At 37.2% G+C, this 126253-nt stretch overlaps 5 protein-coding genes across 6 annotated transcripts; 2 read left to right on the forward strand and 3 right to left on the reverse strand.

The window, feature by feature from the left end:
• Positions 1 to 13409: 13409 nt before the first annotated feature.
• Positions 13410 to 14297, forward strand: LOC140163628 (uncharacterized). The gene has a single exon (XM_072186943.1). The coding sequence runs from the start codon at positions 13410 to 13412 to the stop codon at positions 14295 to 14297; it is 888 nt and encodes a 295-aa protein (XP_072043044.1).
• Positions 14298 to 17849: 3552 nt separating this feature from the next.
• LOC140163629 (uncharacterized) lies at positions 17850 to 19022 on the forward strand. The gene has a single exon (XM_072186944.1). The coding sequence runs from the start codon at positions 17850 to 17852 to the stop codon at positions 19020 to 19022; it is 1173 nt and encodes a 390-aa protein (XP_072043045.1).
• A 52040-nt stretch (positions 19023 to 71062) lies between these two features.
• On the reverse strand, positions 71063 to 88644 carry LOC140164717 (phospholipid scramblase 1-like). Of its 2 annotated transcripts, XM_072188074.1 has the most exons (10): positions 88368 to 88644; positions 87646 to 87702; positions 84697 to 84850; positions 83866 to 83958; positions 81585 to 81661; positions 81108 to 81241; positions 80006 to 80126; positions 73985 to 74087; positions 72843 to 72901; positions 71063 to 72283 (listed from the first exon to the last, which is right to left on the reverse strand). In XM_072188074.1, exons 2-10 carry the CDS (start codon positions 87664 to 87666, stop codon positions 72230 to 72232), a joined length of 816 nt encoding a protein of 271 aa, XP_072044175.1. In that variant the 5' UTR covers positions 87667 to 87702; positions 88368 to 88644; the 3' UTR covers positions 71063 to 72229. The 2 variants fall into 2 exon arrangements, with proteins under 2 accessions (XP_072044175.1, XP_072044176.1); XM_072188075.1 differs by lacking the exon at positions 87646 to 87702.
• A 3640-nt stretch (positions 88645 to 92284) lies between these two features.
• LOC140164129 (uncharacterized) lies at positions 92285 to 95294 on the reverse strand. The gene is made up of 5 exons (XM_072187372.1): positions 95043 to 95294; positions 94385 to 94900; positions 94182 to 94242; positions 93615 to 93985; positions 92285 to 93447 (listed from the first exon to the last, which is right to left on the reverse strand). Exons 1-5 carry the CDS (start codon positions 95292 to 95294, stop codon positions 93256 to 93258), a joined length of 1392 nt encoding a protein of 463 aa, XP_072043473.1. The 3' UTR covers positions 92285 to 93255.
• LOC140164718 (uncharacterized) lies at positions 94875 to 120610 on the reverse strand. Its single transcript, XM_072188076.1, has 21 exons — positions 120488 to 120610; positions 120021 to 120119; positions 118547 to 118645; positions 116998 to 117096; positions 112190 to 112288; positions 109864 to 109956; positions 109281 to 109379; positions 109056 to 109154; positions 108026 to 108124; positions 106690 to 106791; positions 105258 to 105356; positions 103939 to 104037; positions 102551 to 102667; positions 101953 to 102021; positions 100607 to 100726; positions 100034 to 100084; positions 98962 to 99159; positions 98327 to 98438; positions 97821 to 97981; positions 96946 to 97272; positions 94875 to 95512 (listed from the first exon to the last, which is right to left on the reverse strand). The coding sequence occupies exons 1-21, from the start codon at positions 120602 to 120604 to the stop codon at positions 95360 to 95362; spliced, it is 2511 nt and encodes an 836-aa protein (XP_072044177.1). The 5' UTR covers positions 120605 to 120610; the 3' UTR covers positions 94875 to 95359.
• Positions 120611 to 126253: the final 5643 nt, after the last annotated feature.

Here is a 126253-nt window from a genome sequence, read left to right on the forward strand (position 1 = left end):
ACGTGGGAAAATAAAGTCGCATGACTCGCATCGTGCCATATCATGATATGAGACGAGGTCTTAATCTAGATTTTCGTGCATCATGTTTTTCGACAGAGGTGCCAGTTGAGGTAGAATTAATCATTGGAGTCTCATCTTTTTGTTTAATCCGGCTAGCATTTCTGAAAAGTGACGTGAGCTGAGATATTTTGGTTGAAAAATGCAGTTGTATGTGTTTTTACCATTTTTTAACAAAAAATGTCAGTATTAAAACAGCTCTAACTTTGAAATTAAATAAAGTAGGAACTTCATATTTGCTGTGAAGAATACGCACATGTCACACGTGTTTTAAATATTCGTTCAATATTCATTAAAAAATAAATTCATCACGAAAAGACAATTGTTTCCAAAGGTGACGGCTAGACGTCGTGGTTTTATAAGGCCGCAACATATTTACAGTCTTAGAAATAATTGTTCGAACACTTTTAAGGCCTTATTGGAAATGTTCATCCTTCTATCCCCGTACAATGTTGACATGCCCAATATGCTCATCTTCACAATCTCCTAACATTGTTTGGTGGGGAGGTGGATTGGGTATGCTTAAGATGAACATTGAGACAACACTGTTATTAGGCCTACTCAGTATCACCTCAAAAATAAGCGCAGCAAAAACACGTTATTTAATGTTTGTACATGAATAAGCTTTATTAAAGCATTAAAAATAAAAAACCGGAATTAAAATCGGTTAATGCATTGTGATATAGTGTCAATTTTAGGATGCTTATAAATGGAATGCAAATCTGCCACAAATGGCTATAATCACAAAATTGGCACATTTCGAGACTTTGAAGGTTTATTTGGACACTGGCTTGAAAAAGTAGCGTTAATTTAAGTATCACAGGTTAAATGCCTATCTTTTCTGACTTCGTCAAATAAAACAAAATTTAAAAATCTATCATTAAATGATTATTATAAATTAACCAAATGTACTATTTTAGCAATTTCGGCCAATCTGCAGATAAATTAAAGCTGAAAAAATAACTAAGTTCAGCTAATTAATATACAAAATTGATGTCAATAGAAAACCGTACATGATATCAGGGTGCGGTTTTTTTGCACACATTATTATGTATACAAAGTCCATTCATTTGATAATAAAAAATACACAAAAAGTAATTGATTATGTAAATTAGCTAATTACAGCTAATTATGTATTCATGATATTATTATGTAAATTAGGCATGAGTAATTTTGGTTTTTTTCCCAATATTTAAGTCTTTTCATTGATGATAGATTTGTCAAGTATGAACCTTTTATGATGTTGAATAAAGAAACCGCAGTTAATTACTTTAATATAGGCCTAATACAAACAAATGCAAAGTTTGACATTTTGACGGTGTCTGGAATAGAATTTTCATTTTTTCTGTAAACATGGTCACCATTGCTAAAAGCCAAATCCGAAAGGTAAATATAAAAATTCATTTGCAATGACACATCTTGTTATCTAGATTAACATGGTAGGGCAAATGGTAAAAGGAACCGCCATTCCACTATACCGTGTATACAAAAATGGTGTGGCCTTGGACACACACAATGGTATAGAGCTATTGTGGTTTGTAATATTACTCCCTCTAAATTCACTTTGATAATATTATCTTTCAACTCGTTTTCCTCAAGTGTCCCATTCGTTGTCGACGGAAATAATTTACATGCTAAGAAAGATTAGTATTTCAGCTAAATGGTGGTAGGTTTTTTTTAATTCAACAGGTCTATATTTATAGGAATCTTCAACAATCCATAAATTGGGATAAAATAGCACATATGAGGAAATTATTTTTTCGACATGGATGTGTGCCAAAATTGAACAACTTTGATGCGCGCGCTTTTCAATTTACTGTTATGCTTGCATGCACAGTGTGGCAGAATAATTGAGCAGCCACTGTGATATCTACTATTATAATTCTTATTTTCCAGTGACTCATATAGCGTGCGCACTATACTATTGGAAGAACATACAGTGGGTGTTCGAACACATTGTTTCCGGAATTGTAGTTTCTTTCTTTCTCTCTTTATTTCTGTCAACATTTGATCATAATAATTTGCTCTAGCTCCATCATTATTTACCCGATTTTTATAGATGAGGTGACATGTGTTTACATTTGATACGCCCTCTGTTGGTCTGTGATCAAATCTGTCAGGCAAAAAACACTATAGTTTACATGGAAGAAGTTGATTTTTATTCATTAACTTTGGTTTCAAAGCAAATAATACAAAAAATGGTATCAATCTTGTTTATAAATGCATCAAGCTATATACATAACATCACACAAAACTTCAAAGGTTTTTAAAAGTTGAGTTTTAAAGAGATTTATGTGGTCTGTCATAGACATTTCTGTGTTATTTTGCCTGCTTTGAAACAACATAGGACGGTCTGAATGTAAACATGTGACATCATAGGTCACCTCATCTATATGATCAATTTTACAATAACATTTTGGCAACATGTTGTTGTAGTGGTTTTTTTTTAAAAATTAAAACGTTTTAAAAACGTTTGTCATTGCAATGTTATCAAAACGCTTTAAATTTATTAATTATTTTTTACGAACTTATAATACGTTTTTCAATCAGTATGCTGGTAGTATGATACAGAATCATAATTCAATTCAAATCTTGAATTGTAGTTACTTTAAAAAAGAAACACCATTCGCTACCATTTCTTTATGACATAGCCTATCAAGGCATGTCATTAAAATTGTATCCTTTGTGATATTGTGATATGCGGGGTGATGATGAGAATTGCAGTATTCGCCACTTGCACGGTTCCGCCATTATGCACTATATGCGGGAGAGCCTCGAACTGGCAGCATACATGAAAGGAAGAATTACGTAACCTTACACAGAATGTTATATGACTGGTTCAATTCCCATTCATGTATGCTGCCAGTTCGAGGCTCTCCCGCACATAGTGCATAATGGCGGAACCGTGCAAGTGGCGAATACTACTGCCCGCACTGTATTCTGCCTGTCAAATCTTGTTGCAAAACAACAGAGGGCGGTCTAAGTGTAACTTGTCCACAATCACCAGGATACTTTTGGGGCTTTATTTGAAAGTGGACTTTATTTGAAAAGTGGATAGTAAAAAGTGGACCTTTGCGCTCTCCCCTTCTCCCCTCTATTACTACAGGGAATGTTCTACCATATCTCCCATAAAAAAGGATGATGGCATTTAAGGGTGAACACCACGATGACCACCCTGTGTTATTGTGAATAGCATTCAACTCTTAGACTTCAGATGAACAGCTAAACTCTGTATTATAACAAAACTGTAGCAATTTATCATGCACTACTAGTATGCTATGAAGGCCTATGAACACTTTACGATGTCACGGACTGCTGTGGCCTCAAGTCAATACATATTCAGGCAGAATCAGCTTCCTACTTTTTCGCAAGTACACCAAGCAGTAAATTATTTGCCCAGGAGCTCGGTCCCCATTATGTCCATCCAGTACAATACAGGCAGTATCAAAATGATTGGGGCCCATAAGTAGTTTTACTTTTTGAAAAGGAAAAGGTGCTTCTTCATGCTCATTGGTTTTATAAGCTTTTATGACATAAATAACAAAGTTGGATCTTATCAAGGTTGATAATTAAAATCTAGTAAACTGGCATTTATAATACTATTTTTGACTGGAGACGTTTCACATCATCCCGGATGCTTCCTCAAGCCATCTGATTTCTCGGCGGCAATTGATCAGTGACCCGTGACGAGGTCACAGAAGGCCGGGAAATCAGACGGCTTGAGGAAGCATCCAGGATAGGATGTGAAACGTCGACAGTCAAAAATAGTAAGTCCAGTTGACTAGATTTTATTTATCAACCTTGATATTTTATTTACCTGGATGACTAAGAATATACAAAAATATAAAGGTGGATCTTATGTTGCATTTTTATCCTGTTGTCCATAATCACATGATATACTGAAAAGTGCCAATCATGGTGCAGTCTGTTGAGTTCCCATAGCTTTACAGTCCTATTGGAGGGTATCAGAAATATATTTGTAGATCATAGGATTTGAACAATAAATTTGATATGTTCAAGCCAAAGAGATTAGACCCAATGAGTATAAAGAAAGACAGAGATAAAAAAAAGACTAAATCGCGTCTGACGTCAGGGCAAAGGCGCACCGTGATTGGTTGCCGACCTGCGCATTTTCTGTCTAGTTGTCAGAATTTTAGACGCGAACTAGTTTTTTTTTTATCTCTGTCTTTCATTATACCAACTCAATGCTTTGGTAAATCCGCCATATTGGTTTCCTGTTCATGAAGGGCAAATACTGTTCCTTTGGCATTTATCGGCAAGAGCCAGAAAGCAAATTTTGCGATAATTTGCGTCCTAAAGCTTGAATGTTCCAAAGCCCTGCGCAAAGTTACTTGCAGAATGCAACAATGTACTCTGAATCAAAGTTTACCGGGCGCATAGCGAAATATAGGTACACCGTCCATGAGCGATATGCAAACATTGTGTTTCAGGTGTTTCAAAGTTATAAATCGAGGGGTCAGAACCAGAAAGCCGTAACTCACTATGACCAGCTCTCAAAAAATTACCATGAAGTTGACTCCTTGCTTTGGTCTTTAAAAATCAATGTTTTCTCCATAATATCTTTTGTTTTTTATTGAATTTTGTCATGATTAATGGGCAGGGGCGGATACAGGAATTTTCAATAGAGGGGGCACCGATGATTGGCCGTATCTTTTATAGTGCCCTGGCGACTTTATGCTCATTTTGTGGGAGCAAGTGATTGTGAGTTGAGGCTTTCTGACTCCCAGCCATCGATATGGAAACGTATATCCATCGGTTTGTTGTTGTTTTTACCACTATGCCGAGGTATTAGTGATTTGCTCGCACAAAACGGAATCATGACTCTCCAAAATGAAAAAGCATAATGCAGTGCAGAAAATTTCATGTTTGTCATGTTATGAAGCGATAAAGTAAAAACCCTAAAAAGTGCTTCTGTTTGGCTTACAAATACCGATTATCGTGCAATTTTCTGTGAATATTTAGAAAATATTTTTCAACTTAAATCTGAAATTTGGAAGAGTTTTATTAAAGAGAAAGTGACTTGTGAGCGTTGCTTCATCACTGTTTGTAGCCCGAATTGAACAGGGTCTAAATAATCCATGACGCTGGGGTATGGGCGAACTTGAAGTATTGGTAACTGGAGAGGGGAAGCGACAAGTTACCCGAAATCACAGCGGCAGGTAGTGACTGGGCCGCCGAGTACGAATATGTATTTATTTTGGAAGGTTCATGTTTGTTTTAAATTTTGGGACGTATTTTCCAAAATTTGATATTTTTGGTGATATTTCAAAAAAGTGACATGCCAAAGACAAATATTTGGGCACATATTTTGTTATTGTTAATACAGTTCTTTTCCATATAACCACGTTACCATTCGCTTTGGTGATTTACTAATATTATATAGTTTGTGACTGCAATTTGGCGTTTTCAGTGCGTTTTAAGCTTACCATGAAATTAAGGCTGATATCTGGTCATGTTCCTTTTAGAATTTCTGTCTGTTCGTCGGCTTTTGCATGCAACAGAATGCAGATTGGCTCACGATAGATGTCGTATTCTTCTATGTGGGTCTCTTGATGATATAATTACTTTGTGTTCATTGTAACGACAGCCAAATTTTCGTCTGAAAACAGGGTTCCAGACTGATTTCGGAACAGCTTTAGTCTTCGGCGCCGTATCTCATAAAAAGGTCACGACTGGCGAGTATGTTTTTATATTTCCCGCACGAAAGCTTGCGTCTACGCCTATGCTATACTTCTTTGGAATCCATGACCTTTGACCATTATTTTGATATAATTTTAGGTTATAAAATTTCGGTGGGAAACGGGCTCCTTGCCCCTTTTATTTTCCTTTGTGTGCCCAATTGTTTGTCATGGGGGCACTCTTCTGTTTCTCTTTCTACCAATCCCCCCTGATATCTAATGGTGTGTCCCTTACTACCAATATACCTCGGAATATCCCTCGGGGCTACACTCCTCGCGACATTCCTCGGTTCCAAAGGCAAAATGTTTAGATTTTTGAGAATGTCTTCCAAATAACCGATACGCAGTGATTAACCTCTAACTGCTGTCCGTTTTAGCCTGTTCGATTTTTTTGAAGGGCGAAAAATATAATTTGTATCATCAGTCATATATCAGGCATTGTATTAAAATGTAAACATTATTCAGAATATTCCTCAGTTCCAAAAGCAAAATGTTTAGATTTTTAACAAGACCTTTTTAATAACTGATGCGCAGTTACCTATAATTAATGACCTCGATTTGCGTTCGCGTTTTTACAAATAATAAAATATGATTGGACCATACGCATCGCGTATGTTCATTATGTTATGAATATCTTATAAATCATGATTATATCCAGTAGTGGAAAAGCCACATCGGTCTATCTGCTCTAGTCAAGGTTTTCAAGCAACATTTTTAGGCAATAGTGCCAGCAGGGTTAGAATTAACCATTAGAGTCTCATCTTTCTGTTTAACCCGACTGGCATTTCTGAAAATTGACGTGAGCTGAGATATTAAGGTTGAAAATGCAGTTTTTGTGATTTTGTCCCTTTCTTTACCAAAAAAGTCAATTATTAAAACAGATATAACTTTGGAAGTAAATAAAGTATGAACTTCATATTTGTTGTGGAGAATTCATGTCACATGTTTATTCAATATTTGTTTTAAGCGTCAATTAAATTTTAAGCATCGAAGTAGATGCTTAATATATATAATTGATTAACAAAATCATCATAATAATGCATTTTACCCAAAATATTGCATCAAGATATAGAAATAAAATTGTGTTGTTTGAACATAGGTTAACATAACTTCCAAACAGTCCTTAATGTGAGTTATCTGATCGGTTAACATATTTCTTTTGTTCGAGAAGAACGATTTTAATATAATATAAAATATAATATATACTCCTGCTTCGATCGTTTGAGAAGAATAGAAAAGTTAACAGGTCAGATAACCCACGTGAAGGACTGTTTGGAAGCTATGTTAACCTATGTTAAAACAACACAATTTTATCTCTATATCTTGATGCAATATTTTTGGTGAAATGCATTATTATAATGATTTTTTTTCAATTTTGACAAAAAAAAGTTAACTTTACATGGTAATAATTTTGCATCAGTTATATGTAAGGTAAGGCATTGTGGAAAATTCTAAGCATTTTTTTGGGGGGCTTCGGAATATCTCTCGTGGCTACGCCCCTCGGGATATTCCTCGGTTCCAAAGACATAATGTTTAGATTTTTCACAAAGACTCCAATTAACGGTTGCGTAGTTATTAACCTATAATTCAATTTAAAAGACGTTGAGCGTAATGAAGAACCTTGATCACAATATCTGTGCATACAAATTGCGTATTTATGTACACAATAGATTCGATATGAATGTTTCTTATTTCATATCAGAACAATAAATTACTTCATGGTATGATCATTATTCATCTGTTTTTATATTTTACTGGTACAATATTATATATAACTAAAAGCATCTTCAACAGATCTGTTATTTGTTTTCATATGCTGATATTTGTATTAGCTGTAGCGGCAAGATTATTATATATTTTGCTTGCTATTGTGCTTAGATCTAATAAATCGTTGTTGATATGTACAGTGTAATTCGGTTATATTTATAAATGCGCCTTTATAAATACGCACGTGACTCATGGGCACGACATACCAAGACCAGCAAGCGTGACAAAATCCTCATGCATTGACTACTACATAGGAATTCTGTAGATAAATATCATCAAATTTAAGTATTGAATAGCAAAATTATAACATACTAGATTTCGCGGTTCTCGGGTCGGGCGCTTCTCGTGATAGGCCTATTTCTAATTACCTCTGTTTGTTTTAAAGGTGTGATGCTTACTTCGGTAGGCCTACCCATAATCTGGAAACCAATCATTCGCCTCTTCCAAGCCCTGCCCTGTTACCACATTTAGAGAAACCGAAATTAGTATCTGGACGTGGATATAGGCCGTTACTAAAGTAATGAAATCAATCGCGAGAATTGTGAACGTTGAAAATAAGGCCTATAATTATTGGTCCGATGAGATGCACCTGTTAGTCACACTGTAATGCTTTTCCGATGCGCGGACTGTACTCCGCGCACACTCCCGTTGATACTCCGCGATAGCGCAGCGCGAGCACCCGATAGTGCAGTAATTAGTATTAAGATGGGGGGGAGGTGCGTATTTGTAATATGTTATCAAAAACAACATTTTGAATGTATTTGACGACGGAAAAAATATTCAACGACGGAAACGTGTACAATATAATCACAAAGTTGAACAAAATAGACAATTTTGCTGCACAGTAGTCTCATGTTGTTCCTCCTTTGCATTCAAATGTTTAGGAAGACCACTCGCTTTGTAGAAGGTCACTTCGAGACTTACTGCCTGTTATGGCAGCGTTGAGGTGGTCACGTGCGTATTTATAAAAATGCATTTATAAATATAACCGAAGTACACTGATGTCATCTCAATCTTTTGCGGTAGTGATGTCGCCTTTTGAGTGATGTCGCCTTTTGAGAGATATGCACACAAAACCTCGAAGTGAAACAAAATAATGGGGTAAAGAGCAAAACAGTTTCTTATTTGAAGAGAATAATGGTTCTATTTGAAACTGTCACAATAAACATGAAAAATGTGTGAATAAGTAACTATGACAACTCTGTATCAAAATTTTTTATCTACTTCGATGCTTAAAATATATTATATACTCCTTCTGCTTGGATCGTTTGACTAAAAGTAAAGAAATATTAACAGATCAGATAACTCACATGTAAGGGATGTTTGGAAGTTATGTTAACCTATTTTCCAACTATAATAATTATTTTCCCAATTCTAAAAGTAAATGCATACGATTGCGCAAAATAATATAAACACGGATAGAAGTACATTTGAAATGTGCCAAAAGTAAAAAAAACCAACAACAACAACAACACAACAACAACAACAACAACAACAACAACAACAACAACAACAACAACATCAACAACAACAACAACAACAAAAAACCACAATGTATTTTTTCCAACATTAAAAGTGTAGATTGATTACAGGTCATAATTATATGTATCTTAATACTATTCAGGTATTTTTGAATGCTCAAAGACTTGCATTCGTTCGGCCATATGAAATGTGTTTTCCAAGTAATGTTTCTTAATCTATCTATCTTGCGGACGCATCCGAGAAAGAGTTTACAATTCTTTTCCAGGAATCTCTATCAGCCATTAGATTTGGGAGGTCATTAATTTCTTGATTGACGTCCCTTGCCACACTGATCGATGTAGTTGAATGGTCTTCTTCCTCTACATGTCCGTGGAAGCCTCATACAGATGACATCTGAAATTATTTGGTCTTTTGCACGGTAGCAGTGGCCTGCAAATCTGGCTCGCCGTTGAGCAACGATGGAGGACACCTGTGGAACACCATCATAGATCTCTGCTTTAGTTTTATGTTCACGCCAGGATATATTTCGAACCCTCATCAACAGCCGGGTGTAGGTACCATCAAGACGGTCCTGAAGATCTTTCTTCATTGTCCAGGTCTCACTTCCATATAAGAGGATACTCTCTATGCAGGCTCTAAAGAAGGCAAGCTTGGTATTTCTTGATATGTTGGACTGCCAGATGGTGTGCAGTTTGTTGCAAGCTTTCCATGCTTGAGCTTTGCGAGTCAGAAAGTCTTTCTTGCTGTCGGCAACAAATGAACCAAGATATTTAAAGTCCGACACCTCCTTGAGTTGTGTGCCATCCCGAGAAAGGATTGGAGTTGGGTTCTTATCTCCATTAATACACATATATTCTGTCTTCTTGGAATTGAGAAAGAGGCCAACTTTGGCGGAAGCATCTTCTAAAGATGACAGAAGATCTTGGGCATCTTGTGATAACGTAGCTGTTAAAGCGATGTCGTCTGCATAGTCAAGATCGGTTAAATACTTGTTCTTCTCTCTGCTCGTCTTATTGGGCATGATGTCAATCCCTTTGGACTTGTCAGTGTCTATCGACTGTCTGAGGAGATAGTCTACCACTATCACAAAAAGGTAAGGGGCCAAGGTGTCGCCCTGCAGGATTCCAGCAGTAGAGAGAAACTCTTCAGTTGGTCCATCACCTGTTTGTACAAAACTTGAAGGATTATCATACATTATTGCAATAGCATTCACAATCTCCTGAGGGATCCCATAATTACGAAGAATATGCAGCATGGCCTTCCGGTTAACACTGTCGAAAGCTTTGAGAAGTCAACAAACACAATATATGCCTGCTTCTTTGAGATTTTAAGCTCTTCTATTATCCTTCTAAGGGCTAGAATCTGTGGTGTGGTTGATCTACCCTTGCGAAAACCATTTTGGTTACGTCTGAGAATAGGATCTAGATGAGGAGAAATCCTGTTGAGCAGCATAGTGTTATACAGCTTGGCAGCAAGTGCTGACAGTGTGATACCTCTATAATTTGATGGTTGTGAAAGATCCCCTTTCTTCGGGAGAGGTATAATTGTGGATCTTGACAAGGCTTTTGGCTTATTTCCCGTCATGGTTTCATTACAGAAATCAAGCAGTTGCTGATGGAAGAGTGGGTTTTTCCAAACAATGGCTGGTATGTTGTCAGGACCAGGTGTTTTTGACTTGTTGAGCTTGCTCAGACCTTTTTGTAGTTCCTCCATAGTAAATGGACCAGTGTGTATTGGGAGATCGTCAGAGACATTGCTGTTAAAGAACGTATCTTCAAGGTTTACGTCTTGATCTGGTTTCCCTAGTAAGTTGGAAAAGTGTAGAAACCAGTTGTCACGACGCTCTTCAGATGTATTGCCTTTCACTCTAACCACAGGAGCAGATTTGGTGTCAGTTATCTCCCGGTTTCTTAATGGTCATCGGCATTAAATAAAGAACATAACTGTTAAATGAAAAAGGTTTCATTCGTATATCTTGTAGAATAGTGCAAATCCTCTCCGCAAATTTGGATTAATTCATAATTACATAATTGTAAATGTTTTACTTTATACTTACTACGACAATTGCCTAAGTCATTGTTTGTAATTCTGAGAACAAAGTACAAAATGTGGTTCAAGCGTATATCACTTACGTAATCACCCTAATTATTTTGGACTAAGTCATTTTTTTATAATTCTGAGAAATGTGGTCAAGTACAAAATGTGGTTAAAGCGAACATTAGCTACGCAATCACCCTAATTATTTCTGATTATTCTCTTTAATTTATCTCCTTATCATTTGTTCTTATTCAAGTAATATTTACAATTTTGTATTTGTTGTTGTCACATTTCTCGCCCTTGCCCCTCTTCCTGTTTACTGATCGATCTACAATAGACGGCAATCAATCAACATTATTCTCTCGCATTGCATCCAGTTTACATGTGCACCACCCTACGCCATACAAAAATTCGCCAAGCACCATTTCCATAAGATGAACTGTTCAAAAAAGGAGACTAGTTTTGCAGAGGAGCGACTCGACCCCACGCTGCACATTGCCGCAATGTGTATATAAGCGCATCCATATTATTGGCAATAAGGGCATACCATACCAATATAACCGGGATATAAATAAGCGAAACGGGGAATCAGATATTAAGTTGTATATAGAAGTAATATTTAATATCTTTGTAACCATAATACGATGTAAAACACGACAGATCTCCAATCATAACTCTTTACTGCCGATCTCCAATCATAACTAACTTGTACTGGATGATACAACATAAATATATACAATTACAATGTATGTGGGAATAGGAGATGAACTAACTCTGATTGGCCTAAAATTATGGTATGTGAGCAGGAACATAATAGCTTCCTGTCTATATATGACAATGGACACCAAACATGACCTAAGAATGTGTGATGTCACTGATGCAATGTTATGCATTGTCTTGATGGTTCTGAGAAATCACTCATGTTTTGGAATCAAACAATGTAAGTGCCATGCAAGTTCAGTCAGAATTGTGTATAGCGCCCTCATGCATACAGTGCAGTTCGATAGATCAATACTGTTCGATAGATCAATGCGGATCGATGCATTGGCTGTTCGGGGCTCTCTACTCGGTAACTCTTCAAAACATGTGTTGCCCTATTGTTTACACAAAGTTTTTAACCGTATTTCCATCGTTATGTTACAATAAATGTTAAAAGAAACAAACAAGACAACTGCTTAGATAATATTGATTTGAGAGTGGCATCGATGGAGACGTGTCTAGAACGAGAACTTGGTAAAATGGTGAGAAATTATCAGTCAGTCTGTGGGGTTAAGATCAAGCATGTTTAGGGTGACGAATTCGTGGAATCAAGCAATCGGACCCTACATTCTAAGTTAAAAACTTTACATCCATGAGCCATGCCAGTATTGTAATTCTGTGAAGTAGGATTTGCGTCATCAAAATAAAGGTCATGTCTAGTGAAAAGAGTAATACCAGTCCGCATAGAACATGCAGAAGTAGGACTGGTAAGCTTACAAGTAAGACTAAAAGCAGAAATGGCACTAGCGTGATAAGCACAGCCACAGAAGACGCAATAGTCCAAGCAGCCACGAGAAAGGCAGAATTGCAATGCCGTGCTGAAGCATTAAAGCAAAAATTAGCACTAGAAAATGAAGAGTTCCTTTTACAAGAAGAAATTAGAAACCGAGAATATGCTATGAGAATAAGGGCCAAAGAATTGCAACAAGAAAAGGAATGGCTTGCAATGCAAACAGAATTGAGAGTAGAGGAAGCCAAACTACTAACATTAAATGATCTGCAACCACGAAGGTCGTTTTCGTCAAGTTGTGCCTCTTCCGTAGACCTCCGAAGCGGGCACGATGAGGATAATGTTGAGAAGGTTGAGCAATGGTTAAGGGCTAAAGGTACCGAAAGCCAAGCAGAGCCAACGGCAGCTGCAGTAAGTACCGGTAATGATAACTTGATGCCAGCAAGACATGAACTTGACAAAGAAACAAGCTCAATGCGTCAAGATATTCCTGTCCTAGTAACAGAACCGGTTGCGGTGGCAGTCAATGTCAATAAAGGGTCAACGCCGTCACCTGCCCATGACCAACATCCAACAGATAATCTGACACTCAATAAAGGGTCAACGCCATCACCTGCCCATGACCAACATCCAACAGATAATCTGACACTCAATAAAGGGTCAACGCCATCACCTGCCCATGACCAACAGCCAACAGATAATCTGACACTGACAGCAATACTAAAGAGTATAGTCGAAGGTCAGAGGAGGCAACACTACCGTTGCCTCAGGTAGATGCTTTCGATGGCACAGACGTTATAAAATATCCAACATTTATCAAGAATTTTGGAATTCTAGTAAAGGGAACGGGCAGACCAGAGCGAAAGTTGGATTTGCTCATGCGCTTCACAAAGGGCGAAGCGCATGAGCTCATCAAAGACTGCATATTATTAGAAACTCCAGAAAAGGCTTATGACAAAGCAGTAGACCTACTAAAGGCAGAGTATGGTCATCCTGCCATACTAGCAGCTAAATACAAAGAAAAGGCAGAAAAATGGCCACGTATCACCAGTGGAGATAAAGATGGCATGAGAAAATTCTCAATATTTCTCAGAAATTGTGTCCATGCCAAACAGAGTAATTATGACATGACCCACATGGATAACTACGAGTTTCTTAGAATACTGGCTGGGAAATTACCTGTAGCGTTACAGCAACAGTGGATCAACCAAGTGGGAAAGTACAGAGACAAAGAACAGAGATCTCCAAATTTCGAGGACTTGGAGAAATTTGTGGCGCGACTTTCAAGAAATGAAAATGACCCACGTATTACAGGACTTGGTTATCAGAGCCGCACAATGAAGACAAAGGTAGACAGCGATAAAGGTGCTGCAAAGAAGAATGCATTCGCCACTTTCACTACACCGACCAAGAAGATCGCTGCTCATGTGGGCAATCAGAAGTCAGAAGATCAATGTATGTTTTGCCATGACCGGAACCATACATTAGACACATGCAAGAAAATACAAGCTACAAAAACTAGCAAAGAGATCATAGAGTTCCTCAAGTCCCAAAGCCTATGTTTTGGCTGCTTGAAAAAAGGATCTCATGTAAGCAAAGACTGCAGCAAGAAGCTGAAATGCAACAAATGTAGCCGTAGACATCCAACCATACTACAGAGAAGACTGGGTTGCAGGAAACTCTTCATCAAAGACAAACAGTTTTGCAAACTCAAGAGATGCAAAAGAGAAGAAAACAAGTACCAATGTCACCAGTGCAGGTGGTAGATGTGAGACAGGGCCGGAACACCAGATATTGTACCCTGTATTGTACAATCCCGGCGGACTGGAAAGTGTGTAAAGCCTTATGCGTTCTTAGACAATGGTTCCAACGCAGTTTTTGCACGGACAAGCTACGTTGTCAGCTCGGCTTAAAGGGGTAAGGTGTCACATTACCAGTGCAGACTCTCCTGGATGTGCAGATGGTTGATGGTCGCTTGCTAGATGATTTGGAGGTGTCAGACCTGTGCAAGGAAAATAAGATAGAATTACCAGGAGTGTATGTGTGGGGAGACCAGATGCCTGTCTCAAAAGAAGATATAATTACAGATCAAGATATCAAAGAGTTCCAGCACCTGAAAGATGTAAAATTACCTACTTTACATGAAGAAGACGAAGCTGAAGTTGGACTTTTGATTGGCAACAATGTGCCTAAGGCAACCGAGCCGTGGGATGTGGTCCACTCAGAAAACGGTGGGCCATACGCCTACAAAACACTGCTCGGTTGGGTAGTAAGTGGTCTAAATAGACAAAATACATGTAAGGCAGTGTCTGCCAACAGGATTATCGTTGGAGACGATATCGAACGGAGTCTAGTAGAAATGTATAACCACGACTACAGTGAAACACTAGCTCAAGAAGAGACGGAATGGTCAGAAGAGGACAAAACGTTTATGGATCTGATGGCCAATAAGATCACAAAGGTTAATGGACACTACCAGATGCCATTGCCACTACGGGATGAAAACATCAAATTACCCCATAATCACCTAATGGCGGAACATAGAATGGCGCATCTGAAAAGACGCTTCAGTAAAGACCCAGTATTTAGAAAAGAATACACAGAAGTTATGCAGGAGACCATCAATAAAGGCTACGCTGAAGAAGCTCCAAAGATAAACATAGACATTGATGGGCGAATGTGGTATCTCCCTCATCATGGGGTATATCACCCAACAAAGAAGAAATTGAGAGTAGTATTTGACTGCGCTGCCAGCTTTCAAGGATTCTCCCTCAACAAGAACTTGCTTCAGGGGCCTGACTTAATGAACTCATTAGTTGGTGTGGTCTTAAGGTTCCGACAAGAACATATTGCTATCATGGCCGACATTCAAGCAATGTTTAACCAGGTTAAGGTCCCAACCAAAGATCGGGATTTACTACGCTTCTTGTGGTGGCCTGAAGGCAATATTAGTAAGCCATTAGAAGAGTTTCGAATGACTACTCACCTGTTTGGGGCCACATCGTCACCAGCATGTGCTAATTACGCGCTCCGGTGTGTAGCAGAAGAGGCAGATGAGGCAGTGAAAGACACCGTGCAGAAGAATTTCTATGTAGATGATTGCCTAAAATCTACATCCTCTGAAGAACAAGCGATACAGCTCATACAAAATCTCATGGAAGTCTTGAAACAAGGTGGTTTCAACCTCACCAAGTGGGTGAGTAATAGTCAAGCTGTAATGCAAACCATACCATCCAGCCACAGGGTGAAGACAACTAGTAGCCTAGATCTTGGTGAGAGTACACCCAATCAGAAGGCGCTGGGTATGATGTGGCTAGTGGAGTCAGATGAACTTGGGTTCAAAATTGAAATAAGGGATCGACCACCAACTCGTCGTGGAATATTGTCGGTAGTCAGTGCTATTTATGATCCTCTGGGTTTCGTCTCTCCAGTTATACTGCCAGCGAAGAGGATCCTCCAGAGTCTCTGTGAACTTCAGGTCTCGTGGGATGAACCAATCCCAGACCTGCAAAGAAAACAATGGGACCGGTGGCTGAACAGTATACCTCAGATATCAGCATTCACAGTCCCAAGATGCTTTGTGCCAGTCGAGTTTGGAAAGCCAACTTCGGTGCAGTTACACCACTTCAGTGACGCCAGCGAGATAGGTTACGGTATGGTATCATACCTGCGGTTCACCAACCAGCGAGACGATGTGCATTGTGCTCTAGTGCTTAGTAAGAGTCGTGTGGCGCCGTTGAAGCAAGTGACGATACCAAGATTAGAACTGACTGCAGCTACAGTAGCAGTGAAGATAAACCATATGATCCACAAAGAGCTGGAAATACAAATAAATGACACCATCTTCTGGACCGATAGCACCACAGTGTTGCAGTATATTAGAAGTGAAACCAAGAGATTCAAGACCTTTGTCGCCAATCGCCTAGCTATTATCAAAGACGGATCAACACCTTGTCAGTGGAGATATGTTGCAACCTCATTGAATCCAGCTGACGATTGCTCGAGGGGTTTACCAGCCAACAAGTTTCTTGAGAATGAAAGATGGATTTGTGGTCCACAATTTTTGTGGAAGAGAGAGGCTGAGTGGCCACAGAATGAATCATGTGAAGAAATGCATAGAGACGATTCGGAAGTAAGGAGAACAAGACTCAAGAAATCTGACAAGAATACTGCTAAAGTAGAAGAAGAAGAAAAGAAAGCAGTAAAAGCGGAAGAAACAAGTTCCGCTGAAGTAGAAGATGAAATGAGAGCAGTAAAAGCGGAAAACACAAGTTCCGCTAAAGTAGAAGATGAAATGAGAGCAGTAAAAGCGGAAAACACAAGTTCCGCTGAAGTAGAAGATGAAATGAGAGCAGTAAAAGCGGAAAACACAAGTCCCGCTAAAGTAGAAGATGAAATGAGAGCAGTAAAAGTAGAAGACATGAGTACTGCTAAAGTAGAAGACATGAGTACTGCTAAAGTAGAAGACATGAATACTGCTAAAGTAAAAGAAGAAGAAGAAAAGAAAGCAGTAAAAGCAGAAGACACAAGTTCTGCTAAAGTAGAAGAAGAAGAAAGGAAAGCAGTAAAAGCGGAAGACACAAGTTCCGCTAAAGTAAAAGAAGTAAAAGCAGTAAAAGAAATCATGAGTACTGCTAAAGAAGAAGAAGAAATGGAAGTACTAGAAGAAGAAATGAAAGTACTAGAAGAAGTCCTCCAAGATGATGATGACCCAGAAGTAGAGAAGGTGGCAGTGAATGCAACCTTTGTGAATGATCAAGAAAATCCTGTTGACAAACTACTGAATCACTTTTCCCAGTGGCACTCCCTAAAGAAGACTGTTGCTTACCTGTTAAAAATAAAGGGAATACTTTTGCAGAGAATCAGGAAGAGGAATACTCTGGCTAAGAAAAGGGAAGGAGAATTGAAGCAAGCTCCGCAACCTAGTCAGTTTCACCTGTCAGTAGCAGACCTCAAGAGCGCTGAAGAAGCCATTGCTCAGTATGTCCAGCGGAGAACATTTGCAAAGGAAATCAAAGTGTTAGAAAACCTCAATGATCAGGCGAGCAAACGCAAAGAAGAGCGTGGTAAAGTCAAGCCCTATTTACCGGTTGGATCCTGTACTAGATAATGGCATCTTAAGGGTAGGAGGACGCCTGAGTTTAGCGGACATATCCTCAGAGGCTAAGCACCCAATCATCTTACCAAAGAATACAGTAGTGTCAGACCTGATACTCCAAGACATCCATCAAAATTCAGGACATAGTGGAAGAAATCAAATGTTGGCAACTCTGCATGAGAAATTTTGGATCATCAGTGCTAATTCATCAGCAAGAAAGATGATAAACAAATGTGTGATATGCAGACGCCAAAGAGCCAAAGTGATGGAACAGAAAATGGCCAATCTTCCTGCAGACAGAATAACCCCTGAAGAACCGCCCTTCTCCAAAGTTGGCATGGATTTCTTTGGACCATTAGAAGTCAAGCAAGGCAGAAGTATGGTGAAAAGATATGGAGTAGTATTTGTGTGTCTCACTTCTAAGGCCGTTCATATTGAAAAGGCGAACTCATTAGACACAGATGCATGTGTAAATGTAATTAGAAGATTTATGGCACGGAGAGGTCAGGTAAAAGAAATACGTTCTGACAATGGAACCAATCTTGTAGGTGCTGAACGAGAGATGAGAAAAGAAATCAATACTTGGAACCAAAGCAGAATCCATGATAGCATGCTACAGAAGAATGTGGATTGGATCTTCAATCCCCCAGCTGGTTCACACCATGGTGGAATATGGGAGAGACAAATTAGGACCATCAGAAAACTCATGTGTAGTATTGTGAGAGAACAGACATTAACAGATGATAGTCTCCATACTCTATTGTGTGAAATAGAGTCCATACTCAACAACAGACCAATAACAACAGTTCCTGGAGAGTCTACTGACCCCGAACCACTGACACCCAATCACATACTGTTGCTGAAAGGCGATATGAATTTGCCTCCTGCAGTCACCGGAAAGCTGAACCAGTACGCTAAAAGGCGATGGAAGCAGGTCCAATACATGTCGGATCTGTTTTGGCGAAGGTGGACTAGAGAGTATCTCCCGCAATTACAAGAACGGCAAAAATGGCTCCGCCCAAATAGAAATGCTGAAGTTGGAGATATTGTGTTGGTGATAAACGAGTCAACCCCAAGAAATATGTGGCCGCTTGGCAAGGTGGTAGAAACATGGCCAAATCGTGATGGATTCATTCGACGAGTACGTGTAAAAACCAAGAATAGCATACTCACTAGACCAGTAGACAAGTTATGCCTATTGCTAGAAGCGGATATTCCAGATCAAGAGACGACAGTCGTCGCATCAAGTTCCAAGGAGAAATCAACACCAAGTCAAGTCCAGACACCTGCAGATACCAGTACCAGTGCAGCTAATGTGAACAGTGATCAGATTGACAAGACTCGAACCAGATCAGGAAGACCTGTTAAGCCAAGGAAGCTTCTCGACTTGTAAATAAAGAATGCAAGAAACATGAACAGTAACCTGTGCATATTTAGAACTGGAGTTCTAGCCTACCAATGACTTATATTATTGTATCAGCTTACGCTAATTTGCTACTTGTGTAACATTTGGGTCACGCAAGCTTCGGAACAGCTGATTACAATAAAATGACTTGCAGTGCACTTTATCAGCTTACGTTAATTCGCCACTTTTGTGACATTTGGGTCACATCAGCTACGGAACAGCTGATTGCAAGAAAATGACTTACAGTGCACCTTTATCAGAAGAAAATGACTTGTGCACATACATGTATATATCTGCTAACGTTAAATTGCCACTAGTGTGACATTTGGGTCACATCAGCTTTGGAACAGTAGATATGCACTAAATGCACTTGAAAAGTATTTCAAAGGAGCCTGGTTAACAACCTGAAGAAGTGAATGATGGAATCCTTCTTGCATCCGATGCCAGATATGGATACACATGCGTAATTGTGCCTACCAGCAGCCTTCAACAACCAGAACAGTCTTCGGTGGTGTTGGAGCTGTGAACTATTATGGAGGACAGATATTATACATGCTATAATGAGTTGTAATGTTTGTGCACATGCAACCCCTTCAGTTCATCAACTATGAAAATGTTTGCTGCAAAGTAGGATTTCATGAAAATTTAGGTCAAGTAACCAAATTGAACTACAAGATGTGCAACCAAAATGTTTGAGTTTGCCTATTTAAGCTACACCTAGTAAAAGTCAAGCTAGCCAACAAAGCCCAGCATGTTTAAAATCATCTCCCTTTTGCCACCCAGCAAGTTTCACGATGTGTCACTTGTGTGCCATGTAGTTATTTCATCAGCAAATTCTAATGCCAGGTTTGCATGCACACACATTTATTTGGTTTTTAAAGGCAAAAATTGCCATGTTTGAGCCTATAGCTATAGCTGTGGCTGTCGGAAAGTTTAAATTTTGGCACAACCAATCACATGGGCTGGCTACATGTAGTTTAAAAGATCTCACTATTATTAAAGTGAAAATAGAGGCAAGTTACGAGCTATTGCGCTGCTAAAGATTTTTGTGTGGCAATGCCAACTCCATTCAAATGTGCATGTAGTCGGAACAGTATGAACATGTATGTCCAGTCTACAGTTGAGCAAACCACAAGTGGTGCTACAGATTTACCTTCATAAGTGGACAATGGAACATTAGTATTGTATAAATGTTTGTTTATGTTTACACACGAAGCAATTTTGATTTTGGAAACTTAAAATCTACAAAAATTGTTGTGTAATTGTTTTAAAATGGTTTCTAAATCTATTTAGTCAGGATGATTTGGTATTGCACTCTTTAGTCATGTTAGTGCAAAATTTCATGCTGTAAGAAATTGCAGTGCTTATTTACATGCAGCACTAAGTTTCGGCCTGGTTGTTTTTGAAAGAACTTCCTTTATGTACCAAATCTTACTGAGTGTTGTGGATGTTCAAAATGGGAACATAATTTAAGTATCCTTGGGATTACTCAGTTTACCGCTAATCTCTTATTCTAGATGATATAGAGAGTTTGTTCAGTTCAAATTTATCTCATACTAGATTTGAAACTTTTCAAATTACCAAATTTGTTCAGAGAGTATATTGATCTAAAATTGAGTTGAGTGCCACCTTTGGAAGTTAAAATTTGGCATGTAATTTTATTTGGAACTTACAACTTCTTGGCACATGTGTTAATTTCTAAGCAAATTCAAGATTTTGATCTAGAAAGTTGTGTCTCTGGACATTTTAATGTTACATGAATCTGAAGTATTTTCAATCCAGTAAGAAGTCAACATGTGCATTATGTCTACATGTAATCACAGTTTTTATTATCTGGAACTGAAGTCACATTTATGGATGAACAATGAACACACAGTAATATAATTGAGTCAGTGAATCTAAGTGCACAGAATAACTTTATTCTAGATTCATTCCTTTATTATGGAAACTTCATAGTATACATGTACATTGTATACATACATTGTATTTTGTTGTGTATAGGAATCAAGTCATATAATTTGCATACACTGTAATTTGTTTGCGTAAAAATTACTGCAAAATTACTTGTTCAAAAATTTGGCACTTAAAATGCTAGAAAGGAATTGTCAAGTTCGGAGCTCCTCATTTTGGACAATTAGGGGCCGGAATGTAAGTGCCATGCAAGTTCAGTCAGAATTGTGTATAGCGCCCTCATGCATACAGTGCAGTTCGATAGATCAATACTGTTCGATAGATCAATGCGGATCGATGCATTGGCTGTTCGGGGCTCTCTACTCGGTAACTCTTCAAAACATGTGTTGCCCTATTGTTTACACAAAGTTTTTAACCGTATTTCCATCGTTATGTTACAATAAATGTTAAAAGAAACAAACAAGACAACTGCTTAGATAATATTGATTTGAGAGTGGCATCGATGGAGACGTGTCTAGAACGAGAATTTGGTAAAATGGTGAGAAATTATCAGTCAGTCTGTGGGGTTAAGATCAAGCATGTTTAGGGTGACGAATTCGTGGAATCAAGCAATCGGACCCTACAAACAATAATGCAATTGTAGAACATTCAAATGTTGATGTATATTATGATTCATCCAGTCGTAGAAACAGAGGTGAATTATAAATAAAATACTGGAATAACTTTCACCCAATCTCATTGGACTTCATCTGTATTAGTGACAATATTAAATTCACTCAAGAGAAGTGCACGGACAACAAACTCGCATTCCTTGATTGCCATGTCCAAATTAACAACGAACGGAAAGCTCACAACAGTAGTTTACCGGAAGCCGACCCACACAGATCATTACCTGCAGTTTGGGTCGCACGACCCACTCGTCCACAAACTTGGGGTCATACGCACTCTCCACTACCGCGCAGAAACAATCATAAGCGAAGAAATCAACGTTCCGCATGAGAAAAATCACATTGATGGAGCTTTAAGGAAGTGCGGTTACCCGGACTGGGCTTTGAGCAGGCCAAAAGAAAAATTGACGCCAAAAAAGCCCCAGTAACCCACAATGAAGACTCTGAACAAGCCACTCGCAAAACACTGGTAACTATCCCCTACTGTGCTGGTGTCTCTGAAAGAGTAAAGAACATCTATAAACTCTTCGGCATCACAACCGCGTTTAAGCCGGTAAACAAATTGCGCGGAAAACTAGTGCATGTTAAAGATAAGCCCCCCAGAGACAAACAGTCCAACCGTGTCTACGGTTATAAGTGTGGGGATTCGGACTGCACAGAAGCGTATGTAGGAGAAACAAAGCAATCCCTTAAAGCTCGTCTTGGTCAACATAGACGTCCTAGTTCTACGGACTGGCAACCGGATTCTTCTATATACGCTCATGCCAAAACTTCCGGACACCAAATTCATACGGAGGATGTTATCATTCTAGATCTTGAGGAGAGGTGGTTTTCGAGAGGGGAGTTCGAGAAGCGATTTGGGAACGAGTGGAGAAGCCATCCCTCAACAAACGAGGGGGCCTGAGATTCCAACTGTCGCACGCCTAGGATTCGTCGATTGTCATTATTCCTTGCCGATTGACACATGACCAGTCTCCGACTACGATCAATACCGGAGCATCTTTGCAGTTGCCAGATGAAGTCCAATGAGATTGGATGAAAATTCGCAAAATTCGTAAGTTATTCCAGTATTTTATTTATAATTCACCTCTGTAGAACATTCAATTGACTAATCTTAATAAGGGTGTGGACTGTGGAGGACAGCATTAATAAAAGCTTTAACACTCTAAATATAAATCATTGCCGTCATCAGAGTAAGTCATACACCTACCTAATTAGTATAATGACCCTTGTCATATTAGTACATAATTCATGTATTCGATTTTGACACTTCGGTGGTCATCGGCTTGCAAGGTACCATTTTTCTTGTGTTGACGCTATGGACACTAACACAAATTCCACATAGAATCCACGAAACAGTAATCTTTAGTGGGGTTCTATGGAATTTTTTTACATAGATATCATATTTAACCATATTTTCAATCTTCATTTTCACTAAATTCAAAAACAAATTTGGTGGATATAAAATTAAAGTAAATACTCAAGTTATATGTCATGTACAGTTGATATCCATATATTCTTTTAAAATAGGATGTTTCAGTTTTCACACAAATATATTTCATTGAAACATCCCACTCGGCTATTTCTAAATGGTCATCCTTTCCGTGTGCGATAAACTAGCATTTATTCTAAAAACACTTTTAGAAACATTTCATTATGGCGTATACTGCAGAATCAGAAAGCCGTAACTCACTATGACCATCTCTCACAAAATGAGCATAAAGTTGGCTCCTTGCTTTGGTCTTCAAAAATGTCTTTTATTTTCTATTGAATTTTGTCATGATTAAGGGTACTACACCCCTCGATAAAGTTTTGTCTATTTTTGCATTTGTCTCAAAAACTAATAGCACAGTGGTAACAAACGTTATGTATTATAGGGGCAAGAAATCCAATTACTACAGTGAAATTTCAGTGACGCAATACAAGCTGTTTGTTATTTATGATAAGAAATAAGGTACCGCTAGGATGTACCTCATTTCCTATCATATTTACTGAACCGCTTGTCTTGAGTCACTGAAATTTCACTGTAGTAATTGGATTCCTTGCCCCAATAATATACATAACTTTTGTTACTAGTGTGTTATTAATTTTGGTGAAAAATGCAAAAATAGTCATAAATTTACCACAGGGGTGTAGTACCCCCTTAATGGATTGTATCTTCTATAGTGCCCTGACGACTTTATGCTCATTTTGTGGGAGCAGTTGATTGTGAGTTGATGCTTTCTGGCTCTCAACATCCGACATTCTGCATTATCATCATCACATAAAAAAGAACAAACCTTTTACCGATTGACTTCAAAGAAAAGATTTGAACTAGTGTCCCCTATAGTTTATTAAACAAACTGTTGGGATTAACATATGCTGCACCTTTTATTTTTCTTTGGAATAAAACTGGTTTGTGGGGTGTGTTACAGATATTGCTATGCTTCTACTGAACAGATTTGAACATTGCAGACCTCCATATAATAAATTATTATAGATCCTTTTTATAGATTGTGTTTCAATTCTATTACACTTAGTTTCTTAGATTAGCTTAACTACATTTAGTACATCCCTACAAAATGTTTTTACAACGCATTTACCTCTATCCAACTAGCATTTTACACGATATTTTTATTTACATTTTTTAAATAATATTAGTGTTAACAATTCTTTATCATCTTTAGCTTTTGTTTGACTACTGTCTGTTTATTAGTTGTCGCATTCTCCGTTCTGTTTTCTGGTTGCATTTTTGCGTGTGGCACCCAATAGCGGTAAAGAATGCTTGCCGATACCGCGCGTTGCATGCGCTGTAAATAAGCGGATTAATGGCCGAATTTAAGACGTTTAAACATTTTCCAAACCATCCAACTATGTACAAGTGTTTGTCATCTAAAGATATTTGAAAATGACGGGCCAAAACGTAGTACATTTGTACGAATTGGAATGGTATCAGACATAGGAAGAACGCTATGCCATTGATGACCAACATACGAGCTACCGAATTACGCACCTGTTGTGCCTGAGACTGTTGGTTACCGTTACGATCTCCTGTTTCACTCACTTCTCGCTTGCTGAGACGGTGAATGATCAAAGCGTACAATACAGTATTGAGAACTAGAGCCACTATGAATGGTGCAAACGGACAGATACCCGATATGTCAAGATATTCATACGAGACTGGACTGCAAAAGTTTACAATTGTCGGTAAGCGATAGTGGTACTTTTCAGGCCAAATAACGCACATGATTTCATGATTTCCCGAATTTGGCGCTATAACACATCCTATTGCAAAAGCTGTAACCCACGATATTATGACCAATTTAATCGCGCGGGATTTGGTGTTCATCATCCTGTGTTTCAATGGAAAGCAAATAGCAAGAAATCGCTCTATGCCAATTAAGGTAACCAGCCATATGGATGCAAAGAATGGAATAACAGGCGATATATTTGTAGTTACACACTCTGTCGTACTTTTCCATGGATCACCCAGGTCAAGCTCCGAGTTCCATATATATTTATAAAAGATCTTGAAACCTGCCACAATTATAAACATGATATCGGCGCAAGCTAGGTTTGTAAGGTAAAAGTTTGTCAACGTCCGCATTTCACGGACCCGAACGACGGTCAGCAGAAAAGCAAAATTTGTTAACAACCCGATGACTGTAAAAATCGGTAACACCGTGCTTATCATGACTTTATCCGTCGACGTATACATAAAGACATCTTCGATGATATATTCTGGCAAATAATACATTATTTGTAATGAACTATCTGCTGGACAGTCTGGAATGTCATAGGGAACAGGGTGTGGTGCGAAGGAATCAGCAAACGAGTCATTACTGGTCTGTAATTCGCCCGGATTTTGATCCATTTTCAGTGTGTCCTTTTACCAAAAATATAATTATGAATAGACTTATAAAATTGCTAGAATACAATATACGTTTTCTATCCAGTAAAAAAGAAAGCAATTCATAAAATTGATCAATATCTATAAGCAATTATGTTGGCCGCATATTTTTACAACTAACTTTAAAATGTCAACTATTCATTTTGAATACCATGTTGTTGGCAATTTCGCGATATTATAGAAGTAAACATTCATGTATTTCATTTATTTACATGTCATATACCTTCAATGAAGTCTTTAATTGTACATTACAATCCAATAAAGGAAAACAAGTAGTCAAATTAACTTGATAATGTTAAAAAAGTAAAATCGCGACGTCAGTAGAGTATCGATGTCACTTGTTCAATTTGAAGACACTGATCTACTAGCAGTAATCAATCAACATTAAAGAGCTCAGCGTTTCTGTAGCGTCTCGTTTCCAAGTATCTCCAAGTGTGCTGATTTTATTCGCTATATCCACATCCAATTCAATGGATTAAACTGTTGGCTCTGGCATAAACACTTTGCTGAAAAAAACCCACACAATTCCTTATCCTTAAACCTCTTTGTGTTATGCAATCTCAAAAAATAAGCCATAAATGTTCATCTTATGACAACTTCGCATTCGGATAAACGGTTTCAATCTAGACACGAGCAGAGATTGATGCTGTGAGAACCTTGTTCCAAGGCTGAGTAAAGATGACATCCAGACTCAACTATTGTAGTATTTTACTATGAATTGTTGATTTGATAATATTAACAAGCATAGTTATCGGGTGTGGCCTTATGAATATTAATATTGAAAATTGTATATTGTAGGTTTCTCATTGGATAATATCTTGTATGGTAATTAGGAGAAGTTACTCATGTCCATATAAGGTTATTTGACACTTGGTATGCTGGGCATAAACACATTCTGCCATCGGTAACAAATTAAAAAAAAACATATTCCGTCTATGAAAAGCGTCTTTTGATGGTTCTAAGGAACAGCATAATATTAAATACCGCAAAATAATGGCGATGTATGTTACTTGCTTTTACTCGCTGCTAATTGGCCGTAATAGAAAAGCTTTGTTTATTGAGTGCGAACAATTTAGAAGTTCAGAGTGGTTTCAGCACGCATTTCAAAAATTCAACATACATGTACTGATTTCTGAATGTTTATATATAACAGATTATGCGACGAAGCCCGATTTTCGCCGTGCGTAATACGGTCCGACGTCATCAAAAATGTGCAATCCAGTCAACCTATTGGCATTTCCTACAATAGTTTAAAACAATTTTCGAATATATCACACTTCACTAGTACGTTCATGCGGTACCTCTGCATTGAACCATATCATACTGATCACTCGCACCTATAAGATTAGTGTTACGGTCACTAAAATGACCCAGGCCAAAATCAGCTGCTACCGAGTTCACAGAATTAATCTTAATATTACTACAAAATCTCTTTTTACTATGGTTACTAAACTAAGCCTGGAGATCTTGATTGGCTGACTTTCTGATGAGATTTCTTTGATGGTCTCAGTTCTTGATCCAAGATCTGGCAATATCCAATATTTTGTCTATCAATATCTTCGCTGCTATGCTAGTATTTTCCAAATGGTCTTCTATGTTAACCGTAAGCTCTTCTTTCGGAGATCTCTTGAGCAAGCTTTCTGCTCTACTTGACAGACCGATAACACACTATGATGGTCAAGCAAAATACCACAGTTTGTTGATGGAGATATTTCCGTTTGCCACTTCCCAAGACATAAGAAATCAAGTCTGATAGGTTTGTTGGAACAGATGGCATTTTAGCAACTTCTTGAAAATGCCAACAGTCTGATCAGTTTGTTTCATTCTTTTGGTCCAAAGCATGAGAAAGATCTTTCTGCGAATAACACACTATGGGTTATGAGTTGAGTAACTGAGGAGATGATGTTTATGACCGCAGTTGTCGACGAGCCGGTTTTGGCTGAAGCAAATCAGAGATGTAACAAGGAGACAGTTTGTGGTGAGTTTTGTAGACCAGAATTATGTAACGTCTTGGTGCAATATCCAATGCCATCGTATCAGGTTCTGATATACATTTTGTGGATTTTGATACTGTGAACTCAGCCTGTAATTGAGCACCGAGCTCAATATGGTTGATGTATAGCATGGTAAAAAAGTACCTTTTATCTGTTATGAATATCCAGGGCAATGTGTTAACTTCAAAGGCATTATCGAAAGGTCAGTTTTGACCTTGACCTGACTTTTAGTACAATCACTTGATCTTGAATTCAGAAAATAACAGCAGAAATGGATTTGGCACTTCCCAAAACACCTGAAGTAAAAGTAGTATTATACATTATTCTAGGGAAAGTGGTCCAAAAGTTCAATTTTCAAGATTGCGCCCAGCGGCATTTTGGATATTTGACCTTCAGAACTACACACCCCAGAACCCATTAAAAGTGGTATTATAATTATATTATTCTAGGGCAAGTGGTTCAAAATTTCAATTTTCAAGATGGCGTCCGGCGATCATCTTCGATATGTGACCATAGATTAATAAACACACAGATTGGAATTTTTCATGCCTGTGCCCTCTAAGCGTACTCGAATTCAGCTGACGCCGGTACAGCGTCCAGACTTGACGACATCGCTCATTTTACGCGCGATGTTTCTTTTGTGTACGCTCGCGCTATCTGGCTAATAATTACTTGGTACAGCAGAGATACTAAAATGAATACCCGGGATCGATACATGTGAATGTGCTATGCACGATTTGATATTCAGACGATAAATCTTTGGATACCGGGGTAGAAAATGATGAATATCTCCCGTATTTAAAGTTCATCTGTGTTGGTAGTAAACATAATTTAGTGGTTTAAACCTTTGATCACAACACAAAATCTCTGAATTGGGTTGCCAGTCTGCTGATGAAAGTTGAAGTTGAAATTCCAGGTACGCAAATTTTTGTGTTGTGATCAAAGGTTTAATACACTAAATTAAAATTAATATCTCCCGTAATTGATTTAGTCTAAAGAAGCCAGATTTGGTTCCTTGCACTTGAATATATCTGTTCAACGGATATGATAGTCGTTAGCTAGCGTCTTGAGAAAGAAGCGTGCGTCTTGAACTCAAAAACGGACAAGAATATTCTGATTTTATATGTGCCGAACTATAAACTATAGTGCAGCGTGGGCTAGCTGCACTCACTCGTGCAAGCAGTCTAAAAGCATATGACCATTGACCTCATCAATGGCGTATACATGCTCACTCACACACAGAGAGGTCAATTACCAGGCTATTAAATAGTCAGTAGCCTAAGTCGGATGCCCTCGGCTCATTATGCGTCTCAAAGGTCGGAACAAAATGGTCATGCGTGGCTGTGGATTCAAGCTACCATGGCGATTTCTGCCATGAATATATCGGGGCGATGACACTGCGCGGTACCTGACTTAGCGTCGATCCCCATAGGCAACATGCCATGATTCCGCGGTATGTATGTGACCTTCAGCACCTGACCTTGACCTTGAATGGAAGAAATAACAGCAGAAATAGATTCTTCACACCCAGAGCCCCTTAAAAGGAAGGGGGGTATTATACGTCGTTCTAGGGATTTATGCAAATGCAATTCACCTTTTCGGTAAATCCCATAAGCCCTTGCGAGTATCACCTGAGAATTCCTCATTTGACGTCACGCCGACTTGCAATGCGCAGTAACGATGTTCGATAAACGATGTGCGCATCGGCGCAGATCGGCTTGACGTCAATTTCGGCAACCAATCGGAAATTCTTCTAGGACCCCATTTGATTAAGAAATCAACAAACAACAACAACAACAACAAAACCAAAAAAACACCAAAACAACAACAAACAAACAAAACAAACAAAAACAAAAACAAAGTCATAGGAAATACCATTTCTAGGTTCGCCAAATGGACTATTCTGCGTGTGCGCATCCGTTGCGCCGCGCCGAAGCACTTCACATACGCACATGGCGTGATTGCGCATTGCTGTAATTGGTAAGTCCGTTTGAGCCTGTTCGGATTTATGATTAAAATTATTGTAAATTTCAACAAATTTTAGACAATAATATCTTGAGATTTGGTTGTGTGATGAGTTAAAAATGACGGTTATGAATTCGGTTGATGACTTTGCATGCATCAGTTATAATGTCGGGGATTGTGAAAAATCTAAACATTTTGCTTTGGGCTTCGGAATATCCTTCGGGGTTTTGCAAAATGTTTTCACAATGCCCTCCAAATAACCAATAATTCTATTTAAAAGACTTTGTAGAATCTTGATCACAATTTATGTGCATCAGAAACTGGGGGGAAGGGGGCTCAGCCCCTCAATAATTTTGGTGCGGAGGCTGGAATATCAGCCCCCAATAATCCTAGGTGATGTTAAAAAATTCATAATTATACCAACAGTTTAATTATAACAGCATTAACAGACGAAGGAACCTGCAAAATTGACCAGGGGCCGACTTTACGTGCGTTTTGATGTGGATGGTCACATATATTCATTACGTTTGGGTTTTGGAAAGAACCTTCTGTTAAATCATGCATTACTCGATTACTCGATTACAAATCTCTAAATCCCTTTCTTCTTGTCTGTTGATATTTTGAATAGATTATGATACTAAATGAACAACCAGCTTGGGCAGTACGCACTAGGCCCTACATCTCATAGGACAATAAAGCTAGCGCTCTGATCGATTCTTCCTGCATATCAATATGCTTCATTTACATTACATTACAGAGATAGGACACTAATCGGATCCCAACCAAACCATGTAAACAATGATCACCTATATTACAGGTGATATTACAGGTCTATATTACAGGATTAGATTAGTAAAATATAATGTATTTGCAAGTATTATTTTGATTGAGCAGGGAAGGTGTGATATTTTTTTTTTTATAGTAGTCTAGTTGCCGGCGTCAGGTATACATAGAATTTTTTTATGATGATGACATGGACGTACTGGTCATTATGTATGATGCAAACTCATAGGTGTTGTGCGTTTGGGAGGGGGTGGGGGTTCAAATGACCCCATAGGATTATAAAATCAAAATTTCAAATTGCTCAAATACCTCTTTCAAATATATCAAATTATTTACATAAATAAACAAAAACAAATAAATAAATAAATAAATAAATAAATAAAATGAACAAATTGCAGCGTAGCATTAAAGTAGGCTCTAATCTGGAAAAATACATCTTAGTTAACCCTAACACTGGACCCTGCTTTTTGGGATCGGAAGTCAAAGAAGATCCGAAAAGTCAAGGAGAAGAAGAATTTTGACTTGGCACCCCTGGATTCGAACCTTTGACCCCTCGCATGCCAACCACACGATCACGGTCCGGTAGCTACACGGGTTATTGCTGCCCGGCCAGCAGTTCCGTGCGCATATGACGCTTAGGCTGATTGCGTCATCGCAGACCCTGGGATTCATGCATGCGCATATTTTTTCATCGTAAGATTTTGTAAGATTTTTGGGTGTTAGGGTTAAAATCATAAATATAACCATTGCTGGCAGGAGGACTCGAACCAACGATATTGATATTAGCAGTCTGATGCTCTACCACTGAGCTATGCCAGCATCTAGTGATGAGGGTCGAGTTTTTAGCTTATACAGCGTTTGTCTGTGATAATGCCGCTTCGTGAAAGAAATAAATATAAAATCTCAATTTTTAATTTAAATTTATTTGATAATTTTTTAACCTATATTTTCTTTGGAGCAGGGACAAATATTTCCCCTCTTATCCAATTTGACCGCTAAATGAGAATCTACTTCTTTTATTACTGATTTAATTCCGCGATTTGTTCCATTAAGCAATATCAAAGATTAATGTCAAGCATCTCACAACAGATATTTAGTTGGCTTAATGGTCTTACACAGTGCTTTTTAACCGGGAGGTACCGAGATCGATTCCCACCTCTGCCTGCATTTTTTTTCAAGACTGGAAAATAATAACCTGACATTCGCCGCTGACATTTGTACTGCAGAAGCGGAGTTATAACTTGTTAAACTTTGCTCCTTCCGTAAAAGGGTACATTATTTTGGCACTACATTATTTCTTTTTTCCACATTGCTGGTATTAAATATCAAATGGTCATAATTGTCAGTCACTTCAAATCATCCCCAACTGAACGAGGTTCAGGAATGTCCTCTCATTGTTAATTGTTGGTTAACCCACCACTTGAACAGGATTTAGCCAAAGCAAATAAAGACTTAAGCTTTTTACTAATGCTATACATAAGTATAAACTTATTATCCTCTTCAACGATAGGATTAAAGATTGGTGCTTGACTGGAATTACGTGCTAGTGTCATTGGTTATTATTAAAGGAGTATTTCGTGATCCTAGCATCCTCTTTTTATGACATTTTTCAGTACATATCCACGAAAAAAGCCTATTCCCAACATTTCAGTTGATTCCAATTTTGCGTTTGCGAGTTATGCATGATTATGTGTATTACACTGCTCCATAGACAATGCGTTGTAATTTCGTTCTGGTGCACCAGAACGAAATTCAAATTTCACGATATCTTTGCTAAACGAATTAATCTGCAAGAAATATTTTGTACATAAACATTATGTAGCCAGAGGTTTCCAGTGATATAACAATCTCAACTTTTTGTGGGATAAGGGGGGGGGGGGATGAGGCTGTGGATCACGAATTGCCCTTTAAAAGGCAATAAGGTGTGTAATTGCAATATTTCATCTGAATAGGAAAGACTCTCTACATCGAACCATGGATGCTGGTGGTTCGAATTAAGCCCGATCCTGACTCCACTTCGCAGCGCGATGCGATGCTTTTCAAACATCTCAGCATCGCGCGATGAAATTAAAATGTACAAGTGGAGTCAGTATCGGCTTTAGGAGATTAGAAGGTATCTTCCAAACCCAATTCAAAATGTAAACGATTTGTAATTAGGCCTATTTGGAAAATGGCAAAGTTATATTCTGTATAACTAAACGCATACTTTATTATTTGCTTTAATGAGACATCCGTAATTAATTGCTTTTTTAACAAAATAATATGCTGTACAATGGCTAAAATATAGAAAGCTACATTATGTTATGATTAAACCAGCAAAGAGGGTTGTAAATTAATACATTACAAGTACCTCACCTGACTAAAAAAACAACATGGCTACAAGAACAAACTCATGGTTAAATTTGCTATCCGATCACATTCAGCGATCCCAGCGAAATTATAAAAATATTGAAATTGTGTATAAATCCTTTAAAAGTGAAGGATAAGTCGTTGTCATTTTAAAACACCTATTTGTGTTGCTGTTTTTTGGACCAAAAAAAAATCAATATCTTCTATACGAAAGGTAAAAGTTTTCATTTGATCGTCGGCTTTTCATCACAGCTACATACAATGAAAGTACATATCATTATATTTATAAAGTTTACTTCGAGGACTGTTAAATTTGAAAACTATCAATATTTAATCATTTGACATAAAATGTGTATTATATCGCGAATTTCAAAAAATCAAATTCATTTGATATCAGACATTCTTCGTATTCAGAATGCAATTTGATATATCTGATGTGCCCTCATGTCACACAAAAAATACTGTCCAAACGTTCATACCTCACCCCTTAATTGCTACAGAAACAATTATACTTCGAAAATGTAGATTATATTAAAAACTGTACCGTTATATGGAGGGTGTCAGAGTGGAACACATAAAATAAGGGGGAAAGAGGGTTTTATACAGGGGTCAAAAAAGAAAATGTTCCCATTTTGGCCAAACATATACCAATATATTGACATACTTATATGTGTTAGTGATAATAAAAAAATACTTTCATGAAAAAAAAAGGCAACCATTTTCATGAATTGATTAAAAGAATTGGACCATGAATTTATATTTTGTAGCTTGACTGCAAGAATACCAGTGACAGATTTGCATTTTTGATGTGAAGATTCAGAACAAAATTTGTTTGACCCATATATTAGACACCGTTGTTTGATGTGATCATTTATTTATTTTTAAAACAAAACAATAATATAATGTTCAATTTTAGACCTGAATAATACAAACAGCTATCACACTAATAAACTGTATATACATATATTTTGTAGCAATTGTTAACATAGATTTTCGTTTCTATATCAAATTATAAATTTTTACTGCTTTTTTGCCATTTTGTACATTTGTGCGCAAATTGAGGGCGTTATTTGCATATATTTTAATTTAAATTAGCCAAATAATATAAGTTGTACTTTACATTTCAAGATAAAAAAGTTGTTTGAAAATTCCCTTGTCATTTGGTAGTCTTTTTGCTGATGTTCCAATACAATTATAAAAATGTCTACCCCTTGTAAAGATGCAAACAAGACTTCAGATAAATAGCGCTATCATTGTTCAACTTTTCTCTAAAATGACTCCGTTTTACGTGCCATCAAACAACCGTGTAGAACGAACCGAAATGAATATAAATCTTCATGTTTGCCATGAGAATGGGTCAAAAACTCATAGATATGCATCCATGTAGTAGATTTTGCATACCACGAAACCCTGAGAGTCTAATCTGCATTTTGGTATAATATTAAACTGTTCGGATGGGTTGTCCCAACAAAAACCCAGAATTCTTCTCCTGATAATATAACTTCACTTCAACAACATTTTTACAAATTGCAACAGTCAAAAGTACTATTATACTCCTGTTTGCACCTGAGACGATACGGATGTTGTCGTGTTTGTAAAAGTTCGGCCTGTTCTAGCCATTCTTGTATGTTCCTTCAGTTTAAAAGCTTCCAAATAAGCCCTTCTGTATCGCCGGTTGGTCAAACTATAAATAATTGGATTCAGAGCAGAATTAATCAAGAAAAGAACTCTGCCAACGTAAATGGAGAAAACATCGATGGCATTAAGGAAAGCGTATGGTACGTTGCAGAGGAAAAATACCACGCCGTTAGCAATCAACATCCTGGCTACAGCATTCCGAGTCTGAGACGTCTTCTTGGCAATAGTGGAGTGTTTGCCGAGTTGGTAAATAATACGCGAATACATGATGCTACTAGCTGTTACAGCAAATACAAATTGGATCAAGTCAGTGGCCGCAACAGCAGTCCAACACCAAGAATAAATATATCCACATTCTTGTATAACTGTGGCGGATTCATTCGGTAACAGTAAACAAACGTTGACTGTAGTTTGGGGTGTCACGAAGCCCGCAAAGATCAGCGCTATCAGCCACGCTCCCAAAACCATGAAATACGTTCGAGTTTTACTGTTAACTAACAGATGCCAGATTGGGTGACATATTGCGAGGTATCTTTCAAATCCAACCAGTGTAACTGTCCAAAGTGAGGCATAATAGCAAACATATACAAGAAAATCTCTTACTGCGCAGCCATATTTGGAGGGAATTTTTACATCATATTCTGGCATGTATAACCACCAAAGTGTTGAAAGAAGGCAGCAGCTAGCAAGGAACAATCAGCAATAGCAAGATTGGTCAAGTAGATAGTGGTATTGGTTCTCATATACTGCACACGATAAACCACGAATAGGAAGGTGGTGTTAGTTATTAGACCAAAGCCAACAACAATTGGTAGCAATATTACAACAAATGACCAAGAAGCCGAGGAATATTCAAAATACGAAGCATCGTAAGAGTTGTTGGCGTTGCAAGCTTCCATCGTCATTCTCTATTGTTTGCACTGTTGCTTCTGAAAGCATTGCTGCTTCAACCTACTCTGCGCTCAAGGAAAATCATGCCTGATAGACATGTAAGTGGACCTTTTGTGGCATAAAACCGGATCGATGAGGGCTTAATTTTTTTATAAAGTCTAGGAGCCGATTATACGTGATTTTTCAAGGATTTTTGAAATGGATTGAAAATAGGCCTATAGTTACTAAAAATTTGATTAGCCTTCGATTTAAAGATAGGATTTACTTTAGCAATTTTTGATTGTGATGGAACAATACCCGTGAGTAAAGACCTATTGAATATGTGAGAGAGTGCCGGGGCAATTTCATTTATTATTGATTTAAGCAAGTTATCTTTATTATTTCATCCGGGTTGGTTGGGTTTAGAAAAATGCTTTTTTGATGATTATTAGATTTTAGTGGAGAGACGTAATTTACATGAGCAAGAGTTATTTTGTCTGCTAATTTAGTACCAACGTTATTGAAAAAAATCATTGAAATTATTTATTATCACATTAGAATCAGTAATTTTCTAACTATCCGTACCCTTGAAAAAGTCGGGTAATTTAAATTTTTTATATCTGCCGAGGAGATTATTTAAAGTTTTCCAAGTTTCTTTCATGTTAACTTTATTAGAATCAATTTCTGCAGTTTAGTATGTGCCTTTTTGGCTGCACGTATACATGTTTCTATATGGTCCTGCGCCATGAGTTGGGATACTTGATTTGGCGGTGGAGTAACACTTTTCCTCTTTAAGTGATGTTTATGATGTCACATTTGCCATAATACCTGTCATACAATAATAAATTTGGTGTCATTTTAAAGAGTAATCTATACTCTTTCCATGGCAATAAATAAAAATTGGTTCACATTGTTTCAGTTTTAATTAGGATTAATTAATTAATAAATTGGTGATTGCAGTGGCGGCTAGGGAGCCATTTTCACACTTTGAAAAGTTTATTTAAAAGAAACGGGAAGGTCCATGTGCCATAATCATAATCAGTAATCTTATCACACATTGACATAGCTTATCTGTTTGAATTATACCAAATCGGGTTACAATAATAATAGCCTTTATTCCTCCCATTATTCCAAACACGGAAGTGTTGGTGAAAAAATATGTACCTATATTGTTATTGTTAGGCGTTTCTGGAAGGATACGGAGTTGTAAATATCTATTTCCGTGAGAAAATACATGATGTAAATGAAATAATTTGGGACTGAAGAATTTGTTTGGCCTAATTTGTATTATGATCAATTATGATAAATTTAACGAAAAATTAAATTCCAACTCATTCAGCTGACTTTCATGACTTTAGACACCGCGGTTCTCGGCAAAGAGAAGTTTCAAATATGGGGTGTGGCGGGTTTCGGTAAAGGGTATATTGTTGGTGTGTACATGTACTTCATATCTAAACATCCTGGCAACTCATTCAGAGCATGCCGAATTGAGACACATCGATTCTCGGCAAAGGGAAGTTTAAACCTGTAGGCCGGTTTCCAGAATAAAGAAAATAATGTTTAGGGGCGGTGTTCGTGGAAGTAGTAAGAACGAGGTAATAAACTGCAACTCATTCAGAGCAAGCCGACTTTACCTATACTAAGCAATTATGTTGGGCGCATATTTTTACAACTAACTTTAAAATGTCAGCTATCCATTTTGATCAAATACAATTGTACCATGTTGTTGGCAATTTTGCGATATTATAGAAGTAAACATTCATGCGTTTCATTTATTAACATGTCATTAAATCAAGGTCGCCTTTAATTAAAGTCGTAATTGTGCATTTATGGCGGCAAACAACGAGCAGTCAAATTAACTTGATCATCAAATAGTAACTCCACAAAGTCAATACAGTATCTGCGTCACCTGTTCAATTTGAGGTCAATGATCTACTTTTAAAGCCACGATTTCTCCGCGTTACAAAATTTAAAACCCGTGTTGGATTTCCGTGATTTTCCGTTTTCCTCTATAAAGCACTGAAAAGTGATAACAAACATGTTTTAAAAGTGTATTTTGTTTTACCTTTTACTATAGTATGCATCATAGGCCAAGATTTAATGTTAGTATGGATTGTTTACTGCTAAATAATCACTTTTCTTTGTTTTATTTTGCAAATCAACACATTTTAAACATTCCCACCGAACAGGTCAAAATCATCGACCAGGATGAGTCATGGTTTGGTCGTGGATTTCGCGAAGCCTGCCATATCAGGATTAACAAGAGCGACCTCAACAGGGATGCCGGGAGATACTACCTGCCCGCCGTGTACAACTCTCTTCTGAGCCGGCTGACACCGTCTGGTGTCAGTGGCTCAGAATAGCCAACAGCGCCCCCACGTGCCAAATATTGGGGCTGAAGACGTCCAAGAGAATACTGGATGAAAGCTTCCTCTCGGTAAGCAATTTCAAGTTTGTGAGAAATAAGAAAAGTTAAACAAATTTACACATGTTTTCACTATTTTGTGGCATTTTTAAATTTCCGTGAGCAAACCCCGAATTCCGAAAATTTTCCCGTTATCACGAAGAAATCGTGGCTTTACATTAAGGGTAAATGCGGTATTGTTGACGGTCAAAACAGCCAATAAAAATCGATTTTCATCATCTAAATCAATTTATCATTGAAAAATAACACTTTTGCATATTTTGCAAAAGTTCATTCTACAAACCATATATCAAACCTTGCTTGATTTATCGTTGTTAATGAGTTATGCACGTTTATGTAAGTGTTGCAGGTGTTTCAGCACTCCTACAACATAACTGAAGAACCACAGGACCTACAAAAGTATATCTTTGATATTTGAATTCTTCTACAAACTCGCTATGAAATGATCAATGCAATTTTTGCCAAAGCTCACTACCATATTAATTTGGATAATGAAAATCGATTTTTTGACTGCTTCGACCAACAATACCTCGTGTACCCTTAATGTTTAACTTTGATAATATTAAAGCACCAAAATGTTCTAGCGAAAGCTGTATTGTTCAACATCCGTGTTGAGTTGTTGGCAGTTACAGCCTATACTGGCGTTGGTATTTTAATTCACGGACGTTGCGCCTTTTTGTAATACAACCAATGGCAGTTATAAATGCTTGTCGATATCGCGCATTGGTAGCCCTGTAAATGAATGGATTGTTAGCTGAATTGAACACGGTAAAACACCGCCCAAACCATCCTATAATGTAAACATGTCTGCCATCTGGTCCGACGGTTGTGGGGCTACGACAGCTGCAAGTGCAAATCATATCAACCATGTGACAAATACAACCCGGTCTCTCTAATAAACTGAGCTCAAAAAGAAACTTATAATTTTTCACAAGGTCATATCTTGAAATCCTGTCCATCAAATTGAACCAAAATTACACACAGATTTACTTCAATACTCTACTCTTAACACATGTCAGTAACCAAGCAGTTATCCAACTGACAGAACAGCAAAATGCACTGACATGGGACAGCTTCCTGGACCACATTCACAGCCCAGCCCTGTTTCATGAAATGTATGAAAAGCAGAAAGCAGCACCATTTTATCATCTGTGCAAGGATCTTGTGTGCATTCTCACAGATTTATTGTCCTGGGTGCCAAATGTTGGGTTGTGAAAGTGAAGGAAGTCCAGGAAGCTGTCCCATGGCCGTGCATTTTGCTTTTGTGTCAGTTGGACAACTGCTTGGCTACTGACATATGTTTTGAGTAGAGTATTAAGGTAATCCTGTGTGTAATTTTGATTCATTTTGATAGACAGTATTTTAAGATATGACCCTGTGATTCACAAGTTGTAAAAAATTATAAGTTTCTTTTTGAGCTCAGTTTATTTGGTCTATAGGCCTATATCGCACTGAATATACGGCATACTTAGCGCCCTTTGTTGGTGCATGTCACACTAAGGTTACTTTTGGTCAATGTTCCATTAAGGTTACTTCGAGTCGAAATTACCCCTCTGTTGGTCAATGTTACATGAAGGTTACTCTTGCTTTCTTGCCCTGCGGGGCCCATCTATATTGAAACTCCACGAAACTCAACTATGGGATTCTCCGGCCTCGGGCCTGCCGACCCTGCGGCCTTGTAGATGTTTTTGCTGATACTGGACAGCATTTCGTTAACGACAGCCCGTCACTTTTCATACTTAGAAATAGCCCGTAACCCATTTCATACTTTTTACTTTTTTTTTAAACTCATAATTTGCCTCATTCGTCACACCCTGCCCTCTATCGGGGGCAAATTTATAGTTTAAGCTTGATGGCTATGGGTTTTTGGAGCAATATTGTTATTCTTTTGGTCGCCATGTATGACAACCAAGCTGGTGGATTTACCTCAGTGTTACGCATGTTGCAATTTTGAATTAATTCTCTTTAAGTATAATCTCTTTGGTACACAGCTATTATTTCCAAAGTCTGTATTGTCAACGTATTACAACGTTATTAAAACGTTATAAGAATATAATTATATGAACTAAACCGTTACGAACATCTAAGTCGCCGAATCGCGTTCTTAATTCGGGCACGTGTATTACGCGAATGCATTATCGCGCGATATAACCCGACAATAAAACGTTTTCTGTAAAACATTTTGTGTTTGGTGGGCAAATCAACTTGAAGGTTCTACGACCACTTTAAGAAATTTACATTTCCGAGCTGAAAATGGGCAGCCATTTTGAACTTGATGGTCAAAACACAAATCATTATTACATATAGTTTTGCTGTTCAACACGCAACCCAGCGTGATCAGAGCTTTAGAGCCTATTATGAAGGATATTCGACGAATTTGAAAATTTGACTTCTGTGAGCAGATAATTGTCGGTTTTAATCATCAAAGTGTGCCTTATTATGGTAAACATAAAAGGTGAGCAATTAGCAGAATAGAATATCAAGAAGATGCAAAAAGTTGCAATTTTACTCATTGGCGGCCATTTTGAATTTGACGGCCATCTTGGAAAGAAATGATTTTGGCCCTTACTCCTGTTTTATTTAGTACACCAAAAGCTACAACTGAGCCAAATTCGGTCCTTTTCCAGAAAAATGCAAGTACTTTCACGCTTTTGCAGGATTGGATTGTTATTAGTGGTGGATTGGAATGTTTCCTTAGTTGAAATTGGAAGGTTTCAGTTTACGCCCTAGGCTGAACATGGACTTCCACCTTAACCGGGCGCACCCTTGGTATCGATGAATATTTGACGCAACCCAGCAAACACAAAAACGTTTTTGAAACGTTTTAAATAAGTTATATTTTGGGTTTTGGTTTAGGTAAAAACGTTTTAATAACATTAAAATGTCGGTTTATATAAAGGTCAGAAAATCGTTTTAAAACGTTTTGTATGAAAACACCCTACAACAATATTTTTAAAATGTTTTCGAAATGTCATTGTAAACTATTTTTGCAAACATTTTTGGCCAAATATTTTGGCAACACTTAAATAACATTATGTTAAAATATTTGCACCCAGCAAACGCAGAAATGTTCTTAAAATGTTTTTTACAAAACGTGTTAATAACATTTAAATGTCGGGTTATATAAAGGTCTTGAAAACATTTTAAAAACGTTATTGTAAATATTTTGGGCAAACATTTTTTGCAAAATATTTTTTCAACCTCAAAATAACATTCTATTTAGAATGATTTGTACCAAGTTTTCAAAAATGTTTTTGGAATGTTATTAAAACGTGTTTATACCCTTTATATAACCCGACATTTAAACGTTTTCTGTAAAACATTTAAATGTCGGGTGCAGTAAATTACCAACAAATGTTATTTAATATTATGAAAACGTTTTATACCATTAATGTACCCTGTATATAATCCGACATTTAAACGTTTTCTGACAACCTTTTATAACCTTTTGCGAATGATGTCGAAAACGTTTTGTGTTTGCTGGGAACTTGCAATTTTCAATAGAGTGTTGTCAAATGGACCCAAAACCCTTTCAAAGAAAGCTCAAATGTACATTTTAATTACAATAATTATATCCCTTCAAAGTTTTAGGGGCCTGAGCTTTCGATCCTAGCAGGATCTTTATCAAAGGCAGAGTTACAGTAACACTATGAAGTCTCAGTGGTGAATAATTATATCCAATCAGAAAGCATGCATGCAAGTATATAACACTGGGACTTCATAGCGTTACTATAACCTGCCACTGGGACTTCATAGTGTTACTGTAACTCGTCACTGGGACTTCATAGTGTTACCCATAGCTACCCATGGGAATATTTAAAAAATAGTCGGACTCTGTGAGTGGTAACTCGCCTTTTTAACTCGCCTTACCTAACTCGCCCATATTGTAACTCGCCTAAAACATGCTATCGCCGATGATTTCTTTTTGCTACTCTAGCCTATACTGACCATAGACCATTTAGGAATGCTCTAGATTAATTGGTCACGTTCGGATAGGCGTGACTTCCCTTGAGCGCCGAGAAGGTTGTGGCAGTAGTCAGAAGCAAAAGTAAAACGATAAATAGTGATGATGGAAGCTTGCAACGTCAACAACTCTTACGATGCTTCGTATTATGAATATTCCTCAGCTTCTTGGTCATTTGCTGTAGTTTTGCTACCAATTGTTGTTGGATTTGGTCTAATGACTAACACCACCTTCCTATTCGTGGTTTATCGTGTGCAGTATATGAGAACCAATACCAATATCTACTTGACCAATCTAGCTATTGCTGATTGTTCCTTGCTTGCTGTTGCCTTCTTTCAACACTTTGGTGGTTATATATACATGCCAGAATATGATGTACTCTTTCCTACCAAATATGGATGCTCAGTAACAGATTTTCTTGTTTATGTTTGCTATTATGCCTCGCTTTGGACAGTTACACTGGTTGGATTTGAAAGGTACCTCGCGATATGTCACCCAATCTGGCATCTGTTGGTCAACAGTAAAACTCGCACGTTGCTCATGGTTTTGGGAGCGTGGTTGATAGCGCTGATCTTTGCGGCCTTCGTGACACCACAAACTACAGTCAACGTTTGTGTACTGTTACCGAATGAATCTGTGACAGTTATACAAGAATGTGGATACATTTGTTCTTGGTGTTGGGCAGTTGCTCTTGCCACTGACTTGATCCAATTTGTATTTGCTGTAACAGTCAGTACCATCATGTATTCGCTTATTATTTACCAACTCAGCAAACAGTCCACCCCGCACTCCACTAACAATGCAATTAGCAAGAGGTCTCAAACTAGAAATGCTGTAGCCAGGATGTTGATTGCTAACGGCGTGGTATTTTTCCTCTGCAACGTACCATACGCTTTCCTGAATGTCATCGATCTTTTCTCCATCTACGCTGACAGTGATGTTAATATTGTTTTTTGGATGGGAAGAGTCCTTTTCTTGATTAATTCTGCGCTGAATCCAATTATTTATAGTTTGACCAACCGGCGATACAGAAGAGCTTGCTTAGAGGCTTTTAAATTGAAGGAACCTACAAAAGTGGCCAGAACAGGTTGAACTATCAGTATTACCAAGTCAGTGTCGTCTCAGGTGCAGACAGGAGTAAGACGTATAAAATTACTCACTCGATTTAAAAAAATTAATATTTGAATGTTGTCAGTCATCTTAGGCTATTTAAATTAAGGCTTTATTTAATGCCCACCTGACCAGATGGCTTGTAGACAGGAAGTATGGAACAGTGACCTTTGGGTGGTCTTTCTGTGTATTTCAATTGGAAATTTATCAGAGTTAGCATTACTGTAAGAGTTTCCGTGGATAACTTTTTTCCGTAGGTAAAGACTTATAAAAAGTTAGTTCTTGAATACATACGACAAAAGCAGAATCTCCCAATGTGTAGTATATTAGCATTACACTTTTTCAGTAATTTCGATGATGTTTGTTCCTATCTGTTAGCATTTGTCGTACATATACTGATCACGTGGTGCTCTTGGTATAGAGGCGCCCATGGGTCACGTGGGCATTAAAGAGATTTGAAAGTTAGCAAACAATTACAAGAAGAATGCAAAAATAATACCTGAAAATATGTCAGTAATTAATGAGAGTTGACTTGACCCCATTATTTTCATGGCATTTCTCTATGATCTTTGTCTTTCAAACAACATATGTAAAAATTACACTTTTATTAAATTATATTTTAACATAAAAGGATGATTTATTTACGCGCATTTTGATACCCCATTTGTCAAATTTCGTTCAATATTAACAAGACAGTAGTGCAATTAAAGAAAAATACCCGAATGTAAAAGTTGCAGTTTACAGCGATCAATGGTTATTATGCCAACACTGTAGCACGTAAAAGCCCACCATTATCTTCGCGCTTACCTCAAATCAATACAAATACCTGCAACTTTTGAATTCGGGTATTTTTCCTTTCAAAACACTGCTGTGTTGTAAATACTGAACAAAATTGGACACATTGGGTATCAAAATGCGAGTAAATATACCATCTTTCATTTTATGTTGCAATATTGTGAAAACAATCAATTATAATTAGTTCTGAAGCTATAGGCGTATTTATAACAGGTGCGTTACTTCTTGTGCTGCCTTTATATTGTCGTTTAACGAGGACCTAACTGTAGGAAAATAAATCCATAGTAGTGCAATACAATTCTGCGTCATCTACTTGAAATGTGCGTACGCATAGTTAAAACCCCCTGAGCACTACCTGCCGATCTAACATTACCTCTGATTGGTCAATTACATGACATCTTCGCTTAAATTACCAATCAGAATGGAGCTTTGGAAATAATTCACCCCATTATTTTGCGTGGTCAAATTATTCTAACAATGTTGCTGAATGGGCCAATTGATAATGCAAACTTCTTTTTGGCCAATCGGCAGTTAGTTCTCATGTGGTTAAGAGAGTGTTGTTTTTAGTCAGGTGAGGTAGGCTTGTAAAGTATTAATTTACAACCATCTTTGCTGGTTTAAGGGGGTACTACACCCCTCGATAAATTTGTGTATATTTTGCATTTTTCTCAAAACTAATAACACACTGGTAACAAAAGTTATGTATATTATAGGGCAAGGAATCCAATTACTACACTGGAATTTCAGTGACCCAAGACAAGTGGTTTGTTATTTATGATAAGAAATAAGGTACCGCTAGGATGTACCTCATTTCCTATCATATATACTGAACCGCTTGTAGTAATTGGAGTCCTTGCCCCAATAATATACATAACTTTTGTTACCATTGTGTTATTATTTTTTGAGAAAAATGCAAAAATAGTCACAAATTTACCACAGGGGTGTAGTACCCCCTTAATGGTATAATGGTATAATGTAGCTTTCTATATTTTAGCCATTGTACAGCATATTATTTTTAAAAGGCAATTAATTACCGATGTCTCATTAAAGCAAATGGAAATAAAGTATGCGTTTAGTTATACAGAATATCACTTTGCCATTATCCAACTAACCTAGGCCTAATGTGCAAATCGTTTAATATAATTGTAATGACAGTTTATGACAGTAATGGGAGTAACGCATTAAACGACAATCCCAACAAACCTGCCATCACAAGTTTCACAACAGGGTTTCATAATGCAGGTTACTTCGTGTGTTAATGCTTTTATAATTAAACTGTTGGTATACTTATAATATATTTGACAATATCCAATTATTATCCAATTTATTGACACAGTTATAAAGAAAAGTAATTGAGACAAGATACTTATGTGTAAAAATGTAGACAATGCCTAGACATGTTTTGGAGTTATGGGCCTTTGAAGATGACATTTCCATTACAAAAAAATCAAATTGTGGAATTCTTAATTTCATGGTATTTTACTAGACTAAGTGGACTTTCACATCTTTGAAAGTGCTTATTGGAAAGAATTTTATTGAATCAATAATTAACAGTTGAACTATGATAATCCCTATTCAATCCTGTGTAAAGCAGGAAACTAATTTGCCCATGACTATGAATAGCAATTTGGTAAAAATATCAAGGTATCATTTACAAAATTTATTTATCATTTATCTTGAAAAGCATTGATTCTATTTATATAATCTTGGTATTATTGAAAACCTTATTGTTTAGTGCTTACTTTCTTTATTCAAATCATGAATTGTCAGAAACGCGACTTGTTCCTGGTTTTCCAAACGTAGACATCGGACGTACGTTGATCTATTCAAATTACTCTCCTGTATCAAAGCGATGTCACGTATTTAGCTATTTTTGAAGATATTCCACGTGCGAAATCGACGTAGATACATCGTTGAAAATGCACAAAATTTGTCCATTTCATAATATGTTAAAGACAGTCAAAGGTATGAACATACGAAGGAAAGTCTGTGATCCTTTTTGTTTGTAACAAATCATTATAATAAAGGTACAGCGATGTGTTAAAAATGAACTAAATTTAAACGCAATATTCATACGCAGAGATTGCCCATTGAAATGTGTGTATAACTTTGCGTACAAAAAATGACATTGCGATTTCCCATTTTGGATTCCAACGTAGAATAAAACGCAGATGCTACGTGGAAATAGGCTGATTTTACCTCATGTCTAAGTCCATGCAACGCGCCCAATTTTCAGGACGAAAAAGTCTCATTTTGAAAGTAAAGTCATGATGTATGGATGTAGTGATCTTTAATCTACCAAAATATATGTTTTTGGGCAACTATAATATTTGGGGAGCACAAAAAAAACAAACAATGAAGTTTTATCAGCATGTAGGTCAAAATTTTAGTCAAAATCAAAAGCGACCAGTTTGAATTAGGCAGAGACTCAGCTTACTGTTATTTTTTCAATCACTATGACCTCTATTGACCTAGATTAGATTAGATCAAATATTATAGACTTTATTCCAGCTGACTTGTTCTCCTTCGTGACGAATGAGCACAACCCAGTTTGGAACCGAGACTAGCAATATTTAACACCGTATTAACGTACGTAAAAACGTACGTGGAAACGTACGTTCCACGTGCTGCGTTTGGAACATCACAATCTCTCTTTTATATCAAATACCCATGGATGAATGATTTTGCAAGCTACAATAGAAACATCGATTATTTCTGGTGGTTACCAGTACTTTCGAAATACAAATACTGAGTTGGATATTTCAGCAGTCTGAAGTGAAAAAAAAGGTGAAATCAAAAAGAAAATTCTGAAAAGCTAAAAAGCTCAAGGGGCGAAATTCGTTTTTCAGGGCTGTAAAAATCAAAAATCTTACACTGAAAGACACAATTTCATGCCTAATGTTAACACCAGGTTTTAAGAAAAACGTTTTTGCATAGCACTATGATTTTATCTGACATTTCTGAAAAAATAAATGATTGCTTTTTATTTGACCGAGATAATTAATTACATAGTAAGAAGGCATATGTCAGAGAAGTGTTGGTTTCCACATGTATCGATCGACTTCCAACACGACTATGCATAACAGAGGTTGGCATTAGCGTTCTGAGTGGTACGTTGTAAAAAACAGAAAAAAGCGTAGTGATTTATAGTGCGCTACGCACAGGTACAACGCCCAGACGTTGATCCACAAGCCTCAGCACACTTTAAAAGAAACCACTAGTTTTTAATTTGCTCTATCACTGCACACTAAAATATGACAGTGTACGTATGCGTGACCAAATATTTTTCAACCACGCCCTAAACAAGTTTTCTCTGTAAGCAAAATGACCCCCTAATTTCCCCAAACATTTGACCCCTGAACAAGTGTTTGTCTAAATTCGACCCACTATACAAGTTTTGATGAGTTTTTTGGTTTTTTTTACTCACACGCCATATTTTAATCAAGTCTTCCTCCCGGGTATACCACTTTATACACTAAGCCAAAAAAGAAACTTATAATTTTTCACAAGGTCATATCTTAAAATCCTGTCCATCAAAATGAACCAAAATTACACACAGAATTGCCTCAATACTTGACTCTAAACACATGTCAGTAACCAAAATGCACTATGGAACAGCTTCCTAGACCACATTCACAGCCCAATAACTGGCACCCAGCACAAGACATTTGTGAGAATTAAAATATATTTGCATATCACTCATGTCACTTTAGGATAGAAGATACTGTAAACATACTACCAGCAAAATTACTACGTGGATTTCTGGTAGGGAATACACTTCTTTCGAAATCGGAGTGTCAGCGACAAAAAATAGTACCTAAATGCGTTACAAACGATTGTAAAAACTACTTCTTTTCATGAAAGTCGGCGTTTTTGCTCCCTTAACCCGCACGCGAGTAACGTGCTCAACCAAACAACAACAACAACAACAACAACAACAAAACACCCCTTTTCACGCGTTTTTTGGTCACGCATGCATATACATCATTATATTTGAGTGCCCTCCCCCCGATTATGAGTAATATACATCAATGTAGCATTCAACATTCACGATGATCTGTATACGGCCATGATTAATAGGCCAATGATTTCCTTTTGAAACTCTAGGCTACTGACCATAGATCATTAAGGAATGCTCCAGATTAAATGGTCACGTTGTGATAGGTGTGGTTTCTGGAGTGCAAGTAGGTTGAAGCAGCAAAGGTGTCAGAAGCAATAATGAGGCCGGTCGAGTGCAGATCTAGATCCGTCGGAACACGCTTTTCAATACGGAATAAATGCTAACCTCATCGTGACATCATTCAAGCAGCAAAGTTCATTTCCCATTGAAAAAGCGTTATCCGATGGATCTGCAGTTTACTATTTTGGTACAAACGATAAAGAGTGACGATGGAAGTGTGTAACGTCAACAACTCTTACGATGCTTCGTATTATGAATATTCCTCGGCTTCTTGGCCATTTGTTGTAGTTTTGCTACCAATTGTTGTTGGATTTGGTCTAATGACCAACGCCACCTTCATATTCGTGGTTTATCGTGTGCAGTATATGAGAACCAATACCAATATCTACTTGACCAATCTTGCTATTGCCGATTGTTCCTTGCTTGCTGTTGCCTTCTTTCAACAATTTGGTGGTTATATATATATATATGCCAGAATATGATGTACTCTTTCCTACCAAATATGGCTGCTCAGTAACAGATTTTCTTGTATATATTTGCTTTTATGCCTCGGTTTGGACAGTTACACTGGTTGGATTTGAAAGATACCTCGCGATATGTCACCCAATCTGGCATCTGTTGGTCAACAGTAAAACTCGGACGTTGCTCATGGTTTTCGGAGCGTGGTTGATAGCGTTGATCTTTGCGAGCTTCGTGACACCACAAACTACAGTCAACGTTTATGTACTGTTACCGAATGAATCTGTGACAGTTATACAAGAATGTGGATATATTTGTTCTTGGTGTTGGACTGCTGTTGCTGCCACTGACTTTATCCAGTTTGTATTTGCTGTAACAGCTAGTAGCATCATGTATTCACTTATTATTTACCAACTCGGCAAACACTCCACTAACAATGCAATTGCCAAGAAGTCTAAAACTCGTAATGCTGTAGCCAGGATGTTGATTGCTAACGGCGTGGTATTTTTCCTTTGTAACGGACCATACGCTTTCCTTAATGTCATCAATCTTTTCTCTATCTATGTTGCCAGTGATGTTAATATTGTTATTTGGATAGGAGAAGTCCTTTTCTTGATTAATTCTGCGCTGAATCCAATTATTTATAGTTTGACCAACCGGCGATACAGGAGAGCTTGTTTGGAAGCTTTTAAATTTAAGGAACATACAAAAATGGCTAGAACAGGCCGAACTTTTACACACATGACAAAATCCATATCGTCTCAGGTGCAGACTGGAGTATAATAGTCCTTACTCATTAAAAAAACATTTGACTGTTGTAATGTGTAAATGTTGTCGAAGTGAATTTATATTATTAGTAGAGGAAATCTGGCTTTTTGTTGGGGCAACCCATCATTATTAGCAATTAAATATATTATACCAAAATGAAGATTAGACTCTCAGGGTTTCGTAGTATGCAAAAACTACTATAGGGGTGCTTTTATGAGTTTTTTCTGTCGCGTCTCTCCTCTTATGGTATTGGAGGTAGTGCACTTGAATGGACCCGTTCTTATTTGACCGACAGAACATCAATGGTTGTTTGTCATCATTCATTCCACTCCTTTTCGGTGTCCCCCAAGGATCTGTATTAGGACCGCAATTCTTCACCATTTACTCGTCTCCAATAGCTAACATCTCCCGCAAGCATGGATTACAAGTTCACATGTACGCCGACGACACACAGCTTTATTTATCTTTTGATTTAGATAGAGCATCAGATGAATTTTCTTCACGTTCGCAAATTGAATTATGTATCAAGGACATTAAATCATGGATGACTGTAAATAAATTGAAATTAAATGATGACAAAACTGAACTTCTTATTATCACCTCCAAATATAATCAATCAAAACTTCGCTCTAATTCTCTTCAAATTGATTCTGCCAGCATTCAAGCTTCTACTAATACTCGCAATCTAGGAATTATATTTGACAACATTCTCTCAATGGACGACCACATCAAAAATGTGTGCAAATCAACTTATTTTCAGATTAGAAACATTAATGAAATTCGCAAGGTGCTCGATTATGATACTGCTGCAACACTTGTCCACGCTTTAGTCACATCACGTCTTGACAATGGAAATGCTTTATTATATGGAATCACTGAACGACAACTCAATAAACTTCAACAGGCTCAAAATGCTGCTGCACGCATGCTCACAAGGACTAGAAAATTTGACCATTTTTTTCTTTCACTTTTTCCCAAGTAACAAACGCATATATGAAGTACTTGTTTGTATATGTAAAACCAGAGAAGATGAGAAAAGAGGAGATCGCTCGAACATATAATCCGATTACCCACAGTTAACCTCTATTCACTTTTCTTTGTTTGGGGTACTTAAAACACCACTTGAAACTTCCTTTGTGGTAATCTGTTCATCCGCCACACGCTCGTCTGATTTGGTAGTTCTCTCTAGTGGAGAAAATATTCCACACACGGAAGTACATCGTTAAAGTCCCAATTTTGCAGTCAAATCATGCTTTTTTTTTTTAAAAAAAATAATACTAACCAGGGTGACCATGATTTTTAAACGAGTGAAAAAGCATTATATATATCGCAACTCCCATTAAAAAAAAAATCAAAAAATTGTTAAGTTATGGAAAGTCAAGCATAATTAATTTTCCAGTCAAATTAATATAAGGTCAAAGGAAAAGAAATTTAAATGATAACTATTTGAATATTTGCGGCAGTTTACGGAAACATAAAACCAGTGTAATCAGTAATTGAAACTCGTGTCAGTTTCTCCATATACTCCCGTTTTGTGTCCAAACGTGTCCAAAAATGCTATTTGGATCCAAAATGCGGGTCTTTTTCACAGGGATCTCGGGTCAAACTTAGCAGCCAGTCATGCCAAACAATACAGAAATTATATTTCGCGGTCAACTGACGTAACAAATTGATATCCGGGCATGCGTCGTTTAGAGCTAGACAGTCGTGACTCGCAAAGCCACTTATCGTATTAGTTGATCAATCGGATTAGATCATTGTTTCCATCAATAGGCGGATGCACACAATATTTATTTGATGTGGGCAGCGAGCGACCTCCTCTTTTATCATCTTCTCTGGTAAAACACTCACTGACCACAGAATTGCCACCTAAGACAAATTCAAGGTAAAGTACCCTACTTTATTTGACATGTATGCCTACATGTCTGTCAGACTCAAAATACTGCATCTTTAAATTCAACATAAACAATGTTTTACTTTTTACTTGTGTAGACGCCGATGATGATTATACGAACTATCGGAACCCTCAGTTGCAACTGGACAGGGGAAACATGCAAGAAATTGTATTTGACAACATTTCTATTAAATACGGCTTCATTTTTTCAGAAGAAAAGTTCATGGCCTTTTGGGGAAAATTGTAAAAAAAAAGTAATTAAAAAAAAGTTCTACGGTCGGGACTGCCGAGACGGTCGGTCGGACGCGGACAAGGAAACCACTTCTTCTTTTTTTTTGGGGGGGGGGGGAATAATGTACATGTAAATGTGTAGTCATGTCATATTTTCACTGATTTTCATTAATATTCAACGTATTTTCACCGTTCAAACTTTTTGACCCCCCTCCTTTAGTAACCAAAATTTTGATGTCCACCCCTTTGTGGAACTTCAAACTTTTTGTGTCCTCCTCCACATTTTACCCAGCCCCCACCAAAGTATTTGTGAACACTCCCTTGGTAGCAATTTGCACAATAATGAACTATTTTCAGATTTTGCAACTCAAACGCCCGCAAAATTTTGTAAATACTTAAATAACATTATGATAGAACATTTGAAGTAGGTTATCAACAAATGTTTTGAAATGTTATGAAAACATTTTATACCTATTATGACCTTTATATAACCCGACATTAAACATTTTTCTGGCAACATTTCTAACCTTTTGCGAATGTCTAACACATTTTGTGTTTGCTGGGTATGAACTGAAATCTCTGACACTACTAGGGCCTAATGTTATGGTTCAGTCCCTGCCATTTTGTTTTCTACACCAACATTTTGGTCTTGCGAATAAACGAGTTCGTCATTTAATGTTCACGTAATAAGAATTCTGCTTTATATTGAGAGTACATGATAAAAATTAGCATGGCTACTGTTCAAAGTAGACGGCTAAATCTTACGGAGGATGAAAACGCACGTGTTTCCAGTATATCGGCAAATGAATTGACCAGTTACGTAAATGTCCAAGAGGAGCAGAGAGCTGAAATGTTGAAGGCTGTAAATCATTCTAAAAATGAAGATTCCATGAGTGTAATAGCGTATTATGATAATGAGGGATCGAAGGAATGGTACAGCAAAAAGGTAAGTTCATTATTCAGGTACAAAACAATAGACATGATCGAGGTTAAAGGCTTTAGGGACCGTTCACAAACACTTGTTAGGGGGGCCTGATGCAAAAGGGGGAGGGCTGAAAATTTTGACACTCCTAAGGGGGGGGGGCTGAAAAAAAATGAACACAAATTTTCCTTAAGTTTATATGCTTTTCTATGGGGTTGACCTATAATTTTCATGTCTAAAAAGGGATGGGGAAGCAATTTTTGGCAAATATGTTTTGGGCACCGTTTCTATATTACGCCCTAAAAGGTGTAGGAAATCGCAGGAACACGTTCAATGCAACATTTCTTGTTCGCTGCGCTCGCATTATAATTATGATTAGACAATTTAAAGTTCTAAATTTGCTGTGTAAGGGGGGCAAATATTTTGGCACATCAAAAGGATTTTTGGCACGGCCAAAGGGGAAAGTGATTTTTGGCAGACCATTTTGAGAATTCACCACCCGGGGTACATATAATTATTGCACAGCCCCTTATATTGGAGTATCCATAAGAGATGATAATAAAGTAAACATCTTAATAAAAGTAACAGACCCCCTTAGATAATGACCATTATTCAAATTTAATTAATCTGTAAAATGCGTTGGAAGCAGGTTTATTTCTGCACATTTTGACACCTCATTTGTAGCAATTGACTAAATATTGACGTCACAGCGTACATTTAAATCAATGTAGCCAAGATTTGAAAGTTGCAGTAAATTCTATTGATATTGCATTCTGTGTAATGGGAGGAAATCTGTGTAATGATTGTATTTTTCGTATTGTAACAATTTGTATGTAAGTGCAACTTTCAAATCTGGACCTCACTACATTAATTTGACCGGTGTTTTATTGTTTTCTGGGCTATCGTATCAAATGAGGTGTCAAAATGCGCAGAAATAAATTCTGCTTCCAACACATTTTACAGATTTGCAATACAATAGCCCCTATTTGAATAATGACCATTATTTAAGAGGGGGGGGGGGTAGTTACTTATTTTGAGATGTTTATTTCTAATCGATGGGATATTTTTTCAGTGTGAACATCAAGACATATTGTATATAATTGGTGTTCGCGTCATCGCGGAAGTTATGGCGAACCAAGTCCAGGATAAGCAAGCTCGAATACTTGACGTTGCCGCAGGTACTGGCATAATGGGGATCGAGGTAGGGCAACTGGTAGTCTATCTATTGTGATACTAAAAGTATATTCGTACGAAAAATCCGCGCCACCGCGCGGAGGCTGCGATCCAGGAAAATTGCACTGCTCCGAAGCATTCACAAAGGGTGTGGCGAGCAGTAGTCAAAAAAAAAATAGACGCAACGTTCCCAGAACCACCGCTAGGTGGCAGCACATGACGAAAGCTTTGATGGAACGCCTTAAAAGAGTATTTCGTGATCCTAGCATCCTCTATTTATGTAATTTTTCATTAGATATCCACGAAAAAAACCTATTCCCAAAATTTCGGTTGATTCCGATTTTGCGTTCGCGAGTTATGCATGATTATGTGTATTACACTGCTCCATAGACAATGCGTTGTAATTTCGTTCTGGTGCACCAGAACGAATTTCAAATTTCACGATATCTTTGCTAAACGAATTAATCTGCAAGAAATATTTTGCACATAAACATTATGTAGCCAGAGGTTTCCAGTGATGTAAAAATCTCAACTTTTTTTTGAGAAAAGTGGGGGGCTGAGGCTGTGGATCACGAAATGCCCTTTTAATTACTTTCATATCAATATGTGATGCGATCAAGCAAAATCAGTTGGAACTCGGAAATATTGATTTTGAGATACCTCTTGTTTTGGAAACTCTTTAATTGGTCATATCTTTGGAACTGCTTGTTCAATTTCAATGGCGTTTTCTGCAAAATCCAGCTTTGTAAATGATTTTTATTATCTTATAAGAAACTGAAAATTTAATATGTCCGAGTTCCGACTGATTTTGCTTGATCGCATCACATATGCGAAGACCAGGTAATGCTCTGAGATGCCCCAGATATCAATGATGTAGCCACAATTTTGACATTGTAGCGCATGGAATGCCTTAGGATGGTTTCAAAAGGGTTGGAAACGCTGATAAATATACGAAACAGCATAGATCTGGGCCTAGCCGGGTATAGCCCCCTTCACCCGGGTCTAGCCGAGTATAGCCCCTTCATCTGGCCAGACGCCACAAACGGCATCTATCTCTAGTTCCGAAAAACTCTGGAATAGGAATTCTGTTGATGAGAAACTCTTTATTAGATAACTATACTGATAACATTATAATGCTGTCTTGCCAACTTTTCTCGACCGACACACTTCTGCAATTGGCACTACTGGCAGTGTATGGTCTATTCTCACCTAGCAGTACATATCCACATCAAGCAGTTATTGTTAACTACATGTATGCACACAACACAGGGGCACTCACAATAGGCAATTGAACCCTACTGGTAGCGCTGTGTTGTAGCTATATGGGATGAACTAGTTAGCATCATATATCAAAAAGTATAAAAGCTATGATTTTAGTACTTGCTCTATCTTTCAATTAAATATTCTTTTCCAAACATCTGAATCTTCAACCCGGTACAAGCTTTAATAACGGGGGAACATACATTTTTATTAAAAAGAAATCCTACCATCTATCCAAACTCGCCGTGTTATTGCAATGCACATTTTGCTTCACCGGGCAGCCATTTTTTTGTCGTATTTGGAAGATTGGTGTCATAAAACCGTCATAGGTACAAATTTAGTACTTTCTGTCAATCAATTAAGGCTTATTCTCTAAATGCCAATCTTTAAATAAATGGCATAGTCCTTATAAGAACGGTGGCCCGCCTTGATGAATAAATGACAGCAAACAGCTGCAAACCAGTGAAAAATACCCCAAAACTCGGTCAGTGGAGCTCTGCTCGTACATGTCAATAGCGTCATTATCGATTGGATTAGTCGTCCGTAGCGGACAATTCGGTCGCTCATTGGATCAATATTATCAGGTGGTAATAAATTTGCATTGGACAATAGATTAATATAGACGAATCCAAATACACGCATTCCTACACCTGACTAGCAGCCTTTAGTTGGGTCCCCGTCGGCTACAATACATCCAAAATGTGAAATGATTCGGCCTTGGTGGAAATTTTAAACTGCATTCCATCACCCGTTTTACACCTTCCGCGAAAACACAGGTGGACAAAAGAATGATTTTCAACACAATACAGTTCCAACAGTTGTGCAAATAAAAGCCGCCTTACACCTAGAGCGTGTTTATAGTGAGACAATCTTTCCGTTATTTAACTAATCTACCGCGTAGTCTAGATTTGCAATGGTTAGTAAAACATAAACAAATATAGACTGCGTGGCAGTCCAGCTAAATACCGGATAATCTGGCTCACTATAAACACGCTCCTAGAGAAGGTCGAGGAGGTTTAATAGAATAACACAATAGAGATAATTCCGCAGGTAATCCCGTCGCATCTATTCATAGATGTACAAATTGATGAACAAAAGGACTATGTATGAATGGATGCGACAAGATTACCTCTATTGTATATATTATTCTATTAACCCTCCTCGTCTTTGCATCTTCTCTAGGTGTTAGGCGGCTTTTATTTGCACAATCGGGTGCTCAAAACCCCAGGTCGATGCTAGCGGGAAACCAAAGATGGCCGACCAAATTCTGACCATGACTTGGCTCGTTGGATTCGTCTATATAATGGTTTAGTACTGCATATATCGGTTTAATCTTCAATAAGCGGGTTTATGGCTGGAAAGGTCACGGTGAATATGCCGTGGACGATACTGCACTATGATTAAACATCTGCTTTGCTTTTGAAAAAGAAGTAAGACAAAGATTAAGTTTCTTTTCTGGCCTACTGTATTGTTTTAGAGTTCAGATGCAACTTTTAACACTGTTAAAAACGGTCTCTTTTGATTACATAATGAACCATTGTGACCAAACGCAATGACAATTTTGGGGGGGGGGCACCCTGCACGATAAAATTAACAGTCAGTTTGCGTGGAATGAGACTAATCAAGCTGGTTGCTAAAGTTAATTCCATTAACATAAAATCTCTTGTAATCCAAAATTTCATAAGCCACAACAGATCTGTGTAAATTTAGGTGTAAGTTATATCCACAGCTTGTATAATGTTCGTGATAGAAGAGTTGTGAAAGCTTCGCTTTCATAGGTCAATAGTTCAAGACAAGAAATGGGCTATTCCAGTTGAAATCCATTAATATCCCTTACTGTGGGTATTGGTTTCAAATAGAGCCACCCATTCACATATAAACCCAATTTAAACTTCCCAGTGTGGAGGATTAAGATCACGTCTTCCATAAGGGTTATATGGATATCAATTGAATATATGAATACAAAAGCCACCCAAGTCCATACTATAGCCAAATTGAGTTAAGCATGGGAAACTGTATTGCTATATATAGGCCTGTCATATGTATGAAAGAACAACTCAAATTCATCCTCTGTGTCTATTGAGCATGTGATAAATAGCATATATGAAAGAATCAACCCAAGTCCATGATTTGAGTCTTGTAACACATTGATTGAAATCCAGTATGTATAAAAGTCCACTTGTAACATGTGTAACATCTTCATTCCTGGAGAGTGACTTTTGAAAAAAATGGGTTTAATCAAGGAAAGTGTGTGGTTTATATTACATGGCAGAATGCTTATCAACATTATACATAACTGTGTGCTTTATTTTGTATTATCTTACTAGTGGTAATCTCATTCCAACATTATTGTCTTTGTATATGATTCAAAAAACCACCCAAGTCCAGAATTTAAAATGAACCCCACGAAGTCCCTGAAATGCTAATCGTCATACCTAATACAGTTTAACCCACCCACTTGCACGTACAACTTACCATATTGACCAGGTAAATCTAACGGAAAGAATTAAAATAATACACAGGTTTTTTTCTCAAAATCACTTCCCATGGACTTGGGTGGGTTTTGGATTCATGTATTCAATTGGAATAGCCTAATTGATTTGGAACAAACCTGCAAGAATAAAGTTCCATCTGCATTATCTTATTTTGTCATTTGCTTAAAAAGTTACCTTTTTAAGAGTCTTCATTGAGCACTGAGCAGCGACGTAGCTTGCGACACCATCACGGCGTCTTCATTCAGCGTAGTGATGTTTTGTTTACAATCCTCCGGTCACATGACCACCCGATGGGCGGTCAAGTGTTAGCAGATCATTGTAGATGGCGGGCAGGTCGTATCCGGCGTCCCTGTTGAGCGTGGGTCTTTGTGTCTTAATCTCTATGGCTTCCTTGATCTTCCTGTTCCAAAAATGGTCTTCCCTGCCGATGACTTCCACATCTTCTATTCAATACTGATATCATGTTTATGATCAGCTTTGTGATCACCGACTGCTGTTCGGGGGGCAGTGGTTCTAGTGTGACCGGAGGATTGTAAACAAAACATCACTACGCTGAATGAAGACGCCGTGATGGTGTCGCAAGCTACGTCGCTGCTCAATGAAGACTCTGAAAAAGGTAACTTTTTAAGCAAATGTTAAACATGACAGAGTCCAATATCAGTATCCACGTTGCTATCTTATTTTGTGTTTAAAATATGAAATAATCAATTATGCCTATATCGCTTGATTGATTTAAATATTCTTATTTTAAGGTCAGCAAATTGGGTTTTGAGAATATCGATGCCTTGGAGCCATCAGAAGAAATGTTAAAGAGGTTGCCACGAAACTTGTACAAGAACATCTACAAGGAAGCGTTAGATCCTGTAAAACAATCGAGCATTCCAGACAGTAAGTAAGCAAACTTTAATATCATGGTTAGATCTGGTGGAGGTAGGATGGAATGGGCCAGGATGATTTTATATCCCAGCATGCACTACATCATTCTCGTTCATGTCCCAAAAGTGTTCAAAAGTGTCCTCATATGAGACCACTCATACCGGAACCTTCAAAAAAGGACCTGAAAATTCAAGATCCTTTTGGTGAATAATCACAGGCTCTGGAGTCTCTTTAGAGATCCAGATCATGTTCCTCGGAGTGACCAAAGATCCTGAAACAACAAATAAAGCATCCAAAATCAGTCCTATTTATGCGTCGTGAAAAGTATTATCAATTATTAAGATGGATGTTTGGATCATAAATCACAACATTTTTCTGCGACCTATGGTTTTTGACCTATGACCTTATTGATAAGTAGGCATGAAATATGATTACTCTATTATAATTCGTTATAGTTTCGTATTTTATTGTTAGAAATATAATATAACACACTCTTTAAAAGGTTAAGTCAAATCGAATGGGACTAGATTCCTAGTTAACAGATTAGATTTCACTAGATTTCTAGTCAAACCTAACCAGAAATCAGTAAATTTTGACAATAGTCGGGTCAAATTGTGGCCAAATGTGACAAGAAATCTACGGTATTGTGATCTTATTTTACTAGGATGTAGTCCAATTTGACAAGACCTTTTTAAGAACGTAATTTCATCTTGTTTCTTGGAATAGATTCCTATGACTGCATTGTCAGCACTGGTTCTGTATTGGAAGGTCACATTGAAGGAGCACATTTTCCAGAATTCATAAGAATTCTTAAGCCAGGTAAAAAATATCTTTAGTGATTTATTTCAAGCAAGCAATGTACAGAATGAGTAATAAAGGGGAATAGAGAAAGGAAAACATTTTTATTTTAGAACCATGTTGACCTTTTTAGGTTTTAAACAGTTAATGATATATCCATTAGTGACCTTGCGTGAAAAAATTCAGGAATTAGCATTTACCGTTCTGTTTTTATGGCACATTTATTCAGCGATACCCAATTTTAATGTTTGTCCACGAGATATCTAAAATTCGAATGTCATTTTTTTAAACCTCATTGGCACTGAAATAGAATGGAGCACCCGAAGTGTTATAGACCTTTTCCGTAATTGCCCACCTTTCGCCGTAGATGGGGTAAACATCGACGTCACGTGACAAAAAAATATCGAAAGCGAGGGAAAATTTCGCCGTAGGAGCAAACATCAATGTCACGTGACAAAAAATATCGAAAGCGAGGGCAAATTCCATGTTTACCCCGTCTACGGCGAAAGGGGGAAAATTACGGAAAAGGTCTATTGCCCCTGGTCTTGTTTAAGTAGAGGAAAGATTATTTGTTGACTCGTTGAGGTAAATTTATACTGGTCACACAACTAAGAAAATCTACTATTTTAATGTAATGGTTTTTTACTGGAAATTGAAATTAGGTTGCACCACCATATTATAAGGTGGTGCGAAATCTTGAGTGATGCACTAGGCTTGTGGGATCAACCAATACGGTGCGATTCGAAGTCTGCAAACATTTAGAGAATAAATGATAGGATTTTGTCTTTTGCCTATCCAATATCGTGTCATAATGGATGGGCTGGCCAATATTTTGAGTAGTGCACATTGGACAGGCAGGTCCAATATTTTTATCGTAGTGGATACCGGCTGCGCCGGCATCCACTACTCAAAATACGGGACTTGCCTATCGTCTATCATACGGTAAAAAATTAACAAAATATTAAGCTGTTACCACTACGCCGAAAAGTAGACCCACGTTAAGAGTGATTAGTTGACAAAGTAGACAAAGTACAGGACTTTAATTAATAATTTGTGATACTTGTGGCGAGATGTCACAAGAAAATTCTCAAAATAAAATATTTTGATATTAATCCACGATGTTATAAGGCCCGCCGATTACGAGCTGATAAAAGTACATGTAATAATAATGTACACTGTACATATTTCTCTTTAAATACAACCAATAAGTTTGTTGCTGACATAATTTATTCCTTTACATTTGATGCTGTTTAAGATGTAAATATTTTCAATTTGTGATTTTCAATTTCTTTGTTCAGATGGACTGATCATCTTTAATATATCGGATAGGTTCAGCGACTTCCGTGAGAGAGTAGAGGCTGATATACAGGCTCTCTTGGTAGACGGCAGCCTCGAAAGTGTTACAAAACAGCGCAGTGTTTATATTTACAATTTCGAAGACGCCAATATATATACAATTAGGAGAGCATAAAATACAAATAATTAAAATGTAAACAAAAAATAGTAGTTTTCTTTAATATGTTTTTGCTTTTAGTGTTTTTGTTTTGTGTGTGTGTATGAAAGGTAAATGCGATTTATTCAAGAGGTGGTTGATTGCACAAAAACAATTTAATAGAATTAGGTTGACGTCAGTTCAATTTTGTATGACAGAAGTTTCATTTTAGTCATTACGACACCGATTTTATGAAGTGAACACCTTTCTTCATGCTCTATAGCTGTATAGGATGTCTCTGACACCCTCACCCCAGATGGTCCATACAATTCCCCCATCCCAGTAGCGTAGCCAGGGGGGGGGGGGGGGGGCGGGGGGCAGGGTGCCCCCTGACAGTGAGGGCCCCCCTGACAAAAAAATGAAAGAAAAAGTGCCCCTCATACTGCAGTTACTGTCCGTTTTCCTATACACAATACACAGTGCTCTCACCATTGACGCGCGACCTTTACAAATAGTGATGTTAGAAGTATATTGCATTTGCCTAGTTAACATCACTGTGTGAAAAATAACCGGCCAATATTTAAACTATTCTCCAAACTTCTAGCAAATATATTTCTCTAACATGACCTAAAATTACAGCTAGGTTAGATGTTCAGAAGGGGTCGCACTTTCGTAGAATATGAGTGAGGGCAAAGCATAGCTACAACCCTGGACAAAAGGGTTGTAATGAAATTAGTACGGTATTGCAAATGAGCCCCCGTTCCCCCCGATCAATGTTGAATCCTGACATTTGGTTCATGTGCGCTCAGTAGTACCCAACATTGATTGGTGGGGCAGGGGGAGGTATTGGGGGTGAGGGTAATGTTTAGACTTGACACTCAAGAAAGTGCCATTTCATCACTCTAGAAATAACGAAAATATGGCCATTACTAAGGTGCACATTCTATTTTTCATTCCAACCTATTTTGTCTAGCATTGTATTTGAAAAGTTGAAAAAAAATCATCTAATTTTGGTTTTTTGGCCATAAAATGAAAAGTAAATAAGATATGGACCTGCACTTTAGAGGCTAAGCAGCTCTTATCATTATCCTTTACCACAAAAAGTAACAATAGCTAATCCGTCATATTTAGGGACTAGTCACTAAAATTCCTAATATCCTATTTTTGGCCCTGTTTAGAAACACAATTGATGACTTTAAATAAAAAAAAAATAAGTCTACAAACTTGTAAAACATTATTTAGATCAACAAAAATCTGAAATCTATTCTGTATAAATAGATACTAAGGAAAAATAAAATATCGGGATCAAAATAAAAAAGCGACCATGCAGGATTCGAACCCGCGCTGTCAAATCTGCTCGTTTAACTGGTACGCGCTCTACCAATGGAGCTATTTAATGTTACTCGATTTGTTTGCGATAATTTAGACCATATCAATGTATGAGTTTTACGGTATGCAGACACAATAAAGATTTTAATACTATGTCCGAGCAAGGCGCGGTATTGGTTATTATCGCAATTAGCGCAATTTTGCTATTACTGTTATTAGCGTTATGTTAGTGTATAAGGCTATGGGAATTAGCGCTAATTACAGTGCTAATAGGAAAATGCGTTAATTGCGATAATAGCCAGAACATTTTTTATCAGTAGCAAAGAATTAGCAAATCATGCTATTAGCGCTACTATCGCTAATAACGAATAGTTAGCAGTATTTTGCTAGTTATGCTAATAAGAAAATACTAAGGAGACGCGCTATTAGCGCTAATAGCGCTAATAACGAATAGGTAGCAGTGTTTTTGCTAGTTATGCTAATAAGAAAATACTAAGGGGACGCGCTATTAGCGCTAATAGCGCTAATAGCGCTAATAACGAATAGTTAGCAGTGTTTTGCTAGTTATGCTAATAAGAAAATACTATGGGGACGCGCTATTAGCGCTAATAGCGCTAATAACGAATAGTTAGCAGTGTTTTGCTAGTTATGCTAATAAGAAAATACTAAGAAGACGCGCTATTAGCGCTAATAGCGCTAATAGCGCTAATAACGAATAGTTAGCAGTATTGTGCTAGTTATGCTAATAAGAAAATCCTAAGCAGACGCGCTATTAGCGCTAATAGCGCTAATAGCGCTAATAACGAATAGTTAGCAGTATTGTGCTAGTTATGCTAATAAGAAAATACTAAGGAGACGCGCTATTAGCGCTAATAGCGCTAATAGCGCTAATAACGAATAGTTAGCAGTGTTTTGCTAGTTATGCTAATAAGAAAATACTAAGGGGACGCGCTATTAGCGCTAATAGCGCTAATAACGAATAGTTAGCAGTGTTTTGTTAGTTATGCTAATAAGAAAATACTAAGGGGACGTGCTAATAGCGCTAATAGCGCTAATAACGAATAGTTAGCAGTGTTTTGCTAGTTATGCTAATAATAAATTACTAAGGGGACGCGCTATTAGCGCTAATAGCGCTAATAACGAATAGTTAGCAGTGTTTTTGCTAGTTATGCTAATAAGAAAATACTAAGGGGACGTGCTATTAGCGCTAATAGCGCTAATAACGAATAGTTAGCAGTGTTTTGCTAGTTATGCTAATAAGAAAATACTAAGGGGACGTGCTATTAGCGCTAATAACGAATAGTTAGCAGTGTTTTTGCTAGTTATGCTAATAAGAAAATACTAAGGTGACGCGCTATAAGCTCTAATAGCGCTAATAGTGCGAATAACGAATAGTTAGCAGTGTTTTTGCTAGTTATGCTAATAAGGAAATACTAAGGTGACGCGCTATTAGCGCTAATAGCGCTAATAACGAATAGTTAGCAGTGTTTTTGCTAGTTATGCTAATAAGGAAATACTAAGGTGACGCGCTATTAGCGCTAATAGCGCTAATAACGAATAGTTAGCAGTGTTTTTGCTAGTTATGCTAATAAGAAAATACTAAGGGGACGTGCTATTAGCGCTAATAGCGCTAATAGCGCTAATAACGAATAGTTAGCAGTGTTTTGCTAGTTATGCTAATAAGAAAATACTAAGGTGACGCGCTATAAGCTCTAATAGCGCTAATAACGAATAGGTAGCAGTGTTTTTGCTAGTTATGCTAATAAGAAAATACTAAGGTGACGCGCTATAAGCTCTAATAGCGCTAATAGTGCGAATAACGAATAGTTAGCAGTGTTTTTGCTAGTTATGCTAATAAGAAAATACTAAGGAGACGCGCTATTAGCGCTAATAGCGATTAATAACACGTCATATGCAATTGTGCTAAATTTGAAAATATTCTAACTTTTGGGAAAGCGCGCTATTAGCGCTAATAGCGAGTAATAGCACGTCATATACAATTATGCTAAATTTTAAAAAGATTCTACGGAAAGTCTACGGAAAGCGCGCTATAATAGCGAGTAATAGCACGTCATATGTAATTGTGCTAAATTTAAAAAAAATTTAACTCTAGGGAAAGCGCGCTATTAGCGCTAATAGCGCTATTATCGCTAATAGCCAGTAATAGCACGTCATATGCAATTGTGCTAAATTTATATTGGAACTCACTTGGAGTGTTTAGTTGTCGTATGGGAGTCTCCGGCCTCAGGCCTGTCGGCCCTACGGCCTTGGTGTTTTTTTGTTGGTGGTGCGGACAGCGGTCACCATAACTTTCTTGCCCTGCGGTTCCCTTTTATATTGGAACTCACTTGGTGTGATTACTTGTCGTATGGGAGTCTCCGGCCTCGGGCCTGCCGGTCCCGCGGCCTTGATGTTTTTTGTTGATGGTGGGGACAGTGGTCACACTGGCTTTGTTGCCCTGCGGGGCCCTTTTATATTGGAAGTCACTTGGAGTGTTTAGTTGTCGTATGGGGAGTCTCCGGCATCAGGCCTGCCGGCCCTGCGGCCTTAATATTTTTGTTGATGGTGGGGACAGCGGTCACACTAGCTTTCTTGCCCTGCGGGGCCCTTTTATATTGGAACTCACTTGTTGTGTTTAGTTATCGTATGGGAGTCACCGGCCTCCGGGCCTGCCGGCCCTGCGGCCTTGATGTTTTTTGTTGATGTTGGGGACAGGGGTCACACTAAGTTTCTTGCCGATGGTGGGGACAGCGGTCACACAAAATTTCTTGCCCTGCGGGGCCCTTTTATATTGGAACTCACTTGGAGTGTTTAGTTGTCGTATGGGAGTCACCTGCCTCGGGTCTGCCGGCCCTGCGGCCTTGATGTTTTTTGCTGATGGTGGGGACAGCGGTCACACTAGGTTTCTTGCCTTGCGGGGCCCTTTTTATATTGGAACTCACTTGGAGTGTTTAGTTGTCGTATGGAGTCACCGGCCTCAGGCCTGCCGGCCCTGCGGCCTTGATGTTTTTTGTTGATGTTGGGGACAGGGGTCACACTAAGTTTCTTGCCCTGCGGGGCCCATTTATTTGGGAACTCACTTGGAGTATTTAGTTGTCGTATGGAGTCACCGGCCTGGGGCCTGCCGGCCCTGCGGCCTTGATGTTTTTTGCTGATGGTGGGGACAGCGGTCACACAAAATTTATTGCCCTGCGGGGCCCTTTTATATTGGAACTCACTTGGAGTGTTTAGTTGTCGTATGGAGTCACCGGCCTCAGGCCTGCCGGCCCTGCGGCCTTGATGTTTTTTGCTGATGGTGGGGACAGCGGTCACACAAAATTTCTTGATTTGCGGGGCCCTTTTATATTGGAACTCACTTGGAGTGTTTAGTTGTCGTATGGAGTCACCGGCCTCGGGCCTGCCGGCCCTGCGGCCTTGATGTTTTTTCGCTGATGGTGGGGACAGCGGTCACACAAAATTTATTATTGATTTGCGGGGCCCTTTTTATATTGGAACTCACTTGGAGTGTTTAGTTGTCGTATGTGTGTGTCAGCCTTCAGGCCTGCCGGGGAAGAGCGTTTGATAGTTTTAGGCTGATGGTGGGGACAGCGGTCACACAAAATGTATTGCCCTGCGGGGCCCTTTTATATTGGAAATCACTTGGAGTGTTTAGTTGTCGTATGGGACTCACCGGCCTCGGGCCTGCCGGCCCTGCGGCATTGATGTTTTTTGCTGATGGTGGGGACAGCGGTCACACAAAATTTCTTGCCCTGCGGGGCCCTTTTATATTGGAACTCACTTGGAGTGTTAAGTTGTCGTATGGAGTCTCCGGCCTCGGGCCTGCCAGCCCTGCGGCCTTGATGTTTTTTGTTGATGTTGGGGACAGGGGTCACACTAAGTTTCTTGCCCTGCGGGGCCCATTTATTTTGGAACTCACTTGGAGTATTTAGTTGTCGTATGGAGTCACCGGCCTCAGGCCTGCCGGCCCTGCGGCCTTGATGTTTTTGCTGATGGTGGGGACAGCGGTCACACAAAATTTATTGCCCTGCGGGGCCCTTTTTATATTGGAACTCACTTGGAGTGTTTAGTTGTCGTATGGAGTCACCGGCCTGGGGCCTGCCGGCCCTGCGGCCTTGATGTTTTTGGCTGATGGTGGGGACAGCGGTCACACAAAATTTATTGCCCTGCGGGGCCCTTTTATATTGGTACTCACTTGGAGTGTTTAGTTGTCGTATGGGAGTCACCGGCCTCGGGCCTGCCGGCCCTGCGGCCTTGATGTTTTTTGCTGATGGTGGGGACAGCGGTCACACAAAATTTCTTGCCCTGCGGGGCCCTTTTATATTGGAACTCACTTGGAGTGTTTAGTTGTCGTATGGGACTCACTGGCCTCGGGCCTGCCGGCCCTGCGGCATTGATGTTTTTTGATGATGGTGGGGACAGCGGTCACACAAAAGTTATTGCCCTGCGGGGCCCTTTTATATTGGAACTCACTTGGAGTGTTAAGTTGTCGTATATTGGGGTCCAACTTGGAGTGTTTAGTCGTTGTATGGAAGTCTCCGGCCTCGACAGCCCGTCATCCAGTAGAGACAGCACGTCAACATCAAGGTTACTCATTGCAGTGACGGACTGTCTCTACTGGATGACATTATTGGTACACCACACGCTATTAGCGCTAATAGCGCACATCACGCTAATGTGCGCTATTAGCGCTATTAGCGCTAATAGCGCTAATAGCGCCCCTATGTAGAGAAAGTGTTAATTTTTAACAATTTTAATTACTTGCGCTACTACTTGCTATAAGCGCTAATAGCATATTGTGTGCTAATTCACGCTAACATTGCTATTAGCGCTGGTAGCGCCATTTACTATGACTTTTAATATTTTGTTACTATAGCACAATTGCAAATGACACGCTATTCGGTGCTAATAACGCTATTAGCATTACTTGCGCTAGTACTTGCCATTAGCGCTAATAGCACATTGTGTGTTAATACACGTTATTAGCGCTATTAACGCTGATAGCGTACTTGTAATATTTTGTTACTATAGCATAATTGCAAATAACACGCTTTTCGGTGTTAAAAACGCCATTGGCATTACTTGCACTAGTACTTGATATTAGCGCTAATAGCGCACATCACGCTAATGATCGCTATTAGCACTATTAGCGCTAATAGCGCTAATAGCGCCCTTATGTAGAGAAAGTGTTAATTTTTAACAATTTTGATTACTTGCGCTACTACTTGCTATTAGCGCTAATAGCATATTGTGTGCTAATTCACGCTAACAGTGCTATTAGCGCTGGTAGCGCCATTTACTAGTGACTTTTAATATTTTGTTACTATAGCACAATTGCAAATGACACGCTATTCGGTGCTAATAACGCTATTAGCATTACTTGCGCTAGTACTTGCCATTAGCGCTAATAGCACATTGTGTGTTAATACACGTTATTAGCGTTATTAGCGCTATTAACGCTGATAGCGTACTTTTAATATTTTGTTACTATAGCACAATTGCAAATAACGCGCTATTCGGTGTTAAAACGCCATTGGCATTACTTGCGCTAGTACTTGCTATTAGCGCTAATAGCATATTGTGTGCTAATACACGCTAATAGCGCTATTAGCGCTGGTAGCGCCATTTACTGTGGCTCTTTTAATATTTTGTTACTATAGCACAATTGCAAATGACACGATATTCGGTGTTAATAACGCCATTAGCATTACTTGCGCTAGTATTGGATATTAGCGCTAATAGCATGTTGTGTGTTAATACACGCTAATAGCGTTATTAGCGCTGGTAGCGCCATTTACTATGACTTTTGATATTTTCTTACTATAGCACAATTGCAAATGACACGCTAATTGGTGTTAATAACGCCATTATCATTACTTGCGCTAGTACTTGCTATTAGCGCTAATAGCATATTGTGTGCTAATACACGCTAATAGCGCTATTAGCGCTGGTAGCGCCATTTACTATGGCTCTTTTAATATTTTGTTACTATAGCACAATTGCAAATGACACGCTAATAGGTGTTAATAACGCCATTAACATTACCTGCGCGAGTACTTGCTATTAGCGCTAATAGCATATTGTGTGCTAATACACGATTATAGCGCTATTAGCGCTGGTAGCGCCATTTACTATAACTTTTAATATTTTGTTACTATAGCACAATTGCAAATGACACGATAGTCGGTGTTAATAACGCCATTAGCATTACTTGCGCTAGTATTGGATATTAGCGCTAATAGCATATTGTGTGTTAATACACGCTAATAGCGTTATTAGCGCTGGTAGCGCCATTTACTATGACTTTTGATATTTTCTTACTATAGCACAATTGCAAATGACACGCTAATTGGTGTTAATAACGCCATTATCATTACTTGCGCTAGTACTTGCTATTAGCGCTAATAGCATATTGTGTGCTAATACACGATAATAGCGCTATTAGCGCTGGTAGCGCCATTTACTATGACTTTTAACATTTTGTTGCTATAGCACAATTACAAATGACACGCTATTCGGTGCTAATAACGCCATTAGCATTACTTGCGCTAGTACTTGCCATTAGCGCTAATAGCACATTGTGTGCTAATACACGTTATTAGCGTTATTAACGCTTTTCAATTAGCAAATAAATTAGCAAATTTCAAATAGCACGCAAGCGTTATTTGAATATTAGCACCTGTTAGCGTTCATCTGATAATTGCGCGCTATGACGCTAAATAGCGGTAATAGCACGGTTTTCATTCTTTCAGCGCTAATTAGCATTGTTAGCATCTTGGCGCGCTAACGCGCGCTAACGCGCTAAATGACCAATATCGCGCTTGGGTCCTATGTCCCTATACTGTTTACAGGCTTGCATACCGTGCATTTGTCTATTTATGTCAAGTTTTGGAATCTAATTTGTGAAGAAAAGGTCTGAATACCGTGGTTCTCTATTCAATAAGCCAATTATTGTTGCATAAAACAAGTGGATTAGTTTAAAACACTTTTTATTCATTTATAAAGAATCTCTAGTACAAAAGTGCACGTAGAATTACAACGCCTCAATAGCTCAGTGGATAAGGCGACTGGCAGTTAACGGAAGGGCTTGGGTTCAATTCCCGGCATTTTTTTAAATTTCTTTTGTTTTAATTTGCTTTTGCCTATGAATAAAAATTAAATTAAATGCTTCGTTTTTGTACTGAACATTTGATTTTAATTTTCCTTTCTACAGACTTACAATAAGAACAATATAGCTATAAAACCTGTAAAATATACTACACGTGTTAACTATCTACTGAAGACGAAATAATGATTTTCTATGTATTTTGTATATTTTTAACTTCAAAAAACATTTATTTCAGTTTTTCATGTTCTGTTTCTAAGATTATACTTTCATGAATTACATTTATGATATTTCATTTACATGTAAAGGGTAAAATGAACATTTCTTGGACGTACAACACTTATAATGCAATATATGACGTTATATGAGCTACTTTAGTTGAATTGCATGAACTTCAAATTAAAGGTTGCATGTACATAAACTGACCGCTCCCTTACACTAGTGACACTAAAACAATTTTGGTTTTGTCATTGAGGAAAAGACAATTAATTTTTTTATTTTGATGTAAATTTTCATGTAAATCGGACAAAGAATAAAAAAAACTATAGCTATAAAACATGTGTCATTATGTAATTTCGGGTAGCCTTAGTATTTGAAAAGTTGAAAAAAAATCATCTAATTTTGGTTTTTTGGCCATAAAATGAAAAGTAAATAAGATATGGACCTGCAATTTGGAGGCTAAGCAGCTCTTATCATTATCCTTTACCACAAAAAGTAACAATAGCTAATCCGTCATATTTAGGGACTAGTCACTAAAATTCCTAATATCCTATTTTTGGCCCTGTTTAGAAACACAATTGATGACTTTAAATGCCAAAAAAATAAGTCTACAAACTTGTAAAACATTATTTAGATCAACAAAAATCTGAAATCTATTCTGTATAAATAAATACTAAGGAAAAATAAAATATCGGGATCAAAATAAAAAAGCGACCATGCAGGATTCGAACCCGCGCTGTCAAATCTGCTCGTTTAACTGGTACGCGCTCTACCAATGGAGCTATTTAATGTTACTCGATTTGTTTGCGATAATTTAGACCATATCAATGTATGAGTTTTACGGTATGCAGACACAATAAAGATTTTAATACAATGTCCCTATACTGTTTACAGGCTTGCATACCGTGCATTTGTCTATTTATGTCAAGTTTTGGAATCTAATTTGTGAAGAAAAGGTCTGAATACCGTGGTTCTCTATTCAATAAGCCAATTATTGTTGCATAAAACAAGTGGATTAGTTTAAAACACTTTTTATTCATTTATAAAGAATCTCTAGTACAAAAGTGCACGTAGAATTACAACGCCTCAATAGCTCAGTGGATAAGGCGACTGGCAGTTAACGGAAGGGCTTGGGTTCAATTCCCGGCATTTTTAAAATTTCTTTTGTTTTAATTTGCTTTTGCCTATGAATAAAAATTAAATTAAATGCTTCGTTTTTGTACTGAACATTTGATTTTAATTTTCCTTTCTACAGACTTACAATAAGAACAATATAGCTATAAAACCTGTAAAATATACTACACATGTTAACTATCTACTGAAGACGAAATAATGATTTTCTATGTATTTTGTATATTTTTTAACTTCAAAAAACATTTATTTCAGTTTTTCATGTTCCGTTTCTAAGATTATACTTTCATGAATTACATTTATGATATTTCATTTACATGTAAAGGGTAAAATGAACATTTCTTGGACGTACAACACTTATAATGCAATATATGACGTTATATGAGCTACTTTAGTTGAATTGCATGAACTTCAAATTAAAGGCTGCATGTACATAAACTGACCGCTCCCTTACACTAGTGACACTAAAACAATTTTGGTTTTGTCATTGAGGAAAAGACAATTAATTTTTTTATTTTGATGTAAATTTTCATGTAAATCGGACAAAGAATAAAAAAACTATAGCTATAAAACATGTGTCATTATGTAATTTCGGGTAGCTTTAGAGACAACCCTGGACAAAAGGGTTGGAATGAAATTAGTACGGTATTGCAAATGAGCCCCCGTTCCCCCCGATCAATGTTGAATCCTGACATTTGGCTCATGTGCGCTCAGTAGTACCCAACATTGATTGGTGGGGCAGGGGAGGTATTGGGGTGAGGGTAATGTTTAGACTTGACACTCAAGAAAGTGCCATTTCATCACTCTAGAAATAACGAAAATATGGCCATTACTAAGGTGCACATTCTATTTTTCATTCCAACCTATTTTGTCTAGCATTGTAGCTCATAGCTAGCCAACTCCACGTGTTAATTGAATGGAGATTTGACCGAAAATATTGAGCTATATTGGTAACGGACCGCTCCGTTCTGAAGGATGCCACAAAAAAACGGTACAAGCTACATTTAAACTATTCTAGAAAATATAGTTTTGTAACATGTCCTAAATTTTTAGCTAATTTAGGTGTTTGGAGAGGGTCGAACTTTTGTGTTTTAGGAAGGATATGTAAACGACAGATAACACCAAAAATATGCAGACATTATTTCCAAACCGTGTTAAGTCAACAATCATTATGTTGCTCATTTTCAAGAATGCTGGTTAACAAAAAGCACGCCATTGTCTCATTTCGTGAACAAAGGTCCACATACCATTGTTTCCTTCCGTTTCCTTTATCGGTTACCCAAATGAAGCTATAATACCAGCTTTATTGCGATATCGCACATGAAAACAGACACATGTGCACAACCAGAGAAGATCCGATTTAATCCGTTGAGCTGTTTCAATATGAGTTAGCGAGATGAATTCTACTGTAGACTTGACTGCATCATGTCTAACAAAAAATGAAAGAGAAAATCAGGAGGGCAAAGGAAAAGAAAAAGGGCAACGACCCCTTTTCTAGCAAAATTCTGGGCCAAAATAGTGTAAAATACAAAATGTTTCCGCGCTACGCGCGCACATTGTAACAATAAAGCCCCTTTTAGCCGGATAATGGGCGAAAATAGTGTAAAATACCATTTTTTTCGCGCTACTCGCGCACATCATCCCAATAAGGCCCTTTTCGGGAAGCTCGAAGACATACAGTCTCTATGTATTGTATGATGCAACTGCAATTTTTTTCGTCTGTGCCCCCAAAATTTTATTTTGCCCCCCCCGACCAAGAAAGCTGGATACGCCCCTGCATCCCCCATGTTGACTGACCAAAATAACCTCCTTATTTGGCTATCTGGCTTCCTTCATGCGGACGGGCTATATACACACTGGTAGATGGTCACTCTCTGTTGGTTGGTTGGTTGGTTGTATAGTTGGCCCGACGCGACGGTCTGTCGGCTGGCTGCTTGGACTACGTTGACTGGTTGTTTTAGATGTTTGCGTGGATTTGTTGGTCTAGCTGTTGATCTTTTTGTTGTTAGATCGTTACTTTGTTTCTCGGTGAATGGCTGCTCATAATCCTAACTGACGGCACTGACGGATATCAAGTCTATTCGCTGTAGAAGTAGTGATGTAACAGGATTAATTACCATAGCGATAGTTGAAAACAATTTTTGAATGTATTGCCCGGCACTAGACGTACGCTATAACTCTGCATCGCACAAATGATTATCAAAGAATATGCATAAAGAACTGGATCTTAATTCTACGGAAATTTCATATTATGCAGAGTCCATGTACGTTTCACTCGCACCTGTACGATTAGTGTCTTTGAAAAGAGCGGTATTGCATTTATAGTGCGGTTACTTATGGTTATGGCTGGTATATGTGGGAGGTAATGGAACAATTTGAGATTTTGGTCTTAAATGATAGATAAGGGCTCAAATCAAATCTATGATTGTACTCATACACAGACATAACAGGTTATGAGTGCTAATAGTCTCGGACAATACATTCGAAAATAGTTTTTACCTATCGCTATGGTAATTAATTCTGTAACATCACTACGGCGTATTGCGTATTACCGCTTTTAACTGCTTACATCACGCGTACACTCGTTTTTCTTTTCGATCTTTCAAAGTACATGTAATCCTGAAAATAAAAAATGAAAATATACAGCTTTATGATTTCATGCTTTAAAAATCTTAACACCAAAGTGGCCATGGTGCTTTACCTGTCAATAATTCTATACAAACCCCCTCCAAAACTTCCACATTTAATATGGATTTAGTGTGTATGCTTATAATGAAAGACAGAATTAGAAATACTAGTTTACGTCTGACGTCATCTGTCAATCATACTCGGGTACCGGTTACTGAACGCCGCGGTAAAACAGCTAGGCGCCTTATGGTTAATTTTGTACCTTCATGTATATACAAACCGTCTCAAAAGTTACGTCTTCATAGTAAGAAACTTTCTTTCTTGAAAGCACCATGTCGATAATGCCTAGAAAAGTTACTTTTTGCCTTTTAAAAGTACGTAATTTTTCGCCATTTTCTACTATTCCTTTTCTCCGATCGGCACCAGATGTATCAACCAGCCTCATACGCGCTATCAACCAATCAAGGGTCGTAGGGAATTTGATTGACAGTGACGTCAGACGCAAATTAGTCTTTTTTAATTCTGCCTTTAATTATAGGACTCTACTTACGATGAGGAATGTAGCTCCAATCAGCAGTGCTTTCAGCTTGACGTCAAGATCGACCGGAACTGTTGAACATTGGAAAATAAAAAGACAACAGTGATTGAAACGACAACAATAATGATGTTTTGATCTGAGGCTGATGAATAATGATAATGATGTCGGTGATGATACTGCTAATGATGATGATGGAGATGATTATGGTGACTACGAAGAGGAGAAGGAGAAGGGCGCGGAGGGGGAGAAGAGGCGCGGAGGGGAAGGGGGGGGGAGAACGACGACGACGACAACGAAGCTAATGAAGAATCGAAAAAAGTTGAATTAAATCTTAATAGGCCTATGTAGTTCACCACGTAAACTTTTATGGCTCAAAATTCGGACAGATAATATCAGTTTGTGAATGAGGACAACGTATAAGTTCCTTATACTAAGGCTTATGTGAGTACGGGCGTAGCAAGCGGGTGAACATGGTGAACAGCCTAGACGAAGTCCAGAGGCCCGAAGGTTCAAAAATGAAATAGGGCTGATAAACTGAGATGCTCCTTTTCCATGGGCCATTGAGGCTCTTGCTACTCCCCTGTGTGTGAGACTTTCAGTCAGAATAGAAGTCGCCTTAGGAAAGGTTCTTTGAACTAAATACCCATTGATCGTGTTGATTGAAGTTTACCTATTTGCCTCGCGAAAAAACACAGACTATTGTTACAAGTCAATTATCCAAACGAATTATATAAGCCGCTCAATGCCCAGTGCCCATTTAACTTGTTATAACATTACCTTTTTGGTAAATCCCATAAGCCTTTGCGGATAGACCTAGGATGTCGTCATTTGACGTTACACCGATGTGCACATCGTTTATGGAACATCGTTGTGTCGAAGCCGTGAAGTGCGCAGTAACCATGTACGCATCGACGTGACTACAGAGGTCTACCTTCAAAGGCTTATAGAGTAAGAAAGAATAGTTTGAACTTCCTAAAACGTGTTGTTGCCTACGTAACATAGCATATAGTGCGAAGAGTGCACACAATCTATGCCAGTGCCTGTGTACAGACAACACTGAGGGTCTTCTTTCGAATAGTGAGCATTTTAAATGGTCAAGAGACGAAGTCTTTTTGGTATATATTTCACTCCTTTATATTACAAGAGATGCTTACATTCAATACGAAAAGTGGTGGCATGTTGTGCCCATTCTCGCTCCATTCCTCCCCACTGTTTAGCGATTCTGCCAATTTTTTGCGATCCGTCTTGGTCTAGTATCTGTTTGAAGTAAAGTGAATCAATCAATCAATCAATCAACCAATCAATCAATCAATCAATCAATCAATCAATCAATCAATCAATCAATCAATCAATCAATCAATCAATCAATCAATCAATAAATAAATAAATAAATAAATAAATAAATAAATAAATAAATAAATAAATAAATAAATAAACGAGGTATAAAGATACTATACAATGATGTGATGGTTTGACAAGGAGCGCCGTGGACCACGCCAAGATATCTAATTGTTTGAAAATTTCCAAAATAAAAGAGAACTTTTTCTAGCTAGAATGGCATCTTTCCATTCCAGAGTCAAAATCATATTGTTGCAGGGAACAATAAGCTTGTGGTATCTCACTATCTGTATAGAATTGATAATAAGAGTACATTCCTAAACCATATACATTGAGATGATTTGAGTGACCGCCACTTGATGAGATCATTCTGGTATTTATTCCTAGCTATAATGTTAAAAGAGAAACATGAATGGTGGTATAATGATGTATATTCATACGTAGCGGTAAAAGTAATAGAAAGCAAAATTATACTTACACTACTCAAATTTGGTACACCCACCGGAGCGCTTTCACCGGGTCAACCGGCGTCTTCAGCGGATGTTATTGCTCTGAAGATTGTTGTTGCTAGTGATGTAGTACTATTAGAACTAAAATTCCCAGACCGAACCGTGACAAAGGGTTGGACATCGACCGACCCTGTCTGGAACAACCTCCTGACCCCCCGGAACCAAGGGGGCGGCACAACATCTTCAGGTTTGACGTCATCAACATCTGTGACGTCATCGTCCTAGTACTACATCACTAGCAACAACAATCTTCAGAGCAATAACATCCGCTGAAGACGCCGGTTGACCCGGTGAAAGCGCTCCGGTGAGTGTACCAAATTTGAGTAGCGTAGGTAGAAGTAGAATTTTGCTTTTTATGAATGGTGGTGTATATATCTGCTAAAACTTCGGTCGAAGTTTTGCCACAAGTTTAAAAAATAACGGTTAGTTCATGAAAAAGAAGAAGTGAAATTTAGCAAAACGCGACGAGGTTTATTTGCCCGTAAGAGAGCTCTATTGTTCCGCTATTGTATCCGCTATTGTATCCACTATTGTATTCTATTCATAAAAGCTACTGCAAGAATCGCGGCAATCCCTGATATTGCTGATGTCTACCGCCGGCGTTTCGCATTTATTAACAATCAAAATTATCCCATACTCTTACATTTATAGTCTTATTCTCACCTTTTATATAATATTCAGAAATTGCAATTCGGAAAACTACTAACTTTTCAAGTGAAAATATATATTCCATCGAAAATATATCAGACTTAATTGTATACATAGAAATCTATTATACCCAACCCATAAGTGCCCAATGCGCCCAAATATCCCCGCAAATATCTCATACACGATTTTATTCATTCATTTTGGGCTTTAAACACTCAGAAGTCGCCCAAAATGGCAACATCATCAGCATGATCAAACCCTCTATGACTTGTTCACAAGTTGATGCTTTACAAATTACCCTCACTTGACCAAACACGCATAATACATGATCGAAACACCCAGCAGAGTTTTACATAAGATTATGTGGCTTGTCTTAACGATTCAAAAGATGCCACTTTCTTACCCACTGACACTAGCTAATTTGCATGGCAGAAATCTATAGTGCGGACACTCTTCAGTCGCAAACCAACAAAATTCGTGCTATTTTGGCGTTCTTGCAAAAGAAATCTCGTGAATCGAGTGCCCTCTCAACAATATCCCTAGATGTTTGCCAATAATGACACACTCTAGAAACGCCAACATAAATCACCCAGCAGCTTCATTTTAAGAATTATTTCAGTATCCAAATCAATTGGAACAGAAAGAGTATGGTCTACACATCCAGGAAAATGTTTAATTTGTTTCTTCCGCCATTCTATATTTCCCTAAAATTATCACATTTTTTCTCCAAAATCCTATGTAAATGATTCTCCACGCTACGCAGAAATTATGTGCGATAAATCATACAAATTTGCCACCATTTTACATCAATTTAGACAGTATTGCAATATCTTGATGATTTTTAGGCATTTTGAACGGCAACTTGAGTATTTTCAGAAATCAAATATCGCGCCAAGGGGATGACACTCTTATTCACGCATTCATTTACAACGCAAACTTGTATCGAATCCCGGTGGTTTGCGACCAATGAAATGTCCGCACCCCTGGATTTATTAAACCCTGGTATGAATTATGTATTAGATTTGTCAAGGCAATAACCACGATCCGTTTTGTAATAATATAAAAGCACTTGCAATAGAATCCCGCTGAGTTCAATGAACTGCGCCCTGAAACCGATGGAAAAGTGCCCCATAAAGAAGCTATCCCATTGACCTCTATTAACAGGTCAGTGAGCTCTCCATACACAAATGAACAAGTACAATAGGACAAGGCCAGCACCTATTACCTGCTTAGTAACATGTTATTTTGAAGTCTTGAAGATAAGTAATCGTCTGTGCATATGAACTGCGCATTTATGATGCAAAATATTAGTTCTATATAATATAAAATTACAAATACTGGTATTATGCATGATATACAAAACGACTAATAAAATCATGTCATCATGGCGTCATGTCAAAGGTTCATTATATCCCGTATGTTTGTCTAAATTCATATATATATTTGAAAACAATTTCTACACCAATTTAATATGTACTCAGGTGGAACCTTGCTTTTTTTAATTTTCATTTCTTTTTATGTAACAAATTCAGGTTTTTCCATTACGCGGGGCAACCGGGCAATACAAATTTAATGCTAACATTGAATGAACGCAGAATCAAGAAGGGCGTTTCTAGTACATACAGCGTCTGACTCTACTTGAGGACCTAGCCTAAGTCCCATGGGCTCCAAGAGTGGCTCTCCATACACACATGAACAAATACAATGACGGGTCGCCATTGCTCTCCATACACAAATGATCAAATACAATGGCGAGTCCGACTGCCATGCAATGAGCCAAATGAGCAGACCCTCTCAAGGGTCTGCTCTGTGATACCACACTGATCATACTGATCTTTATGTTATTACAGCGAGGCCCACATACAATGTTCAACACAAAGTGAACGATGTTATAACTTGAGGGCTAACAAACCAACACCGCCAAATTCGACTGACGTGTGTACAACGTGGGATGCTATGAGGAAATTGAATACTCGTTGTCTGATCATGCATGTGTGTTTATGGTTCGGATAGCGGTTCATAGCAACTCTCGTTCCGCTTTGGGTTTATTGAATACACTCTATATAAAGTCATCAATATGTCGTTTCCAGTCCTTGGCTGAACTACTGGGTTCAGCTATTAATTTTTTAAATAATTCTGTTACCCCATAGCATTAAAAAACTAGTATTTTGATAATTAAAATAGCTGGATGCGGTATGCAGCTGACTGGGGTGGTTACGGGTTACTAGAACCACAAACCGCGAAATATGGATATCCAACTAGTTTGCCCCGCAGGGCTACAAAGAACCACAAACCGCGAAATATGGATAACCAACAAGTTTGCCCCGCACGGCTACAAAGAACCGCTAACCGCGAAATATGGTGATCCAACTAGTTTGCCCTCGGAGCTTCAAAAACCACTCACCCCGAAATATGGATATCCAACTAGTTTGCCTCGCAGGGCTACAAAGCACCATTAACCGCGAAATATGGATATCCAACTAGTTCACCTCGCATGGCTACAAAGAACCACTTAGCGCGCAATATTTTTTTACCTCAAAAAGAATTAATATCTACCAAAAAACGTTTCAAAACGTAAAAAGCGGCCAAAGTTTAAAAAATCTTTCCTGTGTGGCTTTTCACCCTTTTTTAAAGTTGGTCCCATTTATGAAAGTGTTTAAAGACCCATACGAAGTCATCTATAGGCTACTTGTTGGTTTTCTTAGTTGTCAATGTTTATTTTGTAGAGCAAATGAATTAATGTTCGTGCGTTTTTTTCCGTATAGACGTTATAATGTATTTTGTAGCAAATACTCACTTTGTTAAATTCTTCATCGTCATGTGCGATTCTGCGCCTTATGTACAGATGTAGGGCCTATATGTAGCAGGTTGACACACAGTCAATTTGCTAAGTATATATAATACTCTACTACTCTTTATGATCACGCAATATAATAAAACATAAACCTTGAAATGTTTTTGATAATACATACGGTAGCCTACGTCATATTGCACCGCTTTCGAACAGTCTTAAACCTATAAGAGTACATTGTTGCATGTAAAAATTAGGACTCACTCTTCATGTTAATACTACTTTACTAAATGGGACCAAGTTTAAAAAAGGGTGAAAAGCCACACAGGAAAGATTTTGTAAACTTTGGCCGCTTTTTACGTTTTGAAACGTTTTTTGGTAGATTATTGAATGCCTATAATATCTCGACCTGCGTAGAAATCTATTAATATATCCCGTTAACACGAAGACATCGGGGTGATGACACTGATAACGCCGTGCATGGCCTACTTCTATATGGTACACCACTGTTTTGTTCACATCCTCTAAAATTTAGATGGTAATGGGTAATGAAAAAACACGAGCTTCCATCTGATATCAATTTTTCGTTATTGATGACTTAGTAAAGTTGGGATGAGGCTGTAATGTCGTCTGTCGATCGTTATATTCGCAATCGTAAGTATTTCATCAGAGATTGTTTTACATTTGCACTAAGATCTAAGGATCCGCTGACAAATTGTATTTTTTTAAGTTAAAGATATATCAAGGCATTAACATCTGTTTTCATTACGGTAAAGCTGACGGGTTGGCGCCAAGATAGCTGTTGATATCCTTTTTGAAGCTGATCCGTGTGGGGCTGTTACAGTTAGTACATGTGCCGCCTCATATCCCATGTTAGCTTTAAAGGTGCCAATTTGCTTGTTCTTCGCACGAATTTGTTCTACTCTTGCATCATATTTCACCTTTTTTTAACTTCAATATGACAATATTTCGCGCATTTGTAACATAAACTTATTTTGTCGTCAAAAGGTCCTGGATTCATTAAACTTCAAGAGGTTTTTTTTTCAACCACATTCCCTCAATGTCAAAAAGAAATCTACGCCACTGCCCTAGAGGGTACAAAAATATCTGGTGTCTCTTAAAAGTCGATTTTGCTATTTACAACTATATTAGGTCTACCGGGCTTTCCACATGTAAACACATCAGGGGCTGTGCAATAATTATCAGCCCCCCCGGGGGGGTAAAATTTCCGAACGGCTCCCCAAAAATCGCTTGCCCCCCTCTCGGCCCGCCAAAAATCGCTTGCCCCCCCCTCTCGGCCCGCCAAAATTCTTTCCCCCCCTTGACCATGCCAAATTTTTGGGATCCCAAATTCCAAACTTTAAATGGTCTAGATGTATGTTGCGAGCTCAGCGAGCAGGAAAATTTGCATATTTAAGCGTTTCCGTACCGTTTTCCTAAGCCTTTTTAAAGCATTTTATTAAAAGGTGCCCCGTGAATGCGTGCCAAAAATCGCTTGCCCCCCTCTCGGCTTGCCAAAATTGCTTGCCCCCCTTTCGTCTCGCCAAAAATTTCTTGCCCCCCAATTTTACCCTCCCCAGGGCTCATAATTATTGCACAGCCCTCATTTCAGCCTCTTATTTTCCTTAACAAAAACGAGTCATTTACAGCCAGTGACTATAGACCATTGATTTTATACTAACTCGGTTACGTAGTTAAGTGTGTGATATCATTTTTACATTACAGTGTTTATGAGCCATGAAAATAATCCCTATGGCTTGCAAGTCTACTCTCATTACATACTGATCGACCCTCGTATATTTAATTTAATCTCAAATAAAATTGTCACATGTTCCTGGTTTTGTGCATGTGGGAGCGGATGATCAACGGATCACATTTATCTTACGTACACGGAAATCAATATCCCCAGTACAGCAGGTGCTCTGGCATACATTACATGGACCACTAATTTTAAGCACTGTCTGTTGGTTCCCATCTTGGACGGCAAAGAGTGGACTCCATATGCTTTTTCTTGAATCAAATAAATAAAAACATACAGATCATAAATAAAAGTCTAAAGTATACACACAAAAGCGGGTCTTTCTCTCATCTTCCCGCTATCAGATTTTTTGTCGAGTTATTGTTTTCAAAAGTCTCTTTAGTTTAATAAGCATTGCAGTCATATTCCCGTCACCATTCTTAATAGTAATGGCCGACTCCGGTTAAAATCCATACACCCCCTGTTGAAGACATAACCTTAATCTTCCACACAGGGAGTATGAATTTAAAAGGGGGCTACCTGAATCCAATTGAAACATAGCAAATTGCAATTATGCTTATCATCTCTGCACAAAGCAAACATACAACCTGAGAACTCAGACAATTGAATACCTGAATACAAAACCCACCCAATACTTTGCTATACTTTGGCCAAATTGAGTTAAGCATGGGAAATTGTTGCTTATATATAGGCCTATTATATGTATAAAACAACAACACAGATTCACCCTCTACGTGCGTCTATCATGTCTATTGAGCATGTGAAATCCAAAAAAGCACCCAAGTCCAGGACTTGAGTGCTTTTTGCACACACATTATAGTGCCTCTCAAGCAGGGCAAGATGGCTGATGTTCTAAATTGAGGTGATAGCAACAGTGATGACGAAATAAGTGGTAAAAACGCAGAGAGCAAAGGGTAAAGAATACACTAATTATGTGATTAAAAAACCAACACAAGTCCGGCATACAAAATACTCCACGAAGTCCCCTAAATGCTAATCGTCAAACCAATACAGTTTAACCAACTCATTTGCATTTAACACTTGCCCTATTTACCAGGTAAATCTAACTGAAGGAATTAAAATGATACACAATTTTTTTATAGTTTTCTCAAAATCACTTTCCATGGACTTGGGTGGGTTTTGTATTCATGTATTCAATTTTATTATAGTTGGAGGTTGATGGTTCATTACCCGGTTCATTGGTTCCATGAACAACACCTACGTGTACTTACGTCTGCTTCACATAGCCGACAACTTGCCCAGGGGGTGACTCTACGTGGAGTTCCATAGAACAACTACTTTCGGGATCGGCACACCAACAATACCCGGCACAACATTTGAAAGGTCTCGTGATGCGGATAACTTCCTGCGAAGTCAAGTAAAAATAGAACATACACTGTAAGAAACAATGACTAAAAACTAAATAGAAACAAATAAGAACGTGAGCTTTAGCTGCCTGAAGACACCGGCAACATTTTCAGAGTGTACTTTGCACGGAATACCGAAATAAGCCTACTCACATTTCAGCCACGTTGATCCGTTTCAGTAATTGCATTTTGGCGGGCCGAAATACTGGAAGAAGGATTTTTTGCCGGAATCATAGCATTTCGGCAATGAATCTGTTTGTGTTAGTTTACACTGGAGAACAATCTGCATTTTAAACTAGCCTTGATTTAGGCTGTAACCATGGTAACCTTTTTAGTTCTTACCTGACTAAGATTATCCGTGATATGCATACTGAAAGCACGAGTACGACCACAACAATTCCGTTGATAAACTTCGGATTCTGGGAGTAATAAAAAATATGTTTAAAAAAAATTAGAACATTTTGATTTACTTGAGACTGGTGATTTCATAAACCAGAGTCTGTGACGCAACCTAGCAAAGTCGTTGAGTTTTCATTACCAATTGAATACATGAATGCAAAACCCACCCAAGTCCATGGAAAATGATTTTCAGAAAACTAAAAAAAATGTGTATCATTTTAATTCCTTCAGTTACATTTACCTGGTAAATATAAGGGCAAGTTTTACATTCAAACTGCATTAGGTATGTCGATTAGCATTTCGGGGACTTCTGTGGGGGTCATTTTGTCATTTTGTATGCCGGACTTGTAGTGTTGTGTTTTGAATCACATAGTTCGTGTATTCTTTTCCCTTTGCTCTCAGTCTTTTTTTTTTTTCTTGTTCTCTGCCCATTCAGTGTCATTTCTGTTACCACTTATTCCATCTTGCCCTGTTTGCGAGGGCACTACAATGCAAAAACCACCCAAGTCCTGGACTCGGGTGGTTTTTGGATTTCACATACTTAATAGACGCACGTAGAGGGTGTATTTGTGTTGTTCTTTTATATATTATAATAGACATATGTATAAGCAACAATTGCCCATGCTTACCTCAATTTGGCCAAAGTATGGACTTGGGCGGGTTTTGTATTTTTCAGGGGGGTAATGGTCTGCAAGCTTTCCTGCCACCCACGCGGTCCGAGTTCAATTTCCACCCCCAGCGCAGGTAATTTTTTTCTTCACATTCATTTTGAATCCAAAATCATTTATTTTTATGTGAAAATGTATATATTGCACTAGGAAATATATTTTGTGCATTTTTTTCTGTAACGGGGCCAATAGAGCTAAAAACACACCTCGGATCGGGGAAAAATAATTGCGTCAAACGTCCAGGGAGTGTTGCCGTCATATTGTTTGTTTTGCTTACGATATTGGCTGTTGCCGCATTCAAATGACGTCGGCCACCATCGTCTGGCATTTTTATCACATCTAAAAGTGTGAAGTACACCATTCGGGCGTATGCTAACGTCACTAGTGAAGGTTATGTCGGTGTGACTGATTATTCTCCCGTTGGTATATATTTTGTTCTGACGTAATTACGCTGAGCCCTAAAGGCTGACGTATACAAGTGACGTTATTTGGCAGCTGCAATATACGTCACTATGTACTTAATAAGATACAGCACCATATCCTGGACATTATTATCTTCTGCAACAACCCCGGGGAAACAAATCTTTAGGCCTACAAAGTTTAACCCCGGTGTTTAACATGATAACGCGACGGTGCAGTACACAGTGTCAACATCCTGTATTATAAATATTTTTTTCATAGCTCCATACTCCGTTGGTGAAATCAATATTCTATTGTTGACATAGATAAAGAAAGTTTACATATGCATTGTGAAATACACGTGTGATCGAATATTCAATACAAGCACCTGGATTTTAGGTGAATGGGCTATTTGTGTTCCTTTATATAATTGTAATTCTCAAAATTAAATATATCACAATTTTAACTTACGATTTAAAAATCGTTACATCAAAAATGCAGTAAAAATGTATCCAGAGCCAACAGCAATGGTCGCTAATTAGTGTATTTAATTTCAAGTTAGTGTATTAAAAACAAAACCCGGGGTTTACCTCAAAACAAATCGAATTTCCTTCTAATAGCAACACCATATGGGATATTAGAGCATGCGCAAATCGTAATAATTTGTAGAATAGAACTTGGTGGTATCTCACATGATAGTCGTACTATGCTTAGCCTGAGTTGCTCGGCCTATCTCGAACAAAATCGCCATGCGTAGCTATTGAAAAACGAGAGGATTCACCGTACTATCACGGCAATTATTGACACGAAGATATAGGGATGATGACGCTGTGCAGTATTGATATTAGGGCGAACTGTTCTAGGGACCATATCTACTATCCAAACGGCTGGAGCAGGGGGAAGCAAGAGCTTCGAGGGCCCATGGACAAGGACCAAGGCGCAGTGCCGGCCCTTTTAACATCTCCTTTATCAGCCTTTATTTCACTTTCGCTTTTGCTCAGGACCCATGGACTTCGATCACTGTTCAATCACTTGCTACGCACCTGAGCAATACACCTCAAAACTTCGAATCGGATTGTTTAGATCACTAATCACCATCAAAACAAAATCGTGCTCTCAGAGTAGTGAAAATGTTAATCAACTGTTCTCCTTCTTACCTTCATAGGCAAAATACACTTGCTGACCTAATGAGTTCTTAATTTGGTATTGATTTGTTAAACGGTCTTTGACGATAGGCAAACCTGTAAGATCTACAGATACAAATGAAAACACAAATTGACAGTAGATGTGCTTATGTGTTATGTTAGTGTTGTGTGAATAACAACAAGATAAGATATATGTAACACAGACAGACAAAGAAACATTTTAAAAGCAAATCACACACAAAAAGGGATATTGCATTGAGTCATGTTTATCAGCGTCAGGGAGTCTGTGTAGCTCAGTGGTTAGAGCGTTCGCCGCACAAGCGAAAGGTCCGAGTTCAATTTCCTGCACTGCCAGTTATGTCCGGAGTTTTTTCCTCTGGTTTATCTGCATATATGTCCATTGTATTTCCACGTATTGTACTAGTGTACGATGTGCGGTTCTTCTTTCCCCTGTATTATCATTAATTTCATTGTTGTTTCTTGTCCTCCTTTGCATAATGTCTATATTTTACTTGTTTTCCCACCGTACTTTGCTCTTTACTTTTAGTTGTTCGCATATTCCAGGTATCCTCGTGTATCAATGATTGACGTGTCCATGTCCGTTGGACTCACCATATTTTAATGGATCATATCAACTAACTAACTAACTAACTAACTAACTAACTAACTAACTAACTAACTAACTAACTAACTAACTAACTAACTAACTAACTAACTAACTAACTCATTCATTCATTCATTCATTGAATTTCATTCATTCATTCATTCATTCATTCATTCATTCATTCATTCATTCATTCATTCATTCATTCATTCATTCATTCATTCACAAAGTATACTGACCTTGGAAAGGTTCAACCTCTCCATATATTAATATCTGGTCAATTTGAGTCAGATATTCTAGTCCTGGTGGACATCCTAGTGGTCTTTGTTCTGGTGGAGACATCCATTGCATTTGTTTACCACCATGACCAGATCTCGGCTGATTCATGTGAATCTGAAGTTACAAGAAAAGAGTTATTTCAACACCAAAGGTACTCCACGTCATAATACTAATTACGAGTTTATGTAAAAGGTGTAGCGGCCCAGCAAACACAAAAACGTTTTAAAAACGTTTCAAATAAGTTATATTTTGGCTTTTGGTTTAGGTAAAAACGTTTTAATAACATTAAAATGTCGGGTTATATAAAGGTCATGATAACGTTTTAAAACGTTTTGTATGAAAACACACTACAACAATATTTTGAAATGTTTTCAAAAAATGTTATTGTAAACTATTTTTAAAATATTGTGTCAATACTTAAATACACAGAAATGTTCTTAAAATGTTTTTTTCAAAACATTTTAATAACATTTAAATGTCGGGTTATATAAAGGTCATGAAAACGTTTTTAAAAGTTTTGTATCAAGTTTTCAAGAATGTTTTTGGAATGTTATTAAAACGTTTTTATACCATTTATATAACCCGACATTTAAACGTTTTCTGTAAAACATTTCTGTTTGCTGAGCAGTAGATTATCAAAAAATGTTTTTTAAGGTTATAAAAACGTTTTATACTCTTAATAAACCCTTTATATAACCCGACATTTAAACGTTTTCTGACAACCTTTTATAACCTTTTGCGAATGATGTCGAAAACGTTTTGTGTTTGCTGGGGGATGCCAAAAAAAGTATCCTTACACTTGGACAAATAATCACAATTTCAAAACTGAACCATATTGGGGGTAAATTTGCTTTTTTAATAGATGCACTATATAATCCTGCACATTATGACACCACATTGAATCCAATGTGACCTCAAGAAGTAAAGTTACAAGCAATTGAATAGACGAAGGTCCAGTTTTAAAAGTCACAAACTGGCCTATACAAAGCGCAAAAAGATGCCAACAAGCGCAACAAAGAGACAACACAGTTTCTTCAATGAAGATTTATTCAATTGGACAAATAATCACAATTTCAAAACTGAACCATATTGGGGTAAATTTGCTTTTTTAATAGATGCACTATATAATCCTGCACATTATGACACCACATTGAATCCAATGTGACCTCAAGAAGTAAAGTTACAAGCAATTGAATAGACGAAGGTCCAGTTTTAAAAGTCACAAACTGGCGTATACAAAGCGCAAAAAGATGCCAACAAGCGCAACAAAGAGACAACACAGTTTCTTCAATGAAGATTTATTCAAAGCAGTTTTTACTTCTTTGTACTTTTCATAACTCAGTTCAGTTCTTTTGTTTCAGTTTTCTTTTGTTCCTTTTGTTTTAAATTAAAAGGCACGCATGGTAGCCATTCACCATTCTCAAACCAGATGTCTAGTCCGTGGAGTTTTGAATAGGCCAGTTTGTCACTTTTAAAACTGGACCTTCGTCTAATCAAATGCTTGTAACTTTGCTTCTTGAAGTCACATTGGATTCAATAGGGTGTCATAATGTGCCGGATTAGATAGTGCATATATTAAACTATTAAAATTAGGATTTTTCTTCCAAGTGTAAGAATACTTTTATGGCGCAGTATAGTTGCTAACCTTAAGCAAAGGCACTGCTACTAAACTGAAACTCGATACATTATTTTAAATAGACACTAATCCAAATTAAAATTACAATTGTATGGATTATAAATCTTTAAGGATTTGTATATCAATCTATACGATGTAAAAATGTTTAATTTAATTTAGATTAGTTCAATTTTAATCTATTGCATTCAAAATTTGTGCCCCTCATACAGTGTCAACATGCTATATTATAAATATTTTTTTTCATAAAGCTCCATACTCCGTTGGTGATCAATATTCTATTGTTGACACAGATAAAGAAAGTTTACATATGCATTGTGATATACACCGTGTGATCGAATTTTCTATTATACAAGCACCTGGATCATAAATGTGTTCCTTTATATAATTGTAATTCTCAAAATTAAATATATCACAATTTTAACTTTCTATTTAAAAATCGTTACGCCAAAAATGCAGTAAAAATTATCCAGAGCAAACAGTGATGGCCGCTAATTAATGTATTTAATTTCAAGTTAGTGTATTTAAAACAAAACCTTGGTTTTACCTCAAAACAAATCGAATTTCCTTGTAATAGTAACACCATATGGGATACTAGAGCATGCGCAAATCGTAATAATGTGTAGAATAGAACTTGATGGTATCTCATATGATAGTCGTACTATGCTTAGCCTGAGTCGCTCAGCCTATCTCGAACAAAATCGCCATGCGTAGCTATTGAAAAACGAGAGGATTCGCCGTACTATCACGGCAATTTTTGACACGAAGATATAGGGATGATGACGCTATGCCTCATATATTAACCTTTTAATCTTAAGGTAAAGTAAAGTAAAGAAGACGATCCTGTATAAACAGTAATCGGAGTGTCCATCTCTCTTTCATTGGCGATTGGGCCAGACTCCTCCATGTAATGTTGCTATATAGCGAGTCTGTTACCTTCCCAGCATTTAAGAATGCCGGTACCCATTTAAACACCTGGGTGGAGAGGAGTAATCGAGATAAAGTGCCTTACTCAAGGGCACAACACGATGGCGTCGCCGGGGCTCGAACCCGCAACCGTCCAATTATGAGTCAGTGCCCGTTCCGCTAGGCCACCGTTAAACTTTTAGTTAATTTATGTTCATACATGGATGTATTGAGAAAATAGAACATCAGGATACAAATTAACCTGGCCTATAACAATATATAATTAGTATGATTGGTTGCGCTTTATCAGATTCTCGAAAGAAAGCAAACAAATATGTAAATTTTCTTTTGTCATAACGACTTTACTTACCTGTTGAGACGGTGACGTCATAATGCATAAAATCTAGCATCAGTTCATTTCCCATATCTGTATTAAAAGTCACATGAAATACGTATTGCAACACGAAGCAGGTGAAGGGTGATTTATGATACGAACCCGGGGATACGAAGTTCATATAATATACATACGTACGCGTTATTAACGGCACGTGTGATTGGTCGAGAGTTGACCTATCTATTATAGATGAGTTGATATCTGTCGTAAGTACCTGGCATTTTGTGTGCCAATCATATTTTGAACATTTATGCTTTCATTTTGAGCAAAATAATAGCAGAAATTAAATATTAATTAGCCTTTTCAATCATTTTAGCTCATTAACTATATTGATAAATTTATGTACTATGGGAAAATCATATGTCCGATTCGTTTTAAACAAAAGGCATGTGGATCAGTATACATTACCCTGCTATTTATAATGTTTTTAAAACATACTCAGAGCATTTTTCTAACTGCCAAAAAATACCTCAAATTCACCATAACACCTATGTACCATGCATCCATATACAAGCTCTATTATATTAGGTTTGAACGTATTGCTTGTGCTACATGTACAATTAAAATGCATAATATTGAATATTAATACCCATTACTATTCGTAGTAGTAGTAGAACTATACATGTACTAAGTATAAGGAATAGCTAGGATTATGATTAACAAATTTTGATCGACATGGATTATAATTTAATACTTACATGTTAATGCTATCCATTTTTCACGGTTTAAAATAATACCAGCAGTAACAGCAAGCATAACGTATCAAGTAATATAAATAAATGGGCTGCATAAATTATTTTTGTGTGAGTGAATAACAGCAATGCATTGCTCATACATACTTAGTATTTCTACTGTAGTCAGTGTACATGTTAGTTTCTGTCAATATTGTTATTATGACCTGCGCCATTGACCTGAAACTAAATTAAAGGCCCATTCATCAGTGATCCCAGCGCGGCGAAGGTGTTAAAAATTGTTTATAAATTGCCTATGAGTGAAGAATAAGTCATAACAATATTGTCATTGGGTTTTTTTTTGGCTATGAAAAATTTGGCAAAAAACGAGGAGAGTGACAGCATTTGACAAAGTTAAAGCCCATTCAAATACATTAATTACTTTACTTAAGTATAGAAATTACAGATTCGTATAAAATGTCTCTTTTTGTCTTAAAACGTGGCTTTCGGCTACGTGGCTTTCCACTAACAAGATTATGTTAGCACATCTATGGCAAATCCTCCGAATCAATGAATGGGCCTTTTATGGTAATGGCTAAAATATAACCCGTCTCTTATACTAACTGTGCACTGCTAACTAATAACTAAAGTGCATGTGCGTTACAGCAAAACGGTGTAATTTTGCCACCAAGAATGAATAAACTAGAACTTTAGCTAACTTTGCACCACACATTCTGTGCATCTGTAGCCTACTATCAGGGGTAGATAGCAATGTGCACTTGGAAAAGGAAATTTTTGGGCTGCACAATACAGGACAGCTACGGTTCTAGGTCGTGGGGAATTGCAAAAAAAAACCAAAATTATTCTTAAATTTGTACTTTACGGAACATTTCAAGTCTAAAATGGTCCTTTTACTCTTAATATAAAAGACTGAACCAAAAGAGTGAAATGAGTGAAAATGTGCAGTCTTTAAGGGCTCGAATATTGCATTCTGAATATGAGGAATGTCCATCTGATATCAAGTAATTTTGATTTTTTTTAAATTCGCGATATAATACATTTTCATGGAAAATCATTCAAAATTGATTTTATACCGTTCATATCTCTTTATATTTTCTCATGTGATGGCAGTGGCGTAGCCAGGATTTTGGAACAGGGGGGGGATAATAAGGCGGTACCAACATAAAAATACAACAATATTCCCCTTTTTCTCTGTCACCCTGGGTAAAAAATAGTCTATTGCTAACCCAATTTTTTTTTCACCAGTTGACGCCTTCCGTCTACCGACGGCCTTTCATGAACTGACGGCCATGATGAGAGCGGGGGAGGGGGGGCCCCTGGCCCCACTTGTTACGCCATTGTATGATGGTATATGGAACCCTTTTCTTTCATCGACTGAAACAAACATCACTACTAGATACAGCAGCACTTCTTTTGATCGACTATGCTCGTACTTATTATCTGCATGATTAAAAAAATTGTTGTTACGAAAAGTGTTACCGTGCTTACCAAAGTAATCAATAATAATTAAATAAATTGCTAAAAAGTATAATATTATAATTATATTGCTTACCAAAGTAATCAATAATAATTAAATAAATTACTAAAAAGTATAATATTATAATTATATTGTCAAATTAATCTAGACCGAATATTATTAATAAACAATCAAAATTGCTTTCTTTACGGATAAGAAGTTTCATAACATATTTTCACATTTTGACCAGAATTTTGAGCAACTACTTGGTCAACATACAGATTTTGATGCATGTATCTTTTGAATTATTTTGCCGGAAACCGGGTCTGGGTTTGGTGATATGAAAATGCATCTTTTATGCTATTTTAAGACCATGATGAACACGTTTCAAATAAACAGGTTTGAAGATCATTGTTTCTATATAAATTAATTGAATTGATAATGTTGTTATATCAACCTTTATTCAGCAAATGCGAAATTAAAAATACAAGCAAAGCAAGAATACAAGGAGGAACAAAAAATGGATTCGCATGTGTCCCTCACGGACCAACCTGGGTAAACAAACAAACAACCAAACAAAAAACACAGGATAAAATCTTGACAAGTTGCCAAATTACTGCAGGTGACACATAATACATTAGCAAAATACACGAGAATATAAAAACAAGCAACTATAAAGTAGCCAGCATTCTACAGTAAAAACGACGATTTTACAAGTTTGTCACCCCGGGTTTGTCACCCCATAATTAATGTCGTAAAGGTAGAATGGCTATAATCCAGTATAAAATACGGTAGAAAGCACGTATGTTTCACGATAAAATGCTATGTTGTCGTAACTATACCCCAGGAACTATACACTGTACATTATACGAAATAGCATTTAAACACAATCTATTAGACAATACGACTATTTACTATTTAAGAAATTGGAAGATGTAACACTTTACACACATAAAGAATAAACAAATACAGTCTAACGGTACGAACATGCCCGCTAAGTTCACGTGAAAGTGCCGTAAAATAACGAGGTAGTATTTTACAGTGTATGTTCCCTGGAGGAAACGTGAAAACTAACTATACCTATAACAATACATCCAAAGGTCCAGTGAAATTAATGAGATGTCACTGGAGCTTGGAATAGATAAAATAATATGGCTAATTTTTATTACTTTTATCTCCCGATAGTAACAACAATAACACAAGCCATTTATTTACCTATAAGCGTAGATAAAATGTCGTTTTAGCTCACGTATATTATCTCACGGTTGTGAATTTATTTTTATGTGTAGCTGTTCCTCAAACAGCAATATTTGATTTATTGAATATTTTGGAGATTTATTGAATGAATTTTCTCAGTCATTCAGTTGTTAAAATCTTTCTTTGTTGAACTCGTCATGGCATCAACTCAAATTAATTTACCGGTGAGTGTGTAAACTAGTCTTGCGGATACTCTTTTTAGGAACGACAATTAGATGTTATATTTACACCTATCATTTGTTATCACATGAAGGAAAAAGGAGACATGCATCCTAGGGTGCGCATCCATTATTAAAAAGTATCTACACATCACTTGAATCCGCATCTGGGAAGTGAGCGCGTAGTGAGCGCGTTTCTTGTAAGTGCATTACAGTGCATGTGCGTAGGTGCGAATTTGCGTGCACACTCTCGAGTCGCCCAATCAGTTATGTACAAAAAATCAGTGCCTCGTATTATTCTATTAAGGCGTCCAGCAAAACTCAGTTCTATCGGCTTATAATTATTCTGGTTTTGTTACGGAGCGGGTCAATGAAGTCCCAACTTACATTCGCATATGCGCGCCTGTCACTCATTACGCAACTCATGCAAAGTCCGCTCTTGGCGGATGATATGTCCCATTATATAAATATTTGTTAACAGAAAGGATAATAATTTTTGGGACATCTTCAAGCGTGTCACTGGTACAATATTGTTCTCCACGCTTACATTTGCCAGCGAATATACACCAGGCACAAAAAGAAACTCGTCAGTTATATTCATCCTTGCTGTTTAATAACTTGATAATTTTGGATTATTCTGAAATATACATTTTGTTAATTGGACTTTGCTTTCTCATTTGACACCCTGTTCGTGAAAAACGAACAAGAATTGACCAATATATGCGCCTCCAAAGCCTCAAACCCCAAAATCAAAAGTTGCATTTTCAACGATTTTCAATGGGAACGTATCGTTGTATTGCACACACGCACCACGGGCCAATCAATAAAGCACACAGTGTAACAGGCGCAATTGAATTGTTAAAATTGTAACTTTTCATTTTGGGGTTTGAGAGTTTGGAGGCGCATATCTTGGTCAATTCTTGCTCAATGTTCACGAACAGGATGTCAAATGAGAAAGAAAAGTCCAATTAACAAAATGTATATTTCAGAATAATCCAAAATTATCAAGTTATTGAACAGCAAGGATGAATATAACTGACGAGTTTCTTTTGTGCCTGGTGTAGTTATTGTTACGAATTTGTATTTAATACTTGAAACTTCAAGTCCCTCGTATCTTTTCGCTGTTACACTCTTAGAAAAAAGTTCCAAGCAGAACCTTAAATAGTTTTACAAATAATTAAAAATTGTTCTGTAAAGGTCAGAAATAACCATTTTAAACATGAAAAGGTTCTGTAAAGGTCAGAAAGAAAAAATTAAAAGCAAAACCTTAAATAGTTCTATTAATAACTAAAAAGGTTCGGCAAAGGTCAGAAAGAACAATTAAGGGGTTCTTATAAATGCCGAGAACCCTTTTCTCTTGAGCTGTCCAATGTAGAACCAATCCTTTTTTTAAGAGTGTACGTTGAAATAGTTCAATAAAATCTAAACTGAAACTCAATGAAATAATTTATATCTATAAACGTAACCATGCTCATAAAAATAAAAAATTTTAACGTTGATACTTGTGATAGTGGTATTGTATCCCAATGTGGCACCGCCGCATCTAGGGTATGACTAGTTGTGATGAGTCCACTGAAACGGCTTCCGCTTTATTTGTTTCTGGTGCCGCCAGTTGCTGGTTCTGCTAATGCTTTTGATACTATTGCATGCTATAAGCATGAAGCATGATAAGTGTTAACGTTGGTGCTTCTCCCAGATTATATTGGCCCAACGTTGGTTTTCGAACGCCAATCTTGGCATCTGCATTATTTTACTGCCCATATTGGGCCAATCTTGGCTTACCATCGGTAATCTTCATGTTGGCATCACAGTGGCAGCCTCAATTGGTCCAATATAGGCCCAATATTTGGCCCAAGCCCAATCTAGGACCAATCTTGGGCCCATGAGCAAATGATATTGGGCCATTATTGAACATAAATTGGGTCACCTTCGGACCAATATCGCCATGTTATTGTACATTTGACCGTTTTTCGTGCTGGCGCAGAAACTGCTCTTGCTCCTGGTGCTACCGTTGGTGCTAGTGCTAATACTGTTTTGGCGCTTTTGCTTCTGATGTTGGTGGTGCTGCCAATGTTGCTGTGGCAGGAGCAAGTTCTACTGGCGATGACACCTGTGCTGTTGTTGATGTGGAGAGTGATGGGGATGCTGGTAATATACCACATCTTGTAGGCGCTATCCCTGCTGTTGGTGGTGTGGTTGTCACCGCCCCTGGAATCTATGAGAGAACGTATCAATAATAATAATGACAACAGCAACAATAATGTACATCTGTGATATATTAACAAAGTACAATTTCGCCCCTTGCAATAGGAATTACTTTTCTACATGGACATTGGACAAAGATATGATTTTTTTTAGAATCCCCAAAACAAACAAACTCACCTCTTGCATGTTTTGTGCTTCACCCTGTAATCTCGACATTTGTCTCTCTTGGTGGCAATCCTCCCTGGCGATCACCTCGAATTCTTCCTTCAGTGTTTGGGCTAAGGGTCCTTGATCTGTCTCTTGTAAGCCAGCCAGTAGATCACGTGGCCAGTCTTCTTCTTCCCTTTCCAAAAGAAATATCAGCAGCGTTTTTGCGTTGTTGACTCGCTGCTGGATATCTCTTGCTTCAGTTCCTTCGAAGACTACACAAACTTGCAAGGGAAGGTATAGAAGCCGTGAAGTCAGCAAACTGGGATCCATGTCAGCTAACAAAATAGCCCTGTTACGCTTCAGAACCCGTCGCCATATCACAAGATAATCTGAAACACCTAAGTTGAGGCAAGATGAACACTAACATTAATATACAAAGAAAATTTTGGAAACACTGCATGCGCCACTGTAGTCTTTGTTGATATTTTGCTCCCTAAAAAGAACATTATTGCTGGTTTAAATCTAACAGGTCCTACTTTATGCATTAACAGTTTAATAATATTCAATAAGAAGCAAAATGTTTCAAATACTAACCGAAGTCTACCGATTCATCATGTTCATTGTCTTCTTCGTCATAATGGTTGGGGTTTGGATTCTGAAATAGAAAAAAAAGCACGTTCATGACAATGATTGAATTTTGCAGTGCATTTTTCAGCATCTATAATGAAATAAGGACATTAATTGACATTGTTTCGGATCTGTAAAAAAGTAAACGCGTAGAGAATAGCTTTACTTGCCTTCCCTGGATAGCTCTCGATCACTTCATCAATAGCTTCCAATGCATCTACATTGATTTCCAGACTCAAACGACACAGCAGTTTCCTCAGCATTCCGATTGTCATATTTGTCCCATTCTTCTCACACCATTGTCTGATGAGGTTACACGTCACTGATTGATCCCGATTCTCACTTAGCTTGATGATCCGTTCCATTTCAAACTCTGCGATGCCTAACAGTCTGGCTACACTACGGTAGTCTTCTCGCCATTCACTGATGACATCTAGACGACTAAAGCATCTCTTTGCTGCATCTACTGGAAGCCAATCGTAGCGACACCTTGAACCCAGCCTTCTCAAGACAACATTGTCGTATCCTTTGAAGATGATCTTGGTAACATCTTCGGGTCTAGTACTAGCATCTTTTCGAACTAAACCATCTCCTCCTTCAGCTTCTACGAGATTTTCTTCTTTGTAGCTCCATACATCTTCAAGATTCTTACTTCTGACTGATGTAGCATCTTTGGCGATTGGTTCCTGCAGATTTCTTGAAGAGTTCAGCCTCAATTATCTCGACTGTGTGTTCAAGACAAGCATGTGCGGCTTTCGTTGAACCTTCATGTCGACACATTACGGCGATATTGATGGCTTCTTTGTGTTTTGAAAGCTGAATGAATACATCCACAAATTCCAATGTACACTTGACTGCCATGCGAGATACTACAGTGGCCCCTTTACGCGCATCCAGCATCTTCTTTAGTATTGTCGGGAAGACGCTGGGATTAAAGATGTCAGTATCTGCTTCACACTCTATGCTAACTCCCTTCACATCACAGGCTTCATGAACATCCCACGTGACCTCTTTCCCATGCAGAGGAAGCTTTCCTGGCATAAGAAATAGCCCCTCCTCTGTTTCGTGTACAAGGTCCATATGGTTGAGTAGTGCAAGGAGCTGACTGGTATCTAGTTTGTCGGTAAAGAATTCGCGTAGCTCACTCAGTGAATACAATGCCTGATTTGGTAACAGGGTTTGGAAATGCTCAGCAAACTCTTCACCTGCGTAGGCTCTCCCAATGACTTCTGTTGTGAACCACTGAGTGTTGATGATAACTTGATCTTCTTTTCCTTTTGAAATTCGGCCCAGTACACCTATACAACGAAAGAGATACAATCCTATGTTAAAGTAGTGTTAGAGAAGTATGCACACTTAACTTATGTGAATGTCGATAAATGTCTGTGAAGCTCGTATTAGGCCAGGATAGCAGTATGTGCATGGCACATGTTATTCGGCGTAGATCTATAAGAACTTGTGGTTACATGAACGGTTCTGATTTCTGGTTTAAAATAAAACTGCAATTGTCAATTTGCTCTTTATTTTTTTTCCATACGGCAGTTGTCACTCGAGTCCTTTTTTCTTAATCAATACAATACATATACGTCCACATCATTATAATACCTTTTTAAATTGTCATTGGCCATACGCATATTACGTAACCCTACAATATCCTGCATAACATATTTAATCATCTCCTCCATTTTAACCCAATCGAAATGCAGATTTTGGTATCATATTGAAAGCTCATAATTTTCCTCGTAACTCATGTGAAACGTTATGTCAGAAATATATTCGTTTATGGAAGAATGAACCAATAATATGGTAGTTTGGTGGTTATCACCCCGACTGCTATAGGCAATTATGACATTATATGTTTTGCATTTGCTGGAGCAATAATTGAACTGAGAACTTGGAATAAGAATATTTGGATAATTGGACCTTAGTATGCGCTAGTATGCAGACACTTAACAAATAATTAGTCGCTTATGTCTCCCAGGCAGTTATAGATTTCAGGTATCTCTGTACCTTCGCACATAACTCCTGGACTCTCTTCAGATATTCAGTCCAGTCAATGACTGACACTGCTTCCTCTCTCCAAGGTTTTCATATCAATTTGTAAGCGCTCTTTAACAAAGTCATATTTCATTGAATTTACAACCGTATGACAAAACAGGCGAAAATAGTAACTTTTTGCACAAGATTTGCAATTTAAAGAGAATAGGCCATTGCTCATCCTAATGAGGCTAGTATATGGACAATATAAGTGTGCTTTTCTTTTTTAATGACATAAAAAAATTAAAGAGGTTTTGACTTTAAAACCGACATTTTGGTCAAAAAATGTGCTGGGATTGGTCGTTTTCAACAGATTAACCACATTCGCCTTGCTATAAACATTGAATTGCGTTATCTGTTGACCTAATGAGAAAAAAAGCGTTTTAGGGGGAAGTGTTAGCTTTCATTCGATATTAAAAAAATTCTGATTGGATGAAGGGAACATTTTAGGTTTGGACAAAAACCAATCACAGAGGCCCATTTTCTAGCTAGAAGCTCACACAGCTCTTACGATGCTATGCACTCAACCGTGTAGTGTAATCAAAGACTGTGTAGAGACAATTCACTGCTTGCTTGGAAGCTCTTGGACGAAAATGTGTGCTCAGGTGTACCGTGTATCGAGGTGGAAACTGTACGTAGATGGTTTATAAGAGAATCGTTTTTGTATAGAAACATTTTCCATATAATAACTTACGTCTCCCATGATGTGAAGGTAGGCAGTCACTGATCGTAGAGTGTCTTCATCCATTCCTACATAATTCATCTTGACTCTCTTCAGATATTCAGCCCAGTCCAGGACAGGCACTGCCTCCTCACGCCAAGGTTTTATATAATAACTTACGTCTCCCATGATGTGAAGGTAGGCAGTCACTGATCGTAAAGTGTCTTCATCCATTCCTACATAATTCAACTTGACTCTCTTCAGATATTCAGCCCAGTCCAGGACAGGCACTGCCTCCTCACGCCAAGGTTTTATTATCTTCCGCATCTTGTCACATAGTTTGGGAAGCATTTCTGTCCCCTGAAAATTAATATAGAAGGTCACAATAATACATTTTGTCAGAAGACAAATGAGATAAGTATTATACAATCTACAATTCCGGTCATTATTGTTGGAACACTTTAACATGGGTACTTCAAATATGCCCCATTCACCCGATCAATGTTGGTGGGTTTTTTTTTTTGGGGGGGTTGTTTTTTGGTCATGCACCCTAGAGACATCCAATATTGATTGTTGGGGCAGGGGGTTGATTGTAGTAGTAGGGAAGGGTTCAGACTTCACACCAAAGAAAGCGAAATGTTAGTATGTCAAGTATAACAGAAATACGATTTCAAACAGTGCTACTTTGACACAACAAGTGTTCCAAATATTTATGACCGGGATTGTCTCACAAAATAATGATTTTCAGTAGCAAAGGTGTGCCTGTTGTCGAGCTATATTTTTAGGGGGTAAAAGGAATGTGCGGGGAAATAGTATTTTTTAGTACCGTTAATTTACATTAAAAGAGCCCCAACACTAAACCTTAATTATAACGAAACTGTATGAAAAAATTATAATTCTAGACTCACAGTGATTTCCTTTCTTCTTCTTTTCAGAGAAGTTTTAAGTTGCTCCATCCCATCCGAATTCTCCTCCCGTGCGTCCAATAAAATCAATTCCTCGTCAATGTCCAAAATGCCCGAAAATTTTGCCTTTGAAAGCTTCAAAAGTTCCTTCACTGCCTGTAATCCTGTGAAAAGAAACAAATATCCGTTTTGTACTAAAGATGACTCATCCTACGGAACAGGTTATTGTTTTGATTACGAACAGTAAATAATGTAATTTCCATCTCGTTTAAAGTGATATTCACGTGAATCTGGGCATGGAATTTTGGCGTTATTACCGTATACTCATTGATGAATCCCAGATGACTGTAAATCGACTTGTACTTTATTAACTAAAGAGAGACGGTTTGTATTACTATTCGTCCGTATGCGCAATCACCACGACCGTATGCCCATATTCTCATGATCTCATCCTATTGTACCACACTACGATACTGGTACTTATGTATTAAATTATATAGCGTTCTTACCAGTTCTTTGGTCTCTTATTTTGTCACTATGTGTGCCGACAAGAATCACTTTCGGGATTTCGTCAAGAGCTCGTGTTGCTTTTATAAACGGAAGCCAGAACTTGGTTGAAGACTGAAAACAAAACAAATAAAATGATGCTAGTTACATCATCTTTTACATACATCATTTTGAAAGGATAGTGACAGTAAGGGCTTAAGTACCCAAGTCACATTGAAGTACAGAGAAGATAGTTGGGAAGTAAACCACGAAGGGATGAATGTCGTGTTACGTTTTATGTGTGTTTAAGATTACAATTTTGATCCCATCATATAATTAATAATCTTGGTCGCTTTTCCAAGATTGAGAGCTTTTGCCTTACAAACTCTTACTCGATGACCTCACATTTTTTGCCTCCTTCAGCATGTTTAATGCGCTTTATTGTCTTTACGGCCCCAACTCCTGACCCCCAAATTCATAAGGCAATTACACATTTATACATATGTATAATAACGCCGAAAGAAAAAAAATGCTTCATTTTTGTAATTCCCGAAATTCTATGCAAAGTAACCTCAACTACGTCAACATCAATGTGTACATCGTCAACTGACAAACTTCAGATTTCGGGAGTTATAATATTAATAATTGTTTTAGTCACCATATTTCCAGCCAGCAACTCTAGAAGGTTGTAGATGACAACGAAAATGGACTGCGCCGAGCCAAGAAACATCCCGTGAGTCACGGAATACTCTATTTGCCCGGCGCAGTCCCAAACGATAAATTCTCCAACGCCCCTCACCGACTCTCTGCCAACCTCTATTCCAGGAGTTCTAGTGTAGTCGCCTTCTTCGTCTTTCTATTTAAATATTATTTATATAAATCACTCTATGTTAAAAAATATATTATTTATGAAAATATACCTTTAGGCATATGTATGTAGCTTCTCACGAAGTGGGCTCATGTGTATGACAAGTGCAGCTGGTTGCGTGCAATATAAGACGCTTAATAAATTACATGTATTATTATTATTATTGTTATTATTATTATTATTATTATTATTATTATTATTATTATTGTTATTATTATTGTTATTATTATTGTTGTTATTATTGTTGTTATTTGTTGTTGTTATTGTTGTTGTTGTTGTTGTTGTTATTGTTGTTGTTGTTGTTATTGTTGTTGTTGTTGTTGTTGTTGTTGTTGTTGTTGTTGTTGTTGTTGTTGTTGTTGTTGTTGTTGTTGTTGTTGTTGTTGTTATTGTTGTTGTTGTTGTTGTTGTTGTTGTTGTTGTTGTTGTTATTGTTGTTGTTATTGTTGTTGTTATTGTTGTTGTTATTGTTGTTGTTATTGTTATTGTTGTTGTTATTGTTGTTGTTATTGTTGTTGTTATTGTTGTTGTTATTGTTGTTGTTATTGTTATTGTTATTGTTGTTGTTGTTGTTGTTGTTGTTGTTGTTGTTGTTGTTATTATTATTATTATTATTATTATTATTATTATTTGAAGGGGGAGAGGTGGAATTAAGAACGTCATAACCAATGCAAATGAAAGTTACTTCTTTGCACATTTCAAGTTTTTTTTTTTTTGGAAAAAAGTAAATTAATAAGCAAAATAAAAATATAAAGAATAAATAATTGAATTAATAATTAGCTAATTAATGAAACTAACAGGACAATATAGATGAGAGCATCGGATGGGGAAATGTCTTTCAGCTTATGTTGTAAGGACTCACCTTTTCAGTCCTCGCAAACACGCCTTTTGCCATGGACAGAAGGGAAAGCTTCTGCAAGTGAGGAACATAATTACATGTATTAACCCTAACCCGCCTGAATGCTACAAAATACTACTTGATATATGCGCTGTTCGTGCATGCATCCCACGTGGTGTGATGACGCAATCGCCCTAAGTGATGTATAGGCACGGTTTCGCTGGCCAGCGAAGCCCAAGACCCGTGGCAAAGTGTCGCCGACCGAGTGCTTGGCATGCGAGGGGTCTCGGGTTCGAATCCCAGCCAGAGCAAATAACTTCTTTCCTTCTTTTCTCTCTTTATTCTTTCCTTCTTTCCCTTCCCGTCGCCGAAAAGCCCTTAGAAAAGCCCTTAGGGGGTTAGGGTTAAGAGAATTTGGAGTTTATATTACATCCATCATCTTGATTTTTGAGAGTATATATCTACTGTCAGTATAAAGGTGGATTGGTTTAATTTACTATTTATTTTCAAAACCTGGTTTAAAGGAACATATAACGTATTCAAAAATAAATAAACTCTCAATATTAATAATAATTATTTAAAACCCGAGCAACAAACCTTTGTTAGCGCATGTTTCAATGTAGTCTTTCCCGCTGCGGGATTCCCACAAAGAAAGATCTTTACCACGTCGACGGGGTGGCTACCTGTAGCCATCAGTTTGCGATGTAGGGACGATTTCTGTCCAATGGAAATGAAATAAACAGTCAATCACACGGAAATTATCAATACGAATAAATTGGGAAGACAACGTTGTAGTAGGCCTACGTATGAGTAAACATTTGAAAGAACGATTTACTAGTTCCAATGCAAAAGATTGTAAATTGTTTTCATGTGTGTTTATTACCAGAGTTTCCATCGACAGATACGTATGTCCAACGTCAAAAGGTTTCTAAATTTATATGATGGGTATTCATACTATCAAATCCATTTTGGTGACATACCTTGTTACAGTTTCATGCTGCTACGCAGCACTTCCTCAGACTGGCAACCTTGCTTCTTCTTCTTTCCTGAAGTTGCTAACAGTGGCGGCGCTAGAAGCTGGTCCAAAATATTCGGGAAGAATTAGTTCCCTTCGTCTCTGTTCATGGTGTTTTGCCCTCGTCTCCTGATCCATATTGCCTCTCTAATCTGTCTTTTGTTCCTGTTGGCCTCCCTTGATCTAATAATTATTAGTGTCCTCCCAACCTATGACATGGTTGTTTTGAGCAATGTGGTCTGTAATGGCAGATTTATTTACTTCTGCGAGCGAGTGTTTCCTCTGTGACCATGGTGACCGAGTATGTACCCCAAGGGCTGCCTTCTCCGCTTCTCCTTGATGTTCTTTGAGACGTGTGCCAAACATGCGTGAAGTTTGAGACGAAGAGAACTATTTCTTACCGAATATTTTCGACCAGGTTCTAGTGCTGCCACCGGCAGCAATTTCAGGAAAGAAGAAGAAGCAAGGTTGCCAGTCTGATGAAGTGCTGCGTAGCAGCATGAAACTGCAACAAGGTATGACACCAAAATGGATTTGATAGTATGAATTCACATCAAATAATGTTTATGAACAATCCAGATGAACCTAATGCAGAAATTTAATTTTTCAAAATTGCCAAATTCTCATTCATTCGAACTGTATTAATTTCACACATATTGATTTTCACGATTTTTCTTCTTAAAATTAATATTCTATTGTGTATATTGTGTGGAAATTGTATGTGGTATAATGTCGAACCAAAGCATTATAATTGTACTATGTTTCATTATTAACATTTTTGATATAATTGTTGTTGTTTTTTGGGTTTTTTTTAATAGTGCTTTATTTTTTCTAACATCGGGAGTACATCATAATTTATTTGTTAGTTATTCAGGATTCTAATCTGACATAAAAAAAACCTTGTAAATACACATAGTGACGAACTTACTTCGTATTCCTGCTGTATAATTCCTCTCTTATACGAATTTGATATTTTACTAAACGCCGTCTTACCATGCTGTACAAAATAAAGAAAATAAAGACCGAGATGGTAAAAAAACATTATGAACTATTTAAAAGACCTTTATAACAAAATACGTATGCGTATTAAGCAGATAAGACAAACATTTCCCCTTTATCGGACAATTACATATATTAGTATGACTGGTGTAATTCTTTATATGATAGTCTTGGACATGTATAATGACAATAAAGGGTACATTTAAAAAATCCTTAATTACAAATTACTTATGCGCATTAAAGTAGATTAGACAAAATTGTCCCATTCAATGTAAAGTCACATATATTCGTATGCCTTCGCTTTTAATTCTTTATATGATAGTCTTGGACGTGTATAACATGTATAAGAAGAATAATGCATAAAGGGTGATTAAAGGGCAGTCTTGAATTATTCTGGAATTCCAGGGGGTTTACAGGGTCAAAATTCCATATCTTGTTAAAAACGACTCTAAATTTGCCCTCTGGTCATAAGGATGCACGAAATCTATAGTTTGACCAATCTATGATCTATCAGTCTGTTTCATTACCATGTTTTTTATCGAGATGTCGGTCCCTTCTCGAATAAGAGTAGTTATCACTCTGTGGTATTTTTCACCCTCGAAGTCATCGAAATTCTTGCATGCTATATGGAGAGGAGTTACACTCTGCATAGAGAAAGCAGCCATGATATTACTGACAGATTGCAATAGTCCATTGCGGTGATTCCCAAAATCCTTTGCACAAGACACCAAATTTACGTCATCGTCTATGCGCATAACTCTTGCGCGCAGCGGTGAGGTGCTAATCGACGAAGACGTTATCTCGGTTCTTGCTTTGCAAAGGATTCCAGGAATTAAGCCAAAAAAGTATTTGATTTGCGTAACCAGACCTGCCCTATAATAAAAAACTGGCGACCCTGAATATTTTTATTCACTTTGAGGGAGGAAACAAAAAAATTGTCATTTAAATATATTGTGGATAATACAAATGCCCTAAAATAGAACAAAGTAGTTTGTGACGGTTTGAAGTTTTTAAATTTACTCGATGAGACCATCTAAATTCGCAATTCATCAATGATCAACGTGCGCAGTAAAGATGCCCGCCTCGATGATTAGACTTCTGAGTAGTCCACTTGCCCATTGTGCATACGCTGGCTTCTGCATTTAAGCTTAAAACTCTGATTTGTATTAATTTGTGCACAATTGATAGATTTTCACATCTGATCTTTTCAGTCACAGTGGTTCCGAATAATAGAAAACCAGATCCAAATGCCCGCTCTGCCAGTGGGCCTGCTCTGCCAGTGGGCGTTTTTCAAAACCTTTATTTCGTTTGAAATGTAGTATTATAGGTCACCTCACCTTCACAGCATACGGTATGGATTTTAGTAATATGCCGGTAAACACAGAAAATATTATAACGTTATAAACAACGTATTTTGGTTTTGATCAAAACGTTTTAGCATTTAAATCTCGGGTTATATAAAGGTCATGAAAACGTTTTAAACAAACTATGATGCAATTTTATCAGTTTCGCCGTCGATCAATGATTAAAGGAGGAAATAGGAAAAGTGATCCCGCCCGAGAATTGAACCCATGACATCTGGTTTACTGATAAAACTGCATCACAGTTTGCTTATTCCCGTCGAAAAAAGCCACTGTTTTAAACAGTTTACAGTTAGGTTTTAAACAGTTTTATATGAAAAAAATAACTCTACAGCAACACTTTAAAAATGTTGTCAAAATGTTATTGTAAAATATTTTTGTTAACACTTTTAACTTTTATTTAAAAATAAATTTATGTGATAGAATGTTGTGCAATAAAATGCTTTTGAATGTTATTATAACGTTTCATAACCTTCATTCTTTATATAACCCGACATTAAACGCTTTCTGTAAAACGCTTTGCGTTTGTTTGGATGGCAACATGCTCCACTTACAAAGTTTGATAGCAAATTGATCATTGCTCCGGCATCTAAGAGAATCTGGCAGCATTTGTCTGAGCCGCTACTGACCGCTGCGTGTAAAGGAGACCAGCCCTGTCCGTGGAAAAATACGTCATTACGAGTTGTTAAAATAAGCATGCTACAGTGCTACTTCACCATGTTCACGTCGACGTAAAAAAGCGAAGGTGTATATTTCACCATAAGCCTCAACAACAACTGAAATTACGTTTTAGCTAAATCCAGACTATTTAGGCCAATATAGTAATTTGTCATAGTCAATGTGGCAACAACCCCGATTGGATCGGCAATTTATGGGACTAAATGAAGTCGTGTTTATATTCAGAAGATTGTAACTGTGGTCCATATTATGATTATGATTTAAAATCAACATTATCATTTGAGTGGTCTTTCAGTCAATTTGAATGCTGAAAAAGTGGATTTTGGAAGTTCTGGGCTTTTCACCTTTCAAAATTAGTCTTTTTTACAGCCTTGTTTCACTTTTAAACATTCACTAGAAGGTGTAAATTATATATATATATAAGTAGTAAAATATATTTATTCAAAATATGTGGTGAAATAAAGTTGGTAATTTCAGGCAAGTTCAGCGTAACGCGAGTCACGTAACGCGAGTCAGACACACACTTAAGGAGGTACTACACCCCTTGATAAATTTGTGACTATTTTTGCATTTTTCTCAAGACAAGCGTAATGTTATTTATGATAAGAAAAGAGGTACCGCTCAATTGGATTCCTTGCCCCTATAATTTACATAACTTTTGTTACCAGTGTATAGTTATTTTTTGAGAAAAATACCAAATTAGTCACAAAATTTATCATGGGGTGTAGTACCACCTTAATTCATTTGTAGTTAGTCTTTGCTTCTGGAGTATAGTTCCAGTAATAGGTAATCACCTAGTTTTGTTTACTTCAATTTTCAACTGATTGTTTGTAGAGAAATGATGAATATTAAAATATCACATTTAGGACATTGTTTTTTGCGTATTAAACGCGAGTCACAATAATTTGTAGCTTGAAATTGTCCACAAATTAATGTGTATGGTATTTGGTACGTTGGGTCTATAAGCTGAAATATGGAGAAAATGAACCAAACACGTTCTCGTTTAGTTGTATTTATAGGAGAAAGTGTGTGCCAATTTTGTCAAAAATGTATAAACGCGAGTAACATGGAATTGCCCTAATGTGATTATATTATGTACCGTATTAGATAACCTATTACCATAGCTATAGTAGTGCCAATGACATAGATAAATAGAAAGAGAAGCTTTATTTGACAATTATGGCAATGTACTTACATGTTTATTTTGTGCATTAACTTCTGCACCAGCCCCAAGAAGTAACTTACAGCATTTTTCTGAGCCACAGCGTGCCGCTAAGTATAAAGAAGTCTGATTCTGTGTGAGGCAAGAATAGTATCAACATCAATTTGCAAAATATCATAGTATTGAAATATAGTCCATTTGGCTTTCTCGAGGCAGTGACGTTTTCGTAGTTACTTTCAGCGTTACAAAATAAACTGCCTTTGATCGCGCATGTAATACTACGCCCACTGGAGCACGTGCTGAGGTTACTGCCTCAAGGAAGTCATTAAGGAAGAATAACTATATACCATGTATACCGTTACATTTTGGGAGTTCAACCCGACAAAGCATAGTGCACTTATGTCCACGGCAAATTCACCGTGACCTTTCCAGCCATAAACCCGCTTAGTGAAGATTAAACCGAGATATGCAGTACTAAACCATTATAGTAATCGATTGTCCAACGCAAATTTATTACCACGTGATAATATTAATCCAATGAGCGATCGAATTGTCCGCTACGGTCGACTAATCCAATTGATAATGACTCTATTGACTGTACGGGCGGAGCTCCACTGACTGAGTTTTGGGGTATTTTTCACTGGTTTGCTGTCATTTACTCATCAAAGCGGTCCACCGTTATTATAAGGACTATGCTAATGATTTAAAGATTGGCATGTAGAGAATAAACCATACTTGATTGACAGAAATTTTTTACCTATACCGGTTTCGTGACACTCCTCTTGCAAATGTGACCAAACCAGGGCGGCCCGGTGAAGCAAAATATGCATTGGAATAACACGGGAGTTTGGATATAGATGATATACTTCTTTTTCATATAAATGTATGGTCCCCTGTTATTAAAGCTTGTACCGGGTTGAAAATTCAGATGTTTTGAAAAGAATAAGTAATTGAAACATAGACAAAGTACTAAAATCATAGCTTTTATACTTTTTCATATATGACGCTAACTAGTTCATCTCCTATAGCTACAACACAGCGCTACCAGTAGGGTTCAATTGTCTATTGTGAGTGCCCCTGTGTTGTGTGCATACATGATTGTAGTTAACAATAACTGCATGATGGATTGCAATGTATTGTATTGTATTGTATTGTATTTCACTCACAAAATCGTGGCCAAAGGCCAAATTACATGTGGTTTACATTTTTAAAACATTAAGAAACATTTATAATCAACATGAAATATTGCACATACATCATAAAACTTCAAAACTACATGGATAATCAAATGGGGCATAATTAAAACAGATTTTTGAGTTAAACTCAGAATAAAATGAAAATAGTGCACATTGATTTCATCCTCGAGCAGTGAAGCAACATAAAACTAATACTGAGATGCTGAAAAAGTCAATAAAATCTCAACCCCCATGGAACACATATGGGGTACATAATGAGACACACTCACAGCAAATTTACTTCTAGAGTCGACAACAGCGCCAGCGTCCAGAAGGATCCTACAACATTTTTCTGACCCATTGTCCGCGGCAAGATGTAAAGGTGTATGGTCCTGTATGTTACAAAAGAAACATGAGCATCCGTAATTATTGTCCAAAAATACTTATTGAGTATTATTGTCTAATCATAGCAATTATTTGCAAAATAATGTCGAAGGTAATTCAAACATTGAACCGTATGAAGAGGAGCAAATATTCAACAACATCTCCATCTTACATCACTGAACTCATTCAGCCTTACATTTCCAGGACAACAGGCTTCTCATTGTACCGCATACACGCACTCTAACTGGTGATAAAGCCTTCTTTGTTGCAGGACCTTTTCTTTGGAACAAACTACCTCGCCATATACGCCACTCTCCAACGCTGGCAATCTAAAAACTTATTTATTTGATATTTGATTTGTTGTTTGTCCTTGTATGTTGTTATTTCTTCCTTAATTTGCTTTTGTAAAGCGCTGTGATACATGGTTTTCTTTGTAAGATCGCTATATAAGTGCCTGCATAGCATAGCATAGCATAGCATAGCATAGCATAGCATAGCATAGCATAGCATAGCATAGCATAGCATAGCATAGCATAGCATAGCATAGCATAGCATAGCATAGCATAGCATAGCATAGCATAGCATAGCATAGTATACAAATATTGACTGCTATGAGGGGCACAGTTAAAATTATAGGCCCGAAGTGATGTCAAAACCATGACTATGCCCGAAGCGAAGCTGAGGGCATAGTCATGGTTTTGACATCACTTCGGGCCTATAATTTTAACTGTGCCCCTATTAAGCAGTCAATATTTGTTTTATATACCAAATCTTAAGATTCTTGTCATCTGTTTGGTTAAAAGCATCGATTTTGGTAAGAGAAATTAATAGTTTCAAGGCGAACGGCACAGATCATTACAATCTGCGATATCCGCGTAATTATAGCGCGCGAAAACATTAACGTGTGCGTAATATCATTTTACGCTGGGAACAACGCACACGCAGAACTATGCCCGGGGAATAGTTACTTTTGCGGGCATAGTCAAAACTATGCCCGCTCTTTTAACCAATCAGATGACGGGAATCTTTAGATGCGGTATATAACATAGCATAGCATAGCATAGCATAGCATAGCATAGCAAGCACAGAAATAAGACATCACGATAATCATATTCAGATATATCTACAAAATTGCAAGTTATTATTGCAAAGCTTAAAAATATTCCTTTGCTAAACGTAACCTCTTACTTTTGTGTTAAACTAAATCCCACCAAATGGTTGTAGTTAATGTGACATACTTACCTTTTGATCGAATGAATCAACTACAGCACCAGCTTCAAGAAGTATCTTACAGCACTTGTCCGAGCCACTCTCTGATGCATCATGCAAAGCAGTCCGTCGCTGTGATAAGACGAATGTTTTACGGTTACAGATATATAGATAGTAAAAAAAAACACCAATAACTTGTTTATCATGTTTATAAGCTTTTATACTCTCCTAACGGAACAAATCTATTTCTCTTCTGCGACCTTTAATTCAGAACATATGAATCATGTTGCGTGTCTTCAGATGTTTTAAGTTATTTGTAGCACTTCTTAAATTCCTGTAAATTTCTATGTATTTTACCTTCCGTGTGAAAGTTTGTGTACCATCACGTTCATTTGGCAAAACAGTGATGTGACGCTGCAGCCAATATGCATTACGTGACCCTTTGACTTCAAATTGGTGCCTGATTTTTAATTTAAATTTGTTTTCATTCATAATTTTACCATTTACTTTTAGAAAGTTGATCTGTTAGAATATGCAGCTAAAAATGTGAAAATTAACTTTCTAAATTGGGTAATGTTGTTTTTGAACCATATTATTAAAATCCCCTATAGAACTCCAATTTAAACGTGTAAAATCAGAACGTGTGGTGTCTTTCACTTTTATACCTTGTTATTCAGATTTAAAATAGACAGACAATTGTACCTTTTGTCTTTAACTGAAATATTTAAAGGAGGAACAGGATGGTCCGATAAGGGGTCGATCAACAATTCATCCCATTTTCACCATCAGATTAGAAGCTAATATTTGTCTTATTGACCCTGTGCAATGTGTTAGCGCTGGAAGATTTTCTTTGTATTTTGTACGCCAGAATATTCCAAAAGTGGGTTAACTCTTAATGTCCACACAGTATTCTATATAGAGCTTTCAAATGTACATTTTTGGCTTTCATATTAAAAGAGATGGAAGCTAACTTCATAAGTGCGGCATAAGGTCATTCAACCAATGTGGAATCAGCATCCATGTGGTGAATTAGGGTAATCCTCCTTTAATAAAATTCACTTACAATTTTATCTGATGAACCGACTTCTGCACCAGCGTCCAAAAGGATACTACAGCATTTGTCTTCGCCAGTATATGCCGCTTTCTGTAGAGGTGTCCCGCCCTGAAATGGCATAAAACATAAAACTCATACATGTTGCTCTAGGTTGTTTTTCACACGTTTTGAAACACCTTGTTTTTATATGTTATAAAACGAAACTACGATTATGACATTGTGTAATTTACTTACGTCTTTGTCTTTTGCATCAACAGTAGCACCAGCATGCAAAAGAATCTTGCAGCACTTGTCCGAGCCTAGGAATGCCGCTCTATGTAAAGGTGTCCAACCCTGTAACGAGGTAATTCGTAAACATCCATGTTAGTTGGCAAGTGTTAATAATTAGGCATGTGTAATTAGGACTATCTAACATTAATTGACAAGTGCAGGCCTGCAATGCGTTAATGCAATATCCTTAAAAAGAATTAAACATTATCATGGTATTTCATGTTTAATAACGTTTGTACAAGTTTTATTTTCCCAATGTTACTTGCGCACATAAATGATGAAAAAAACCCAACACTCAGCCTTGTAGCCGAATTCAGACAAGCGAACCTTTTCGTTAGCCCGACGAGTTGACTACTAACATGACTAAGTACTGAATGAATTATCATTATTGAAGCGTTACATCTATAATCTTACGTTCCATCGTCATATAATCTTTATAAAAAATAATTTCAGATATACCATAATTGCTTAAATAATTTAAGAATACTATTTTGTTACATAAGAAGGCATGGAGACAATACCATGATACTGTAAGCAGTAAGCTTACATTTTTGTCTATTAAATCTACAGCAGCACCGGCATCCAGAAGAATCCTCAGGCATTTGTCTGAGTCAGCTGCTCTGTGTAAAGATGTCAGGCCCTGCATTTAAACATTAATTTTGCAAAACCAAATAATTTCAACATGCAATGTATTGTATGTATACTGCGCCAAAAAGTATCTGCACACTTGGACATTAAAAAAAACCACATTTGGATAAATTTATTTTTTAATAGATCTTAACCTGCACACTGTGACACCCCATTGAATCTAATGTGACCTCAAGAAGTAAACTAACAAGCATTTGATTACAGAGAGGTTCCGTTTTATAAGTGACAAACTGGCCTATGCAAGGCGAAAAGATTCTAACAAGCGCAACAGTTTCTTCATTCATGCTTTATTTAAACCAGTTTTATTTCAGTTGTTTTCTTCTCTGTACTTTTCACAACTTTCATTTTATTTTTCAGTTCTTCAGCTTCAGTTTTCTTTTGTTCTTTTTGTTTTAAATTTTAAAAAAAAAGGCGCGCATTAATTAGCCATCCAACACCCTCGAACCAGAAGTCTAGTCCGTGGATTTTGAATAGGCCAGTTTGTCACTTTTAAAACTAGATCTTCGTCTAATCAAATGCTTGTAACTTTACTTCTTAAGATCACATTGGATTCAATAAGATGCCAAAATGTACAAGATTAGAGAGTGCATCTATCAAAAACAAATTTATGGTTTATTTTTAAAATTAGGAATTTTGTTCAAGCGTTCGGATACTTTTTGGCGCAGTGTACTTAAGGGATCTGATATTAGCGTTTAGCGAAGTTTTCACGTATTTTTTGTGGGAGCTGAGAGTACACAGACATATCGAATTGCATTCTGAATACGAGGAATGTCCTTCTGATATCAAATAATTTTGATTTTGTTGAACTTCGTGATGTAATACACATTTTATGACAAATTATTACAATTTGATATTTTAATTTTTTTTTGATATTTAACAGTCCTCGAAGATAAATCTAATGATATGTACTTAAAGTGTGTGTAGCTATGATGAAAAGCCGACGATCAATTAAACTTTTTGACCCTTTTGAAGAAAAAAATCCATATCTTCAATACGGAAGGTCAAAATTTTCAATTGATCGTCGGCTTTTCATCCCAGCTACATACACTTTAAGTACATATCATTAGATTTATAAAGTGTACTTCGAGGACTCTTAAATATCAAAAATATCAATTTTTAATCATTTGCCATAAAATATGTATAGTATCGCGAATTTCAAAAAATCTAAATTATTTTATATCAGAATGACATTCTTCGTATTCAGAATGCAATTCGATATGTCTGATGTGCTGTCATGTCCCACAAAAAATACTGCCCAAACGTTCATACCCCACCCCTTAATCTACTCAAACTAATGCAAATGTATTGTATAATTATGATTGAGGCACCCGCCCGACAAGAGTGCAGATCAGCCCTGGATCAGACATGCATAGGTGGCCGTCAAAAATGTTCCCTCTCTGACAAACCTTCAATGTACAGGTTTAGCTCTACCAAATTACGATTTTTTTATCGATTAAAATACACTGGCTTTTCAACTCAGTTTTGAGGGTTGTCGTCACTTTGTTACTATGAAATGTGTTTTAGTTTCATCAAAATCGAAACATTTTCCAGCTTTGACCATATTGAGCAATGTTGGATTTTTTTCTTCCGGATTGGATTTCTCAGATTACCAAAAGATACAATTACATAACCGATTCTCATTCTGTACCAATCAAAAAGTAAAGAATACTGAAGGAAAAAACTGACATTTTGTTTGTCTGCAGTGCCGTAGACTTCATGGCATCTAAATACTGATATTTCACACAATCTCTTATCATTGTATTAGACTTTTGTTTTTGTTTCTTAAAGGGGCATTTCGTGATCCACAGCCTCATCCCCCCACTTTTCTCAAAAAAAGTTGAAATTTTTATATCACTGGAAACCTCTGGCTACATAATGTTTATGTACAAAATATTTCTTGCAGATTAATTCGTTTTGCAAAGATATCGTGAAATTTGAATTTCGTTCTGGTGCACCAGAACGAAATTACAACGTATTGTCTATGGAGCAGTGTAATACACATAATCATGCATAACTCGCAAACGCAAAATCGGAATCAACTGAAATTTTGGGAATAGGCTTTTTCGTGGATATGTACTGAAAAATGTCATAAAAAGAGGATGCTAGGATCACGAAACACTCCTTTAAGTCAGATTTTCTTCATATTTTAAAATTTACAATGTTTACGGGTTGTTACGGGGTGGATGGGGTGGGATGTAGGAGCTTACTAATACGTGTTTACTTACATCTTTATCTGATAAATCAACGGAAGCTCCTGCATCAAGAAGGATCTTGCAGCATTTGACTGAACCGCATTGTGCCGCCAAGTGTAAAGACCTTTCACCCTGTGTGACAGGAGACAAACTTGAACATTTAAGGGTGGTCTTGACCCTGGAATATATATGGTAACTTGTTGACCTCATAACTGCTCAATTGTTTGTTTAAAGTAACAAAAAGTTCTTGAATAATTTTTTTTTGTATTATTTTTTAAAAACTTGATAAAAATATCTAGGACCCGTTTTTTTAAAAATTTTGATCAACTTCACAAAAAATATTTGAAATTTGGGGGAAAATCAGGCTTTTAGCAGTTTTTGACCATTTTTTTTTCTCAAAGTTGGTCGAAATAAAAAAAAACCACATAAAAAACCAATAAAAAAAAAACCCCGGGTCCTAGATATGTGACGTGTCATGTCAAAAGGAGACACTTTTGGGCAGGTTATCAATTTTGAGGTTTTTACATATCTTAAGGGCTGAGGTATGAACGTTTGGACAGTATTTATTTTGGGACATTAGAGCACATCAGACATATCGAATTGCATTCTGAATACGAAGAATGATATCAAATAATTTTGATTTTTTGAAATTCGCAATTTAATACATATTTTATGGCAAATCATTAAAAATTGATATTTTTGATATTTAACAGTACTTGAAGTAACTTTATAAATCTGATGATTTATACTTAAAGTGTATTTAGGTGGGATGAAAAGCCGACGATCAATTGAAAATTTTGACCTTTGGTATTGAAGATATTTTTTTCCCAAAACACCAAAATAAATTAGGTCTTTTTGGGAAAAAATCCATATCTTCAATATGAAAGGTCAAAATTTTCAATTGACCGTCGGCTTTTCCTCCCTGCTACATACACTTTAAGAATATATCATTAGATTTATATAATTTACTTCGAGGACTGTATTATATCAAAAATTTGAAAAATATTAATTTTTTATAATATGTCATAAAATTTGTATTATATTGTGATTTTCAAAGAATGAAAATTATTTGATATCAGAAAGACATGCTTCGTATTCAGAATGCAATTCGATAGGTCTGGGGTGCTCTCAGGTCCCACAAAAAATACTGTCGAAACCCAATAAACGCTCATTTTAGATCCCTTAAATATAGAGATATTTTACGCCACAACGCCGTTTCCCCAATGAAACAGGACATTCTTAAGCGAAGATATTGAGTTCGTAAGTTATGGTATTATAAAATTGGAAATTGAGATATCGGCCGTTAAAAATATTATTGACAATGTTGAGAGTAGGAATTACCTTGAAAAATGTCTCAAAAATACAAGATGCCACATATATCCCGGGCTGGAACTATCAGACTATATTTTAAACATTAATAACATCACAAATTTGCAACAAACACAAATTGTGAAAAAATCACCCAGGGCAAATTTTTGGCTATTTCTCCATTTACGATCCTGCCCAAAAGTGTCTCCTTTTGACATGACACGTCACATATTTTTATCTAGTTTTTAAAAATTAATAGTAAAAAAATTTCAAGAATTTTTTTGTTACGGTGTCCGAAAAAATGTGGGCCAGAAACCTATTTTGGGGGATTTGTTTGCAAAAAAATAACATTTTTGCCCAAATTTGACCTCACAGATGAATTCATCAAGTCTTTGCCATTATTCGCCTATTGCACGGTTCCGCCAAACAGTGTTCCGCCATATGCGAGGAGAGCCTCGAACTGGCAATAGACATGAAAGGAAGTATTACGTAACTTTACGCAATGTTATATGACTGGTTCAATTCCCATTCATGCATGCTGCCAGATCGAGGCTCTCCTTGCATATGGCGGAACCGTGCAATGGGTGAATAAATAAATTATGTATACTTTTATATACTTTAAACCAACAATTTAGCAGTTATGAGGCCCAAAAGTTTCCACGATTCCACCCTTAATAGTAAAAATATTATGATATAAACAGGTTGTATCAAAATGATTGGTAACACCCTGGTGATAATGGACAAGACTGTCCCTTCAAAATGCAACATTAGATCCACATATTTTTGTAGATAAGGTCGGGTAGAGTAATTGATCGAATCATTGTTGTAATGGCTTCTGGCGAAAATTGTTGTGTTTTTTAGAAGCAAGCTTGACGAAAAGTTCAGTTGTGGTGTAAAGAGTGTCGAAATCAAACTTCTTTATAAAACGATACCGATCTCAAGAACCTCAATACATTAAGCAATTTTTGAAAGGGCGTGTTTTGCATTCCATAACCATTCAAATCTTCAAGGTGTATTTTTCCATTAATCCCCTAATCTAGACAATGAATTGTTTTTTGAGGTGAATGACCATGGCCAGTACGACAAATGTAACAAAACTATTATGAGTGGTGATTAAAGCGCTCCACAGACTCCGAGTATTACACGTACAATATTGTATGCAACATATCTACGTTATTTAATCTATTGCCATTCCCTCATTTCAAATATTTAGTTTTGGTTTCTCTTTTGTTTAGAAACCAAAAATCAAGGGATTAAAAAGTAGAGCTGATCTGGTTTGCAATCATAACACTATTATGCTGGAAGGACACAGTATAGGGTATATAACCAGAAGTATACAATAGCCTATTGTGCTAACATAATTATTATCATGATTGATATCGGAAATGTATCCCGCGGACGACAGTTGATGCTCTCTGTCGAAGGTAGGTGGCATATTACACTCACGAGTTCTAGGCCTAGAAATCATATACATGCGCGTATATTGAAGGATGGGGCGGGGTGGGGGAATTTGTTTGTTTGTATGAAACATAAACGATGCATGGAGATGATTTGATTATGAATTAGTTTATTAGCCCCAGGAAGCACAACCCATACCTCTTTAAGAGGGGCTCCCTCCCTATATAACCACCTCTTCCCTAAATTACCCCTTTCCCCCCTCCTCCTCCCCTACATTCGATATCTTCATCTCGAGCTCTCCTCCCCTTCTCTTTCACTTCCAATGCTCTCTCTCATCTGTTTCTCTCTCTCCCGGCCCATATCCCCCTTGCCCTCCAACCCCCCCCCCCACCACACACACACACACACCCCACACAATCTCTTTTCCCCTCTATCTTCTACTTTTTGCAGTAAAAATTGCTTCAGTAAAAGTCATTAGGTTATTAGAGGTCATATAATGGCCTTCCATCGATTCTGGTACATGGGATTAAGGACATGAATCGATTTTGTTTATAGCACCTATACAATTACAATAGTGACCCCTTCTGTAATGTCGAATGCAAATATTTCGATGGTCTATATTTTTTCACAGGTGAATTAGCCTAGACTTATTCGGTTTTGTAAACCACGTCTTTCAATGTAGATTACCATGCTCGATTTCTCTCCTCGTGAATATTGCACTGCGAAATTTAAACATTTCTTTTGTATACCTAGAGTAGGTAACTTCAAATCAAATAATTTTACGATCCACACCACTTATAAGAAACTGAAACCAAAACCGAAACTGACTGACACAAATGTTCGGTTTTAAACAAAAGGTAGAAACAATGAGTTCGATATCTTATGATTCAAGTGGTTAGGCAGGACAATAGGAAACCACGTGACCAAAACCAAAACCAAAACTAAAACTATATATTTGAAATGAGGCATTCTATTTCCAGTAATGTTTAAGTTCTAACGAATGTTTGATGACGAAAAATCGATAATATGTTACATATAATATCTAGTAGAAATATATTATCGATTTTACGTCATCAAACATTCGTTAGAACTTAAACATTACTGGAAATAGAATGGTAATAGATTAAACAACGTAGATATGTTGCATACAGTAGTTTACGTACAATAAAAAGTCTGAATACTGCTATAAAGGATGCCTTGGTTCATCTCCCAGATAACGTGATTTGTCATCATATACTAGCCATGCTAATGCTGAAGATGTGCTGCTCGGATGAGCCACGGAACCTTCACGTGAGTTAACTTGCTTGTTTGTAAAAGTCTTAAATACTGTCTGCATTAGGAAAATATTATCAAAAAACATCACATCCCCAGATCTCGGTTGTAGTTGCCATCTAACATGTCTGTGCACACGATAATAACGATTATTTATTTATTTATTTTATTTTATTTTATTTATTATGCTTCATCACTGGCTCATATACAATTACAAAGACAAATATATTATATATAAATATTGCACATACTAATCAAGACAAAGTAAATAGAATAAAATGCCAGCGAAAAGAATGGGACAAACAGGTGCAAAATCACATCTAGGATCATCCCACCTTTCGATTTTTGAAAACAATTTATGGGGAAAAAACAAAAAAAAAAACCAACACAGCCTGCAATTCGAGCATCTACAGTAGGAGCTCCAAGAGCATGTATTCATTCATTCATTCATTCATTGTATTTTATTAAGTATTCAAAGAACAAAAATTTTGAGTAAAATGAGAATTCAAAAATTCAACCACCCCGGATTTGAAGGAAGAAAAGGAACCAGCTGTCCTTGTAGGCAAAGGCAGCTGATTCCAAAGCTGCACAATACGATTAAAATAAAAAGTCATATGCGCTTCGGTTTTGCAACGTTGAATTTTAAGTTTAAATGGATCGGAAGATAGTCTAGTGGTGGGATGGTCCTGCCCATTCCCTTGGCTGATTATGAATTGAAGGTGTATGATAGGTACTTACTGATTGAATCCATGTGATTGAAACCTATTTGTGCAGCAGGAAAAAACAATGCAGTTTAATAAACCTATTGGGTTTTTAAAAAGTACGTGATCAATTCAGATTACAATGTAATACGATAGACTTACATCTTCATTCAGTGAATCTACTTTAGCTCCAGCATTTAGGAGAACACTGCAGCATTTGCCATGGTCATTATGCGCCGCTTTGTGTAAAGGTGTCCATCCCTAAATGTAAAAAAGGTCACTATAATTCAGTGTGTTTTTCATGATGAACCGCGAGTTATATTTATTTAGATTTTAACAAGTGGTAAACTTCATACTACATTAATTTGTGTCCAAAATTTAACCACTTCAACTAACATCTGGTTGATGGTGACGTTGAGGAACTTTCAAAGCTGGGTCCTATATGTGTTACGTAATTTTCTTATTTTTCTACATCACTATCAATCAGATGCCTAACGGAGTTCTGTGGTCTCAAAATCAAGCAGCAGAGTGAGTTGTATTTTTTAATTTCCAGTATTTTATTTTATTGTATTTTATTTATTCCATATGATAATATGTATTTATTAATAATCCAGGTACAAATCACATAATTATAGCCAGTCTAGTCCCCGAAGGATCCCCAAATAGCGAAACAAACCACTTTTATGTGGGTCTCCTATAACCAGAATAACTAAGAAAAAAAAAGTTTGAAAAACTAATGTCTAAAAACAACTGAATATTGCCTGAACATTGGCTGCTTGACGTGAGTTATGGGTGTTAAGTTTGATATTTAGTTGGCGCAATTAATTAATGTTGTATTTATTCCTAAGGCTGCGATCACATAGAAGTATACGGTATACGGTATTCGCTATACGAAATACGCTCATTCGATCAGGCTGAGTTCATATAGGAGTATACTATGTGAACTCAGCCTGATCGAATGAGCGTATTTCGTATAGCGAATAGCGAGTATAGGTCAGTTTACCAATTTTCTTTGTCTAATCAAATGCTTGTAACTTTACTTCTTGAGGTCACATTGCATTCAATGAGGTGTCATAATGTGCAGAATTATATAGTGCATCTATTAAAACAAATGCATTTACCCACATATGCTTTAGTTCTAAATTTAGGACGGTATACGCTGCACTAAAATCGAACGCGCACGATTCCCACTATACTATACTATACGCAGGTATACGGCCTTTTCGAATAGCTCTTATGTGACCCGGTACTATGAAATTACCTTGCTCGATTTAAGATATACGCGTACACCTGCAAAACGTGCACCGTATACCCGAATAGTATACTTCTATGTGATCGTAGCCTTATGTGACCCGGTACTATGAAATTGCCCTGCTCGATTTAAGCTATACGCGTGCCCCTGCAAAACGTGCACCGTATACCCGAATAGTATACTTCTATGTGATCGCAGCCTAAGGCAACCAATAACAAACATGACACGGAGGTATTCCAAACAACTATGGTAGTGTTGATATCAAGAGCATGAAGTCTAGAGGTATACGGCATATGAAACTGAGGTCTGGAATACCAAGGACCAGGAAAACAATAGCGGGTAAATCTTTTCTGGGCACCTTCGAGTTTGGTCTTGTGATTTACTTTATAAGGAGTCCAGACACATGATTGGCTTGACTAAAGCAATATCTACCAAGATTTTACAAAGAGGTACACTCACAGTTTTACTATTATAGTCGACGACAGCGCCGGAATCTAAAAGAATCGTACAGCATTTTTCTGAGCCACTATCTGCTGCAAAGTGTAAAGGTGTCCAGCCCTGCATGTAAAAAGGCAATGGACCATTATAGTAAAATAATGTATATATGAATTAAATCACACACAAAATAAGTTTATCCTGTATTATTTTGCAGATTATTTTTATCACCTATTCATTATGTTTTATAACATAGTGTACAGTACAGAAGCAATGAAGACCCTAGATCTAAAAGGCGGTTAAAAGGGCATTTAGTGATCCACAGCCTCACCCCCCACTTTTCTCTAAAAAAAGTTGAGATTTTTATACCACTGGAAACAGGTGGTGTATGACGTGCAGTCCCTAAATTCAGTAAATTTCCATCGTCAACCGTGTAATTGAATGGGATTATTTTGAAATTTTAAAACGCTTGAAATATCACAAACAAATAGGCCTATGTTGATAAATAATATAAATACAAGCTAAAACCGTTGGGGTTCGATAATGAACCCCACAAAACTAACCGAGTATATGGAAAATGCCATACGGCCGGGCGGTTTCACGAGTTGCCGGCTCGATCATGTCATCCGCCGCCTGACTGGAAACCTGTGGCTACATAATGTTTATGTACCAAAAATTTCTTGCAAATTAATTCGTTTAGCAAAAATATCGTCAAATTTGCATTTCGTTCTGGTATACCTGAACGAAATTACAACAGTGGCCAATGGAGCAGTGTAATATACATAATCATGCATAACTCACAAACGCAAACTCGTAATCAGCTGAAATTTTAGGAGTAAGCTTCTTTCGTGGATATCTACTAAATAATGTCATAAAAAGAGGATGATAGGATCACGAAATCCTCCTTTAAGTTACATTGTCTGTATTTTTACACAAATGGAAAAACAATGTTTTTTCGTAGATATTTGTTATGAAATGATATGCGGATGAATGATTGTTTCTTCAATTAGGGGCTATGCAATAATTATAAGGCGGTAAATTTCTAAACGGTGTGCCAAAATGCTTTCCCCCTCGGCCTGCTAAAAATTGCTCCCCCCTGCACATGCACAAGGGATCGGATAGCAACGTTGGATAGCAACGTTTGCACAGTAATTTTGTGGGACCTGAGAGCACATAATTGAGACACACCAAATTGCAATCGTAAGTGCCCCTTACGACAGTCCTGCAGGTAACAATATAAAACTAAACTGCTTTTAAACTGCACTACGATATTTTTATTCTTATTTTTTGATCATTATATTTCAAAAATTAATAAACATGATAAATAAACTCTTCTATAATTTAAGTACTTTTCATTCCAGCCAGAATTTACTGATCCAAATAGTTTCCATTTTGTAAAACGATTAATCTTACTAGTTGCACTGGAAAAAACTTTGTAGCCCAAACGATAGCCCATTCTTTCTACTAAACAATAATGATAATAACGTGATCCACTTACGTCTTTATCCGATGATTCAATATATGCACCAGCATCCAGTAGGATCCTGCATAATTTGTCTGAAGATAAGTGGGCCGCTCTGTGTAAAGGAGTCTCATTCTGTATGATACAGAAATAACAAAAATATTAGACAATAATTATACCACAGATTGAATATCTATTGATAATATTATATATTATATAACTTATTTCTTTACTCTAAACCAGGAAATAACGGACGGTCTTTTAAGGGAAACTCTATTTGAAATAGAGCGTTACATTGTGAGATACCATGCCTGTGCAGGCAACATGCTACCTTGTCCGGCAGTGTTCCTGGGCAGGCAGTCGGACCGAACTGGTGACCTGTTACTTCAATGAATATAAATGACTTACTAAATGACATTATTATGGTATTCACACTGGGTCGCTGAGAATGATAAGGTAGCAGAACAATTTAATTTTTTTTTTTTTTTCGAATTATGACTTACCCACCGACCAGGATCTTTAACATTGACATTGGCCCCATTCTCGATACACCGTACGATATCATCCTCTTTCCCATTCTTCACTGCATCTAACAAGTCCTGGTCAATATCTCGTAGCATTTTTCCCCGGCATTTTTCCTCAGCACTGTGATAGCCAAGGCCTGCCTGTGGAATATTATATAGCAACAACATAGGCCAGTCAAATTATGAAATCACCCACCAATTATTGCAACAGAATCCATTCCACATGCGTCCATCTCCCAAAGGCTCCCAAAAACATATCAAAATTCCCCGAAAGTCCAAGTGGAACGGTGCCTAATTTGTATAAAACCTTTAAACCAAAATGGCAATTAATGTTGGAAAATGCGAGTAATTATAACTGCATCAACCCGCAAGAAAGATAAACGCTTCGGAAAGCACTACGAGTAGTGCGCCCATTCATTTTACACAATTAATACACTCCTGGCATTTTTCTAACGTTTGCTCTGATTAGTTCTTACTATATTGTAGGAAATTTTTATTTTGTTAATAAAATGTGATGAAATATATATTATTAAGCTGAAATAATGAGGTAAACTTAAAAATATCTCACTGGCTCTCTTCAGGGCCGGATTTACTATGGGCCAGGGCCAAAGGTTAAGGCCCCAAAATTGTCCTGTGCAAATTACTTTTTAGCCCGAAAACACCATATTTTGGACCAAGATATTGTAATATTTTGTGCGCTTCGCGCACACTGGCCCTTTGCACAGCAAAATTCACCTTCATTTAGGGTTAAAATGGTCTAAAACAAAAAAAAATTCACGCAAATGTCCTATAAGTAGTAAAATCGGTACAAAAAGTCTAAATTGTAATAATACTTCCGCCACTGTCGATCATATAGTTGGTCCCCTATTTGCAAACCCAAACTTAGCCACTTGTGTGCATGCCTTCCGCACTGCGAGTTTGGGGGTCTCCAAATTTTGGCCTGTCCCAGCCCCCAGGTAAATCCAAACAATTAGGCGTATTAAGTTGGGACATGTGTAAACATTTATTAACAGATACGTGTCGTTTTTCACTCTTTTGTTGGAAAAAAACCCCAACCATTCTGTTCAATTTATTATCAGACAATAGTTAAAGGAAGTAGAAAGGATTTAATGAAGCAGTGCAATTACTAATATAAATGGTATGTGATCATTGTTGTGCTGTGGAAATTCCCAACTAATAAAGTTACCTTCAATTTGTTAACAGAAATATATAATATTATTAAAAATAGATACTATTATCATATGGAATAAAAAGTACAGTAAAAGTAAAATGAATACTCTGTTATATTAATTTCACATTCGGAGTAGAGTAATTGTCCTATTAATACATCACTTAACTCTGAAATATATCGAATTAGATAGTTTTTAACATTATTTTCACTATAACTTAAAAGATTTAGAAAATCCCACAGGAAAATTGCTGAAAAGCGGCTTGTGCCCCCTCCAATCAGACCCGGTGCCCCCAATCAATGTCGGTACCCACCCACCAATATGATGACACACACACTACGCCACTGAATGCAACTGTATCATTGGAATTTGGAAAAAATTACAAAATTGTGAAAAAGGTCTGAATGTAACAAATTACGCTTACACTAATTATAAAAAAGAGTCTTAAATCTGATGTAGGCCTACTACTTTATCAAAAAATTTTAAAGGCTGCTAATTGTTTTTAGATATGTACCATGGTGTTGAAGAGGTTGAAGACATCTTTAAGAAAATAAGCTAAAACGCAAAAAGGGTCTAAATGATATTCAGATACATATATTTATTTTGCTGCATAGTTGACACCGGTTGCCATAATTAAGCTAAATACAGATAAATTGAATTACAGAAAGATTTTACCACAATCATGACTATATTTTTTTCCTGGTACATTATGGTGCTTTTTTTATATTTTTGTCTGAATTTGTACCTAACAAACACAAAACGTTTTTAAAATGTTATAAACGGGTTATATTTTGCGTGTGATGTCAAAAACGTTTTGTGTTTGCTGGGTATCGCTGTCATGTTCATGTCCACCAATTTTTTTTAAATCTGAAACTAATACACTATAATTATTAGGGCATATTATGTATAGTTTAACTATACTACCAACTATCAACATATTTTGGTTGCTTTGAATTATATTGAAATGATTTGCAACTAACATTGCTAAGATAATAACCACTTACCTTCTCATTTAGGATCAAACTTGATAAATGCTAGCGAACATTGAACAAACGTCGGTTGCTTTGAAATATCTTGAAATGTTTTGTATCAAAAACTTTCTAAGATAATAATCTTTTAGCAAAAATACTTCCGAAATGTACAAAATTTCCGCGTTAAAATGGCGAACTAAGCTTGTGCCGGGCAGATTCATGAAGAACTAAAACTCACAATATGTAAACTCAAAGTTCACATATGCGTAAATTACTCAAATCTTTATTTTTGTCATAAATTGTGCAATGAACCTCGAGATTGTGACCCGAAGCAGGCACACAATATTGTGAAAATATACTTAGCATGCTTAGGTAATTGTTAAAAAATGGACCACTAACCGCGAAATGTGGATATCCAACTAGTTTGGCCCATAGGGATACAAAGAAGCACTAACCGCGAAATATTGATATCCAACAAGGGTTAGGGTTAGGGTTAGGGTTAGGGTTTAGGGTTTAGGGTTATGTTTTTAAACCGTTTTATTAAAATTCTTACTACAAAATCTGAATCTTGATATCTGCTTAATGTAGGAAGGATTGACCATTAAACATTACCATTAATAGATATTATAATGATCAGATATAACACACACACGCACACATGCAAAATTTTCTTTTGAAAGGGGTACACATTTTGTGGATACAGCTACCAAGCAGAGTGAAAAATAGTTTCCATTTTAATATCGCAAAAGCCCAACAAAATCAATTGATCAATTTGAATAATTATTTTTGGACATCTGACGTATTAATTTCATTTTGGGAGCATTGTGGCAGGCAGATGGTCCCAGCCCCAAATGTGTCTGCCCATGTCTAATATCACATAGTAACCAGAATGCATGTTTTCACATAATGCGTGTTGGCCTTCATATTTGTTTGCACCAAAATCAGGGCTTTCGGAACCGTAATTGTGATTTAATGTGTTTTGAAAACATAGTTGTTGAATAAAATGCATTTTTTTCGGCGGGAGTTGTCAATGAAATGGGAGCGTTTTGTGGACAAAACGCGATTCTCAAATTTAACAGTAACGGTATCAGTAAAGGGAGCCCTCTCTAGTATGAACATGGGGAAATCAATGGTGTCATTTTATATAGGAGCGCTATAGCGGTGTACGTAATTTTGTAAAGCAGACAGTGGTATCCGGGAAGATATAGACCCAAGATTTAACATACTGCAGTTACTGTCCGTTTTCCTATACACAATACACAGAGCTCTCACAATTCACGCGTGACCTCTACAAGTAGTGTATGTTAGAAGTATAGGCAATTGCCTAGTTAACGTCACTGTGTGAAAAATAACCGGCCAATATTTAAAGTATTCTCTGAAATTCTAGAAAATATAGTTTTGTAACATGTCCTAAATTTTTAGCTAATTTAGGTGTTTGGAAATACTCGCACTTTTGTGTTTTAGGAAGGATATGTAAACTACAGATAACACCAAAAATATGAAGAAATTATTTTCAAACCGTGTTAAGTCTGCAAACCATTATGCTTCTCATTTTCAAGAACGCTGGTTAACAATAAGCACACTATTGTCTCATTTCGTTAACAAAAGCCCACACAATATTGTTACCTTGCGTTCGCTTTATAATCGTTCACCCAACTGAAACTATAATACTAGCTCATTGCTCATTGCACAGGTAAAACAGAAACATGTGTAGTGTAGATATAACCAGAGAAGATCTGATTTAATCAGTTGAGCTGTTTTTAATGAGTGGTGAATTCTACTGTAGACATGACTGCATGATAATGAATTGAAAATAACGATGTACGTGAAGCAGTGATTAATTCCTGACTGTAGTATTTAGTACATGGTGTTACGTAGAATTAGTGCAAACTTTGCTACATTTGTTACATCAGCAAAAAAGGAAAGAAATCAATGTCCTTATAGCTGGCAGAACATTTTAGACAAATTGGCGGCCATTTTGGATTTGGCAGCCATCTTGGATTCTAGAAAATGATCCTAATTATGTTCTTAGTGGATTTTGACAATCAAAATTATAAATAATCATTAAAAAATATGACTTTGTGCACTTTCGGGACAAATATGGCTTAAGAAAGGCTAAATATAGTGGCATTTTGAATTTCAAAATGGCCGCCGAAGACACATTCGAAAAAAATGGAACCAACTCAGGTCTTGTTACCTAGAGTATAGGGGTGCAAAAAAAACCTTGGTTCCACTAATGTAGCAAATTTTACACTGGGTTACGCCATTTTCTAATTGTCAAGATCAGACAAAATAATGCCGATATCACGCTAACTAAATATTGTTCATGTATAAACATTAAAATTAATAATTATTATAATGATCAGATAAAACAAACACACACACATTCAATATTCATTTTGAAAGGGCCCAGGGGTGCACTCCCACTTTGGGGGTGACGCGTATGTAGGGCTGTTAAAACCCCTTTTTCAGCGTCGCTGTCACACAAAGACCCCATATTTTTTTACGAACACATGCTCTGTCACCCAAAGACCCCTTATTTTTCCATTTGATCTGTCACCCAAAGACCCTTGTTTTTCAATTTGAACAGCAAATTTTATTTTCACTGATTTTGTTACTTATTTCCAAAAACCCAAGAAATTTGAAGTCATTTAGAGCTAGAAATTCGATGTTCGAGGTTTCTGTGGCGCTGTTTCGGCTCTCACCCGAAGATTCAATTTAAAAAAAAGATCATGTTCTCACCCAATGACCCCATATTTTTCACATTTTGCTCTCACCGAATGCCAAAAATCATGCTCTCACCCATTGACCCCATATTTTTTACATTTTGCTCTCACGGAATGCCCCTTACTGCAAAAGTGCCAGCCCTACACCTATATCCATTTCAAATTGAAGTGCCCCCCCGGGTGAAAGGGGTTCACATTTTGTTGATACAGCTACCAAGCAGAGTGAAAAATAGTTTCCATTTTAATACCGGGTAAAAACAATCAATTGATCAATTTAAACGATTTTTGCGCATCTGACGTATTAATTTCATTTTGGGAAATAATAATAATAATAATAATAATAATAATAATAATAATAATAATAATAATAATAATAATAATAATAATAATAATAATAATAACTCAATATCTTCAAAACATTGTTATTAAATTCTGAGTCTGAACTGATGTTGCAGAATGGCATACATGGTATTTCAATTGTTAAAAATACAGTAGGAAAAGTTTTGTGTCTCATTAGAGTTGCGGATCAAGCTTTAGTGTTCCACAAAGGAGGAGGAATGTTAAGCGGGAAGAAATAAGAGGAATGACTAAGACTAAATTAAACAAGATAAGACGAAAATTATGATTATAAAATTTATTGTGATTGAACGTATATACATGGTCACGAGAAAAAAATAATTTATTATAATAATGTTGGTATTTACTAAACCTTGCCCGAGATACATCACCGCATAATTGAATTCACGTCCTCTGCATGACGAGCAGTAAATTCGTCGTCATCAACGAGCCTAAACAAAACATAACACGCGATGAGAAGATTACGTCCACATGGTAGTCATACAATACCCTAAACATGGGCAAGACATCTCACCACGAAGT

Source organism: Amphiura filiformis, chromosome 11 (assembly GCF_039555335.1).
Source record: "Amphiura filiformis chromosome 11, Afil_fr2py, whole genome shotgun sequence".
NCBI lineage: Eukaryota > Metazoa > Echinodermata > Ophiuroidea > Amphilepidida > Amphiuridae > Amphiura > Amphiura filiformis.

Bases quoted from the DNA above. Each gene is read 5' to 3' on its own strand.
- LOC140163628 (XM_072186943.1), top strand. From the start codon at position 13,410: ATGCGCTTCACAAAGGGCGAAGCGCATGAGCTCATCAAAGACTGCATA.
- LOC140163629 (XM_072186944.1), top strand. From the start codon at position 17,850: ATGATAAACAAATGTGTGATATGCAGACGCCAAAGAGCCAAAGTGATG.
- LOC140164717 (XM_072188074.1), bottom strand. From the start codon at position 87,666: ATGACGTCACCGTCTCAACAG. The intron at 81,242-81,584 runs GTAAGAACTAAA...TTGACTTCGCAG, and splicing joins TCACGGATAATCTTAGTCAG to GAAGTTATCCGCATCACGAG. The intron at 72,902-73,984 runs GTAAGCATCTCT...AATGTTCAACAG, and splicing joins CACCACTTTTCGTATTGAAT to TTCCGGTCGATCTTGACGTC.
- LOC140164129 (XM_072187372.1), bottom strand. From the start codon at position 95,294: ATGGACCTTGTACACGAAACAGAGGAGGGGCTATTTCTTATGCCAGGA. The intron at 94,901-95,042 runs GTATTCATTCAG...AGAAATCTGCAG, and splicing joins GTACATTGGAATTTGTGGAT to GAACCAATCGCCAAAGATGC. The intron at 93,448-93,614 runs GTGAGTTTGTTT...GTTCTCTCATAG, and splicing joins AAGCACAAAACATGCAAGAG to ATTCCAGGGGCGGTGACAAC.
- LOC140164718 (XM_072188076.1), bottom strand. From the start codon at position 120,604: ATGCTACGAGATATTGACCAGGACTTGTTAGATGCAGTGAAGAATGGG. The intron at 100,727-101,952 runs GTAAGTTCGTCA...TCCATTGGACAG, and splicing joins TTATACAGCAGGAATACGAA to AAATCGTCCCTACATCGCAA. The intron at 95,513-96,945 runs GTAAGTTATTAT...TTCGTTGTATAG, and splicing joins ACCTTCACATCATGGGAGAC to GTGTACTGGGCCGAATTTCA.